This window comes from Sebastes fasciatus, chromosome 13, assembly GCF_043250625.1.
Source record: "Sebastes fasciatus isolate fSebFas1 chromosome 13, fSebFas1.pri, whole genome shotgun sequence".
NCBI lineage: Eukaryota > Metazoa > Chordata > Actinopteri > Perciformes > Sebastidae > Sebastes > Sebastes fasciatus.
The window spans coordinates 4905573-5049751 of NC_133807.1; the positions used below are offsets into that span (position 1 = coordinate 4905573).

General features: G+C 41.4%; 6 protein-coding genes across 8 annotated transcripts; 5 read left to right on the top strand and 1 right to left on the bottom strand.

Moving 5' to 3' along the window:
- Nucleotides 1-22171: 22171 nt before the first annotated feature.
- On the top strand, nucleotides 22172-33164 carry LOC141779994 (fructose-bisphosphate aldolase A-like). The gene is made up of 8 exons (XM_074655035.1): nucleotides 22172-22304; nucleotides 24555-24677; nucleotides 26474-26740; nucleotides 28716-28876; nucleotides 29137-29220; nucleotides 30557-30731; nucleotides 30836-31035; nucleotides 32271-33164. Exons 2-8 carry the CDS (start codon nucleotides 24566-24568, stop codon nucleotides 32361-32363), a joined length of 1092 nt encoding a protein of 363 aa, XP_074511136.1. The 5' UTR covers nucleotides 22172-22304; nucleotides 24555-24565; the 3' UTR covers nucleotides 32364-33164.
- Nucleotides 33165-34504: 1340 nt separating this feature from the next.
- gps1 (G protein pathway suppressor 1) lies at nucleotides 34505-46783 on the bottom strand. 2 transcript variants are annotated; one of them, XM_074655034.1, is made up of 14 exons: nucleotides 46624-46783; nucleotides 43440-43532; nucleotides 40980-41161; nucleotides 40312-40476; nucleotides 39662-39797; nucleotides 39266-39343; nucleotides 38972-39032; nucleotides 37233-37318; nucleotides 36963-37057; nucleotides 36756-36861; nucleotides 36532-36612; nucleotides 35708-35845; nucleotides 35451-35585; nucleotides 34505-34966 (listed from the first exon to the last, which is right to left on the bottom strand). In XM_074655034.1, exons 1-14 carry the CDS (start codon nucleotides 46654-46656, stop codon nucleotides 34892-34894), a joined length of 1464 nt encoding a protein of 487 aa, XP_074511135.1. In that variant the 5' UTR covers nucleotides 46657-46783; the 3' UTR covers nucleotides 34505-34891. The 2 variants fall into 2 exon arrangements, with proteins under 2 accessions (XP_074511135.1, XP_074511134.1); XM_074655033.1 differs by having other exon boundaries at nucleotides 37224-37318.
- A 4080-nt stretch (nucleotides 46784-50863) lies between these two features.
- LOC141779995 (mitochondrial adenyl nucleotide antiporter SLC25A23-like) lies at nucleotides 50864-67585 on the top strand. Its single transcript, XM_074655036.1, has 10 exons — nucleotides 50864-51385; nucleotides 58315-58438; nucleotides 58576-58663; nucleotides 59119-59230; nucleotides 59958-60116; nucleotides 62741-62893; nucleotides 63088-63201; nucleotides 64184-64351; nucleotides 65560-65710; nucleotides 65838-67585. The coding sequence occupies exons 1-10, from the start codon at nucleotides 51170-51172 to the stop codon at nucleotides 66017-66019; spliced, it is 1467 nt and encodes a 488-aa protein (XP_074511137.1). The 5' UTR covers nucleotides 50864-51169; the 3' UTR covers nucleotides 66020-67585.
- Nucleotides 67586-77915: 10330 nt separating this feature from the next.
- pdxdc1 (pyridoxal-dependent decarboxylase domain containing 1) lies at nucleotides 77916-101580 on the top strand. 2 transcript variants are annotated; one of them, XM_074655037.1, is made up of 23 exons: nucleotides 77916-78081; nucleotides 82730-82878; nucleotides 83143-83211; nucleotides 83435-83518; nucleotides 83973-84122; nucleotides 84992-85181; nucleotides 85284-85352; nucleotides 85437-85515; nucleotides 85619-85703; nucleotides 86389-86437; nucleotides 87461-87562; nucleotides 88523-88648; nucleotides 88860-88910; nucleotides 95324-95384; nucleotides 95747-95817; nucleotides 97032-97137; nucleotides 97260-97434; nucleotides 98317-98435; nucleotides 98531-98652; nucleotides 99329-99421; nucleotides 99519-99615; nucleotides 100074-100172; nucleotides 100850-101580. In XM_074655037.1, the coding sequence occupies exons 2-23, from the start codon at nucleotides 82802-82804 to the stop codon at nucleotides 101134-101136; spliced, it is 2361 nt and encodes a 786-aa protein (XP_074511138.1). In that variant the 5' UTR covers nucleotides 77916-78081; nucleotides 82730-82801; the 3' UTR covers nucleotides 101137-101580. The 2 variants fall into 2 exon arrangements, with proteins under 2 accessions (XP_074511138.1, XP_074511139.1); XM_074655038.1 differs by having other exon boundaries at nucleotides 83976-84122.
- A 6555-nt stretch (nucleotides 101581-108135) lies between these two features.
- On the top strand, nucleotides 108136-125755 carry gspt1l (G1 to S phase transition 1, like). The gene is made up of 14 exons (XM_074655039.1): nucleotides 108136-108613; nucleotides 110619-110663; nucleotides 113490-113738; nucleotides 114714-114747; nucleotides 114842-114919; nucleotides 115213-115393; nucleotides 117867-118021; nucleotides 119139-119279; nucleotides 120020-120113; nucleotides 120792-120872; nucleotides 122106-122279; nucleotides 122946-123035; nucleotides 123241-123409; nucleotides 125096-125755. The coding sequence occupies exons 1-14, from the start codon at nucleotides 108421-108423 to the stop codon at nucleotides 125146-125148; spliced, it is 1737 nt and encodes a 578-aa protein (XP_074511140.1). The 5' UTR covers nucleotides 108136-108420; the 3' UTR covers nucleotides 125149-125755.
- Nucleotides 125756-135258: 9503 nt separating this feature from the next.
- Nucleotides 135259-140324, top strand: LOC141779999 (transmembrane protein 238). Its single transcript, XM_074655040.1, has 2 exons — nucleotides 135259-137374; nucleotides 139988-140324. The coding sequence occupies exon 1, from the start codon at nucleotides 136819-136821 to the stop codon at nucleotides 137359-137361; it is 543 nt and encodes a 180-aa protein (XP_074511141.1). The 5' UTR covers nucleotides 135259-136818; the 3' UTR covers nucleotides 137362-137374; nucleotides 139988-140324.
- The last annotated feature ends 3855 nt before the right edge of the window (nucleotides 140325-144179 follow it).

Consider the following 144179-nt stretch of genomic DNA (forward strand, 5'->3'; position numbering starts at 1 on the left):
ATCACTTCTGAGCCAGGTTAAAGTACTTGTAGAGCACTTGAACAGGAACAACACCCTTGCTCGACTTAGAGCCTCAAAGGGATGCCACAGGGGGCTATTCCAGCCCGAGGACCGGCAGACAGCTTTGGGTGCACAAGATGGCAGCCAGAGCTACCACCAGAGGAAACCAAAGATAGCCTTGAAGGTCTGCAACAAAAGATGACAAATATCTTCTGACATGAAGGTTTGGTGGGTGCAGGAAGGGGGGGAAATACACAGTTTGATGGAGAAAAATTATTATCTACAACGCAAATCAATCAATGCCACACCAGCCGCCACTCTGGAGGACGTTAAAAGTCGGTGGCCCTACTTGTTTCTGCGGAGGAGCACGTGTGCACACTTTGAACTGCTCACAGACATTCAGATCCTGAGAATAATGGAGGAATATCCTGAAGACCAGGGCAGAATCATCTCAGAATACTTCAAGGCAAGTCCCAGCAACGATGAAGTGAAGAAGGTCCTCTCCCAAGAAAACGGTATCACGTTCCCCTACATTCTGGATCTCCTGATGGCACACTTCAAAGAGAGAAGAGATGCCCTCATCTTGCAGGCAGGTGTGAGTATAACTGATGTTGTTTATTTCAGATTAAGACATTGAAATGATTGAAATGCAATGAGGGGAGCTCAGTGTGATTTTTAAACTGATTTCTTTAAAAGTTAAATTAATGCCAACCACAGTTAAAACACTGTCTAAAGGGACTGTTGGTAACTTCTTACACGTATAAATCAATCCGGGTCGGTGTCCCATGCGCGCTGGCGTGTGGCTACGTTGTTCAGACAAGACTCCAACACAAACTACACGGAAGCACCAAAACCGCTAGTGAAGCCCGTCTGTTAAACAGTGTTGGCCGCGGTCGGAGGACGCGGAGGAGACCGTAGCTTTGGTCTCCAGGGCCGGAGTCTCTGCTACACCTCTGCCTGCTTGCCTTCACTCACACACCACGCTCGTTCTCACTCCCTCCGCCTCTCACGTGCATGCGTGCACACTGCAGAAGAGTTAGTTTAGCTCTGAGAATATCTAGTGAATGTGGACGTTTGTGCAGAAAGTGGACGTTTGTGCAGAAATAACTGCTGCAGCTCCACCAGACCAACAGAGGTTTCCTGTGTCTTGTGAAGTGACGGGGCTCCGGAGCGAGAAACGTTATCGTCTCCGACCAAAACTCCGGTGTCTCCCCTGTTCCCTCCGGCCGCGGTCGGGAGGCTGAGGCAGGAAAAGCCAACACTAGGATCAGCATTGATTCATGGAGAGACCTTCGTCTGGTCAGCTAACATTACTGCCAAGCAGCTGAAATATAGAGTGATATTGTGGTTTTAGCTGACGTGTGTCGACTCACTAGTTTTCAGTGATGCTCGTTATTGTCTATGTAGAGCGAGCACAAGCCCGAGCAACAGGACGCTGACTTTCGTTGACTTAACGGCCACAGGTGTCGCTGTTAACAAGCAATTTCTGATTCTTACAAACAGTCCCTTTAATTGCACTCAGACAGATACACACACATATTGTGTCTCTCACTCACAACTCATCACACTAGTTTCATTTGTAAGGGCTTGAGTATTTCAATGTTCTATTTGGATGTTATTTTCTGTCAAACTCGGGTTATTATAATAAACAAGAATAATACAAATGTGTCATGTTGTTGTGTTTATTGTTCTAAATTGTTATTTTTCTTTTGCTTGTTAGTTTTTATAGATGCTTAAAATACTGTAATTTGTGGAATTACTACAGGAAATTGCTTCATGCTTTGATTACAGTAAGCTGCTGTATTCCTTTGATACAGTAGAGAAACTGTAAATTGTACAGTAGCTTACTGCTGAAACTGCTGCCAGTTTTTTACAGTAATAAAGTAAAGAGTGACACTCATTACATGTATGAGTGTGTCAAAATACACTACATTTATGTAATGAGTGTGTCAATATACACTACATTTATGTAATGAGTGTATACTGACACGACGTCCCGACTGGAGGGAATTAAAGGTCCAATATCATTCTCATTTTCAGGATCATACTTGTATTTTGTGTTTCTACTAGAGCATGTTTACATGCTGTAATGTTAAAAATATTAGTATATAGTACTTGTATAAAAATACAAGTACTATATTCCTTTTAAAGGTCCTGGAAAATTGGTAACCAGAAATTGAATAGTCTTAAACTACAGTGGACTTACTTGATACTTTTACATATTTGTGCTACAGTTTTGTGTCATGTGTTACAAAACTTTCACCCTCTGTAGCACCAGTGTTATGTGTAAAAAAAAAGAAGTTTACCGTACAGCCCTGGCTCTGACCTTTGACAAAGCAAATGTCTTTTTACTCCATCTGCTCAGTGTACGAGTTCTGTTTTCTAGTCCTCACATCTTGGTTCATAAATATCATATTTGCGGTACTATAGTGTCCTTTGCTTCTCAGAGACAGAAATCATACTTCACATGAGCACAAGCTTGTCAGGAAAACCTAAGCACATGTTTGTTGTCATCTTCTGGTGAGGACAGTCTCATGGGAAATGTGTTCTTAATTCAGAGAAACACTAGCACTAATACTATAGCGAGCATCACCTCCATGCTCTTATTCGTTGACAGTGGTTTTATGGAGGTATTGCAATGCATTTGACAATAGTATTATGTTATTTAAATATGGAAAATGTAGCCTTTTTGAAAGCACCTTCACGTTCTCATTATCTACAGAGGAGAGGGATGCTGTGTTCCACACAGAGCTGAGAGCTCAGTGATTACAGTTAAAAATAATTCTGCTGGAGCACAAAGAGTCACACTTCAAAATGGGTTTTGCTTGACTGCATCGCAGCAGCAGAGAGAACACACTGACCTGAGAGAGAGACAGACACAGGTACACAGCAAACATAAGCCATGACACACACACACCCCATGCAGGCAACTAGCTGACACTTACCCACAGATGTGAAATGAGAATGTTAAGGGGAGTGATTACAGAAAACTTCCATAAATAAAAATCTATTAAATTACTAAAATGACATCCAAATAATAGGAAAGCTGTTCTACAAGCATCTGCAGGAGGTACTGTTGTAGCAGGACATCTAACTATAAAGCAAGGAATCGCTGTCTGTGGGTATGTCATTCGCATATCTCAAGAACCACCACTTTCATCCAGTCCTCTTCACACTTGGCGGGTGTATTGACGCGGACCCAAGGGAGTGCTGTCATGAATTGAATTTAGACAAACTTGAAATGAACATTGCTCATTGACTGCGGTTCACTTTTGCTGCTGGATGCTGGATATACTAACGTTTCAACCAAACTCTACTTATCTTCCCTGGAGTCAGCGAGTGATTAGTGGTTCTCGAACAACGCTGGGGGCCAAGCAACAAAACCCCAAGAAAAACCTAAATCAAATGTGCTAAATAGTAACAGAATGTACCGAGGCTGGAGGCAGATAGCCTGTGCATCTGTTATATGTCAGACTGTCTGTGTGTCTCTTTTGTCTAAAACTCTCATCGTTTCTCTCTCCCTATATACATGTAAGATGAGAAGGAATGTGCCACAAAACAGAGGGAAACACACATACACATTTAAAGGGACTCTATGTAAGAATCAGAAATTGCTTGTTAACAGCGACACCTGTGGCCGTTAAAGAAAGTCAGCGTCCCATTGCTCGCGCTTGTGCTCGCTCTAAATAGACATGAACGAGCATCTCTCTAAACAGTGAGGCGACACACGTCAGCTAAAACCACAATATCACTCTATATTTCAGCTGCTTGGCGACAGGGCTGGACTGGCCATTTGGCATACCGGGCGTTTTCCTGGTGGGCTGACGTATGTCTGTTTTGTTTTTTTTTAACCATAAAACAGGTAAATCGGCCCATTTCTTTTCCTTAATTGACACTGGGCTGGCCCAATCGCTCTGTGGCGGGAGGAGAGGGAGAGAGATGAGGGAGGGAGTGTAGAGTTAAGCAGTTCTGGGCTGCCTGGCTCAACATGTCATGAGAGATGAGCAGTGCTCTAGTGGGCCGGTACGCAGCGGTACGCAGTATTTTACTAATTTTACTCCTTATGGCGTACCGTGACTTTTTCATGTGTTTAGAGCTTCTCACAAGCTGCCGGATCTCCTCTGCCCTGTCCATATCAGGTTCTCTGGGAGATTCATAATGATGATACATAACAGCGCAGAGCCAGAGGATTTGCGGGTTCCCGTAGTGAACGGAAGCGCCGCGCTATTAATCTCCGCACGAGCTGAAGCCTGGCTGTTCACATCAGAAGCGCATTTCTCTGCTTCTTCTGATCCTCTGCTGTTTACTATCCATCTCTCTCCCTGTGTCTGTCTGTCTGTCTGCTTATGTGTGTCTGCCAGGGGTGGGGCCAACGTGGGTGCCGGGGCTGGCACTGGACACCCCCATCAGAGTCTGAATGTGATAGGTCCGATAAGACTCAACAAACATTAATGATGATCTAATGTATTACTGATATACTGTATGAGACCCATCTGAAGTTCACAACATTTGGAGACCAAAGCTATACGGTCTCCTAGTGATGGGAATTACGGCTCTTTTTAGTGAGCCAGATCATTTGGCTCAGCACACCAAGAAGACTCTTTCGGCTCCCAAATGGCTCTTCATTTTACCACTTCTGCCTTTTATAATTCAGCCAAATTTAGCGCTGTTTTGACCTACGATTAGTATGTGTGCCCATATATCACTTAAATTATTCAATATAAATGTACTAAACCTTATAATTTCCAGAACACCATAATTTAACATGCTGCTTCTTTTCTGACTGTCACTCATCTTGTCTGCTATTCGCGCACCACACAAGTAGTAGGTCAAATTTGAAGCAGGAAGTGGGTCTATAAACTGTGATATTTGTTTACAACAGACAGTAAGGCAGAATAATTTTACTGCCCAACTTCATTTTATCCTCCAAAGAAGTTGGGCTAACCTAGGGGTTTGTTTCCAACCTGTCTGATTTTTAGATCAGGGTGTGGCCTGGGCTCATTTTTATTATTAAAATGGAAGAGTGAATTTATTTCAGCCATGTATTTTCTTTTACACATTTTCTCAGAATTTGTTTGAACTTTGCGCTACATTCAGATGGAAACCTGTTGGACCATGTCGAGTCAAAATGTCTGTAATTGTCTGTACTGTCATTGGCAGTTGATGTCAGCTTGACATTACATGGACTGCTGTGCTGACACTGGGAGAATGGCACAGTTTTCACATCGTTGTTGGCAGTTGGATGGTAAAACACACAGTCGAACCGGCCTCATTAGAATAGATTGCTGATCTTTCTGTTGCCTCTCATCATTAAATTCATTATCCACAGGTATCCTCCCCACCCTGAAGTGCTTTCACAGCAAACAGAGGAGATGTACATTTTGAACTTGTGTTTGTCCTCAGCAGCTCTGAATAATACCTTAGCCCTCGGCCACACTGGGAATGTCAGGAGCGCGTGGCGGCTGCATTATCTGTTGTTTTTTATTTCGGCGTCCGCGTTGACAGGTTAGAACAGCCACACTGCCCACGGCACAGCTGTGTGTCAGCTGCGTCTCTTCTAGAGATTCGAGGTCTCGCCTATTTTTGACGCGAGCCGCGCGGATCACAGTAACAACAGACAGTGAAAGTGATCTATTGACTGTATATTGACATTGTACCAGCAAGATTGCTACAGTTTCAATGTCGGAATCTGCAGAAAATGTTACGGAAATTAAAAAAAAGCAAAGACATTCCTGACAGTCCATGCATTGCTGATGTACGGAGCCCCCCTAGATGATGTACTTTGGTAAAGTTGGAAAGATATTGACAGATTCAAACTTCCTGGATCAATAACTCATAACCAAAACATTGTTAAAACACAAACAACGGCTCTTTCTAACCGTAGTAAGGTAGACAACGAGCTACAAGCTCATTTTAATCAACACATAACACAGGGACCGTCCACAAAATGCAACGCCGAAAAGAGAAAACATTGATGTATGAAGTGATTTTGGTGGTACTACACTGTATAATACGGAAGTTATTGAATATTTTTCTCTTTTCGGCGTTGCATTTTGGAAAAAAAAATAATAATTAGTCTGTGACACACCAGACTAACAGTACATCAATGTAATCAAAGTTTCCTCAATATGAAGAGAGGGACGGGTGCAAGGGAAGGACGAGGCAGAGGGAAGTACATATAAGAGTAACACACTGTATTATAGTACAAAGCAGTGAGCATAGACGTTAAGAAAACATGACGGTTACACACACACATGTGAGAGGCATCAGTACCATTAACCCTGGAACCACCACTGACACGGTATCATGTCTTTCCTGTTGTGTGTTTTCCAGGCTGGGGACTCTGGAATGATGAGTCCTGTGAAAGACGGAGGTCCTTCGTGTGTGCAGTGAATGTCTAGAAGTTCACAGTGAACACGAAGAGCTGCAGTTTGACCAGTCTGCTTCAACTGTAACCACTGCAAGCTTTTATATTTACTGAAATAAATCCTCAGCATCAGCAAACATGATGGTTCTTTCATTTTCTGTTTGTATTCAGCAGTATGAAAGTTGTAGCCATTGATCCGTTTGTCCCAATGTCAATAGAAAACACAAAGCTTCATAATATCACTGTCAAGACAGACTGAAGACTGATAAATCAGAGAAAAACAACACACACTGATGAACCAGGACAAAATAAAGCAGGAATAATAAAGAAAAAATATACAGAAGATGTAGTTTCTAATGAGATTTTGGGATGTATACAGTAGCCCTGTTTCCATTTATGAGTGATAAACTTGGAGAACAACAAAACAATGTTGAGATTGAAACAATTCTCATTTGCAGGACTGTATTCACTGCAGCTATACTTAACATTTCTAACATACAGTTAATAAAGTGATGTCATTGACTTACAAAAACCCTGATAAAAGGTTCAGTCAATGTTGGCGAACATGAGCTACGGTCTCTAAAAGCCAGAAAACCGGAGAAGTAAGTCTCAAACTTGCGATGTCATAGGGTATGAAGTGTGGAGCTGCTCCATAGACAATGAATGGGAGACTGATTTTGTCTGACTGTTGTTTTTTTTTAGTTAAAGCAGCAGTGGGTAGAATTGGAACAATTGATGTGATCTGCTCCATCATTTTGAGTCACTCTGACTCAGAAACACATTTTGAGTTGTCAGTATGTCTGACAATACCAAGATTATCTTTCTACGCCAAATATTCTATGAGATGTACTCTTCCAAAGTTTGACTGTCATCAAACATTATTTTTGAGGAAAAGGCCATTCAAATTAATAATTCATATAAAGCCATTTTTCACATGGATTACAACACATTCATCAAGACTCAAGTCAAAATGAACACAATATTTTTTGGTCAAAAGTGACACCCAACATTTCATAATGTAGCCTACACATACCTTCATGAATACATGTGCACATAGGTCACGCGCACGTGAATGACTTTTTTTCAGATTACCTGTCTCCTGTACTACTGTCAGGATATAGTGACCGTTTTATAAAATAACTTTTTTAATCATATTTGCTCCAATTCTACCCACTGCAACTACAGTTATTGCAACAATACCACTAATGTCAAGTTTTTCACCCATACACACACTGGTAATAAGTTTCCTAACATTTCATGAATTGCAACACAACATCAGTAATCTGCTGTATGTACTTTCGTGCAAGCATATGTTGGACAAACAAAGAGAGCACTCAAACAATGGATCTTAGAACATAAAAGAATCGTTTCACCAATGCTGGCAATTTAGTTTTTTAGTTTTTTTATGCGGTATGTTCATTTGTCCGTATAATGCACACAGAAATATGCAGTCAAATTCAAAGAGATGAGCAGTGTGCAACTAAAATGAAGAGTGTGTGAGTTTGTGTATGTGCTTATTACATACAAGGTGCATATGTATGTGGGATATTAGTTGTCTGTGGTGAGTCAGTATGGTAGTATGGCTTTTGTGTGTGTGTGTGTGTGTGTGTGTGTGTGTGTGTGTGTGTGATAAAGAGATAGAAAGGCAGGGGAGGAACGAGGGCAGAGAGAGAGTGCGAGAGAGATGAAAGAGACGACGGGCGAGCAAAGAGCGCAGAGATAATGGACGCATGAAAAGGAAAATAAGTAGGACAGAGAGGGAGGCGGGTGGTGGAGGGTGGGGGTGGGGGGTGATTTGAATTACAGATACTGACGATCACTGACACACAGAAATACTTTGAGAAAGCAGGAGAGAGAGAGAAGGGGGGGGGGGGGGAGTTTATTTCTCAGGTATACACACAGCAGTCCGGATAAAATTCAAATCAAGTCAGTTTCATTTATGTAGCCCGGTATCACAAATTTGTCTCAGGTGACTTTACAATCTACACAGCATAAGACACCCTCTGTCCTTATAGACCAGGGGTCAGCAACCTGCGGCTCCGGCGCCACATGCGGATGCTTTTTAGCTCCTCTTCAGTGACTCCCTGTGGATTTTAAAAAATGGAAATGAATAACTGTTTTTTTTGTTTACATTTTCATTTTTATTTACCATTGTTGTAGGTCTACGGTACGACGGAGTATTAGGGCCACATTGAGGAAAAATAAATAAATCGGAGATTTTGAGAATAAAGTCATAATATTACAAGAATAAAGTCATAGTTTTATGAGAAAAAAAGTCGTAATATTATGAGAATAAAGTCATAAATTTAAGAGAAAAAAAGTCATAGTATTATGAGAATGAATCATAATATTATAAAGTAGTAATTTTACGTGTTATTTTCTTTTTATTTCGTAAAGTTATGACTTTATTCTCGTAATATTACATCTTTTTTTCTCGTAAAGCAAGCAAAAAATAATAATAATAATCTTGATCAGCTTCCATCCAGTTTTTCTCACGTGACGCTTCATGATCCACATACAGTACGAATGCTGGAAACATGGTGTCTCTCTCTCTAACTCATATCCATCCTTGCTCAACCAATCACCCACCATTTGCTTTCCTCCATATGAAGAGACATCTGTCAAGCCGTAAGGCATTCACATCAAACATTTCTCTATCTATAGACACACACGCTCACACAGAATTAAACAGGATTAAACGGAGCCTGGCTATAAATTGCACTGCCGTTCTATACTCGCCATACAGCCGGCCTGTCAATGCTGCCTCTGAGACATTCAAAATAAATTAAAAAAGTTGGGGGGTTTTTTCATATTTTTTTAATTTTCCCATCCCTAAATCCAACCATACATCCATGCTCTCACGTCTTCTTTTTATCCATAGAGGTATATTTTAAATAATTTAGTCTTCAAAGCCTCTTGCTATAATGATAGTAATTACCACAGCAAGCTGCTCTTTTCAGTAAAACGCGGGAACCGCCGGGAACCGCCGGGAACGTGAGCGTCGCGTGGCGGCTACCTCGCTGAACGTCTCCTACGCTTGTGGTGTTCACAGCGGCAGCGTGTCTGCTGCTGCGCTGCTACTACCAGATGTTTCTTTCTACATAGAGTTTGCCTTTCATAATGGCAATTTCATGTCATTTACATTTATTCTAGACAGAAAAATGTTAGGAAACATGCTCATTTGTAATAATCCACAATTAAAAGCCGGTATTAATTTATGGAGAAGTGCAAGTCACACTGTCCGGCAAATATTTCAGAATAAAAGCCTTGTGTTAACAAATGAAGGAATTCTGTCCTCAGAAAAAAATGCTAGAGGCTTTTATTTTGAAACGGAAAAACAGGAAGTGTTGTGTTAAAAATAAACTTGTTTTCATGTCTGTGACATATTCTACAGATCTAGACATTGAAACTTTAGTAATGTTGCTAGTATGATGTCAATATACTGTCAAAAGATCATTTTCACTGTCTGTATTTGCTATGACCCGCACGCGGCACGCAACAGATTCCGCAACGCACTACGAACATTCCGAGTGTGTCCAGGCCGTTAGAGACTAGCTGGTGAACATAGTGGAGCATTTAAAGCAGCTAAATAGCCAGATATTTGTCTCAGGAGTTGGCGGAGACCAAACCAGAGCTAAAAAGAGAGAGAGAATGTTGGAAATACATCCATCAGGTGGACACAACTCTAAATGAATAATAATATTGCTCTGTGTCTGTTTGATGTGTAAATGGGCAACTGTTCAATTCAGTTCAATTCAATTTATTTGTATATAGCGTCAAATCATAACAGAAATTTATCTCAAGACGCTTTTCATATGGAGCTGAGGCCTGTACTACGAAGCAGGATTTGGCGTTAGCAAGGTAACTTCAGGGTTAACTCTGGGTTTTCTGTACTATGAAGCTGGATCACTTCTTACCGGGATAGATCACCATGGTAACTGATGCTGAACAGCTAACCTGCTCCGGAGCAGGTTATGTTCCAGATAAGAGATCAACTCGTATGAAAACTCCGCCTACTGACCAATCAGAGCTCAGTGCGGTGATTATATGATAATATTACACACATACGAAGAACTTTAAGTCATAATCCAGACTAAAAACAATACAGTTTAAACTGACAAATGCAAGAAGGACAGTTGGATTTATGCTGTGGGTGTTTGACGCTTTGAATTATGTTTTTATAATTATTTTTTTTACTTGCTCTTGAGTCCGTTTCACACCGTCACAGAGGGGGGACGCAGGTGAAAGGAGGTTTAAATACTCATAGACGCCTAACAATTCTTGCAGGGTAAAAATAAGTGTAACTCAGTCATCCACTACACTCTTATACACTATTTATATTTAGACGAGTAAATCTGACTTCGAGTGTTGTGTTAAATTTATAAGTCTGTTAATTTACGCATTCACACATCAGGAGTTTTTTCTTTTTCCAGCAATTCTTCCTACATTTAGCAGCTCCAACTGTGTTACTTTTAGTCTGGATTAAGTGTTTAATTTCTTCATATTTGTCTAATATAGTTTCTTCCTTTGTTAAATGTGCCGTTCTGTCTGTGTCTGTCTGCAGTCTGTAGTCTTGTCCATGTCTGTGATTGGTCAGATACTGCAAACACCTCCCCATTCAAGTGAACAAGCTCATAACGCGATCTGAAAACCCTGGGTTGACTTACCGAGTTGATAACCAGCTTCGTAGTACCGTTTAGCATGATCTGTGTGTTAGGGTTAGTGAAGCCAGATAACGAGAACATACCCTGGGTATGTTGAACTCGCTTTGTAGTAGAGGCCTCTGGTCAAGACCGTTCTCTATAATTTAGAGACCCAACAAGAGATTTCCCGTGAGCATGCATTGTTACACAACAGTGGCAAGAAAAATCTCCCCTTTACATACATACCAACTGCTACTTGAAAGATCGACGATGTTGGAAAGCTAACATAATTTGAAAATAGCATCGCCTCAGGAGCTCCGTCCAAACAGCAGGGAAACAGGGGTGTTTTACTCTGCCATTATCATAGCACTGAGATTGGAGTTTCTAGTTCGAATTGGGATTCTCGCAGTTGTTTCTTGCTTTTGACAGCAGCCAAGCTGCTAGCGGTAACCTTTTTGCTCTAGCGTTACGCTAGATAACACTAGCATACGGTGACCAGATGTCCCGGTTTCAAGCTGGCGTGTCCCGAGTCCCGACACATATCTGGAAAACACTCAAATGTCCCGGTTTTCAACAGTCACTAACAAATTGTCCCGGTTTTCACCACAATTGAAATAATAATATTATACTTACATAGACGTTTATCATGTTCCACTCATTAATTAATTTGTGCGCATGAGAGAGAGCCAGCACAGCGCACCGCTGCAGTCTCTGTAGAGAGTAATTTCGCACGCGGTCAAGCCCCAATTACGTACGGACATGGAAGATCCGCTGGTTACGTTTTGATTAATTATTCTACACAGTTCCTTCTGCGCATCAACAGGTATTGCACTCCGCATAGAATTCCCTCAGGGATCGTCCATTCCGTCTTTCACCCGGCGTCTCCATCCTGAACAAAATTTTGTCTGAGCTCCACAAATTTAATTATAATAGGCTGAGACGAAACAAGTTGAAAAATATTGTACGTAGGCCCAGACAACAATACGTTTCCTCTGAGGGAAACTCTCTACGGGATTCCCAAACTGTCAGTGTGTCATGGTGGGGATAGCCTTGTGATTAAAGGGGGAGAAAGTAGGGAATGTGATAAGTCATGATTCTCACAGCCTCTAATGCAACCCCCCTATAATAATGCATTCCTTCTGATCCCACTCCCTGCTCAAATGCGCCACAGGTGCGCTAAGTTAGCCATACTGATGAAAACGCCTATGGTGCGTGCAGATTAGCGCGTGCCCGTGCGAGCGTGAACGCGCTTGTGCATGAACGTGCGCGTGCATGAACATGCGGTACACTGAAGGGTCCCGGTGTGGGGGTTTGAAAAGATGGTCACCCTACATTTCAATGACTTGCAAATACAAGGTGATGCATGAAATTTAGCAATTATACACAAATATATGTGTATATAACAATTACTATCATTACACACAGTTCAGAGTAAGAGTTATATTAGAACTACAAACATAAATATTCATGATCAAAATGCTGCATTGTTATTAATCAAAAGACAAATGACTCGAGCAAATGACTGAAAAGAGGATGAAAAATATTGATTCAAAAGCATAACACATAAGACATAAAAATAAGACAAAACATGTAAAACAGATGAGGAGCTGGATGACAAGGACCTAGTCCGGTTTTGGGAGGCTGTATAAATAACCGACAAACACCGACATGTTTGCTTCCTCTTCATCATGGCTAGCATCACCAACATGTTAAATTGTTGTTATTTGTTTTACAGATTATATAAAGCATTTACAGTGGGAGGGAGAGGAAGGAGGTTGGGACCCTCGGAGCATAGAACTGAATTCTGTTTTTAGGAATATCAGAGTTCTGACTGTCGGAATGGCAGAGTATTAATTGGATTGAAGTGGGCGTGTGAAATTAAATCTGGGTGTATCCAAACCGGGACCCTTAAATGTACCGCATGTTCAACATTTAAGGGTCCCGGTTTGGGGGTTTGAAAATATGGTCACCCTACACTAGCAGCTAGTAAACAAACCAAGAAGCCAGGACCAACCTCTCTCCTCCCTTCTCTTTCTCCACAGTGTGAATGTATTTCTGCTCCTTACCCCGGCTAAGCTGCAGGGAGCCACAAAAATGGCTTTGGCTGATGATATTTGGCCATGTTTGTTTGATGTTTGTGAGTGTTTGTGTGTGTGTGTGTGTGTGTGTGTGTGTGTGTGTGTGTGTGTGTGTGTGTGTGCGGCCTGCAGTGAGAGAGAGAACAAGTAGAAGCAGAAGAAATAGGAAAGGAGGCAAAATATGTTCTATGATTATGTGTTCTATCCAAATGCATTGCTGTGAATCATTCGCAGATGTTTACAACTGACCTCGCCTCTCTATTAGCCCCACATCTGGTGCTGTATGGTACTCTCTACTGTCTACTGTCTAATCGAACTAAGTTCACACAACTAAACTATTACATTTATAAAAGAAATACCAAAGGAAATCTGTCTTTCGAGCGCCCCCGAAATACTTTCTGCTGATACGCAGCAAAAACGAAATAATCCCAAACTCGTGTCTGTGGGGAAATAAATGAACCTGGAAGGATTAGTTTCTGTCTCAGTGAGGAAAGGAGAGAAGAAAAACACACACCCTTCAGTCATCTGCCATGTTGCTATGGTTTCATCTGGAGACTCAATATGTCAGATGACAGCTGAGGGCTTGTTTCCACAATTATTTATTTCCTTTTTGTCCCCCTTTTGTCATCTTGTTTATTTTGCGTGTCTTGAACGGTCATCGCGAGAATGTTTAAAAAAACATTCCGGGGGAATCAGTCGAGCCAAAATTGTGGTTTCTGTCTGAAAATGGCTGCAGGTCCAACCTCCGGGAAGGATTCGTGAAAAGATGGAAGTATGGAGAGATGTGAGAGGAAGGAAAAAGAAAGTGACTCTGCGGGAAGAAAGGGAGGAAGGAAGGATTAAAGGGGAAAATGGTGGCAGGAGATATGTATGAGGGAGGTAAAGAAGGTATAATAGGTGGAGGAATGAAGCAGGGAAGGAGGTGTTAGGATATAAGAGAATAGGGGGGTGGGGGGGATGAAGGAAGGAAGGGATCCAATGAGGGAGGGAAGGCCATCCTCTGAGATAATTACAAAACGAGAACAAAGATTGAAAGGAGGAGAAAATTTAAGGCAACCTTGAATGGAGAGAGAAAAAAAAGAGAGCGATGGAAGAGTGGAGTGAAGCGAGGCGAGAGAGAGAAAACAAAGCTGCTGATAGATGCCTCTGTGGGGAGCGAGAGAGCAAACAAACACAGGAGGGAAGGAGTGTTTCATGGAGCCCCCTGGTTGTTTTCTGCCCGGGTGGAAGGCAACGATAAGGGAGGAAGCCAGACGGAGGTGTGTGTGTGTGTGTGTGTGTGTGCGTGTGAGGGAAGTATAGGAATAATGTCAGTGAGGAGGCTAGAGGCTTGATAAAGAAACTCATATTCAGTCATATGTACACAAAGCACTGCCCTGGCACGCCATGCTATAGGAATACACACACATAAACACACACACACACACACACACACACACACACACAAATACACACTGTTCTCTGCCCATAATGTAACTGGATTTTTTTAACCATTTCCTGTATCCAATTTATCAATCGGCTTATGGGGGCGGTAAGGGACCAGCATAATAGATAGGGGGGGGGCTTCTAAAATAATTTATATAAATTATTATCCCATACCACCTTTAAAGGTCCCATATTGTAAAAAGTGAGATTTCCATGTCTTTTATATCATAAAGTAGGTTTAAGTGCTGTATAAATACTGTGAAAGTATCAGAACGCTCAATCCGCAGAGAAATACACACAGCATTCACAAACTATGCTTTTGAAACAAGCTGTCAGGATTTTTGTCCATTTGTGATGTCACTAATCTACAATATTTAGACCATTCCACAGTTTTAAACGTAAACATTCTAAATGTATCCCAGTTTATTTCCTGCTGCAGTGTATGTGAACGACATCAGCTGACAGGAAGTAAACATGGACCCAAGCTGTTGCCTAGCAACACAATTCCGTTGAAATGTACTAAAACGGAGCGTTTCAGACAGAGAGTAAATACAGGTATATTCAGGCAGACTATCTGAGAAACTTTTAACATTACAGCATGTAAACATGTTCTAGTAGAAACGTAAAATACAAGTATGAACCTGAAAATGAGCATGATATGGGACCTTTAACTATTGCACAACCATTCAGTTACAGTGGGAGAAAGATCTAGAGGTATGTTTTACCACAGAGGAATGGGAAAAGATTTTGCGACTAACTAATTATTTATCAAATTGTGTGAGATACGAACTTATTCAGTTGAAAATATAATTTAGGTCATATTTAACTCCACAAAGATTAAAGAAAATGAATAGAAATGTTTCAGGTTTATATTGGCATGGCTGCGGTGGGACAGGTACACTAATACATCAATTGTGGCACTGCATAAATGCATATATTGGCGATTTCTACACTATCAGCGTAGAACTTACCGCAAAACCCAAATATAAAAAAAAGAATAACGCAGTAAAAACACAGCGAAAGCAACTACTGTTTGCCTACACTCTGAACTGCAATATAATACTTTTATATCTGCACTCTTTGTTTTTACACTCTTCTCACTTTGTATTGCAACTGCTCACAGCAATTTCCCCCCTTTTTCCTCCAGTATTATTTTATCTTATCATCCCAACCTGCGAGAGGCAGCATTGTGCTGCAAGGCAAACAGTCTGCCAAAATCCAAAAGAAGAAGTACTTCCGTTTGTCGCAGACTGACAGGCAGTGCATCCAATCAGAGACGAGGAATCATCGTCTAATCCAGGGGTCTGCAACCTGCGGCTCTTTAGCCCCTCTCCAGTGGCTCCCTGTGGATTTTTAAAAATGGAAATGAATAACTGTTTTTTGTTTACATTTTCATTTTTATCTATCATTGTTGTAGGTCTAATGTATTAGGGCCACATTGAGGAAAAATATATAAATCTGAGATTTCGGGAATAAAGTCATAGGTTTACGAGAAACAAAGTCGTAATATTATGATAATAAAGTCAAAGGTTTAGGAGAAAAAGTTGTAGTAAAATGAGAATAAAGTCATATTATAAAGTAGTAATTTTACGTGTTATTTTCTTTTTATCTCGTAAAGTTATGACTTTATTCTTGTAATATTACGACTTTTTTTTCTTGTAAAGTTATGACTTTATTCTCGTAATATTATGACTTTTTTCCCGTAAAGTTATGACTTTATTCTCTTAATATTATGACTTTTTTCCCGTAAAGTTATGACTTTATTCTCGTAATATTACGACTTTTTTCCCGTAAAGTTATGACTTTATTCTCGTAATATTACGACTTTTTTCCCGTAAAGTTATGACTTTATTCTCGTAATATTACGACTTTTTTCTCGTAAAGTTATGACTTTATTCTCGTAATATTACGACTTTTTTCCCGTAAAGTTATGACTTTATTCTCGTAATATTACGACTTTTTTTCTCGTTAAGTTATGACTTTTTTCTCGTAATATTATGACTTTATTCTTGAAATCTTTTTTCCCTCAATGTTGCCCTAATACTCCGTAGTACATTTTCACTTTGGCCCTCACTGCATTAGACTTATATACTATATACTTAGACTATAAACTGTGTTACCTTCATCACAATGATCAAATGTTTTGTGGCGCCAGTCAGATTTTTTTTATTTTTTTTTGCCTAAAATTGCTCTTTTGATAGTAAAGGTTGCTGACCCCTGGTCTAATACATACCTACCTTTTCCTGTTTGAGTCTCACCTTAATGTTGTTTTGCTGTCATGTTTTCTGAAATGTCATTGTGTTGTCTCAGGGCCACAGTAGATTCCTCTTGGATTCCTCTCCGCTAGTCACTTCTTGTCATCGTTAAGTATCAGTTTCATTAATATTGTATTGTGCAATTTTTACATTTGCACTTGCATAAGTATGAAATTGTACTTTTTAAAAAATGAATTATTTAGTTTTATAAATGTATATTTTAAATTCTCCACGGGACCCTAGAAAAGCTGGCTCGCTGTCTCTCTCGTCTCTTGCTTTCTCATCTATCAGAAACCATTTTCTCTCTCCAGCCATGCTTTCAGAATGATGTGCAACAGTTATCAATCTGTCTGTCTGAGTGTGCCCCATATAATGTGAGAAGTAGTTATCAATCTGTCCGATCCGAGCAAGGCTCTGAATAATATGGACGCTCTCATTTTAATAGCTGCTATTACCTTCGCACTTCAGCGGGCTCAGACCGTAGTCATCACCAGAAATACTTTCAGAAACAAAGCCTGATGGTGTCCGATGAATTAAAAAATCCTCAGTGAGCTTCTCGGCCTCAGAAAGACAATTTAAAAAGACCTCCTTATCTCATCTTTCCCTGTGTTTCTAAAAAATCCCCTCTTCAGAGAGGTACATTGCAAGACGTTCCCTGGTGAGCATAATTTTTGAAAAATGTCACATATCCATTTGAGACAGCAACAATTCATCATTCAGTGTCTCTAAAATGTGCAAAATGCTTGTGAGAAAGTGTTATCGTTGTCTCAGACTCTGACTTAAATCACTTGCAGTCCTAGAAAATTGACCATGAGTTTCAATTTTGTTATCAATCATTTTGTAAGTGTAGATGTCTGTTTTTTAAAGAGAAAAAAGTGATGTTCTTTGAAAACGTTCATCTATGTTGGTTGTGCAGCTCTCTGAGGCCTGTACGATGGGGCAGGATTTGGGGTTAGCAAGGTAACTCCTGCCCATCGATTCAGCTAACACGCAGATGTGTCGCCACTCCTCATAAAACTGTGTTAGAGGACAAGCGGCCAGCTGTGGGCGGCAGCTAAACAGCTGTAATATCCTGTCTCATCCCTCACAGCCGCCAGACCTTCCAAAAGTGGAAGGCTGGCCCCATGGGAGACTGATATAGAAAGGTCTGAGCCGTAGATGAGGTCCTTGAACCCATCACTTCTTGGCCTGCTTGAACTACGTTTACAACAATCCCCTTGTCTCCTTTATGGAGATCGATGAGGGAGAAACCAACCTGGTCTCACTCCCAACTCGTCAAATACCGCCAATTGGGCAGCGCCCCGCAGCATCGGAAACCGACACACGAAGGCACCTTTCAGCGACAGTTTGTGATGAACCGGGCTTTCAACTAACTCCAATGTAAACCCACCCGCGGCGTTATTCGACGGTCGGAGTAAGTGACGTAGTATTAATAGAGTCCGCTCAGAGGGTGGGCGGAAAGGGGTGGTGAATGGGTCAAACAAACACAGGACTTTCAACCAGGAGACGGCTGTTCGTGTCTCGTGTGAAACTAAAAGTAACGTTGACTTACTTTGTCATGTCAGTCTTTAGTCATGTGACTTGTCGGTATCGTCAGTTATGTGAGTCATGTAAGTCGTTAGTCACATGACTCGTTTCCGTAAATCCCGCGAGTCACTTGTCACGTAGGCCAAGTCAGTGAAGTTAACGTCAACCACAACCTTTTCCTAACCATACCTAAGTGCTTGTGTTGCCTAAACCTAACTTCCTGTGAAGTTTATTTTGAAAGGACACTATGCATGTAACGAGCGTATGTTGAAGCGCCGTCCCCGGTCCGTCCAAAAGTAACGCAAGAGGGGCATCCCGTGCATCGGTCTCTGATGCCGAGGGGCACTGACCAAGCGGCGGTGTTTGATGAGTTGGGAGTGAGAATGTGTTGGAGAAATAGACCCGTGTGTACTCCCTCCCCCAGAGTTAAACCGGAGTGAGATGAATTTGCCCCTCAAGGTAATACAATCAGACATCCCTCCGTTAACCCGGGGAACGATTTGCGCGTGTTGATCCGTAATGACACAGTAACAACAGCCAACGCAAGGAAGTGAACAAGGGCGGAACATCAGCTTATTAACAACATCAACAGGAGAGAAGAGGCGGGGATGCTCTCTGTCTCATAGACCGGCATCTCTGCTCTTTCCGGTCCGAGTAGGAGCCCTCTATCGAGGCAGCCTGGAAAGGGGGGGCTGCCCGGCTCATCTCCCGTGCTGCCAACACTCTCTTTTTCCTCACTGTTGTTGTGTTGATACGCCTCACCGCAGCTCCATTCTGATGATGAGTGAGCAGCCGTTGGCAACAGTAAGCTGTGATTTCTCCTCATCCAGATGTTAAAAGCACTGAGTGACAGATGAAATCGTTCCGAAGAGAACCTCCCATGGCGATAGGGGTTCCTAGGAGATCATATCGGTCCATTGGTCATTTAAGATGGAAAGAAAGAGGAAGTTCCCAACATCCCAGCCTATCACATGACATCAGTGGAAAGCCCAGGATGTGCTCTTTATGATACACCAGGGGGTGATAGAGTACCTCGAAAGAGTAAAAGGAGATGCATGTGGACAAAATGCCCACTAGGACACATGTCAAAGGACTGGGTCTCAGGAGTTATGTACTGTGGGGTCCTGTTTGGCCTATGCAAAGTTCTGTGGGCGAATGCATGCTCGTGATTGGAGGAGAGTATTACCCATAGAGTCCAGTAGAGGGCGGAGTCAGTGTGAGTTAGAACACACACATTGCCATGATCAGGAAGTCAGAAATTAGACCTGTTCTATGATATGACATGGTAAAGTCCTGTAGGACGGAGGAGGATGTAGAAAACCTCTTGTGAGTACCTGTCCCCCCGCATACCATGTCAGGTTGCCAAAACAAACGTTAAAGCCAAACAGCTCATGTTCTTCCATGCGGGTACGGCGTGCATGTGTGTGTGTGTTGTTCATGTCGTGGGGACATAAATCTATTTACACAGTCACATTGTGGGGACTCGCCTTCCTTTTGGGGACAAAACGCACGTCCCCATTGAGGTTAGGGTAAGGGTTAGGATTAGGCAAGTAGCAGTTATGGTTAGGGTTAGTCTCCAGGAAATGAATGTAAGTCAACGTAATGTCCTCTAAAGTGATGGAAACATGCGTGCGTGTGTGTGTATCTGCGTGAAAAAGAGAGGGCGAGGCAAAAAAGGTTGCTTTACAGTGAAAACGAATAATGTCTCAGTGCTGTGCAGAGAGCGAAAACCAGATGGAAATTTTGATTATTGACATTCTACCACTCTGGATGGCTGGAGCAGCAGTGGGATTTCCTTCAGTGTGATGATGATGATGATGCTCTGGTCATGTCACATCTTGCATGTGAGGATCCTCACGTAGGCCTGTATGACATTGGGTAGTAAAGCCTCAGCTCTGTCTCACAGGCACCAAGCACTTATTGGATAAACACATAAGCAGAGCCCGGTTAGTTAAAGCAGAAGTGGGTAGAAATGGAGCAAATATGATTTAAACATTTTATTTTTATAAAACAGTCACTATATCCTGACAGTAGTGCATGAGACAGGTAATCTGAAAGAAAAATCATGTGCCTCTGTGTCCTCCGGTGTCCTGCGGTGTCCTCCGGTGCTCCTAACGCCATCTGTAAGATTTCACAGACCGGAGGAAAACAAGCAGTAAGAGCTGATCTGGAGTCTGCTGTCCAGTTGACGTCTATGAGCCGGCTTTCAATCACTCGCAAACTCCGACCAAACGGTCAAACTAGGCAGCGCTGATCAAATATGAATCAATATTATGTTACGCTAATGCCTATATCTCTCCTCACATGTTTTCAGAATCATCTTGTAGTGCACGGTTTAGCTGTAAAATGAGAAAGTTTGTGACCCGGCAGCCATGTTGAGAACAGTTGAGAAAATACCAAGCACCGCCCACCAGCCGGAGCACAGCCAATAGGGACTTTCTCTCTCTGAAATGACCTGTGATTGGCCAAAGTCTCCCGTCACGGATAGATTTTTTAAAGCCTGAAAACAGAGCCATGAGGAGGTGCAGAAGTCTAGTTTTCTCTGAGAACACTTGAATTACAATATGCTGAAATGTTATTATGGGATTTTTGCCCAATTATGCCAAAAATATACTCCCTACTGCAGTATAAGCCTGAGATTAATCAATCAATCAATCAATCAATACTTTTATTGCCCAACCCACAGTTGATTGGAATTTGTCTCGGTGCAGTGCTCATTAAAAACAGACAGAAGCACACACATATAAAAAAAAACATAGAGTACATAGAAGACAACCACATATATTTATACAATCATTCAAACCAATAATGCTAAAATACTGTGAAGAGCCTTGTGCTATTGCAACTTCCCCTAGAGTCATAAGCATTCCTAAAGTGTGTATTGGCTGGAGCTTAGTTTCCTCCTGAAAAGTGCCTATGCATTAGAGTTTAGGTGCCTAATAGCATCAGGGCACATGCTGTTCCTGAGGCGGGATGTCCTACTCCTAAGACTCTGAAATCTCCTCCCAGAAGGAAGGCTTTGGAAGAGAGAACTAGAGGAGTGGGAGGGCTCGGCAATCACCTTCTGCGCCCTGCGGCTGATCCCTGTGGCATATAGATGGAGGCAACAGATGGAATGTCACATCCTATATATGATTTTAGAGGCAGTTTCACACCACTCTCTCTAACCGTCTCCTCTCCGAGGCGGTTGTGCTGCCGTACCAGAAGTGAAGTAGTTAATAATAAATAACAATTAACTACATAGATATAAATGTAGTTAATAATAAATAACAATTAACTACATAGATATAAATGTAGTTAATAATAAATAACAATTAACTACATAGATATAAATGTAGTTAATAATAACTAACAATTAACTACATAGATATAAATGTAGTTAATTGTTATTTGTTATTAAAATAAAAAATCGTACACCAACAACTCGGTAAAATTTTTTCAAAATTAACAGGAATTACAATTCAAGTGTAAACCTTCTTAATGCAGCAACAAATTGGTCAAAACTTACATAGTATATGAGCGTAGAAATTAATAGAACAGATCGGCCCCATTGTCACCGATATCCGATCCATCTATTTGAGTCAGCATCAGCCTGATATCTGATCCGGTATCGGTATCTGTGCAAAAACTATGGTTAAGTTTGATAAGGCTCTATGGGAGATATGTGTGACGCAACAAGAGGAACCTCTGTAGAACTGTGTGGCAGGATGTTTGAGCAACTCGTGAACTAATAATGACCTGTAAGACAAAACGAGGGTTAACAAACGCCCAGGAATTCAGCATCACCGTTCAACCGTCAGAGCCCGACGACACCACGATAACGTCCTACTATTGGACGACGCGTTACGTCAGTCCTGTTGAAAGCCGAGCTCTGATTGGACGATCCCCGCCGAGGTCCCGCCCCTGTGCTGTTCATCAGTAACCCCTCCGCCCTGTCTCTCTCCATCTCTGCCCTCTACGACAGCAGCTCTGCATCTCTCTACTGCCTCCTGCACGGCGAAACAACCCGGTGAGTTTTAGTTTTATTTATTTAAACATTAATTGTTCTCTTCACATAGAGTTTAAGAGTCTAACTCCTTTATTTATTAGCCTACTTTTCCACCATTTCTGTTCTGTTCCTCTATGTTCTTTGCCGAGTAGCTGTCTCAGCAGAACAGGAAGCCGTCTTTCCTGAAGTTTTTCTGGAGGCCGTCTGTGTTAGGGAACTCCCAGTAGAAGTCCTTCAGATGACTTTTGGCAAGGACGCGGAAGTGCCGTCATAAAAAAGCTGCTCCATGGTATTAGTACTGCGTTACTGTGATGCAACAAGCAGGAACATGTTGGTAATACTTCCTTAAAGCCCAGCAGCCAGTGTTGGGCAGGTTGAGTCTCAGACTCTCTGGCATGATGGGAGTTATTCATCAGGAAGGACTGTTGATTGTCGAGATTCACTTCTTGTCCAAGTAGAGGCCGTCACACAGCGGAGGAGAAAGTAGGAACCAAGTCAAAAATGGCAATACAACATAATACTCACTTTAAAGTAAAAGTCTTGCCTTCACAATCCTGCTTAAAGTGGAAGTATCAGCTAATGTAGCTGCTCTTTAAAACTTAACTTTGACTACTGCACAGTCTAGTTGTTCTCAACCTATAGTCATCAGGCCCCTTTAAAGCTGCAGTGGGTAGAACTGGAGCAAATATGATTTAACGATTTTTTTTTTTTAAATGGTCACTATATCCTGACAGTGGTGCATGAGATAGATAATCTGATAAAAAAAAAATCATGGGCCTCCAGTGTCCTCCGGTGCTCCTAATGGCATCTGCAGGATTTCACAGACCCGGAGGACAACAACCAATCAGAGCTGATCTGGATCCTTGCCGTCTCTGAGCAGCTTTCAATCACTCGCAAACTCCAATCAAACGATCAAACTAGGCAGCGCTGATCAAATATGAATCAATATTCTGTTATGTTATTGCCTATTTCTCTCCTCAAATGTTTTCAGAATCATCTTGTAGTGTACTGTTCAGCTGTAAAATTAGAACGTTTTTGACCCGGCAGCCATCAAGTTGAGGAAATACCAGGCACCGCCCACCAGTTGGAGCACAGCCAATAGGAACGCTCTCTCTCTCTCTGAAATGACCTGTGATTGGTCAAAGTCTCCCGTCACTGGCTAGATTTTCTAAAGCCTGAAAACGGAGCCATGAGGAGGAGCAGAAGTCTAGTTATCGCTCAGAACACTTGAATTACAATATGCTGAAAGGTTATTATGGAATTTTTTGCCAAATTATGCAAAATATATACTGCCTACTGAAGCTTTAAAGGGTCACCAGATCAATCTGGATTAATAGATGAGGTGATTAATAGGAGGGAAAAGAAGAAAAAACAGGAAAAGCCTTTTATACAAAAATATGTTTTCAGATTTTATCTAATTTTCTAAGTTTCCTATTCGTGTCCTAAAACACCACAAGGCCTCGCTCACTGCTGCTCACATCATGATCCCATTCTCTCTTCTGCATCATTTAACCACTTTCATCCTAGTACAATAACTGAAATGAAACCATGTGAGAATTTTAGAGGGGAACTGATTTCTCCTTATTGTAATTTTATTATTACTATGATTATTATTGTTTTATTTGCCAGATATATGTATCCCCCCAGGGGGGTTGCGTCAGGAAGGGCATCCGGAGTAAAACCCAATGCCAAATCAATGTGTGGATCGATGATTTGCTTTGGCGACGCCTAACGGGAGCAGCAGAAAGACGAACAACATTATTATTTCATTTAAATATGTGTTTCTGGGGGAGCCTGGGGATAGGAATTGACATAGAATGTGTGCAGGTGCTGCTTTTCTGTTTTGATCTTGTATCTTTTTACACACGGAGGGTGAAATATAAGATAACAATGAATAAAACACTATTTTCAGGTGAGAAAAATAAAGAAATATACTATATAAGTGAATAAATGCAGCAGTTCAACTGTTTTTCTCACTGGAATTGAATTCGTCATGAAGTGGAGAACGCTCTCAGTAGATAGCTTTTAGACCTTGCAGATAAAAACTTTGGGACATACAACAGTTTTGCAAGAATGTAAGAAGAAAGAAAAAGTTCCGGGTCTCTCTTAACATTTTCTTATCAGATTTGGAGAACATAGTGTGTAGACATATTGAGGTTTGATTTTGTAAGACTGCACAATCTCCTTCTGTTTCTGTAAGACTGATATGTTGATATGAGTTATTAAGAAACAAGTCAATATTGGTCTCTCTCTTTGTCCCCTTGTCTGCAGACCCAGTCAACATGACTCATGCGTGTCCCTTTCTGAGTACTGAGCAGAAGAAGGAGCTCAGTGTTATCGCTCAGAGGATCGTAGCTGCTGGAAAAGGCATCCTGGCAGCCGATGAATCCACAGGTACGACTGAATGTGTGACCTGCAGTAATGAATGACATCCAGTTATCCAGTTCAGTAACACAGTAATCACATTAAAACAGTTACAATATCTATCTGCTGGTTTGATACTTACAATTATAAAAATGACTTTAAATGAAAGTAGCCTGATGAAAATATAAAAGCACCTACGATCTATTGTGTCCTCCATTTTTGTACCCACTAACCAGGGATGCTAATTTTTAAAGATTTTCTTAACCGACCCTCGTTAACCGATTATTAACCGTTAACCGACAAGATTTGTGCTTCGCATGCAGCGGTGCGCCAGCTGCAGTGCATGAGCACAACAGACAACTGAGAACCCAGTTCACCGTCCGGGAGCGTTAACTAACTAAGCCATAACCGGCGTAATTTTAGCGAGTGTCCGACAAACCGTGTGTGTATTTTTGCTACATTAGCAGCCGTAGCATTGCCGGTGGCTTCGTGCTCGCCGCCGCCGCCACACACGTACAGTCTGTCAGCGCGGGGGAAATTTAACGAGTGTTCGAGAGACCGCGTGTGTGTGTGAGGTTGTCGATGGCGTTATAATTGTGAACGTAGGCGTAGCAGACAGTGTGTGCACAGTTTATTTGTCGGTGAATAAATGCTACGAAACTACGACTCCTCCGATCCGCTCAATCCAAGCCCCCCAGGAAGTGCGCCAGTCGTTGATCCCAACTTTCGTAGTGGCCAAACGGCGGTACTGCGACTTCCGTGTCAGTCACGTGATGCCATTGGGCCCAAAAATACTTTTCCCATAGACTTACATTGGGAAAGAGACGTCTGTAACTCAGCGAATCTTTTTTTTTTTTGGTGAATCAACTCCCCAGTACAAACACTCTACTAGCCCTTATTTAAATCATTACGTTTTTAAAGTTGTAAAACGCACTAATAGCCGAATCCAGAGTTATTCCCCTTCCTCCGTTCATGTGAATGAGACCCAGACCGAAAAAGAAATAGTCATACATAAATGGGTTTGAGATCCTTTAGAAACAGTTTGTTCACCAGAGAGCACTGACCAACTCACTACATATCGTTGTCACAATTCTTTGACAGGGCAGTGTACTGGCAATAATCTAATACAATACGTATCATGGTACAGGGGTTACCATTCAGTGTATTGCAATATATTGTGATTTTTTAAAATCTAATTTTAAGAAATCTGTCATAGTATAGCCTAAAGAACACACCGCCATATGAATCAAATATGAGTAAATAAAAGTTGACTTTTTAATGCAGTCAGAACAGCAGGATCTGCATTTGCATTTTTATCACAGTTCCTGTAACATCTAACATCACAGCGCTACTTTTTGTGCAAGCTGAGCCAGTTATCAATTCAAAATTTAAAAAAAGAATTGATACAGTATCACAAAACATTATATGGTGAAACTTAAGTGTATCAATATTTTCTTACACCCCAATTCTTTAATAAGATGAATATTGGCTGATATGTTGTTATTGGATTTTTTTTGAAGCCCTCCCGTTAACCTCCCTCTGTTACCTGGTGACATTTCCAGTTGTCATACTCATCGGGCTAAAATGTTTGCGCAACAAACATTCTTTGACGCAGGCAGTATTTGTATCGGTTGTGGGCAAAACAATGTAAATGCCACAGAAAAAAGAACACCGTTTAACTCTGAACTGAAGGACAGTTTGAAGATACAAGAGGCCAGGTTTCACAACCTGTGCTTCAGACAGTGAAATTATCTGTGTGATCATTACAACATCAGCCGTGTCTCTAACTCTACCCACCTTCTCTCTTCGTCTCCTGGCGCCTCCAGGCAGCATGGCCAAGCGCTTCCAGGGCATCAACGCCGAGAACACGGAGGAGAACAGGAGGCTTTACCGCCAGCTCCTCTTCACCGCCGACGAGCGGGTCAACCCCTGCATCGGCGGCGTCATCTTCTTCCACGAGACCCTCTATCAGAAGACAGACGACGGCAAGCTCTTCCCCCAGCTGGTCAAAGAGAAGGGCATGGTAGTGGGCATCAAGGTGGACAAGGGTGTGGTTCCCCTCGCTGGCACCAACGCAGAGACCACCACTCAAGGTACGGAGGGAGAAAAAACAGGTGTACACAGGATCGATTTCTTGTTGTTGGAACACGTGTGCCCCCGAGCAAATGTCGATAAGGTTACTGATTACCGATGGGCTTTACTGTCATCAGCATGTAGAGATGCTGCAGATTTACACTGACCGAAATCAGGACACAGAAAAGCTTTCAAAATGAACACGCATTCTATATGAACCTGAGCATAAACTCATATATGGCACACCGAAAAGCTTAGTTTCTGCAAAATAGGTCGGCGTTTTTGAAAGAAATATTCTTATTTGCTTTCTTTTTGAAAGTGAGATGAAGACAGAAGATGGATGTCAATCTTATCTTTGAGTTGATTTATTTGTGTTTATTTTATTGGATCTCCAATAGCTTTCGCCATTTGCTAATCTTCAAACATTAAAAAATGTTAAAACAGCAATACAATCGTGAAAGCAAGGTGCAAAAGAGACGATTTTTACACAATGCAACAAACAAAATGATCAATGATATCAATAAATGGTTCAAATGACCACGTATGATGTAAACTAAATAAAGGCAAACAGTGTGCCAACAAGCACGGACAAATGGCAGCTAATTATAACAATACAGCTACATTTAAGCACACAACCATCCATGAAATGAATGAAAACTAAGGTGAGATCAGTGTGTTGGGGGAGTAGCACTACGTGTTTAATTACATTTTCCTGGAAGCAGTCAGGTGGCGTGGCTATTTTCAGAATCATGTACTGTTTCCACTATTTTTTTCCCACTAAGCAGGGCAGCACGACCAGTTTCTTTTGTAATGGCGAGTCAACAAAATTCGCCATGTCGCCGCCATTCGACAAAACCTCACAATCTTCACAAAGAAGCATCATCGAGGTCTTAAGGCTTTCCTGACCTAATTTGAGGTGATAATCTGATTAGTTTGTGAGGCAGAGTACATAAACATGCAAAACTTGACATTTCCTGTTGCCAGTAGGTGGCGCTATGACTGACTGGGAGTCAAAATGTGCACGTAGATGTCGTCACGCAGGGACTTTTATCGGGCATGAGAAATTTGGAGCAGATTGGTTAAAGTACAACAAAGTTACAGCAACTTCCTGTTTTTCGGCAAAAGTTGCTTTTTTGCCGCCACGCCACGGCAACATAGTTCCATAAAAATGGAAGCTTTGAAGAACTTTTCATCACAAAGGTCTTAAGACTGGAGTGACCAAATTGGAAGTCGATCGGGTTAAATCTCTCTCTAGGAGGAGTTCGTTAAAGTATAGTGACTGGACATGGTAAAAACAAAAAAATCCCTAAAATAACACATTCAATTAAAAATGGCCGACTTCCTGTTAGGTTTACGGTATACCTCCGAGAGGCTTTTTTGTACGTCTCAACATGTTACATATACCTGCCAAATTTCATACTTCTAGGTGAAACCACAATGAGGGGTTCCAGCTCGGCTCTTACTGCTTGTTTTCCTCCGGTCTGTGAAATCTTGCAGACATGTCAGACAATCTCTGCCATGTTTTGTTTTTTTTTCTTTTCAGATTACCTGTCTCGTGCACTACTGTCAGGATATAGTGACCGTTTTATAAAAATAAAAAAAGTTTTTTAATCATATTTGCCCCCAATCTTGCCTACTGCTGCTTTAACATGTCAAACATCTCATTCACCTCATGTTAATGCGTAACAGTAGCAGGAAATACTGATGAACAGTAGGATTTTGGAAGTCCTGTTTGACAGTTTAATGTTTAATTTGTGATATTATAAATGCAAACTCATTAACAGTCAGCATTGGAGGTGTATTTCTCTACTGCTAACATGTAGTGATTGAGCTGAACTGCACGCAGATGCATAGAAAATACGAGAACGAGTGGCGGCGGTATCGCTTCTTCAGCACAGAGAACAAACTCTCCCGACTCCTTTTCTCGCCTCTGCTTCCCACGCCTTCTCTCATCACTCAAAAACCTCAACCACCTCTGTGCCGTGTCTCTGTCAGGTCTGGATGGACTCTACGAGCGCTGTGCTCAGTACAAGAAGGACGGCGCCGACTTTGCCAAGTGGCGATGCGTGTTAAAGATCACCCCCACCACCCCGTCCGAGCTGGCCATCAAGGAGAACGCCAATGTGCTGGCCCGCTACGCCAGCATCTGCCAGATGGTTAGAAACACATACACATTTATATTCTAAGATGTACGGCTCAGTTAAAGAACCCTGTATTGTCAGTGCAGTGATGAAACACAATCAGCCTTTACACAACTCTGTAGCCTACACAGTTGGCCCATTTCCCTTCTAACTAACTTGTGTAACAGTTGGTACACAAGTCCCAACCCCAAGACAGGAAGTGCTATTGTCTGTTGCCATGACGTTGGTTGCTACGTTCTCTGACATCCACATCTATTTAATGTCCTCCCCTCCAGCATGGCATTGTGCCCATTGTGGAGCCCGAGATTCTTCCAGACGGTGACCACGACCTGCAGCGCTGCCAGTATGTGACTGAGAAGGTGAGTGATGGTGGGAGCAGAAGGAAGAAGAAGGAGGGGGTGGGGGGCTGTAACGAATGGTTAACTTGGTCTGAGACTGACCTTTTGAAATGGTTTACCTCCGATATGACGGCGAGGATGAAACTGTGACTCTTGTTTATGCATGAAAATGCCGACATCACCCTGAATTCAGCACGTTCTCAGCAAAAACTGCGTGCATGCTGGCCAGCAATCTGGTGATATGTGGTGCATAGTTTCACTTTGATTTGAGTTGTTTGGACCGTGTCTGATCGTGCCGTGTCTGCTGCATCTTCAGGTGTAGGTGTCACACAAAGGCAGGGGTCAGCAACATGTGGTTCTTCAGCCCCTCTCCAGTGGCTCCCTGTGGATCTTTAAAAATGGAAATGAATAACTGTTTTTTGTTTACATTTTCATTTTTATTTATCATTGTTGTAGGTCTATGGTACGACGGTACGACGGAGTATTAGGGCCACATTGAGGAAAAAAAAATAAATCAGAGATTTCGAGAATAAAGTCATAATATTATAAGGTAGTAATTTGATGTGTTATTTAATTTTTTTCTCGTAAAGTTAAGACTTCATTCTCGTAATATTACGACTTTTTTTTCTCGTAAAGTTAAGACTTTATTCTTGTTATATTACAACTTTTTTCTTCCACCCCTCCAAAAAATGTCATACAAATCCATCGCAGACTTTTGGAGTAATCCTGCTAACAGACAAACCAACAAACAAACAAAGCAACGCTGGTGAAAACATAACCTCCTTCCTAGACCTCTGGCCTTGGCGGAGGTAATAACCCAAATGCAGGAAGTGAACCAAAACACAGGGGATTACAGGCTGCCTCTGCTGGCATTTGATGAAATTGACACAGGTAAACAACAGGTTCAGCAAATCATTTTTTTTATTTGGTCCGCTTTAATATCGGACTAGCCAAACAGACGATGGCTGGTGAAAGTGCCCTAAGACTCCTGATCCAGATCCTCTGGGACCATGAATATCTCTACAATAATTCATAGCAATCCATCCAACAGTTGTTGAGATATTTCTGTCGTCGTTTTAGCCACGCTAGCTAAATACAACCTCCTCGGTACAGTAGCGTCGCACAACAGTTTTACGTAAATAAACTGTATTTGTTGCATTCAGCGTTCATCATTTCAGTCATGTTTCATGGAGGTGAGAGACAGGTAGTGAAGTGTACCATTCAGGGGCACCAAAGAGACATGCTCTATTCTCACACAAAGTGACTTTCTAAACCCACAGCAGCAGTCATCCTGCCGTCACATCTGTGACTGTGTTTCTGAAACAGGGAGGTTTTATTGGATCCTTTATCTTTCTAGGTGTTGGCAGGTGTCTACAAGGCACTGTCCGACCACCACGTCTACCTGGAGGGCACGCTGCTCAAACCCAACATGGTGACTGCCGGACACTCCTGCTCTAAAAAGTACGCCCCTCAAGAGATCGCCATGGCAACTGTTACTGCCCTGCGCCGCACCGTGCCCCCCGCGGTGCCAGGTGAGACGACGGACATTTAGAGATATCTGCACATGTGGTCATCACGAGTAAACCTCATTTACACCTGACCCTCCTCCTCCTGTGCATTTTCTCTTCCCCCCCAGGTGTGACCTTCCTGTCAGGTGGTCAGAGTGAGGCAGAGGCCACCATCAACCTGAACGCCATCAACAAGTGCGCCCTGCACAAGCCCTGGGCCCTCACCTTCTCTTTCGGCCGGGCCCTGCAGGCCTCTGCACTGAAGGCCTGGGGAGGCAAGAAGGAGAACGGCAAAGCCTGCCAGGAGGAGTACATCAAGAGAGCTCTGGTAAGGAGGGAGGAGGAGGAGGAGGAGGAGGAGGAATACATTTTTTTAAAGCCAGAATCGATATTTTTGCTTCATTTGAGTCAATGCGGAGGTAGAAGGAAGTTACCGCTTTTATTGTTGTAGTCTGAGTAATGTGACGTCATATCAGTTCCGTATCCGTCAACCAAAACAAACCGCAGCGAGCCAAAACTAAAAAGTATAAAACGGCGGAGGGTCTGCGTGGATACGACCTGAACCCTCACATGTTAAATCCAGAGTGGTAAACACTACACATCCCGTAAAGGATGGAAACACTTTGGGTTTCACACATTGCAGGAAAAGCAGAGCTAGACATCACGGCTAAAGCTGCATGCTAACTCTGTCACGGACAGAAAACATTATCATATCGTGGTAACGTTGCGGTCGAGCCGGCCGTCGCTCTCATCTCCGTGGTCAAATGGGCCGACGCTACAACTGTAGAGCACCCATATACTGACATTTATGTTAAATGCATTCAAACGGCCCCGATGGAGCTGACCATGGATGTATAAAGAGAGCGGAGCTGACGGGAGAGCTAGAGACGGACTTGGCGAAGTTAGAGGAAGTAGACACGTGGGACTACGTCCGGTTTTCAAAATAAGGTGTTAACAAAGGGAACTGTATATACAAAATACATATATGGAAATAAGATTGACTGATATATTCACCAGAAGTATAAAACATTACATGTCCCTTATAAATTAAAAAGAAAACACCACTAATTTGTGAGGGAAATGTCTTTATTCTTTGATTTTTGGGTTGCTGAAAAAATTTAATAAATAATTCCTGACGATGATCCTGATATATTTGACTTCAGGACATCTCTGACTACATACATGCTGAAAATCAAACATTTTACTGTATTAATTTAGATATTTTCCAACTTAAAAGTCCCTAGAAGTGTATGATTCAACTTTTCCCCGTGGTCTAGTGTTAAAAAAGTTATCGCAATATGGAATCGTATATGTATGGTGTGTATATACAGTATAATTTGGCCTTTTTATCTGTTATTGTAACTGCAAATGGGCGAAAACTCAATAAAATATTCACACACAAAAAAAACAGACTTACCCTTTAACGTGCAGAAAAGGACGAACATAAGCAGTCACGAGTTCTGACTTTAACTTCGTGATGTAAAGTCATGAAAATAGTGAGTTTTATAAATAATAGAAAAAACAAAATCCATGTTCTGACGCTGTTTTTATGTCTCTCCACAGAATAACAGCAAGGCAGCTCTGGGGAAGTACGAGGCCTCTGGAGAGCAGGGAGCAGCTCAGGAGTCTCTGTTTGTGGCCGACCACGCCTACTGAAGTCAGCCAGGCTGCTTCATCCCCATCCCCACCTCCACCCAGTCACCGCACTCCTCCCTACCACACCACCCAGTCACACAGATTAACCAACCAGTTAGTGATGAGAGCCTAATGAGTTCCTGGATAGAAACGCATTAGGATTTGAAAAAGATGACGACCATTACGACGGAGTATTAGGGCCACATCGAGGGAAAAAAATAAAAATCTGAGATTTTGAGAATAAAGTCATAATATTACGAGAAAAAAAGTCGTAATATTACAAGAATAAAATCATAACTTTACGGAAAACAGTCATAATATTACAAGAACAAAGTCATAACTTTACAGGAAAAAAATCGTAATATGAGAAAAAAGTCGTAATTAAATGAAAATAAAGTCATACTATTTCCTTTATTTTCATAATCTCAGATATTTTTTTTCCCTCAATGTGGCCCTAAACTCCGTCGTACTACCTTACCTATAAGCCCAGTATAAAATACTCCAGCTCTTTGAGTTGGACTTGTTGAACTTGTAACGTCAGTGTTACTGTACTGCCTGACTTGGTGTGCCGTCTCACTTTTTTGTTGTTGTATTCGTGCACTTAAGCCCCACAGAGAGAACGAGAAGAGTTCCCCTAAAGAGTTGTCCTCAGTTTGTAGTTTCTAACATTGTCTTGATGACTGTGAAGATCATGTGCCTTCATTATTCAACTGAACCAACTGCTGGAGGGAGCCTTTCGTACAGGATGATCGTATGGTATAATGAATATACAGTATTAGTGTATACACTGGAGAGATTCAAATTAAAATATTCCACGACTAATGACGTCCTGTGTTGTATTTATCGCTTTGTGTACATTTATTGATATTTATTTCACACTTTATTCTGAATGCCTCACATCCTAAGGTGCTGTTCCTTTACCTCAAGTCCACATAACACAATGAAATGAGACGGTGCAGCTCCATCCTGACCCTCCTTTGATGGAAATTGGTGTGAGCTTTCTGATTTTCCAGCTCAGCATCTGTATCACCAACTGCTGAGGAAAGGAGGCAGAAATACCACTGGAATAATATACCTACAGACTACTTGCACTTCTCATTATCACTAATATACATGTGTCAAATATATTAGCTTCCATTAGTTGCAAGAGGAAATCAGTCTTACGGTACATCTACAACTCTTTCTGTGAGTCCCAACCTGAACAATTTACATGTCACACCTGCAAACAATAGTCACAATATTCTACTCTCGCTCTCTCTCACAGAGGCACATTACTTTTTTTAATATTGCCTGTTTCATACAATACTGTCAGGATATAGTGACTGTGATGGAATTTTCTATTAATTCCTCTCTTCATGGTCGGGAGGTCAGAGTGTTTGTCAGTGTCCCTCTGTTGACATTATTGGGTTGGAGTCCTGTCTAGGGGAGCCGCCGTTATCTGTACAGCTGTGTCTGTAGTAGGGACCGTAGAGCCAGTCGCTGGGGCAACCAGGGTCAGAGATGCCAGAGGAATGGAGTAAGTGAAAACATGATAAGGGTAAGACACTGAGCACCAGGGAGGAAGGGCGTACGTTCTGCACCTACGCAAGATGAAATAACTCTCCACACCAGCAGGCGGCGGTAGTCTGTATTCGTTATTCAAAAAAGGGGAAACTGGAAGAGCGAGGACGGCGATCCGTTAGCCGTCGTTATGATAAGTACATGAAACAAAACGGCGTCTTTCATGTCGCCGTGGAAATATTTTGGAAATTGGAACGATCAGATGAGATGTAGATGAAAAATGAGAAGCGTCTTCTGTGTGTGTCCTCTCGACCTCTTGCTTTCCGTTTCCTTTTCTCGTGCACGGATTCGTTTAAGCCGAACGGCCAATCAGACTGATTTCGCTCAGTGACGGACGCTGCCGCCGCCGATTCAACACGCTGAAACGGCCGGAAAAACTCCCGACACAGGCAGACTAGAGTCGACGCAGCAAAAAAAACTACGCTGACGGAAGCTCACCGACGGACGCTCACTGTCCCACGGCCGACCGTTGGCTTGATGTGTCCGGACCTTTAAACCTGCAACTAAACAGGAGCTGACAGAGCAACAGCCTCTTTTACTTTAAGCACACATACAGCACATACATACAGAACTAATGCATAAAAACAACCAGTGAGTGTATGTTTTGGTAGGTTATTTTTTTAATTTTAAAACCTTGTTTCTGTTATTGAGGCCTCTATCATGTGTAAGCAGAACAAAGCTCATCTCTTACCAGTAACGTACAGCTTAAGTGCCGAGCTTTCACATTTTCTTCTTGTCCAAATCTCCCGATCAGACTAACTAAAGGATTTTTACCATATGTCACCTGGTGTGATGACAGAGATCATTTCAGAACATTAAAGTCTTTATATCGTGTGGCGTTCCCGTCCTTAGCAAAGAAACAGGAGGTGGGGGTGGGGGTGGGGGTGTGGGGGGTGGGTGTTGACGAACGGTTGGGTGACCATTCCTCCTCCAGTCTGCGGCTGCTGTCGGCAGAGTCGGCGTGCAGACTTCGAAGAGGACTTTCCTCCTCACATGTTGGTGCTCATCCTGGTCTGGCTGTTGGCTGGTGTCAGCTCACCCTGGCTGCCTTCTCTGGGTGGAGACTTAGAAGTGGAAAACAACACGAGTGAGGCACCGTTTTAATGTCAGCGGTGAGAGTTTCTATTCAAAACAACCATCAATATAATCGTTGAATTCTCTGATTCATTTTTGGTATTTTAGCATCATCACTTTTCACAAATGAGACCGTGTGGAGACGACCGGCAGCCTCTCGTTCACACGTGAGCGGTATTGTGATGTAATTCAAATAATGTGCGTGCATTATATTCACCACCTACTACCAATATACTACTACTATATTTGGATTAATGCTTATCTTAGTCTTAACATGAGAGTATGAGGATGTATGGAGGATGGAAAGATCAACCGTCTGACTGTCTGTTCAGCTCGTTCAGAGCTAATGAACGGACGACAACATTTATTTATATTTCATTTTGGCAGGTTACGTCCTCCAGCTATGTTAACTCCTGCTAAGATGAATACAGTTTAAGCTGTGATGAAGAATAAAAAAACACAGATGTTTTCTACCTTGACGTGGATCTGGTTGCGCAGCACGGCGGCTCGAAGGATCATGGCTTTGGCTCGTCTCTGGAACTCTTTGCCCATGTGGATCGACTTCTCAAACGTGGTGCTCCTCTGGTCCACGTCCCTCGCGTACAGAATCTGTCGACATGTCACAGTACCCGTTTGTATCGTGTTTCAAAATGAGGAATGACTCATTTCAACACTTTCTTGTGTGCTTGTGTGCTTGTGTGTGTGTGTGTGTGTGTGTGTGTGCGTCACACCTTGCTATGGGAGTCAATCCGTGCGTTGATGAGCCCCTCCAGTATGAGCTGGGTGAGCTCGTCTTCCAGAGCTGCTACTGTGGTGTTGAAGGACTGAGACATCTTGGTCATGTCTGCCGACACGTAGGGGCTGAAATACTGAACACATACACACACACACACACACACACACACACACACACACACACACACACACACACACACACACACACACACACACACACACACACACACACACACACACACACACACACACACACACACACACACACACACACACACACACACACACACACACACACACACACACACGTGTCACATGTCTGTCGTGCTACTATTAGCCGGTAGCTACTTGTTCATCAAAACCTCCTTTTTTTTTATTATCTCAGTCAAAAGAACATGCTAACTAATTTAACCCTGACCTCAGGAAATTAAACTAGAACTACCGCCTCGCAGTTGTTTGCCTCCGCCGACCAGTCAAGTGTCAGTTTACATCCATGTCTGTCAAAAATGTGACCTTTGACCACCAAATTCTAATCAGTTCATCCTTGAATCCAAGTGAACGTTTAAGCCAAATTTGAAGTAATTCCCTCCAGGTGTTCCTGTGATATCATATTCACGAGAATGAGAAGGACGGACGGACAACCCTAAAACATAATGCCTAAACCATCGCAGAAGAAGAGGACACATTGATATGATAATTAAAGCTCAAACGATGGAAACCACGCCAAGCATAAAAGATTTTTTTTTGCAATATTTACATTTTTTTTCTCTGGAATTTTCATAAAAAGGCGGTGGATGGAAGCTCGATGTGTACGTCTCACCTGAATGAGGGCTCTGTTCCTGATCTGGCTGTACAGTATCTTGACGTGTGGGGCCAGGTACATGTCCAACAGGAGGTTATCCTGGAGAAACAACACAGTCACTCATCCCAACACAAAATGATCACATAATATGTTGCCATGTCATGTACTTCCACTACCTCTGAATTTTAAGTGACTATGACCACATGTAGCCTTAAGTTTAACACAACGGTTTCCACTCTGACCTTCATTTCATCCAGCAGCTTGAGACAGGACGCGTACTTGGACTCGTAGAACTTGAAGATGATGTCGCGGATCTGAGGTTCCAACTCTAGAAATAACTTAAAGGAGCTGAGGACAGAGAAAAAATATCAATCAATACCGCAGACTTCTAATCGTTACATGTACAAAGATATTTTTTTTGCAGTTACCATTTACTCGACTACTCCTACCTGCTGGAGATGACGTTACGTTGGAGCTCCTGTCTGTCGAATGTGGCCAGAGCACACAAGCCTCCGTACACGGCTACATTACTGGGTGACAGGAGCTGCAGGGAACAGAACACACACCCTGTTAGTGATTTCAGACTTCAGCCCGAAGGTAGTCCGAGCTAGAAAAATCTACTGTGTTCAATAATTGAATGTGTTTTTGTACAAAACTGTGGATTTTATACGTTCATTTGGTGTATGGAGGTGCAGTGGGCCATAGCTTACATCACTCACCTCTGGACAGTCACAGTGGTCGAAAGAAGCCTGCAGGAAGCACTTGGCAGCTGGTTTATATTTTCGAGAGGCCAACTCTGCCAAGCCTGAAACACAAGAAAAAAAACAAGTTAAGACAACGACTACATCCTCCTCCAATAATTATAGAAAATTATAGAAAATTACTGGCTGCTCTCAGAACATTTTCTTTTTTTACATAAAACAGTAGAAGAAATCAGTTCATATTTATGTGTGGTTACCACTGGGGTTGGGCCGGTGTAGACATGTTTCAAACTGGTTTGATATTGAGCCACAACACCGGACCGGACCAGTATGCCAAATCTTACCACTACGAGTTGCACTTGACTCATCAGCCAAGTGAGTCTAAGTGAGCCTGGGCCGAAGTTGTTGCTAACTCCGGGGCGAACCCCCTTCGCATTCAGACGGAAAGCAAGACACGGAGATCTTGGCTCGGGAGTTGTAGCATTTATTTACCGCACTGCTACGTTCACAGCTGTTACTGGCTAACTTCATACCCGCCGTCACACGCGCCCTCTCGACCGCACACTCGCTTACGTTACGGACCGCCGGGCTTGCAATATACCGGCTGATGGAAACCCGTCTTGTCTCGTCACTCCAAAAAACACATGAACTTTCTAGTTAAAAAACTTGTGCCCCTCCCCCGCCCTCCCATCTCTACTGATATTTGATCGTCAACGTCACCGGCCTCGGCTAGATGCACAGCCTGTCAGACACTAGTAGCTCCGTTAATCTTTTTATAAACAAATAAATATTGTTAATCACGTTCTCATATTGCTTATTACTAATGCAATACAAGCTGGATTTAGAGCTGTGACGCTGTCGGCAAAGATTGCTGATGTCAACTACTTTTTAAATTGCCAGAACGGGTCATGATGACAAATAGGGATGCACCGATACCACTTTCTTTCAGACCGAGTACAAGTACAAGTACTTACATTTAGGTGCTCTCAGACACCTAGTATCGATACGAGTACTTCTCTGTGCCTCGTTAACAGACAGCTGGAGGGTGTGAGCGACACACGGCAGGCTGGGGAGTCCCGCATTACGAGGTGGTGCGCCACGACCGGCTCTTGGTCGGCTTGGAAAGGCTCGGGGCGAACGTGGCTTGCGCTCCCCGCCCGGACCTCGCCGCATTGTGGACAACGGCCCCCTGCTCACGGTGTGACTGTCGACCGGGGCGGAATGTCCTCAGTGCGCCCCAACCGCGTCAGGCCGCCAGATTGGGGCTCGGCCCACGTAGAGGCGTAAAGGTGCCAGGGGTCTGTGGCGATGTCAGCAACCCGCCCGACCCATCTTGAAACACGGACCAAGGAGTCTAATGCACGCGCGAGTCAGAGGGTGCAAGCAAAACCCTGTGGCGCAATGAAAGTAAGGGCCGGTGCGCTCCGGCTGTGGTGGGATCCCGGCCCAGTGGGGTCGGCGGCACCACCGTAAAGTGGTAGCGGCGCCGTTGTATCAAAGCCGTTTTGCGAGTATGAGTACATGAGCACAGTATCGGACCCGATACCGGTATCGGTGCATCCCTAATGACAAAATGCCAGTTCAACCGGTTGGCATAAAAATCAAACCGGTGTAAACTGGTACACCGGACCAGACCAGCCAAACCAGAAATCTACCAAACTCTAGTTACCACACAGCTACTTCTCCTCTGATTTTCCCAACTGAACTTGAGGTCATACTGGATGACATTATCACAATAGAGCAAAATGAGGTCTTACCTGCGGCACACTTTAATTTGGTGAGGACTGCTTGATTTTGGCTATCTCGCTCTCCTCTTTGCTGAAACGAAAAGAAACAGAAACGGCATCAGCTGAAGGCGTTCGTCATCTTAGTGAAGAACTTTTGAAGAACAAAGGAGGGCTGGAAATCAGTCGGACTGTTAATGGTAATGATACTTATTCCTCAAAAAATGATGAGTATGTTGAATGTTTCTGTGATTTAGTCGTTGAAAGTTTCACGTTTTAACACAGCCCAGACACTCTGGCCTCTGCTGCGTGAGGGGTGGTGCTCACCTCTGCTATCTCTGGCGTGGATTCTGCTTTGTTGACGTAGCTCAGTACATGGGACCAGTTCTGGAGGTAAACACTAACCTGTGGGCACAGAGGAGAGGATTAGTTTGCTGGAGGTTCTTTGTTGACACCCCCTCCCAGGGGTTTCTACCCCGTGCTGCTTTCCCGTTTTGTGGCACAAAGCGTAAAAAAAAACGTCCGTTCTAATTGAAAACACATATCTCAGGTTTGAGGTGTTAAATACTTAATCAAAAAAATCTACAAAAAGGCAGTACATACAGACAAGTGTAAGGAATATATTCATAGAGAAATTAAACCAGCGAAGCATAGCAAGCATCCATAACTCCAACCACTAGCCGTTACAATAGTTACTGCCGTATGAAAAGAATGGTGCAGTACCTTGATGACATTCAGACACATGTTAATGACATGCTTAGCGCTGGTGCAGTAGTCTCTGGCTCGAGAGTAGCACTTGAGGGCGTTACTGAGGTCACCACAGTCCAGGTAATGATCCCCCAAGTCGTCGTGGCCTCTCCTGGGGGAGGAAGAACAGAACGGAAGGCGGGTTGAGTGGGAGATAAAGAGGTGGTAGATGCAGGGGGAAGGGACAAAGCGTCAGGTTAAAGAAAAGACTGACCTGTAATCAGCTGGGCTTTCCCAAGCAATTTCTAATGGCCAAGCTGGATAAACTAATCACCATGGACCTTCTGTCTATTGTTGGTGTCTTTAATGGCTTCGGTCATGAGGACCAGGTACTGTGTGCTGTTGAAAAGGGTTGTCTTGTTGTATATCTAAACTCATTTTAACCCTTTAAACTCTACAATAGAAATGGTCCGCCAGTGACTACACTGATATTTTTGCTAATTGTTACGTCTTTCCTTGGAGTATCTTTCAAATGCTTCATATCCCTAAATTCTGTAAAACCTAAGTCAATAATTCCTAATAATAGATAAAAAGTAAATAAGTAAATTTTTCTAAATAAACACGAAAAAAACACATATTGATTCAATGCAAATTAAATCGCCCAACTGTGCCGTGTGCCATCGTACCTGATGCTCTCTTTAATGGAGTTTCCCTTGTAGTTCTTGAGATCGGTATCCAGTTTCTCCAGTTTGAGCAGAGCCTTTTTCCTGGTGGACTCAGCCCAGGCAGAGTCCAGGGGAGGAGGAACGACCCCACCATCGGGTACCGTGTCCGGCACACCCTGCACTTCCCTACAAGTAAAAAAAAGTATTTACATTATTGACAAAATGATTCACAGGAGAGTTAAAAGTTAATGTATATGCCATCAAATTGTGATGCAGTACACTGTGGCCCCCCGGTATACATTCCTAACCTCTTTTCTTATTTAAAGCTAAGGTTGGCAGTGTTCTTCAAATATATTTTTTTTCGTTATATTTGTTGAAATTCTCTTCATCTCTCCCTTTCTCTCTTTAAAATATCCGGTATCTGTGGCTGTAGCAGGACTGTAATACCTGGCCTTCTCACTAGATTGTGAGGTTGACCAAAATAAATCTCAAATTGTCGGATGAAACTCCGACGGGCAAACCAAGAACAGATACAGAGCAGGCACTCCGTTACACCGTGAATCAATTCATTTCCCTTCATTTACTGAATCAACTAACGTTAACGCTATTTATTCCCAGCAAGTCGACACTTAATTCCCCAGATCCACTCTGTTTGAACTTCTGCCAGGGGGGATCACTGACTGTAATACCGTGTGGCCTCTGTGAGTTTGCGGTGGATCTCTTCGTAAGTGTCGACGTTGAAGGTCCTCTGGACGAAGGTGAGGGCCATCTTCAGGGCTTCGACCCGGAGCTGAGGGCAATGCTCAGCGATGAACTGAAGCCTCTCGATGCGCATCAACCCGCTGTAGCTGGTCGCATACTGCTCCAGGTCCTACACGGGGAGGGACAGGTGAAAGATCTGATTAACACAATGTCCTAAACGGCTCCTCTGAAATGTTCACGTCACATTATGATTTCATTGTCTGTTAGATTGAAGTGATGTCACAGTAGCTTCCCCTGTATTTGGTCATATTTGGGTTAGGTGGTCTAATCAAGTGTTGGTTGTTTTCATTTACCCTATCCCCAACCCTTCTTGGCTAGATCACCATCGCAAAAGAGATTTTTTTTTCTCAATGGATTTTATTTGGTGAAATAAAATACATCAAAATTTAATAGTGACAATAAGAACAATAATGAGCAGAATTCATTGCACTTTTATTCTGTGACGGGGCAAGAGTATGAAATGTAGCCCTATGATGTTTAATGTTATATGTTAATGAGGAAGTTATATGAAATAACTTTAAGGTATAATCTCCTTAACTTAACAGGAAAGCACTGTATGTAGTGCAGACCCCCACCAAGGGCTAAAAGTCTCTTTGAAATATCATCAAGAGGTTTCTTGCAGATTCAAAATCACAGCACAGAAAATATAACGCACAGGCTACATCCACACCGATACGCTTTAGTTTTAAAACGCAGAACTTTCGCTATGTTTATGCCTAGCGCTCGCACTACTCAAGCGTTTAGAACCCCGAAAACGGAGACGTTTGAAAACGATGACGCAGACGACCACGTTCGCTTCTCGATCGGGTCTCATCAGTCGCAACGTGTCCTTTCCCGAGTGTCAGGTTCAAAACTCCGGTACTTCGCTTGCAGCACTGGGGCAGCTGTGGCTCAGAGATAGAGCGGGTCGTCCACCGAGCAGAAGGTCGGTGGTTCGATCCTCTGCTCCTCCAGTCTATATGTCGAAGTGTCCTTGGGGCGAGATACTGAACCTCTGAACCCCAAAGGCCGCGTCATCGGTGTGTGAATGAGTATTTAGATTCTGATGTGCAGGTTGGCACCTTTAAGCTGCCATCAATGGATGAATGCGTGTGTGAATGGATGAATGCTGACATGTAGTAATGTAGGGTAAAACGCTTTGAGTGGTCAGAAGACGAGAACGGCGCTATATAAATGCAAGTCCATTTACCACTGGAGGTCAGAGTGTCGGAGCAGTGAACAGAAACCAGTCTGGCGACTAGTTGTCACGCTGGTTTCCATTAGGGCTGTCAAAATTGGCCAACATTTTTTTTTATATTCTTTCTAGTAAAAACACATTTCTAGCGGTTCGACTTAAAGTTTCTGGGGTGCCGGTCAGGTCGGGGCCCGACAATTTTTATAGTCAGAGTCTTGTCAAACCCTACAAAGTGTACATGCATCAGAATACAACATATAACTCACATGAACCCTTTTAAATAATGAACAATGAGACTCAAATAACCTGGCTGATTTCCATCACACAACCACACTTCTTTTAAATTCAACAAAGATTATACAGTATTAACAGCACAAGTTATCAGTGAATCGGTAACGCGTGAATGTGTGAGCGAGTGAAGCACGAAAACAGTCCAAAAGTAACAATTTACAATTCGTGCCAGGATTTCCCAGTACCAACAGGAAGGTGAGTACGGCAACACACCACAGTCCACAGATAAGTCTTTCAGTTCAGTGCAAAGGCCTTCTTCACTTCAACACAATGGTTCGAAAGATTCAAATATCTAGGATCCAGAAGCTCACAGCTGATGGTTACATACGTGGTTTGTTTACGTGACATAACGCTTGCTGTTAGGACACGGTGTCACTCTCTCTGCGGCAGAGTTCTCTCCATCATTACGGTTGAATTATTTCTTGTTCAGCTTGACTCAACAATGCATTTCATTTTCAATAAATGAAAGTGACGTTGTGGGACTGTCATGCGGTGCACTCGGTGCGCGTGAGGCAGACAGCCACGGCAGTTGTTTTTTTATTTCACTATTGAATACTAATTTTCATATTCAAACATGTTTTGTTTTTTTAACTATTCAAATATGTATTCAAATTTAGAATATTTGTTGACAGCCCTCGTTTCTATCCCAGTTAGTTTTGTTAGGTCATTTTGAGACAAGACTCTGTAAAAGAGTTCATTTTAAACAGAACTGTGTGTGCAATGATGCAGCTGATTCAAGTGACGATCCTCTGTGTTTAGGGGGGCAGCCCTAGATCACAGTGACCCCTGAATACCTAACAACAGGGATTTACATCACTGCCAGTCAGTTACATTGTATGCCACCATCACGGGTTAGTGTTAGTGGGTAAGTGTGTGTGTGTGTGTGTGTGTGTGTATATATGAAAGTCTGTCAAGTCAGTACCAGTGTTGGGTTCTCCACTATGTAATTGGTGTCCGGAGCATTCTGCTGGTCCTCCTGGGGGTCTGCATCTATCTGCATGGGCTCCACAGACCCCTGAGAGAAACACACCAGGCACAGAGGTTAGCAAGAAATCCCAATGCAAGACATGATCCACTGAATAACAACAAAATAATACCAGAACTGGAATAAAAATGTTTCAAATAAGCATTGAGAAGATGACTATAGTCAGTTTTACAATGAGCAGCAAATCCTCTCTGGCTGCTGTGCTGGGGTGGGATACTGGAAAAGATCATTAAGACTGTCAACCAGTGAACCATAACAACCACAGCAAACTGTGTGCTGCAGCCCGGTCCAGCAGCTGAGCTACGTAAATATCATCAGGCTGAACTTCTGCTGCTGCTGCTGTTAGTGTTAATGCCATCTTGTTAACCTCAGGAACAGCACTTGGTTGCACCAGCTATGCGTAAGTTCAAAAGTAGCCTAGTTTGAAAGTAATTTGTAACTTGTTGGGACGGGGCCCCCCTGCTCCCGGCGCGACCTCGGCAATGTCGGCAAACCCACCCGACCCGTCTTGAAACACGGACCCCGTCTTGCTTAACATGCTTTTTGTTTGTCATGTCACAAATTGTTGGGCACAAAGTTCTTCATAGATCTAGCCTCTTAATTTTGCTCTCAAAGTGCACCAAATTGATGCTTTTAACTTTAAACGTGAGGTCATAAACGCCTCTGTGCGCCTCGTGTTTTCACAGGAGCGCCCTGAACACCTCAACTTTAAAAATAATTAAACTCAGAGTGGAAAAGCGCCTGACATCATTAGCGTTTTTTCTCATTGCGTTGCCTTGTGTTGAGTATCCAGTGCTTTATGACTTTACTAACCGTAGTTACCATGATCTGAACAGAAAACAACAGGAGACAAATTGGTGCAGTTCTTGAGATTTTGGTAAGTTGTTTTCATTCATTTGAACTGTACAATTAACTATATGAGTCGCGTACAGTTCATGGTTTGTACTAAGGTAACAATAGCACTTGTTTGGTGGTTGCCTAGCAAAATATGGAATAAAAAGACACAGCAAACTGCAAAAAAAAATTCTGTCTGATCAAAGGCAGTGCGTTGCGCTTCGCGTTTTCTACCTGCAAAACGAGCTGCGTCTGATCAGGGCCTTAGTTTAGCTTTGAGAATGTCAAGTTTGTGCAGAAAACGTTATCAACTCCAGCCCAAACAGGAAACGTTAACACAGAGGTTTTGTCCATTCTGGGCTACTGTAGAAACATGGTGGCTGGCTCAGTGAAGAGAGGATCCGCTTCCTATGTAGATATATAAACGGCTCATTCTAAGGTAACAAAAACACGACTCTTCTTTTCAGTTGATTATACACTAAAGAAAACATACTTATTAACATTATATTCCATTTCTGCCAATGCATCACCTCAATTAATCAAAAATATCCCACACATCACCTCCATTCCATTATTGACACACAGTACACCTGAACTGAATGGACCGTAATGCTGTGCAACATGATGCCTTCCACTGTGGAATTGTCTGAAATATATTATTATTATTTTTCAAATATTTTTGAGTTACAAGTTCTTTTATCATGGTCATGGAGCATATATATACAGTATATTTGTATCCTGGGGGTATCGATCCAGTGCAGAGGGTAGTTTAGTTTATTTATTGACTACACTGAGGGTGTTTTATATTTTAATAATTTATTTATTTATTGTGTTGAGTTGAATGTGCTATTTATTTTGTACTGTAATTATACCTTGTGCCTGTTCTACCTTTTTTCTTTTATTAAAGCTGACTCAGTGTAAACTGCCAATGTACTTATAGGTGCAAATGGCAAATAAAACTCTTGAATCTTGAATCAATTGTCAAACAGTGGTCCTTTAATGCAGCACTTCTATACAAAAGTATTAAACATTCAATAATAAGAGGCAGGCTTCTTGGACTTTTATTGCACATAATGAGACTAAAACTATTAAACTCAGAGGAGTTGTGGTGCCAGAGCTTCATGAGGCTTCATCCGCCCATCCCTGAGGCTTATTATACATATAAAGGTGAAGCAAGCTGCTATTTAGAGCTCATGTGACAAACTGCTAACAGGAAGTTATCTTGACAATGCTAGCTGTCGTTAGCTACAGGCTACAATAACAAACGCACATTGTTCTTCAGTCTGTGTTATGTTCAGCTTTGGTGAAGAATCAAACTGAAGATGTCTGTACATCAGTAGCAGCTATATTAACTACTAGTTAGAGTCATGTGTTGTTTAGCCAGAGTAACGTTACATCAACGCTGATAACGTCAGTGTGTTATGAGCATCACTGGAGGCCTTCAGCCGGGTGTTAGCCTGCAGCTCCACACGAGATTAACATAATCTGTCTGTTCAAACAGTTTACTGGTAAACACACAGTTACATTTAGACGTGTTATATAAAATGTGAGGGTCATTCCTCAGCAGTAATTGTCTCTCTTTCCTGCGTGTTGTCTTCCCGTTAGAGAGGACGCTCCGGTCAGCTTCAGCACAAACAATGACTACCAGTTTATAACAACGCTAGCGTCACTCTCAAAGTTTAAGTTTCATTTAAACAACATGCATACACGTCTGCTTCTTGGATGATTAATGCGCATGCTGCTGCCCTGGAACTGTGATCTTTAACCACCAACTGAACCCTGGCTAAACTGCAGTAGCTAGACAGCTAGCTACCAGCTACCAGCTAGCTGCTAGCTGCTAGCTGCTAGCTAAGGTTACAGCAGTGTAATGGAGATCCATCGTGTTCAGTTTGCTAGCTGCTAGCTGCTAGCTGCTAGCTGCTAGCGTTGTTGTTGTCATTTCCATCCAGCCAATACGGCTGCAAACTGAACACGATGGATCTCCATTACACTGCTGTAACCTCAGCTAGCAGCTAGCAGCTAGCAGCTAGCAGCTAGCAGCTAGCAGCTAGCAGCTAGCAGCTAGCAGCTAGCAGCTAGCAGCTAGCAGCTAGCAGCTAGCAGCTAGCAGCTAGCAGCTAGCAGCTAGCAGCTAGCAGCTAGCAGCTAGCAGCTAGCAGCTAGCTGCTAGCAGCTAGCAGCTAGCTGCTAGCTGAGGTTACAGCAGTGTAATGGAGATCCATCGTGTTCAGTTTGCAGCCGTATTGGCTGGATGGAAATGACAACAACAACGCTTGTTAAGACTTACCTGAAAGTTAAACACTTGCACAGGCAAAGGCATGTTATTTCTGCCCTGACTTCGGTGTGGTTATTGTCAGGTTGGATATATCAGAGAGATGTTGCTGTGCAGCAGCTGAGTCTTCTCCTGCTTCTTCTGTGGTGTTTATTGGCGGCTGGCAAACCATCTGAGAGGAGCATTACCGCCCCCATCTGGACTGGAGTGTGGAACAGGAGATTGTGCAGAAACAAAATAATACAAAAAAAATTAAAAATAAATAAATAATAATAATGATGAAAACTCTAGATTCGTTTAACTAAATAAGTTTATCTTAAAAACTGAATAATTTCACAGTATATGTTATCTGCTGTATTCCCCAATAGACCTGATAATAAAAAAATGTTATCTGCTATCTTGGTATCTCAGAATTTTGAATCAGTAAATTAAAATTTTACGTATAGCTTGTCTCATATATGTCATAATTTTGATTTACCACAAGTAGCCTATATATTTATCATTCCTAACTTTTCACCCATTTACATTTTTTTATTTACTTATTTATTCATCTATTTATTTTCACCAACTACTACTACTGCAAAAAATGACTTCAGACACCACATCTAGATGTGTTTTTCTCTTTGGACGAGGCTGGACCAAGAAGTCCCAAACACTGGACCCCTGCTCTTTACTGGCCCAGGGGCTGCTTAGTAATGGATGAGGAATCTAATGCATGTTGTCTCTGGGTAAGAATGTCAGCTAAATTCTTAAATATAAATATCAATATTTGTCTAAATCCATGGGACACCGATAAAGATCTAACAATCTTCTTAATATCTCTCTCTCCCTCTCCCTGTCCTGTAAATGCTGACAAGGCACATCACTATCCCTCGCTGCACGTCACAGCTCACAATCCCCATTATTAATGCTATTAATAGCCATTAAGCTATCAGGGGTTCATTTTATTCACAGTGATCTACAGCACTGCCAACACAACTTCAACATAAATGGTGGATGAAGGCTATTCAGTTCTTTCACTCAAGCAAAAGTATTATTAGTATTATTTATGTATTATATATTCTATAAGTAGCAATACCACACTATACAAATACTCCATTACATTCAAAATAGTATTTCAGTAAAAGTACAGAAATAAGCTATTAGCAACTCATTATGCAGAAAAGGACCATTCATGTTCTATTAGGCTATCACATTAATCATTAGCCTATTATTGATGCAATATTAGGCTATATGGTGGCTCGCTTGAAAATGTTTTTTTTTTATAGCCTATGTTGTTTTTTCTATGATTTGCTTATTGAAGAATACTGTAACAAATCATAAAAAATACAGGAATTAGCCTATAAAATACCAACTGTGTGAACAATTTTGATTGTAGAATGACTAAAATAGTAGGCTACTTAAAAACGATGAAACTTTTAGTGGGTAGAAATGGAGCAAATATGATTAAAAAAAAGTTATTTTTATAAAGCGGTCACTATATGCTGACAGTAGTGCGTGAGACAGGTAATCTGAAAAGGTGCTCCTGACGGCATCTGTAAGATTTTACAGAGAAGGAAAACAAGCAGTAAGAGCTGATCTGGAGCCTTGCCGTCTCTGAGCAGCTGTCAATCACTCACAAACTCCAACCAAACGGTCAAACTAGGCAGCGCTGATCAAATATGAATCAATATTCTGTTACTGTAATGCCTATTTCTTGCCTCAAATGTTTTCAGAAACATCTTGTAGTGTACTGTTTAGCTGTAAAATGAGAAAGTTTGTGACCCGGCAACCATGTTGAGATCAAGTTGATGAAAAAATGCCAAGCCCTCAGGAAGAGTGCCGGTCGTCTTTCCCAACTTTCGCGAAGAAGGCCAACGCAGCAACAGAGGCTTCATTTAAAGTGGCGCGCATCCTAACGAAGCACAAAAACCCTTCACCGATGGCAGCATTGTAAAAGAGGCGATGACTGCGATGGCAGAAACGCTATTCAAGAACCATAAAAGTAAGACAGAAATTATGTCTGCTGTCGCCGTTGTACATTTTGGTGCTAATACTGTGGAAAGGAGAGTGACTGTGCTGTCTGCGGATGCTGTGGAGCAGCTACAACGGGACATGGACAGGTGCAGATGGTTTTCCATCCGGTGTGATGAGTCGGTTGACTCCAGCGATACGTCCCAGCTGGCTGTCTTCAATGTCATGAAATCTAGGTTCAGAACAAGACTGACAGATGAACATTTAAATGACTCCATAAGAGTGAACCTAAGTGGATCCACTCCAGCATACACCTCTCTTGTTGACTCCATGCAGTGACAGTCAACTCACTTACTATTAAAAAGACTGAATGCATGTAATACATGCATGTGAACTACAGATGATGAAGGGAAGTGATGTGATACAGTGATATGTGGACAGAAAGAAAATAAGAACAAGTAAAATAAGTAACATTGTTTTGTTTTCTATGACATTAATCTGATGTGAATTTAAAAGTGTGAGCTTGACACATTGAAAATGTAAAGCAATGCATACAGAAAAAAAAAACATGCACATGCTGCTGAATTTAAGATGTTGATGATGTCAAAATGTGAGTGTTGGATATCAACATTTTCTAAATGTTCACACAGAAGAAGCTTATTCAGCTGGTTTGGGTGGAGCTGAGCAATGTGAATAAATATTACTAATAATATAAAATATGATCAGCTCTCGGCCACTTTCATTTTGTCAAAGTAGCTCTCAGAGGAAAAAAGTTTGGAGACTCCTGGGCTAGATTTTTTTAAAGCCTGAAAACAGAGCCATGAGGAGATGCAGAAGTCTAGTTTTCGCCCAGAACACTTGAACTACAACATGCTGAAAGGTTATTATAGATTTTTTTGCCCAGTGATGCTAAAAAATGTCCGCCTCATGCAGATTTAATGTGGTTATCTGACACTCCTCTTGAATATTTGAACAGCTGAATTTATTTCGTGCCGCTGGATAAAAAAAGAAAAAGAAACATCTTGTCCATACATTGTAGTAAAGGGTTTAAAGGTCCCATATCATGCTTATTTTCAGGTTCATACTTGCATTTTGTGTTTCTCCTAGAACATGTTTACATGCTGTAAAGTTAAAAAAAAAATTTATTTTCCTCATACTGTCAGCCTGAATATGCCTATATTTACCCTCTGTCTGAAACGCTCCGTTTTAGCGCATTTTGACGGAATTGCAACAGAATTGCATTGCTAGACAACAGCTTGGGTCCATGTGTACTTCCTGTCAGCTGATGACATTCACATACACTGCAACCAGGAATAAACTGGGACACATTGAGAATGTTTACGTTTAAAATTGTGTAAAGGGTCTAAATATTGTATATTCGTGACATCACAAATGGACAGAAATCCTGACAGCTTGTTTCAAATGCAAAGTTTCTGAATATGGGCTGTGTGTATTTCCCTGTGGATTGAGCGTTTCGATACTTTCACAGTATTTATATATCTCTTAAACCTGCTTTATAATAAAAAAAAAACATGAAAATCTCACTTTTTTTTAACATGGGACCTTTAAAAATTAGCATTTTGAAAACAACATGTACTGCAAACATCATGTAGTTACCATTTATTTGTACCATTGCCTGTTTTTCCAATTACTCTCAGCTCATCTGCATTTTCTCCCCATATTGTTCTCAGTTATGCAACCTAACTGTGTCAAACTCCTGCTGCAGCAGAAATAGCAACTTTTTTTTATAAATGGACACTGAATCTGAGTAAAAATCTGTTATACACCTGCTCCTTGAAAAATAAATAGATATTTTTTAGAGAGTTTGAGTAGAATATGGATTGGGTGTTCCGATACTTTCGCAGTATTTATATAGCACTAAAACCTGCTTTATAATAAAAAATAAAAAAACATGAAAATCTCACTTTTTTTATAATATGGGACCTTTAAAGTCTTAATCTCTCTCACCGTTCCTATGTTGGAAGGGGCGCGCGAGCTGCTATGCTGTGAGAGCGCGCGCGTTGAAGATGAGAATCGCGTGATGAAGCAGAGCCGCACGACGTCACGGACCGTGGCTGGATTAACTGTGTGGAGGTAGATGTGTTTTAGTCAGTAGGCTCGTTTTCTTCTTTGACTACTGACTGACTGTAAAATACCAATAATATAAAATAAACCTGACGGCATTAATAATATTATAGGCTCGCTGGTTAGAGAGACTGCAGTAAAACCGGCTGCTCGTCCGCGCGCTGCCTGTGACGGAAACTTTAATTCATCTGAATGAGTTTATGGTTTTGCGCGCGCCAGTGTGACGGAGTATGTAATTGATACAGGGGATTAATCTCACGAGAGCTCGTATAAGCCACAACCATCTATCCATCTATCTATCTCTATCCATCCATCAGCTCGTCAGCAGAAGCTCCGCAGCCAGGCTTCATCTCTCCTCCATCTCCTCCGTCATGGTGGTGTGTGAGTGAGGTATAGCGGTCCGGTCCGCGGTCTCTCTGGAAACGACGAGGACTAAAACGTCGCACTGCTTCCAGTTCTGTGTTATGCTCGGCTGTGACACTGACAGTCGACCAGCGGAGGAAACCGGCTCTCTTTCTTTCACATGGGCGAAGACAAGAAGGGGTTCCGCGCCCAGGCTCCAAACGGAGGACACGGAGGACACGGAGATAATACCGGAGCGTCTCTGGACCCGGACAGAGAGAGGAAATATGCAGAGCTGTTCAAGCAGCTGGACTTGAATAAAGATGGCAGGGTGGACATCACCGAGCTGAAGACCGGGCTGGCAGCTCGGGGTCTACACCGGGGAGAGGCGGAGGAGGTGAGGAGACACCGACACTGGTGCTATAGGACAGGTGCACTTATATATATATATATCTATATATATATAGATATATATAGATAGGCCTATACATTATATACACTATACGTTACACAACAGCTCAACACACTCTGCTTCATTGGCATGCAGGTGAAAGACATGCAGAGGTGTGTCCTAGCCTACAGCAAAACACAACTGGTTGTAAAGGCCTTTATAGATAGCCTAGGAGAAACACTTAGGTAGCAACACGTAGACTAGTTACAACACAATGTAGCATACAAATCAACTCAAAGATGATTAATGGGCCTGTCACACCGAATGCGGCTGTGGCACCGCTGCGCTCTGAAACCCATTACAGGCTTGTGCGGCGCAACAACGGCTATCCAGCTTGCAGTTCAAACTTTGGGCGCAACAAGCCCCCTGTGTGAAAGCCCCATGAGGCACTTTTGCATGTTTCTTCCTCCTTATGTTCATACTCATATAATATTGTATATAAGTGGTGGAAGTCGATTTGTATCTGTCAGTGAGTATCGGCTGGGCTTACATTAATAATCAATGGTATTTGTCCTCTGGTTGTTTAGCCGACAGTAGCCCATATAGGCTACAAGTTTACTATCAGAACTAGGCTTCAAGTTCCATGTGGAAGAGCTAACTAACTTTTAAGAGCTATAAGGTTTTGAAGTACCTCGGATTTAAAAAATATTAAAAATATTTCCCTAAAGCTTTGTAAAATCCCCATCATTTATTCATTCATTCATTGTCCGTTACCGCTTATCAGGGTCGCAAGGGGGCTTTTACATTGGAATGGGTTCACCTCTATTCAGAAAAATTAGGTCTAAATGATATGGTGAAAAAAATGTGAAATGTGCGATATCATTGTTCAATATTGTGATGATGATATGACTTGCGATAAATAAACAAATATTGAAGTGTAGGGATGGGTCATAATTTTAAATTTTTCAAATAGTCATTAAATTATAAAAAATCGACCAAAATCAGGGACTAATTGTTTATTTATATAATAATAAATACAGTTATTTACCATTGTGATGTCTGATGTGTGTTGCGGTTTTATCGAGGCATGGGTCAAACCCATTCAAACCCGACAGAAACAAAATAAAACTCACCAAAACTGCCTAAGTTTGTCTTTTCACCGGCCTCTTCCACTGTTCCAACAATATGGTTGAAATATTCCATAGCATTAGATGGGAAAATGTGCTACATCCCAACTGAAGTATTTATATTAGCTTTACTTATGTCAGCCTAGTTGTCTTTAAAGGCAGAACCGGATTAGAATTGAATATTTTAAATGTCACTAGGCTAAATATTGGAGCAGCAACAGAAAATGTTTACAACAGCATAGTTGCCATATACAACTATCTAAAATGTCAATAAAATAAATCATATTCCTGACATCAGTATCAGTCCTTCCTACTGTCCTCTATCCTCCTCCTTCTGCAGGTACCGTTACCGCTGGTAGAGAGGAGGGGCCGCTTCGTCTCAGCCAGCAGATAAGCCTACAACTATTTTAGGATACGTGGCAAACTAAGATAAACAGTTAAAACAACATACGGACAGTTTTGTTTTAGCTTGTGTAGTCGAGGGTTACGTTGTGCTCATAGACTGCTTTATAATAATAACACGGAGGCTCCGTAGTCTGCACCAAGACAGCAAGACATTGTCAACAATAAACTCCCCAGACACATACACTGGAACACCGCTTAGTAGGAACTAAAGTCATTCAGAGCCTTCACTAGGAGGCAACTCAACAAAAACACTTGTTTGTAACTATTCACTAACAGCCGAGCTAGAAAACATGGCGGTGGATGAGAGACTGCGGACAGAGCAGATTGAAATATCAATTTTCTACATCATGTTTATGCTTGTTGAACAGGTATATCGATAAAGTATTGGCTTTATACTTTTTGTTGCATTTACTTACAGTAACGAGCGTAGTCGTCAACTCGACTTCACCTGGTTGACTTCACTGTTTCCATCGCGGCCCCTCTGATCAGCTGTTCATTTACTTCACTGCGTGAATGTGTGTGTGTAACATTATACTGTATGTAGCCTATGTGGAGAGCTCCTCCATAGCCCTGACACAGAGCAGAGGAGAGGCTTCAGTGTGATAATAAATACTAACGTTACAGTATTTAACCCCAGGGCCCGTTTATTACCGGGTTTCGGCAACCATCCCTAAATAAAATGATTTTTCTTTTTTTAGTTCAAACGAAAAACAAACTATCAAAAGGTACACGGATCGTTGCCCCGTGCGGCGCATGCTTTATGGAAGCCCATTTAAAGGAACAGTGTGTAACATTTAGAGGGATCTAGTGGCATAAATGGAATATAATATAAATAATTATATTTTCTTTAGTGTATAATCACCTAAAAATATGTATTTTTAATTTTTGTTACCTTAGAATGAGCCGTTTATATCTACATAGGTCCTTCATTCACGGAGTCAGTCACAGAACGGACAAAACACCGTGTTAACTTTTCCTGCTTGGGTCGGAGTCGATAACGTTATTCGCTCCGGAGTTAAGCCCCGTCACGCAACTCACCCGCCGGGAAACAAGACACGGGAAACTTCTGCACTTCTTGAGGAGCTTTCATTTCTGCACAAACTGCAACATCTACAGTAAATTCACCTGCTATTCTCAAAGCTAGACTAACTCTGTCTTATTCGCTGCCGCTCTTTCTCTCTCTCTTGCTTCACCACTCACTTCCCACATACAACACACTTTACACGCTAACTTTGCTATTCTATTTAGGAAAGCAAAAGAAAAAAGAATGGAGAGTTAATGATAAAAACGGAAATGTACACTATAAGTCAATTATTGAATTGAATTAAATTATTACATTTTGAGACACGGTGAAAATTCCGACTTGGATCACAAAATGCATAATTCAAACTTATCTCGTAATTTTAGCTTAAGAAATCATAAATGTGTCTCAGTATCTCATAATTTAGACTTACTATCTCATAATTTTGACCTTGTAAAACTTGTAAACTATACTTTAAAAAAAAACTATTTCTTATTAAGTTTTACTGTCTCAGAATTTCCAAAGTATGTCAAAAGTTCAACCTCATAATTTTGACTTAAACTTCTATTCTGTTTATTTAAATCCAAATTTTGTGCTACATTTCTACAAACCTGTCTAGCGGGACAGCGATGAACAATACCTGAGTTATTATTGATTTCCTATTTTTGTATTACCTGTTTATAGAGGCAAAGAGCATTACTTTCTTATATCATTCTTATCTTATATATTTATCAACACAAAAATGCACCCTCAACATACAGTAGAGACAGCCACAGACTAAACCATTTTTCTGCCTTTAAATAGTAATGGTAATCCCTTGGGTGAGACTGTCATTAATCAACCTGTTGCAGGTCAATTACTAATTTGTGTGGCCTGGTTATAACACCATATAAAGGCAACCTGTCCCAGTTTACAGGGGAATCTAACCCTTTGTGGATGAATATTTTAACAGTCTCTCCTCTACACTACTGACCTTGGTTCTCACATCACTGTACTGTGATCTACTTGTTTCTGTCTTCCAGTCCGAAGCTGACAGTCCATTCATTTGAATGGTTATGAAGATGGCTGCATAACTCTTTTAGACACCACCCAGCCCATCCACACCATTCAGTATAGATACAATCAAAGCTCATAGACTTCTACTGTAGGAAGTTCACAGCCTGTAACCTGGGGCTTACCATAACCCCAAAAAGCCTTTGGAATAGGTTTTTCCTGTGTTTTTCAAATCAAGACGTTTCACGTATACATCATTAAAAAGGTGACAGTATAAGGGCAACTATATCATCTTTATGTGCTGTGTGACGATAGAACAAGTGTTGCTGATGATACTGATGTTCTTTCCTTTACGTGGCAATTTTTCTGGCACTATTTTTCTGGTTCTGGAAGTTGACATGCCCATTCTAAATCCCACCTACAACGCTGTCCAACTGAGGAAACAGCTGTCAATAAGCACCGGGGCCCATCTAATGGTATTTGTCCACAAGGGCGTTTTTCTTTTTTTATCGCGAGGGATCTTCTTGCTTCCCAGCATTGGACGCTTGGTGGGCTACCACTAGACTCAAGGCTCTCCTCACCTGATTGGACGAACGCTTTCCCTCGTGGGGTGCTGCTCCCAGCTTCCGAACCGGAAACAATATGGTGGCTTGTTTGGAAACTTTCTTCTCTTATATCACGAAAATAGTTCACCGAAATGTGTCTGAAAAAGTTTTATGAGAGACATAAGCCGTCCGGCCAGGGTCTGAAGTTAGCATCCGCCACCCGCCACCCGCCAAATGCGGGTAAATTGTTGGGGGGAAATCATCAGGACACCCGCCACTTTGGCAGGCTGTGAAAACGCTAGTGATGGGAATAGAGAACCGTAGTTGTCTGCTTTCTTGGCATCTCATGCCTCCGTGACCATCGATTCCTCTTATTGATGCTTTCCCACGGTTACGCATAAGCACGCTGTATCATGTTTCAGTTTGTTTGGGACCAGAGACACGGCGAAGAGAAAAAAAAAGCGCTCAACAGCGTGGTGCTACTAAACAGGGACGCACCCTATTTTTTCCCTGATAAAGTGACACAATGTGAACAATAAACCTATACTGAAATCAGCAGGAGGAGAGTTAGTAACGTTACCTGTTAGCAGCCAGTGGGCAGCACAGTCCTGATTGGTTAAATAGCGGAGATACTAACGTTAAAGGAGGTGCCATTCAGTTATTATTATGAGGCGTTCACTGTATGTTCAGCAAAATGACAGTAGGGTGAAGGTAAATTACAACGTTATCATGATGTGTTCAAATGTAATCTTGTAAAATAAATTTTTTGGGCGAGAAACTTGAATAAATCCAGTTGTTTGTAGGATATGTTTTCACATCAATATAAAATAGATATTAAAGAGGGAATTATGACCTGTTTAACTTCATAACAACTGTTTTAATCAAAGCAAATATTCTCTTGCTCTGTGGCCCATCCTTCCACCAGATTCCATGGAAGTCTGTTGACAAGTTTTTAGGTATCCTGGTAACAAATAGACAAACAAATGTGACTGAAAAAAGAAACTGCCTTAAATACAGAACCATGTTCCAGCAGTTGTCGTCAGCCATCACTTTGGAGCAGAGGAAGATTTTTGTTCTCTAAGTTGCTTTGCGTAGGAATGGTTATATTTTTATACATTGTGTAATTGTATGTGTGATTCCTCTTATTTTGGTATATCACCTTTATTAGAGAGTAGAGATGCAGACAGGAAATGAAGAGGACAAGAGAGGGGAGCATGCATGCACTAACTGAACCAGGAATGCTGTAGTAATAATACAACATGTATCTTAAACACTGGGCCACCAGGACTCTCCACTAATTGTAATTTCAACTGTGAGGACCCTATTTTCATGGTGGTACAAACACAGATGCAAAGCAGTTTTCATCAGGTGTCAGTTTGACTGTTTGGTTCTCATTTTGGCTTTTCACATGTTTTCAGCAATGATTTTCTAACATGTATAATGTGTTTAGAAACAAATCTCTGTTTTTACTTTACCCAGACTTAAAAAGTAAGTAAGTGTATTTTGAGTGTGAAATCACTCAGTACACTATATCATTACAGAGATGGAAGAGAATAGTCATTTGAAATTTATAATACAAAAATAGTTTTATACCGATGTGTTTACTGATGTCATGTTACATGTTTTGTGGATGATGAAGACCTTTAAACAGTCGTTGCTGCCAAAGGCCAGTTAAAATGTCACTACACTCGTAACTGTACTTGTAGCTAAGTTAAGGCTGGGGTCTGCAACCTGCGGCTCCGGAGCCAAATGCGGCTCTTTAGCCCCTCTCCAGTGGCTCCCTGTGGATTTTAAAAAAAATTATTGGAAATGAATAACTGTTTTTTGTTTACATTTTCAATTTTATTTATCATTGTTGTAGGTCTATGGTACGACAGTAGGATGGAGTATTAGGGCCACATTGAGGAAAAAAAATAAATCTGAGATTTTGAGAATAAAGTCATAATATTACGAGAATAAAGTCATAGATTTAGATAAAAAAAAGTCATAGTATTATGAGAATAAAGTCATAATATTAAAAAGTAATAATTTTATGTGTTTTTTTTTTTTTTTCTCGTAAAGTTATGACTTTATTCTCGTAATATTACGACTTTTTTTTGGAAACTTCTGACTTTATCCTCGTAAACTTATGACTTTTTTCTTGTAAAGTTATGACTTTATTCTTGTAATATTACAACTTTTTTTTCTCGTAAAGTTATGGCTATATTCTCTTAATATTACGACTTTTTTTTCGTGAAGTATGACTTTATTCTCGTAATATTACGACTTTTTATCTCGTAAAGTTATGACTTTATTCTCGTAATATTATAACGTTTTTTTCTCGTAAAGTATGACTTTATTTTCGTAATATTAAGATTTTTTTCTCGTAAAGTTATGACTTTATTCTCGTAATATTACGAAATTTTTTCTCGTAAAGTTTATTATTATTTTTTTTGCCTAAAATGGCTCTTTTGGTATTAAAGGTTGTTGACCCGAGTTAAAGCATAGAAAAAAATTGTGTTTTTCCACCATTCTGTGCACAAGAACTAGTCTTGTATTCTTTCTCTCTCTCTCTCTTTGTCCTAATCAAGAGAGGAGAAGTTATGTTTGCAGCCAGGTAAGATGTGGTTTACTTCTTGACTGTCACAGGGAGCACAGCGCCTTGCGTTCTGTCCTCTTCTCTCCTCACTTGCTCTCTCTATACACTCCTGACCCCTGTCACTTCCGTGCCGTCTACATTACCAACACACCCTCATCTGTACACCTCTACCTCCACCCACGCCCCCCTCCACCTGCTCCATCCCATCTGGACCTGTCTGTACTCCCTGCTGAATGACTGACAGGCTCCCTCTGCTCCCCCCACAGATAGTCCTGGAGAGCGACATCAACCACGATGGTTTACTGGATTTCCAGGAGTTCTCCCAGTACCTGTGGGCTCATGAGAAGAGGCTGCGGCTCATATTCCACAATCTTGACCGCAACAATGATGGTGTGGGCACGCTAAACACCCACAAACACACATACTGTCACTTCCTGCTACTTGTTTTCCAGTGATGCCCATAAGATACATTTAATATCATTGACTGCTGTTTACAAAGGTGTTAACACTTTCTGTTGTGTTTGTAGGTCGAATTGATGTCGGGGAGATCCAGCACTCACTGCGCAAGCTGGGTGTGGAGGTCACCATGGAGCAGGCCTCCAGGATACTGCAGAGGTACAGTGTGTGTGTGAGAGAGAGAACAATGAAAGACAAGGAATATTAGAGCCCTCTTAAACAGCTCAAAAAGCATCCTTAAAGCATAAATAGGCAGTATATTTCTGGCATCATTGGGCAAAAATCCCATAGTAACCTTTCAGCATATTGTAATTCAAGTGTTGTGAGAGAAAACTAGACTTCTGCACCTCCTCATGGCTCTGTTTACAGGCTTTAGAAAATCTAGCCTGTGACTGGAGACTTTGACCAATCACAGGTCATTTCAGAGAGAGAGATATAGTGACCGTTTTATAAAAATAAACTTTTTTTAATCATAATTGCTCCATTTATACCCACTGCAGCTCAGGTTCTGTGTATTTGTGTGAGAAACAAAGGATTTGAATTGTGATGCTAGAAGCCGTAAGTGATCTGCTGCTGGCACTGTACTGATCCTGTGGTGTAACTCTGTCTCCCAGTATGGACAGGGATGGCACTATGACGATCGACTGGAATGAATGGCGCGATCACTTCCTGTTCAACCCTTTCCACAACATGGAAGAGATCGTCCACCACTGGAAACACTCCCATGTGAGTCACCAGGTTCCATATTTCCCAAGTATACTTTATGTAATCAATGTACTAGTAATATACTTTTAAGTGTACTACTTAATATTTCTTGGGACTAAATCGGCCCACTTTTTAGTTTATAAAAGTATACTTTTAAGTGTACTTTAAGTGTAAGAATATTAATCTTTGAGTACACAACTAGTTGACATCTAAGTTGTATTTTGTAAAGAAACCATACTATGAAGTGAACTACACTACAAGTGGATTTATAGGTATACTCATAGTTATATACTTTAAAGTATGCTCTCAGTACTTTACCGCGACTATACTTGTAAGTTTTGATTTATGATTTATGTATTACATAAAGAGACTTGCTCCTTTTGCTATTTGACTTGATGATTTGTGATGAGATTAAAAAAAATAAAAAAAATATGTTGTTCTCACATGCCTCTACGCAAGTTATCTTTTCTGTTTGCCTATAAGGCAAGAATACTTAATTATACTTTTCTTAAGTATATCTTGATCAAAAGATTAAGTAAGTGGCCTATAAGACAAGTATAATTAAGTATACTTTTGTTAAATATATCTCTGATAAGTACTGAAAGCATACTCTCTTATTTGAAGTTCAAAAGAAGTATACTAATAGCACACTTTAGTAAGGGTGTATATTGTAGTATTTTTCTTTAAAGGAACAGTGAGGCACCTGGAAAATAAATACTAGGCCCTCTAATTTCTAATGTTGTTCTAGATGTTTGACATTGGGGAACATCTGACGGTACCAGATGAATTCTCAGAGCGGGAGCGGCGGTCAGGTCTGGTGTGGAGGCAGCTGGTTGCCGGAGCGATGGCAGGTGCTGTGTCCCGGACAGGAACTGCTCCTCTGGACCGCCTGAAAGTTTTCCTGCAGGTGAGTCGTTTCACTTCCACTCCACAAAGTTAAAGATCAGTGATGGAGGAACGTTTTAAGCATTGCAATGTAAACTATATATTATACTATATTACCATCTTTTAAGTAACTCCAGAGGTAAGACTGGAGGCCACATATCATTACAATGAGAATATACACCGATCAGCCATAACATTATGACCACCTGCCTAATATTCAGTAGGTCCCCCTTTTGCCGCCAAAACAGCCCTGACCTGTCGAGGCATGGACTCCACTAGACCTCTGAAGGTCTGCTGTGGTATCTAGCACCAAGCCGTCAGTAGCAGATCCTTTAAGTCCTGTTTAAGTTGCGAGGTGGGGCCTCCGTGGATCGGACTTGTGTGTCCAGCACATCCCACAGATGCTCCATTGGATTGAGATCTGGAGAATTTGGAGGCCGAGTCAACACGTTAAACTCATCGCCATCTACATGATGTAAAAGAAAACGTGATTCATCAGACCGGCCCACCTTCTTCCATTGCTCCGTGGGCCAGTTCTGATGCTCACGTGCTCATTGTAGGTGCTTTTGGCGGTGGACACGGGTCAGTGCGGACACCCTGACCGGTCTGTGGCTACGCAGCCCCATACTCAACAAACTGCGATGCACTGTGTGTTCTGACACCTTTCTATCGGAACCAGCATTAACTTTTTCAGTAATTTGAGCTACAGTAGCTCTTCTATTGGATCGGACAACACGGGCCAGCTTTTGCTCCCTACGTGCATCACTGAGCCTCGGGTCTGACCCTGTCGCCGGTTCACCTTTTTTCCTTCCTTGGACCACTTTTGGTAGGTCCTGACCACTGCAGACCGGGAACATCCCACAAGAGCTGCAGTTCTGGAGATGCTCTGACCCAGTCGTCTAGCCAGCATTATTTGGCCGTGGTCAAAGTCGCTCACATTCTGCTTCCAACAAAAATTTCAAAGTTCAAAAGGTTCACTTGCTGCCTAATATATCCCCCCCCCCACTGCCAGGTGCCATTGTAACGAGATAGTCAATGTTAATCACTTCACCTGTCAGTGGTCATAATGGTATGGCTGATCAATGTGTGTGTATATATATATATATATATATATATATATTTATTTGGTATATTTTAAGTGACTAAACTTGAACACTGACTGATGAAGTGAGTTACAATGCCACTAGCAGGAAATGCTGTTAGCATGTCTTTCATTCACATATTCATCCTGGTTTTTAATTCCAGTGGAAAACTGAGCAATAGCTGCAAGATCAAGCATTCACTGTTAGTGAATACAGTGTTGTGGAAACATCCACCTATGGCTATCTTTCAGAGTCCGTGTTCAGAGTGCTTTCACTTACGCTCACTTACTGAAATGAAACAAAGCATACGGTGGGTAGTTCAGGTGGGTGTTTGGAGCACTACCAGCTAAAACACAGAGCAACGCTGGCTCTGCCTGTGTTGAAGCTTGAAATGTCACTTAGATAACAGAGGGACGACTGGCAGCACTGCTACTGGTTTATTATGGTCTCTTTCTACAAAGAGACAATGAAATATTACTAATTGATTACTGATAAAGGTTTAAACACAGATATCCAATAATATTCAATATAATAATAGTATCCGATGTGTCCTCAAGCCAGCATTACTGTGTGGCTTAATTGAACTTGAAGGGTTAGTGTTAAAGCTGAAGTAGGCCAGAGCAACACGACCTCCTCTCCAAGCCAGATAGATAGAGCCAGATAAACACCACCTCCTCTCCATGCCAACCAGATAGAGCCAGAGTAACACAACTTCCTCTCGAAACCAGATAGATAGAGCCCGAGCAACACCACCTCCTCTCCACGCCAACCAGATAGAGCCAGAGCAACACAACTTCCTCTCCACGCCAGATAGATAGAGCCCGAGCAACACCACCTCCTCTCCACGCCAACCAGATAGAGCCAGAGCAACACAACTTCCTCTCCACGCCAGATAGATAGAGCCCGAGCAACACCACCTCCTCTCCACGCCAACCAGATAGAGCCAGAGCAACACAACTTCCTCTCCACGCCAGATAGATAGAGCCCGAGCAACAACACCTCCTCTCCACGCCAACCAGATAGAGCCAGAGCAACACGACCACCTCTCCATGCCAACCAGATAGAGCCAGAGCAACACGACCACCTCTCCACGCCGAATAGATAGAGCCAGAGCAACACGACCTCCTCTCCAATATGGAACCTTGAGAGAGGACCAGATTTTTGTTTTTAATTCACAGTTGCTTAGTAATGAAAACGTATGTTACCCATGTCAATAAGCCCCCTTGGACTGAAGTCTCATCTGTGTAACGGGGAACCCACATCTGCTAAATTGAGCAACATGTTAATGGAGTCTGGAAGGCCGGCAGTCACAGGACTCCAACAACTCTGGTGTGTATTTTCAGATCAACGGGCTTCTGTTTTTGGCATAATTGTTCATCGGTCTGCTGGGGGTTTGCCAACATGTTAGCATACTGCTAAACTGTTCCACCTAAAAGTCTTCATCAGGCAAACCTGATAAACACCACTGGGGTCGGATATACACGCTAGCCCACAGTAACATTTCAAACTTGGCACAGTCAGGTCGTAATAAAGATGAGTGAGCTGGCAGTGTTTGTGTGTCCAGGTACACGGCTCTACGTCTCGGGGGATTAACCTGTGGTCCGGACTGAGGGGGATGGTAAAGGAGGGAGGCGTCTTCTCACTCTGGAGGGGAAATGGCATCAATGTCCTCAAGATTGCCCCTGAATCTGCCATTAAGTTTATGGCCTATGAACAGGTACAGTACGCTCTAATTAATCAACAAGTGAAAATCAATCTGCTTGCATGTCGATTGTAAAGTGAATGAATCCTATATACATCATTTTCATACGTCAGGTTAATCAAATTCACTACCTGTCCTCTGTGCCCTCCCAACATCTTCTTCCATGGCGTACGCTTTCCCCTCCTCTCCTGTTACTTCTCTTAATCTAGTTCAAGTGGCTGATCCGAGGAAGTAAAGAGGGGGGCGGTTTAAGGGTACAAGAGAGGTTCATTGCTGGCTCTCTGGCAGGAGCTACCGCCCAGACCATCATCTACCCCATGGAGGTCAGTTTGAAAGTTGAATAATTGGAAGGTTCGTGTTAAGATAGGGCTTAAAGGCCAGTTTGCAAATGTCTTGCCAATGTTTGTGGAGCTTAACAACTGTTTTTATTGTACTGAGTTTTAAATGAATGCAAATCAAGTTCTGGTGCCAAAAAGATTCTGTAATAAGCAAGCCTGCTTTCTGAGAAAAAACAAGCATCATTTTCATTCTGCAGCTGTAAGACTCAGTAACCAAGGTTGGCACCCAAGCACCAATTGTCATTAGAGTAAAGATGTCTTGAGCCCAGGGGCGGACTGACCGTCGAGAAGTTAGCTAGCAGTTTGTGGAGCTTCTAAACTCTGACAACGGTGGAGCAAATGTTCGATTCACCATTTGATATCGTAAAAAACTGTCAATATTCAAAATCTACGCTGTTGATTTCTTGTCTCAAAACTTTTCAGAAGTGAATTTAATGATGAAATAGCTATGAAAAATAAAAAAAACAAGCTGTTTTTGGCTGCTGTTGTTGTTGTAACCGTAGCCTGTAGTGGTCCAGCGCTTTGCCTCGTGGGATACAGTAGGCATGGAAGACTGGTCCGATGCATACTGGAGATTTTTTCCGAATCAGTAGGACTTCCGGGTACTTTTGGCAAACTGGAGATTTTGCTTTTGTTCGCATACTACATGCTACATATTGGCCAAATCGGTATGTACTACTAGTATAGTATGAGTTTGAATACAGCCCTAGAACATGCTGGAGGGATTACATAACACATCACGTTCTGGAACTCCTCTGGATTTCACTGAAGAAGTTGGACGATGCGGATAAGTAGAAGAATGTCACGTACCATGATGACCAAGACCCAGCTAAGCAGTAGCAGCAAATGGCCTCTTGATGCTATTTCTTTGTAAATAAAAGAATACAAAAACTAGCTCTATCTCCTGGTCCAATGTCCAATCAAAGAATAATCTTTTGTTCCTATCTGTCCCTCCTCTGTTGGGTAGGTGTTGAAGACTCGTCTTACATTAAGGAAGACAGGACAATACTCAGGTATGGCTGATTGTGCCAGACAGATCCTGAAGAGGGAGGGACTCCGGGCGTTCTACAGGGGCTACTTACCAAATACACTGGGCATCATCCCCTATGCTGGCATTGACTTGGCTGTGTATGAGGTGTGTGTGTGCACATGAGCCGACAGTATGTTTTTCTACATGTAATTTAGCCACTATTCTGCAATAACTGAACTGTAGTAGAAACCACACAACATGACTATATAGAAGGCCCTTGAATTGATAGGAAATTTGATTTTAAAGTCTTTACACTGGTTACCTGTTAGTTTTTGTATTGATTTTAAAATGCTTTTATTAGTATATAAGGCACAACATGGACTTGTACCAGACTACCTTGCAGAAATGCTATTGGTCCGGTTCTTCTGTTTTAGTTGTTCCACAAAGCAGAACAAAAACATTTGGTGATGCTACTTTCAGCCGCTGGAACAACCTTCCAGAGGGAACTGGTAGGAGCTGAAAATATTGATATTTTTAAACGTAAACTAAAAAAACAATCTATTTAGTCTGGCTTTCATGTAGTGTTTTATAATTTTATGTTTTTTATTGTTTATACCTATTTTATTTATCCTCATCATTATAGTGTTTATTTTACTCTATTTTATTTAATCAACATTTTATTGCTGATCATTATTATCTCTTTTATTCTATTTTATTTTATTAAAATGTTATTATTTTAATACAATCTGCTTATTTTGTGTAGTTTCATAATTTGTATTTATTTATTATTATTGTTATTTTTATCTTTTGTTATCTTAAATACCCATCTCTTGTTGCTTTATTATTCAATGAACTTCTATATTGGTTGTTTTGTTGTGCATTAGTCTCTAAATCCATTTTTAACACTCTATATTTTTGTCAATCGTCTGTCCAGCACTTTGAATTGCATTTGACTTGTTTGAAAGGTGCTATATAAATAAATATATTGATATCATTTGATTGATTGACTGATAGATTGCTGGTTTGGTCAAAAAATAAAACTCCCAAGTAAGAACTCATTCTTTTTATTTTTTATTGTCAACAAATCCTATTAAAAGACCAAAAACCAACAACGTATTAGTCCGTCTCTCAATGCTTTTGGTTTTCCCTTCTCACTGTGGTTCTCAGACCCAAATCAACTGGTTCCTACTGAAGACATAAATCTTTAAAAACAGCTCCTGAATATATTGTTTCATTTTGGAAAAAGCTCAGTTATTTCCTAAAACAGTTTGTCGATGTATTTTTTTTAGCAAATGTTATTTATTTCCTTCTTTTTTCTTCCCCCTTATATCCTACTTTCATCCACTCTTCTGTCTAACTGCTCATGCTTCAAGACTCTGAAGAACGCCTGGCTCCAGAAGTACTGCGTAAATACAGCAGATCCAGGAGTTTTGGTCCTGCTGGGCTGCGGTACCGTCTCCAGCACCTGCGGCCAGCTGGCATCCTATCCCCTCGCTCTCATTCGGACACGTATGCAGGCACAAGGTGAGATATGCTGTGGATTCACACATTTTCTATCATATATATATATATATATATATATATATGTATATATATATATATATATATATATATATTCATATTCCAGAAATAAGTGTTTCTCTTCTTTCAGCCATCATTGAGGGCAAACCCAAGCTGACCATGGTGGGCCAGTTCAAATACATCATATCCCATGAAGGTGTACCGGGTCTGTATCGCGGCATCACCCCCAACTTCCTCAAAGTCGTTCCAGCCGTCAGCATCTCCTACGTGGTGTACGAGCACATGAAGAAAGTTCTCGGGGTGGGTTACTAGACCGGGACAAAGGAGAGGGATTCACGTCAAAAAAAGGACAGATGTAACGTCACAGATGGTACCGCTGTATGCTGCACTTCCTGTTATCTCAGTCAGGTTCAAGCTTGTGTGGCTTGCGGGTAGTTTGCAGGTAGATCATTCATTCATTTGTAGAATTCGGAGAAGAGAATGAGGTAAATGTTTGGCCTCTGTGAGACCATTAATGCCACATATACACTATACAGGAAATGCATTTACTCGGCTGAGAATGTTTGGGTCACCTAATGTTCTGAAGTACTACCTATGACAGGTCATGTGACTTCTGAAATAACCAGGGTAAACAGTAGAATCACCCTGTCCCAAAGTAATCTACCAGGAATGTGTGCTTGCATTTACCTGATTGGCCATAGTGGTGCATTGCTGGATGACATTACATCGAGTTGCAGCAAAAGTCAGGTCCAACAGTTTGGTTGGACGTCCCTGCTTATTTTTGCTGGGGCCCTCTGCATTATTTTAGGGTGCATGATGTTTAACAGTCAAAGCTACAGAAGCAAACCCACAAACTGTCATCACTTTTTGATTTAAAATGTTGTGGCTGAATCGTTTGCCGCTCAGAAGTACGTGACATTTTCCAGGACTCCCGTGGAAAGGAGATTTTAAATCTCAGTTGGACTGTCCTGGATAAATAAAGGTTAAATAGTAAATAATAATTGGCAGAAAATGTTGATTTAATGTGGGAATCCATCATTCAGAGTAGGAAGCTGAGAGAGAAAATGTGTTTTCAGGGGGTGTTAGGTGAAAGCCTCGGCCACAAACTGGCTGATTTAGGAAAAATACCGATGGCATTCTTCATTTGAGAAGTTCTGAGGTTGGTGGGAGCGGCAAGGAGAGCTGCCGCTTTCGTGACAACAGTTACTGACTGTCCGTCTGAATTAATAATGGATGAAGATTTTTCAAACGGCCTCCACGGCTCACCGTGTAACCACGGCAACCGCAGAAAGCAAACTAAGCAAAATGAGACAGGAGCTATTTTTTACTGGTTTAGGTTCCCTGAAGTATACACCAGCAGTGAAATATTTAAAAGGTCTTGGAGCAACACCAGCTTCAATGAGGGATTTGGGCCAGTAAACAATGTTTACGATATTAGTTAGCTAAAGACTAACTTATTGCGTATAGCCTCTACCCTATTTGAAGCTACAGCCAACTCTGTTTAGCCACGTGATGATACTAGAGGTAGTCGACGGCAGGAACATGGAGGTTGTTGCAAAAGAAAAGAAACAAAAGAAAAAAGTTCCCATAGCAGCTTCATAAAGAGTCTGAAAAAGAAACTCTTAGCAAGTCAACTGTGTCGCCTCTTCAGAGAACTTGTCGCGGTGAGATGAAATACTTCCTGAATACGGCCTCAGGTACATGCACAATACATTCCCCTTCTTCCTTTATACTTTCATTGAGGTGGTACACTGGAGTTTTCTGCACAGCAGGAGTGAAGCCCACTGTTTACCCTGTAGAAACGCACAAATAAAGGACATTTATATCTATGGAAGTTCTTTGACATTGATAGAAAGGCATTTACTCAGCGGACTTTTCTAGAAAAAAAAAAAAAAGTGCGGAGGACATTTTACAGAGGTTGGTCTGACAGTGCTGCACATGTCTAACCCTCAGCATCTCAGTGCAAACTGTGGTAAAACAAGGAATGTGACAGGCAGTCTGGGAGCAGTTAGGTATTTGAACAGCATTATACTGGTGTTTTCTTTCTGTGCTCTTATCATTTGAATTTGAAATGATACAGAGGTTTGAGGTTGACAAGAGAATTTATGAATTTCTGTCCAAATCCTTAAAAGGCTCAGGGTGTATAGGGTAACACTTGTTACTGGCGGTGTGAGGTGCAAGTAAGTGGACTCTAGTTTCATGGTGGTGTAGTGCGGTGGTAAAGCATGCACACTTTGTGCTAATTAAAAATAATGATCTTTTAGAATTGTGTTTTAGCTGACATGTGTCGCCTCAATGTTTTGACCAATGCTCGTTCATGTCTATGTAGAGTGGGCACAAGCGCGAGCAACAGGACGCTGATTTTCGTAGACTTAACGGCCACAGGTGTCGCTGTTAACAAAATTTCTGTCCGACATTTTTCAGATCTTTTTGTTCAGACTATTTTTTCAGATATTTTTTTCAGACTTTTTTTGTCCGACATTTTTCAGATATTTTTTTCAGAAATTTTTTCAGACTTTTTGTATTGGACATTTTTTCAGACTTTTTTGTCCGACATTTTTCAGATATTTTTTTTCAGGGTTTTTTTTTATCGGAAATTTTCAGACATATGACAGACTTTTTTTGGACTTTTTTTCCAGACTTTTTTTCAGACAACAATTTTCAGATTCTTACATAGAGTCCCTTTAAACTTCATCTTAGTTGTAATTTATCACGACATTTGTTCTGTTGCAGTGAATTTATAATAAAATCTCCAGATTAAAGCCAGAGAGAACACTTACGATACTGCTGCTGCGTCATTGGCAGCAGGTGTCCACCTGTTTTCTGCCATGAAACTAGAGGCCAGTGTGTTGTTGTATGTGCTTTGTGGTACATTTGGAGGCAGATTACTGCAGTCATCCCAAATATATCTAAACCATCTGATTTTCAGACTTGTGATATATTTTATAAACCTAAAGCATATTGAACTATTTTCTATATACCTTGTTCCCACTGCACTGGAGCTTCAGCTTTCAGCCAAAAAGCTAAACCTTAGCTGCAAGTGTCAGAATATGGAATCATCAGCAATTTCAAGAGGAAAAGAGGGAAATGATGTGTATCTGTGCATGATTTTTTTTTAATAATATTTAGGTATAACTTGAATATGAACAGCACAAAAAACCTTCTGCAGTAGTTCGTCGGTGTAGTTTTGAAGCAGCAGCAGCATGTAAAGGGAGTGGTCAAACACTCCCATACACTTTGAATGTCATTATTTGCATAGCAGGCAAAGACATATCATCCATATTATTATGCTTATGAATGCCTAATTATCTGAAGATTTTTTTTCCTCCCTTGCAAGCGTATGATGAATGCTTGTCGCCACTGGGGCCTTGCAAGAATGACATACAATCTTTGTAAAGCATGAGTGCATGTTTCCGAGCCTTTTGTGAAAGTGTAGCTTCGGTGTGTGAGGGACTGTATTGCCTTCCCTCTTCGAGCTATTTTCAACCCCAAAATGACAGAGCTGAAGACACTAAAGGAGCTTTCTAGTTTTGATAAATCCGTCATGTCGAGTTGAATGTGTATGCGCACTTTATACACGCCTCAGTGGTGGATTGAATTCTGTGACATTGTACAAAAAAGAGGGCTCTAATTGTTCATGTCGACATCATACGGCTGTTTCCATCTACTGCGACTGCAACATCCTCATTTAACATTTATTTGCACACGGTCGTCTTTAAAGCTGCTCTAATAAATGTTTGGCCACTTGGGGGCGGTTTTTCCTTTTCAACAAGCTGTAAACACAACACTGATATATCGTCAAATCTAGTAACTGCCGACAAACACGTAGAGCAGACACAAAGCAACATCATGTTGGTGTCCACATGAGGTCTGTACTACGAAGCAGGATTTGGGGTTAGCGAGGTAACTTCAGGGTTAACCCTTCAGGGTTTTCCATCCTACGAAGGTGGATCACTTCCTAGATCGCCATGGTAACTGATGCTGAACAGCTAACCTGCTCCAGAGCAGGTTATTTTCAAGATAAGAGATCAACTCATATTAAAAAGCGCCGCCTACTGACCAATCAGAGCTCTGTGCGGGGATCGTATGGTAGTATTACACAAATATGAAGAAGTTACAGTTATAATCTAGACTAAAAACAACACAGTTTAAACTGACGCCGTAACTTTGTTAAAGTGCATAATTAGGTGAAATTCATTCATCCATTACATGTGGTAAAGCTATTTATATTTAGACGACTATATTTGACTTTTGAGTGTTCTGTTAAATTAATAAGTCTGTTAATTTACGCATTCACACATCGGGAGTTTTTTCTTTTGCCAGCTGTCCTTCCTGCATTTAGCAGCTTCAACTGTGTTAATTTTAGTCTAGATTAAATGTTTAACTTCTTCGTATTTGTCTGATATAGTTTGCTCTTCCTTTGTAAAATGTGCCTAAATCAAGGGGAGGGCCTCACAAAAATATTAACAACAAGATGGTTTCGAAAAAGTCTTTACAAAGTTAAACATAAAATTCCATCCCCCAATAATTTTCTTACACTCCCTAGCTGGTCCACTACCTCCACCACTTTGTAAGTCCGAAAACCAAAACAATGAACTAAGAGAGGCTAAAAAAAGCTCTGCAGAGCTGAGGGGAACTAGAGAGCTGGTGATAATTCACTGTGGGTTTGTCACACTTTTCACATTACATTTCAACCATTGTATTAATATAGGAAATATTGATTGGCGCAGCTTTAAATTCATGTTTAAATGTATATATAACATAGCTGATAAGTTTGTTTCACGGTTGAGGTGTTTATGATGATTAAATATATGTTTCAGTTAATCGTCTCATAATATAGAAATTATGTATGTACATCCGACGAATATAATTTGCATACTATACATAAAAATGATTTTCATAATTGCATTTCTTAGTCCTTGCTGTTTGCAACGTTATTTGTAATGCTTTTATTCCTCAGTTCACAATAGTGATCTTAAGGGTCCCATATTGTAAAAAGTGAGATTTTCATGTCTTTTACATTATAAAGCAGGTTTAAGTGCTATATAAATACTGTTAAACTATCAAAACGCTCAGTATACGGACAAAAATACACACAGCCCGTATTCAGAAATTTTTGGATTTCTGTCCATTTGTGATGTCACAAATAAACGATAGTTAGACCATTACATGGTTTTAAACATAAACATTCTAAATGTGTCCAAGTTTATTTCCTGTTGCAGTGTATGTAAATAACATCAGCTGACAGGAAGGAAACATGGACCCAAGCTGTTGCCTAGCAACGCAATTCTGTTTCAATTCCATTGAAATGTACTAAAATGGAGCATTTCTGACAGAGCATGAATACAGGTATATTCAAACAGACAGCATGAGGAAAACAGAGGTTTTTTTTTAACATTAAGCGTGTAAACATGTTTTAGTAGAAACACAAAATACAAGTATGAACCTGAAAATGAGCACTATATGGGACCTTTAAAACTAAACTGGAAAAACAAAGTTCGGAAACTTGTGTTTGGTGGATTATTTCTCTGTTGTTACAATGCTAATTGGCATTGTATTTTACATCGTTGGAAAGCCTGTTTATTTACCTTCGCAATGATGTCCAACTTGTAAGGATCATGCATTTGTGGGATGAGCAGCACAGCTGATTATGTGGGTAGCGCCCAAGAACAATTTGCCAAAATACTCTAAACAGTGTATTGTCATAAGGCTACCAGGAAGCCTGCAATGACTGCCCTTCACCGTCAGGCCCGTTTGCGCCGGTGTCGACAACACAGACAATGGAACCTGAACATGTGGGGGAATGTCATGTTCATTGATGACCCTGCCAAAGTTGGACGGCAGGGTCAAAGTATGGAGACGACGCGGAGAACGCTATGCTGATTGTTGAACCGATGGAGTAACAGCTTTTGGTGGGGGCAGTGTCATGGTAAAACAAGGCTTGTCATCATTGAAGGCCATCTCAATGCAGTGAGATATCGGGATGAGATTCTGCAGCCAGTGGCGATCCCATATCTCCACAATCTGGCACCTAACTTCATCCTACAAGAAACAACGCTCACCCCCACAGAGCCAGGGTTATCACAGACTACCTCCACAATGTGGGAGTAGAGAGAATGGAACGGCCTGCCAAGAGTCCACACCTCAACCCAATTCAACATGTGGGATCAGGTTGGGCGTGCTGTACGTGTTAGAGTGACCAACACAACCTCGTTGGCTGACCTGCAACCAATCCTGGTTGAGGAATGGAACGCCATCCCACAGCAACGTGTGACCAGGTTGGTGACCAGCATGAGGAGGAGGTGCCAGGCTGTTGTGGCTGCGTATGGATCTTCCACCGCTACTGAGGCTCCTGACGGTGTATTAAATGAATAAAATGTAAAATAGCCAATATGTCTTGTTTGTTCCTTGTTACTGATAGAGAGTTCAATCATCCAATCCACCAAACAACTCAAAACAAGAGTCAACACCAACAGGAGAATACACTGTTTACCATTGACGGAGCATTTTGGCAAATTTTTCTTGGGCGCTACCCACATAATCAGCTGTGCTGCTCATCCCACAAATGCATGATCCTTACAAGTGGGACATCATTGCGAAGGTAAATAAACAGGCTTTCCAACGATGTAAAATACAATGACCATTAGCATTGTAACAACAGAGAAATAATCCACCAAACACAAGTTTCTGAACTTTGTTTTTCCAGTTCTATCCAATTCTACTCAAATTCTCAAAAAAATACCTATTTCTTTTCAAGGAGCAGGTGTGTAGCAGATTTTTACTCAGATTCAGTGTCCATGTATGAAAAAGCTGCTATATTTTCTGCTTCAGCAGAAGTTTGATACAGTTAGGTTGCCTAACTGAGAACAATATGGGTAGAAAATGCAGATCAGCTGAGAGTAATTGGAAAACCAGGCAATGGTACAAATAAATGGTAACCACATGATGTTTGTCAGTAAATATTGTTTTCAAAATGCAAATTTTTAATATTCAAAATAAACATCCATAAATTCAATGCTATTATTATATTATATTATTATTTATTTATTGAATTTGTAAAAAAGAAGAACTAAGAGCAGTTTTGCACCTTGGCAGTAAGGGTTAACTGTTGAAGAACTTCATCACTCAGAAGTCATGTACAGTCAAGTGCTGTTTGCATCTGAATGTTCTTGCTCCACTCCTCCTATCACACATACAGTACAATACAATACAATAAAACTTTATTTTGGAAATTTGTCTTCAGCTCACCAAACACAGGAAAGAACAGACATTAAAAACCAGACAGCAGTTAGTAAAAGACAGCTACATATACAGGTTATGTTACACATTAAAACAGTTTATGTCAGTGTCTGTGGCTTAGATCTGCTCAGTCACTTTGTTGGGTTAAGAATATTGATGGCATTTGGGATGAAGTACTTTTTTAAACACATTTTTCAAACTGGCTGATGAGAGGATGGGAGCTATCTGCCAGGATACTCCTCGCTTTCTTCCTCGTCCTTTCTGTAAAAAGTTGAGTCAAGGGCTGTTGGGGTTTACCAACTATTTTTCCTGCCGTTGACACAATCCTAGACAGTTTATTCTTATATCTACAGTTTAGGTGACCGTACCAGGCAGGAAGGTGAAAGGTTAAAACACTCTCAACAATAGTTTTGTACACTTAGGCCACCATGTTTCCTTAGAACGGGGGTCAGCAACCTTTACTATGAAAAGAGCCATTTTAGGCCAAAAAAAATAAAACAAATAAAATCTGTCTGGAGCTGCAAAACATTTGAGCATTGTGATGAAGGTAACACAGTTTATAGTCTAAGTATATAGTATACAAGTCTAATGCAGTGAGGGTCAAATGTACTACGGAGTACTAGGGCCACATTTAGGGGAAAAAAATTCGGGAGATTTCCAGAATAAAGTCATAACTTTAAGAGAAAAAAAGTCGTAACATTACGAGAAAAAAGTTGTAATATTACAAGAATTGTGGACGCACACATTAGCTGTCTTAGCTTAATCGTCCGAACAACAATAACCCATAAAATTACAATTCGGCATGTTTAAACAAAACCAATCACAACTACAAACAGCCATTAGTCCTTCCAACCTTAACTGATGTGTTGTCACTGGTTAGATTGTCAAAATGAGGAAAAATAACAACTTCAATCCGGACGGCAGCTGGACGGCAGACTTCAGATCAGCTCTGACTGCTTGTTTTCTTCCAGTCTGTGAAATCTTACAGATGCCGTTAGGAGCACCGGTGGACACCGGAGGAAACAGAGGAAGATGATTTTTTTTTCAGATTACTTGTCTCATGCAGTAATAACTTCTTTTCATCATATTTGCTCCATTTCTACCCACTGCAGCTTTAAGTAGCATAAAATGGAAGTACTCAAGTAAGGTATAAGTACCTCAACATTGTACTTAAGTACAGTAGTTGAGTAAATGTTAATCACTTTGTATCGCTGAAACCTTCCTGTGGTTTTAGAGTTCCATATCAGTTCCTGTTTAGGAAATGATTGTAGACTACGAGGCCCAAATAACTTCTTACCAGTCATGAATCCAGATATCAAACAGCAATATCGATCAGCTTTCAAAGCTTACATGCATATAAGCTGTAAGCCGCTATAGAAACTGCCAGAGCATTCACCTTGTTGACATGGATACATTACCACCCATGGGAGAGGCGAGCTGGGAGCCAACTACTCCATCCCCAATGCTAATGAGGGGAAGGTATTCACAGCGGTTATGCAGCCACTTCTTTTCTTTCCTTCTGTCTTTCTTATTTCACACAGTGTAGCTGACAGACATGAATGGCAAAACCCTGCAGAGAACAAGTGAACTGCATCCAACACGTTTGCACTACTTTTATTTGTAAGTCATACACACCTAAATTAGTCTTAAAAATCTATAATGGACATTTAACTTTTTTTACAACTTTTAAAGCTGTCTCAAGACATAAAAGGATGTTGTTGCAAGATTACACAACCTAATATACTGTAACCTCACAAAAGGTTTGATCATCTCAATATGATACAGCTGCAGTATCTAGTGGATCATTGACTGACTTGTTTTTTCAGAGTCACCTGCTGGTGCTGGGACACTTGCCATATTTAACAATGAGCACATTTATGAGTTTGGGTTGGGACCAGCTCTCAGACAGGCAGATTAAATGTTTGTGTAGTGGCCTTTCATTTGGAAATTTGGATGCGGTTGCTCTGGTGAACTCAATCAAATCACTGAAGTCTCCTTGAAAACTCATTTAAAAAGAACAAGTCATCCATAACTGAGCCAGTAGACCGCAGAGAAACGAATGGAGTCGTGCTGGCTTCATGGGCTCCGTGTAGCTCCTGCAGCCCTATTCAGAAGTTTGGAGTGTTTAAAGATCCCCATATCGTGCTCATTTTCAGGTTTTTACTTGTATTTTGGGTTTCTACTAGAACATGTTTACATACTTTAATGTTTAAAAAAAACTTTATTTTCCTCATGCTGTCTGTTTGAATATACCTGTATTCACCCTCTGTCTGAAACGCTCCGTTTTAGCACATTTCAATGGAATTGCAACAGAATTGCGTTGCTAGGCAACAGCTTGGGTCTGTGTTTACATCCTGTCAGCTGATGTCATTCACATCCACTGCAACAGGAAATAAACTGGGACATATTTAGAATGTTTACGTTTAAAACTTTGAAATAATCTAAATATTGTTGATTTGTGACATCACAAATGGACAGAAATCCTGAAGGCTTGTTTCAAAAGCTCAGTTTCTGAATACGGGCTGTGTGTAATTCTCTGTTTGTTGTTTGCCAAAAGTCATTCACAAAGAAATCACCACAGTGGTGTTACTTATGTCCAGGTCCTGTCAACACCGGCCGGCAGTAGCCATGGAGAAAAAACTAAAAATAGGCCTACTGCATATTGAGGCCATGATTCAATTAAACTGTTCAGACGTTTTGATTCATTTGTGGGCACAAATTAAATAATAAAATAATTTTGGCAGTGCACAAGGCCAAGTCCTTCATTCCAGCTGCCACCTGCTTATGGCACTTATCCCTGGCTAAAGATGGACACTCTTTAATTAAGCTTTACTTAAGCTTGGGGATCATTTATCATGACATGTTGACAACACTTGCTTCGCAAGGGATTATTGTTTTTAAAAGACAATTCATGAGCATAATGAGAGCTTGAGGAATATATTGTCTACAAAATAGTCCAATGCTGACTTGGAGAATGCTATCGTCTTGGTCAATTGGAAGGTTCTGGAAAACTTCATGGTTACCGGTGGATGTATGCAACGTGTTTGGAGCGAGGTCACCGCATCAGGAAAGCAGGTGCACTGCACTTCCTGCTTCGGGGAGAAAGGCTGGTCTGTTGTGCTGGCTCTCTGTAGAATACACTTATCTCGCGCACACAAATGAACCAAAATAATATAATTCAATAGAGGCCATGAATTATTCTACATCTCTCGTCTGCACACAAATTAATATCATGGCCTTGATTTATTTATTTATTTATTTATTCTCTCTATGGCCGCTCCCGGCCTCCATAAATTACAGATATAGAGCAGATAAAAAGCCTTTGTATTTAACCAGGTTTTACAGCGGAGGTCTATGAGAGCACAAACAGAAGCAATGTGACATTTTCTGTTGAGGACTTCTGAAACATTCAAATTCAGGTTTGTAAGCAATTTTCATAACATCAGAAAAAAGTCATGAAGTATTAAGATGGGCTACTAAAATAATGTGTGTTCAGAGGGTCCTGGGTCTCCAGGACCACAAACACACAACATGATGGTTAAAGTGGCAGTACGCAGTATATTTTTTGGCATCATTGGGTAAAAATTCCATAATAACCTTTTCATCATATTGTTATTGTGTTCTGAGAGAAAATATGACTTCTGCGCCTCCTCATGGCTCTGTTGTGACGTGACGGAAGACTTTGACCAATCACAAGTCATTTCAGAGAAAGAGAGCGTTCCTATTGGCTGTGCTCCGGCTGGTGGGCGGTGCTTGGTACTTCCTCAACAGATCTCAACATGGCTGCCGGGTCACAAACTTTCTCATTTTACAGCTAAACCGTGCCCTACAAGATGATTCTGAAAACATTTGAGGAGAGAAATATGCATTACAGTAACAGAATATTGATTCATGTTTGATCAGCGCTGCCTAGTTTGACTGTTTGATCAGAGTACGCGAGTGATTGACAGTCGGCTCTCATAGACGGCAGCTGGATGGCAGACTCCAGATCAGCTCTGATTGGTTGTTTTCCTCCGGTCTGTGAAATCTTGCAGATGCCGTTAGGAGCACCGGAGGACACAGAGGCACATGTTTTTTCAGATTACCTGTCTCATTCACTACAGAATATAGCAACCGTTTTATAAAAATAGCTTTTTAAAATCATATGTGCTCCAATTCTAACCACTGCATCTTTAAAGGTCCCATATTGTAAAAAGTGAGATTTTCATGTCTGTTATAGTATAAAGCAGGTTTAAGTGCTTCATAAATACTGTGAAAGTATTGAAACGTTCAATATACGGAGAAATACGCACAGCCCGTATTCAGAAATTGTGCGTTTGAAACAAGCCGTTAGGATTTCTGTCCATTTGTGATGTCACAAATATACAATATTTAGACCATTACAGGGTTTTAAATGTAAACATTTTAAAAGTGTCCCAGTTTGTTTCCTGTTGCAGTGTATGTTAATAACATCAGCTGACAGGAAGTAAACATGGACCCAAACTGTTGCTTAGCAACGTAATTCCATTGAAATTAGCTAAAACGGAGCGTTTCAGACAGAGGGTAAATACAGGTATATTCAGACAGACAGTATGAAGAAGATAAAGGGTTTTTTTTAACATTAAAGCATGTAAACATGTTCTAGTAAAAACACAAAATACAAGTATGAACCTGACAATGAACATCATATGGGACCTTTAACTAACACATTAGCCTGCTTATCCAGCCTGATGGAACACTATAACCTAGTCTAAAGACAGGGAGCGCATTGTTTATCTCCAACCACTTTGGCTTCACATATTACAGCAACACATCTGCAGGTTGTGTTCACTGGTAGCCTATAGATTATATAAATCGATATAAATTGATAATAATAAAAAAAAAAAACATCCGCTCTCGTCATCAGCTACCACCTGACTGGCCGCTTCAGAGCGTGACGTCGGCGCTGCCAGCGTGGAACAGCACGTCGCGCGCCTAACCAGGAAGTGACCTGTCCGGTTCAGTCTGCGGAGCACAGAGAGAGAGAAGAGCAGTCAGAGGAGGAAATACGTGTCAAATACAACATCTCTGCACGGTTTCCCGAAGACGTCTGAAGGGACACGGACACGTCCCCCTCCCAGCAGCAGACCGGCCGGCTGTCCGCTGGGTGACTGACGGTAAGACGGAGAGCTGCTGCTGCTAGCTACAGTAGCTGTAGCTCCTCTCTCTCTGTGTGTGTGTCAGCTCAGTGACAGGCAGGCAGGAGGACAACACACTGCTCCCTGTTGTCCTCTGCTGCTGTCTAACCCCGTTAGCAGCCTGGGTGTTTTCAGTGTAACACTGCAGCTAATGTCACTAATGTGTCCGCTGAAAGACAGACAGACTGCTGCTGCGGTTATACCAGGCGAGGAGGGGACAGACAGCCTCTAATGACTGCTGCTCATCTAACAATCACAGGATCCTCCTCAGGTCCTCCTGTCAGAACCAGGCCACGGATGTAGATACGTGTCCTTTATAAACATTTGTGTATCACTTTTCAAACGGGGTTAATAATGAGTTTAAAGCTTCAGTAGGCAGAATATTTGTGGCATCATTGGGCAAAAATTCCAGGTCAATCCAGGTCGTTTCAGAGAGAGAGAGAGCGCTCCTATTGGCTGCGCTCCGGCTGGTGGGCGGTGCTTGGTATTTCCTCGACAGATTTCAAACATGGCTGCCGGGTCACAAACTTTCTCATTTTACAGCTAAACAGTGCACTACAAGATGTTTCTGAAAACATTATGTGCAAGAAATAGGCATTACAGTAACAGAATATTGATTCATGTTTGATCAGCGCTGCATAGTTTGATTGTAGTTTGCGATCAGGCCCATGGATTTATTAAAGAGAACTGGATACAGCGTTGGAGGCGGGGCCCCGTTCATTCCTATGAAAGTTGCTCAGTGGTGCATGAAGCCTAAATGTCTCGACTTCCGTCTGAAAAAGTACCCGGATTTTGGGCACGTGGAACACGCGCGGTAGCGTCCGCGCGGTAGCGTCCACGAGGTAGCGTCCGCTCGGTCACGGGGTCCCAACGTCACGCCGTCGTCACGGTTTGCGCTCCAGCCTCAGTCTGGGTCTCATTCACATGAACGGAGGAAGGGAAATAGCTCTGGATTCGGTTATTAGTGCGTTTTACAACTTTAAAACCTAATGATTTAAATAAGGGTTATTAGAGTGTTCATACTGGGGAGTTGATTCACCTAAAAAAAAATGATCCGCTGCTCTGACTGGTTGTTTTCCTCCGGTCTGGGAAATCTTGCAGATGGCGTTAGGAGCACTGGAGGACACCGGAGGACACCAGAGGACACATGATTTTTTCAGATTACCTGTCTCATACACATATACTGTCAGGATATACTGTAGTGACCGTTTTGTAAAAATAACTTTTTTAAATAATATTTGCTCCAATCTTGCCTACTGCTGCTTTAACAATCAGACTAAAAAGAATGTAGACACAGTAAGCATACACATACACACACACACACACACACACACACACACACACACTGACACGTTCATAGGTCTTCATATATATTTTATGTCTATAATTTCATACAATTTAATTATACAGACTATAAATTTACCTATAATTGATTAACTGTAGTTTATTTATATTTATATATATATATATTGCAATTATGTTGTGTTTAAAATCAAACAAATGTTAATGTCACTGTAATAAATGAATATTTTAATAAAAACTACAATGAAACTACAATAAAATGATCACATTAAAAATGGAAAAAAGGGCGGGTAGATAAAAAATATACAAAATGTCCAAATTAATGACAAATGCCCAGTAAAAGTTTTATGAGTGATGTTTTAAAATTGCTCATTTTAATGAAGACATTGTGACTGTTATATAGAGCTATTGAGTCAAATTTGATCTTGAAATTAACTTTTGTTTAGTAGTATATATAATGTGATAACTGTGTTCTTCATATTGTGTCTGTATTTAAAAAAAAGGGGAGTAATTGTAATATTAAGATACACTGCAGATCAAAGTTATATTTTGTTGTTTTAGAGACAATTTAATGTCACAATTTTCTGAACATAAAGCAAAATATCAAAATGTTTTATGTATTTTATTTTAGCAGCTTATGACAACATACAGTATTATCTTCAAACTGTCATCGCTTTAATCAGAAAGTTTTGCATTATTTATATATTTCCAGAATTTAATTATAGTACCCCCTAAATCTCCAAATTTCCTCCCATCTCGCTTTTGACAAAACTCAACATAGTTCACAGTTGAGTTAAAAAAAAAATCAGCAACTTATGAATGAATGGTTACTGTAATCAAATCATATATTTTAAGTTAAAATGTATCATGCCTTAAGGACAATGTCGGACAATGCAGCTCAACCAGTCAAGTGTTAAAATGGAAAGTAATGCTTATCTGAAACTGTCGTTGGTCTCTGTGCAGCAGTTGTCCAAAGTAAACACAGAGTGGATGTGCAAATGAAGTGTCGACACACCCATTTGAATGCTCTATTGTATTCTTCCTTTATTGCCAGGAACTACAGCCTATTAAGTATAGAGACTTGTTCAGCTTTATTTAACGCTGGAAAGGAGGAGTTGAGGTTTGAAATCGTGAAAAAATGTTCACTTACTACCAAACAAAAAGATGCACAAAGCTAATCTACCTTCTGCCGAGTCAAATTAGATCGCTTAAAACTGACACAGGTGAACCAGAGGAAAATAAGACTGAGAGTCTACATCCTGCTAATACTGTCAGCCACTCAGAAGTGCTGTTGGCCGGAGGATCTGTGGCTGCCAGCCGGCTGTAATCCAGTTTCCAGCTATTATCTTCCCCCCCCTCCTCCTGTTACCAGAAACGGGCTGCGGTCGAATAGTCCTTTTTGCTTAGGGAGTGAAATGACCCGGAAGTATCTCAGTAGCAGCCATGATAAGAGCTGTTTGAATTCTCTAAATGATAAGGAAAGGAGCTTCAATGCTTCCTTTATTATCTCCTTTAGAATAGGAAACACCGGACCATCCATTCACTTTATTTTGAAATTAATTATTTCGAACATGTAACAAATACCTCAGTAAAAAAACAAGAATAACAAATAAATTGAACAGTAAACAATCAATTAACAAATAATCAACATAAATAAATATTACATGTCCGTAAAGAAGTTGGAAGAAGTATATGGTCCTACACCTTCTCCATAACTCCAACAATTAACTCAATATTTATCATATATTCCTTTGTTTGCCTTATTGCCTTTATGTTTATTTTGTGTAATACCTTTTTTTTTTGTACTCTGGTTGGCAGTCACCTATAATGGGATAGAATTTATACAGGAAAGGTTCTGCAGACAGTTGCGTTGCATGCCAGGAAGCATACGGTTTTTGACCGTGGCGTCTGAAGGTAGCGTAGGAGCGACTTAAATTGGGTTAAGTTTCCTAACATTGTCATTGAGTCTGTTACCTGGATTTAAGAAAGCAGCAAACGGCAAAGATAAACGTCTTGACATCGTTGATTTGTGTGCGTACCCGGCCGATGCCTACGGAAGCACCATAGTGAATATAGTGATTTCCCCATGTGGGTCCTGATTATGCAGGATTACAATCACCAAAACTGTCCAATCAACGAGTTACCTGTAGGGGTGGACGATATATCGCATATACTCGATGTATTGCAGCTTGTTCTACGTGGGCTGTAGTAAATGACCATATCGATATATATAATATATATATTTGATTGGCTGAGCAGCATCGTGTACAAAGATTTACAATGCATGCAATTGGTCTGCGAGTGTCCTTGGCTGCTAAACCAGTGCAGTAAAGGCAAGAAAAACTGTGCCGGTTAAAATAGAAACGCTCTGTCAAAATGTAGTAATTCTCAATAATTTATCGGTTATAGGTCCGATATATATCGTATATCATGATACACCCTAAAAAATATTGAGATATTATTTATAAACCATATAAACCACCTGTCAGTTTCTATAACTTCATATTTACTCCTCTGGTTGGTTTGTAAAAAGTCAGTGTGAACAGGAACCGGACCAAATGAACCCAACTACTGGTGTGAAAGCACCCTAAGTAGCGTGCTGCTGTTTTTCCCGCTCTCATGGCGCTGAAGACAATAGAGCCTTTTAATGGGTGTGTATCACAGGTAGGGTAGATATCCATACAGCCTGCTCAGACGAGAACGAACCCTCTGGTTGTGCTCTCAATAGATAACTACAGCTAAACTTTGGTCTTTTTATGGCTCTCACTCTCTGCTGCTTCTTGACCTGCACACAAACTTGAACATGTAGCAAACAATGGTGACGACGGACTGTTTTACCATGATGGACACACATCTTTACATGTGAATGTATGCTGTGATGAATACAACATCAGTGTGTCTAAATGTATGGATGCATGTACATTGTGTACATTATATATTACACACACACACACACAGCTGTGTACTTGTTCAGTCTTCGTGAGGACACTCATTGACATAATGCATATTCCCTAGCCCCCTTACCCTAACCTTAACCATCACAACTAAATGCCTGACTCCATCCCTTACTCTAACCTGAACCTAATTCTAACCCGAACCTTAAAGCAAGTCTGAAACCTCAAAGGTCTTTGAAGGTCTGTCCGAAGGTGAGGACCGGAACCAAATGTCCTCTTTCCAAAAATGTCCTCACACTGAAGGTCTAAAACTCCAATTGGTCCTCACAAAGATTGATGTACAAGTACACACACACACACACAGTGTTGCAGCATTTGTAATGACTGATTTTTTAATGTTTGTCCTAATATTCTCTTTAACTTGCTCCCAGCCCACACACACACACACACACACACACACACACACACACACACACACACACACACACACACACACACTTTAGATGATGGTGGACTCCACGTTGGCTCAAGTAGGCAAGAATCTGAGTGATGCCATGAGAATCCTGGGAGACGGACAGAGGTAAGTTTAGAGACTATTGACCTTTATTCCTTTAATTTAGAACACAAGTGTCAAATCTGAAAATCTGATGGGGGCTACCCTTCTGTCTCTTTTAGTTGAATGTCTTTTTTCACTCCAAGCAAACTAGCAAAACATATAACATATCTGTATGTCCATCCGAGGCTGAATTTCTAACCAATGAGCACAGGAATGTAACATTATGTGATACCAAATTAGAGCATCTTGAGATCTCTGTGTTTTTGTTGCTTTTGTGCATCTGTTTAGAGAGCCGGAGGCAGGACCAGAGAAGTGGCGCTTCAGCAGAACCAGCATCCCTGGACCCCTGCAGGGAGAGTAAGACACACAGACACACATGCACACAAATAAAGAACCTTGAACGCTGACTTTCGTTGACTTAACGGCCACAGGTGTCGCTGTTAACAAGCCATATCTGATTCCTACATAGAGTCCCTTTAATAACATGAGTACATTAGTATTGTACTTCCATGAATTTGAAGGACTTAAAAAAAGGAAAGAGCTGAAGCTCATCACTTGTTCCTTTGTGTCTCCTGTGCAGTGGTCAGGATGTCACCACTATACTGCACCTAGTTCACAACCTCATTCATGATGATGAGGAGGAAGAGGACAAGCCAAGCCAACAGTAAGTAGAACTAATCAGTGAAAAGAATTATTATTGTCAGCATTTTGTACCTTGACTGTTTGGACACCATTTTCTTTTGTCAATCGTGTTGAATCCAAATCCACAACCGTCAATTTCAGTGTCTTCTTTGTGGCGATTTTAGTACTTTAAGGTGTAATGTCATGACAGTGTGTCATTTACCCATAGTTCCTGATCATAAAACATTCTTTTACAGTACATGCATGGTGCATGTCTACTTCTAGACTGTTCTAGAGAAGCTGCTTATGTGAAACGACACCCAGAACGGCCTGATAGATGGCAGAAGGAGGGAAAGAAACACAGGGAGGAGAACTGTTAGAGCTAAAGCTAATGTAGTTCCACTGAAATCAGAGATCAGGTAGTCCTCCGTGGGAATAAGTAAGGAACGGAGGGAAATAAGGTGTATGATAAAGCTGCCATTTGATGTTTCCACCAGTAGGATGCAGAATGTGGGTGAACAGGGTCACATGGCATTGCTGGGTCACAGCCTGGCAGCCTTCATCTCGGTGTTGGAAAGAGAGCGACTACGGAAGCTGACCACTCGGATCCTCTCTGACACCACGTTGTGGCTCTGCAGACTGTTCAGGTAGGCCTGTGGAGCACAGTATCTTACTATCACAGCCATGGTAGACATCTCTCTCTATTCTCTTTTTCTTTTTACCATATGAATGATATTCCTTTTAAAGGTTTGATTAAATATTAGAAAAGTAATCAATGGGGCGCCCCGGTAGCTCAACCCCTGGTGGAACGGATGCCCCACGTGCCAGGGCTGAGTCCTTGCCGCAGCGGCCTGGTGTTTGAGTCCAGCCCGTGGCCCTTTGCTGCATCGCATCCCCTCTCTCTCCCCCTTTCATATCTATCGCTGTCCCTATCCATAAAATGCAAAAAAAAGCAACAAAAAAATGAAAAAAAGAATGAAAAGTAATCAGTAATACACACCTCAGGAGCTCCGTCTAAATCTCCCCCCCCCCCCCCCCCCCCCCCCCAACACACCTGCACGAGCACCGCCGCATCGTAACTACTTCACAGACTCAGAGCGGAGAGAGGACCTCAACTCAACAACGCTACCTCATGACCAGTAACCGCGGCAGTGCTGCTGCAGGGCTGACTTTTCTCTTCCATTCTCCAGTTAACTTGCGGCGGCGACACGCTTTGAGTTCATGCTGGTGCACGCCAAGGGTAGAGTACGAGCAGGGAGGCAGGGAGGCATCTGATTGGCTCTGTCCAAGCGACCTCGAGGCAGTGATCGGTAGACGTTTTTTACAGGATTACAGCAGCTACAGATAACGGCTCTTTTTCTGTCCTTTTTCAGAGCTCATCAGTAATGGATCGCTGTCGGGGTGTAAAGACCATTTCAACCAATATAACAAATAGTGTAGACTGGAGAACATGGTCAACCCTGCCTTTAATGAGACTTTCTGCTTTCAGTACTCACCAATGTAATCTGTCCCTCAGGTATGAGAACGGTTCGGCCTACTTCCACGAGGACGACAGGGACGGCCTAGTCAAAGTGTGTCGGCTGGTTATTAACGCCCGTTATGAAGAATATGCCTCCGAGGGCTACGCGGTCCTCAGCTCCAAACAGCCAGTCATCTACCAGAGTGCCTCCGGCAGGCCTGGACTGGGACAGCATCTGTGCAGCCAGGTAGGGAAGGAAGGGTGGGACACAAACTCACACTTGATGAAGATCAAAATCATACGTAATAGAAAATAAGCGGTATCTTAACATCAGTCTCTGTGTCATTAGCTCGGCCTGCCCCTCTCTAGTCTGTGCACAGTCCCGTGCAATACCATCTTTGGATCCCAACACCAAATGGTAGGAGAATCCAAATGAAAAACACTTTGAAAACACAGTTTCAGAAGAATTAGTTTTGACTCCTATCCTGTTTGTGTCTGTCAGGATGTTGCCCTGTTGGACAAACTAATCAAAGAGGACATAGAAGCTGGGAAGCTTCCTTTGCTGCTCATCGCCAACGCAGGTGAAGGAAAATCAATACAGAAGTTGATAATTGTATTAATTTAAAAGTGAATCAGTTGCTATTAAGACCTTTTTTTTTTTTTTTTGCTGTTTTTTCCCCCCAGGTACCCCTGGGGCAGGACATACAGACAAGTTGGGTCGTCTGAAGGACCTGTGTGATCAGCACAGCATGTGGCTTCATGTGGAGGGGTGGGTCAATTCTTTCACTCTGTGCGATACGTGTTCTTATGTATGCATCTCGGTTTGTTTTTTTGGGAAAATTATTTGTATTCCTTTTTTCTAAACATAGCATAACAAACATAACAAAACATAACACCGCTTCCAACTCCCACACAGAGACAGGTCCAGCCTTCTTCCCACCTCTATAAGTAAAGTTACAGAAAAAATAACGTTAGCTGTAAAATGAGAAAGTTTGTGACCTGGCACCCACCGGCCAGAGCAAACGTTCTCATTTTACAGCTAAACAGTACACTACAAGATGTTTCTGAAAACATTTGAGGAGAGAAAAAGGCATTACAGTAACAGAATATTGATTCATATTTGATCAGCGCTGCCTAGTTTGACCATTTTGATCAGAGTTCGCGAGTGATTGACAGCTGCTTCTGTTGAATGAACAGCCAATAGGACCGCTTTCTCTCTGAAACGACCTGTGATTGGCCAAAGTCTTCCGACACGGGCTAGATTATTTGAAAGCCTGAAAACAGAGCCATGAGGAGTAGCAGAAGTCTAGTATTTATATTACAATATGCTGAAAGGTTATTATGTAATTTTTGCCCCAATGATGCCGAAAACATTCTGCCTATTGCAGCTTTAAGTCCCTGTTTTCACTGCTTTAATGTTAAGTTTTATTATGGTGCTGTCTTTTCTTCTTCAGGGTCAACCTGGCAACCCTGGCACTGGGTCAGATCACCTCTGAAATCATGGTAATCCAATGTTCAAATACTTTCATCCACTAACAGCCACAACCTAAGTTAAATACAGAGTGAGATTCAGTGTACGTCCTGTTCTTCATCATGGTCATTAATTATAGGCTCGCATTTTTTAGGTCTATCTTAAAATAATACTGACTTGCCTATTTTTACATTGAAGGGTTTATTGGTTTTAGCTGCTCATCCTGATATCTTAAAGTGAATTTCTTGGGCTGTACCGAATAGTTTGAAGCTTCATTCATAACGGTGACATTCAAATTCTAAATCAACATTTGAATGCTACGCAGCTTATTTTTTGGCTGTGTAGGATTGTTTCCTCCTCGTGTGATCCAAACATTTCCAATAACTCCAGAGCGTAAAATCCAAAAATTAAAAATCGATTGGAAAAAAAGGTAGATATAAACATTTCCAAAATTCACAACGTTTTTATCTAACGCAATATTCTGCTTCAATCCGTATTTGTTGGCATTTAGCCCTTAAAAAACAACCTTTTCATTGCGGTTTGCTCTCCAGATTGTCGCACACAAAGGGGAGGGAGGCACGCACTTGTATTAACGGGGCGGTCTAGCAGCAGTCTAACAGCACCGTGAATTACATTTATATAACCACAATAACACAAAATCATATTTTAACCTTTTTTTTTTTTTTAGGGTGATAACGTCATGAGATATGACGACAGACATTCGAGGCGTCATTCGAAATCCTCAGTAGAAGCTTTGAATGTAAAAAAAAATATGACGTTCGCTACAGCCTTAGCGATTAGTCGTGTCTGTAATGGAGAGCCCAAAAGCCATTACTTTTACAGATAAATGAAGCCAGCAATGTTACAAATGTCATGTCTGAAAAGAGGTATAATCACATGTGCACAGTGTAAAGAAAACCTGAAACGGAGAGGTGGCAGTGTTATTGTCTCACGTCATCTTGATTATAGAAGCCAGACACCCAGGAAATGCTGTCTCATTTTGACTTCCTCTTGCGACGTGTGTTTATCTTTGTACGTTGTTCTTACCCCTCCAGGCAGCCACCAGAAGTGACAGTATGACGCTGACACCAGGTCAGTGGCTGGGACTGCCTGCTGTAACTGCTGTCACCCTCTACAGACACGAAGACCCAGCACTGGTAGGCTCATATCATTTCATACAAAATGATTCAACACAGAGCGATACATGCACATACTGTACATGCGTCTTTCTCTAGTGCATTGGCCGTTCGGAACGCATGCCTGTTCAGAGCCCGGAAGTGCTGCTTGCGGCGTTGTCGAGAACCGCTCATTGACTCCACGGAAGTGAAGAAGAGTTCGGTTGTAACGTTAGTATATCCAGCATCCTGCAGCAAAGTGAACTGCAGTCAATGAGCAGCGGCCTGTCAAGGCCAACTGCGGACAACATGCTCGACTCATGGTGCAGATACACCAAATGCACCGGCAAACAAACCTAGAAGACGTTGCCGGAACCCAAATCCGATTTATGGGCGGTGCTTGTTTTTGCCTCGACTTTTGTTCAACATGGCTGCCAGGTCACAGTCTTTCTCATTTTACAGCTAAACAGTACATTACGAGATGTTTCTGAAAACATTTGAGGTGAGAAATAGCCATTAAAGTAACAGAATATGGATTCATATTTGATCAGCGCCGCCTAGATGGACGGACCTCATTTGCATCATGTTGAGATTGTGTCGTGATTATGCAACTACAGATACGGTGAACGGTCGGTCAACTTGCCGAGTCGTATCCATCATGCAATGTGCGGTTGGATCGAGGATCCATCGACTTCACATACGTCAACGGAGCCGGTGCATCTCCACGTTTAGTCTGCAGAGCCCTGAAGCCCCGCCCCCCCGCTGCTGCACGGACGCTATCGCTTGTTTATTCAATGTTTATTAATATTGAATGTGTCAATATTGCATCAAATTCAACACTGCACGTCCTTGGGTCCCCGGCAATACACCCACCGAGTGTGACGTAGATCGGATGAACGGTTCTCACGATATGCGAAGGACACACACGCACACACAAACAGAGTTTCCTTGCTTTATAGTTGGATGACTCACTGCTCTGTGTCTCTATGTTTTATGCCTCAGTCTCTGGCAGCAGGTTTGACCTCCAGCCAGCCGGTGGCGAAGCTCCGAGCGCTGCCTCTCTGGCTCTCGCTGCAGTACCTCGGTCACAATGGAATTGTCCAAAAGATCAGACATGCCTCCGCTCTGGTGAGCATCACTTAACTCCCCCTAAACCACAAACTAATTTTTTACATTTCCCAACAAATTGAACTATTCCTTTAAAAACATTTTTAAAGAATTTCAATATTTGCAGTAATTAAATGTGGCACATCATGGAGTTAGGCAATAAAATTGTATTAATTTTTTTTTAGTAGATATAGAGAGTCAGTATTTTTTCCTTTATCTCTCTCCCCTCTAGAGCCAGCAACTCCTGCAGAAGCTAAAAGCTCTGGCCTCCATCAAAACATCGGTAGGTGTCCTCTTAATGTTCTGCCATAAATAATAACATAATGTTTACCATAATAAAAGATGAAGGGATTTTTTTGTGAGAACACGCACAAACAGGAAGCAGGACGAAAGTCAGAAATACCCCACTGTGAGTGAAGCGATTGAATAATAACAAATCAACACAAAATATCCAAAAAGCGATATTCCTGTGCACCTTTGACTTTGCATCACGCCTCAGTAAAAATAGAGCCCTATTGTGTAGTGCTGCAGTCACCTACTCACAGCAGCTGGGATTTGAACAAGGTCAGTCTTCAGGAAGCAGGTACTCTTAACTTAAAAGTAGTTCATTTTAAGTACGACGATCAAACTATAGATTTGCGACAAAACATATGAAATAACAAGCCATCATAACAAAACATTCTCAGATTGGTGCTCATATCTGACGTTGGCCTCTAGTTTTCATCGTGGCAAACTGGTGTTAATGGCCTTTAATTCTGGCTGAGTCGATCCTAATGAGGGGGCCTACACCTGTGACCTCGGTCACTCTAATAGTATACTGATATCATATGAGAAAAATATAAACTCACTGTTGAGTAGCTAGAACAACGTTTATATTTATATATGATATGATAAACTAAAACTAAGATAAAGTTGGATAAAGTCACAAAAGACAATAAGTTACTTAAGGAATATGAAATACAAGTATGTAAATTATGTTCAGCTCACTGTGATGTTATTAAATCTACCAGAAATGTTCCAACAGTCCCAACAGGAGTATAGTAGGAATATTATGCGGGCCTGAAAGTAATAAACAAAGTGACCTAGTGCTCCAGATTTATTTTTTTGTTTCAGTACTTGTTGATGGGAGTTTCCCACCAATATCTTATTATTATTATTGTCATGAAAAGACCAATAATAAATCTAATTTGGCCAATCTGTGTTTGTGAAGACGGGCGGGGTTATGTTAAGGATGGCTCCGCTGCGTCATTGAGCCGTGATTTCATCTCCCGCCTAAAAAAAACGGTCGAACTCCACAATCCAGTTCCTACAATGTTCACAGCCTTTGCTGTAATGTTTTCAGTTATTATTATTATCCAACATTTATAACGTGTTTCAGAAACAAAACTCTGAATTTCCTTTACACAGCCTTTAAAGAAATTAGTTACAAAGATGTTATAGTAGACAAAATGTCTTTACATTTCAGCTAACGGAGTGAGTGTTCTCCTCAGCTTTCTGTCAACAGCTGGAGGTAAATATCAGTTTGTCGGAAGGCTGACGGATCTCAGTGATGAACAACTCGCGCGGCTCATTACTTTTAATCAGTCCTACCTTTTCAGCCCCACCACACCACCATGAAACTTGAGGCCTTTGTCTCTGTTTAGACCTTTTCTAAGCACACTAAGCCTTTGTGAAAAAATTTGATATTTACTCTCTCTATATACTAGAGGACCTGATTAGATTTTGGTGGCCCATAGATAATCATTTATTATATGATATTATCACCACCCACGTGAAAATTCAAATATTGACATAGAAACGTTTTTTTTCTAATTAATCATGTTATTTGATTGATGGTCAGCTCAGTTGTAAAGTTTTTTGGTTACAAGGATCGACGCTTCTCTGTGTGTTCATAAGTGAAATGTATAACTTGTATATCACGTGAAGAAATGACCTCCAGATGTTTCAAAGACTTAATTAATTTGTGTTTATAGGATGTGCTTCAGACAGAGATCTCTCTCGTCGAGGCTTTGACCATGGTAAAAAAACAGAGTTGTGTTGATACTCAAACAGTCTCAGGGGGGTACAGACTTGGCTTAAAGGCTTGTTCACTGGCATCCACTTAAGGCAAACACTGCATCACTGAGGTATGTGATCTGAATTCATCCCAGCAGAGTGGCTGGGATCAGTAACAGTACACATTAACACAACTGTAATATTACGTATGCAGTGAACAATCAGTGTGTTGGGAATCAGACTCAATTACACAGTGGTACTCAAGCTCACAGTAGCCCAGCAAAAGAAGGATGAATTTTGGTCACAGTCAGCCGCATCCACTGTGAAGATGCTGCAGTTTTGAGTTTTCAGTACCACTGTGTTAGTAAGAGGGGGCTGTGTATGAGCTTGCAGGTCCACGTGTTAATCTGTTCTGTATGTGTGTGTGTGTGTATAGCTGTAGTCATAGTCAGTGTGGGTTGCCTTGGTTCCAGGGCGTGGTGTCGCCGATCCCGCCCATCTCCGGGGCTTCACTGCGGGACGTTCTGGGCTCTCTCATGCTCTCTATTGTAGGTGGGACCAAGCCTCTGCCTGTCTCCTTCATCCCCCTCCACCCCCCACCACTTCCTCTTCCCCCTTTGTCCTCCCTTCTCTTCCTTTTCTTTCTTCCTGACCATTTTCCTTCACTCACATCAGCTCAGCAGTATTTGGGTCTCCATTGGCTGATGGACTGTTCACTTCTTCCTAATTGTTTAGGATGTGGACCGCTCAGGCATGTTCTTTGAGGTACTTCAGGGAATGCCTCTTTCCACACTCATTACGTTTTGTTGCCTTTGGAAGAAATACAAGTGGTCATGAATAATTAATGAACGTGTCATGTGCTGTTGCATCCCATTTACTTCCTTTTTTGTTTAAAATCCAAATACCAGTTGGTGATGCCTCCCCCTCCCCCTGTTAGAATGCTTTCCACATCAGCAGAGTAGAAGGTCTTTAGGACCCAGCTCACACCTGGCAGTAACATGCGTCTCGGGTGATCCGATCACAAGTGGACAGCTCTAAGTACAGCTGTTCACATCTGGCGTTAGAATGCGTCTACACATGCGTCTCCAGTGACCGCTTGTGATCGGATCTCACTTCCTCGCTCTGTATGCAAATAAACACATACATCAAGTCCTGTTTGCAAAGAACAAAAGCCTTAGCCCAACCGCTGGCAGTGGTCCACCAGTAAAACCGAGGAAGAAGAAATGCACTTCCCATGCCAAGTCTGCCGGAAGTTATGGTAAATGGACTTGCATTTGTATAGTGCTTTTTTTCTAACCTTCCAACCACTCAAAGCACTTTACTTCACACGTCAGCATTCACCCATTCACATTCATACACTGATGACGGAGGCTGCCATGCGAGGTGCCAACCCGCCCATCAGGATCTAATCTAAATACTCATAGCCTTCCGGAGCAATTTTGGCGTTAAGTATCTTGCTCAAGGACACTTCGACATGTGACTGGAGGAGTCGGGGATAGAACCCCCGGACCTTCCGATCGGTGGACGACCCGCTCTACCCTCTGAGCCACAGTCGCCCCGAGTTAACAGAAGACGTGGCGGGTCCCAAATTAAACCAAATTGCCCTAAGATGTTTGACGCAATCGTAATATATCTCAAGAGCTTTTTTTTCTTTTTTTATGGGCCGTTGACGCACAAATGAGTAGATACTTCCGCTTACACAGAGCATGTCAGTTGAGTAGGCGGTCCTTCAATTATGGTCCAGGACACATTCACGTACACACTGCTAAATGAATGTGGCTGTACAGTATGCGGCCCAGACCACCTCTACATGTGGTCTGAGCGATCGGATCTCAATGCGTCTCTTGGGTGCATTCACAGCTGTCCACTTGTGATCGCATCACCCAAGGCTCATGTTAATGGCAGGTGTAAACAGGACAGGAGGAACTTTGAATTTCTGAAGCTAATGTATGTACATGTCATACTCTCAGACTCTCCACAAGAGTCCCATCAATTCTCAGGGGTGTGTAGCTCCCCTGGTGCTTCCTCCCTTAAATCCACCACCCACTCCTTGGTTTTGCTGATGTTCAGTAGGAGGTTGTTGGCCTTGCACCATAGAGCGGCGGCAGCAGGTCAAGCAAAGCAGTCTAAATATATTTTTCTTTAGCCATGTCCTCCAGCTCATGCAGGCATTCCCATGCTTATTGGGGATGTACTGTATATTGCTTCCAGCATGTTCTGGGTCTGCCCCGGGGTCACTTGGAGGTGCTTGGAATACCTCCACAGGGCACCTCCCTGTCTCGAAGGTATGCTAATCTGATGCCCCAACTGTGAGATCACAGGCTCCTTTCAAGGTGAAGGAGCAATGCTCCTAATCAAAGCTGATCATTTACATTTTTAAGTCCAAAGCAACCCATACTGGCTTTCAGGTGACTTCAAATAATGCTAAATGCAGCTAGAATGACTGTCAAACACTTCTCTGTTGTCTATGTAGTACTGTGGGTTGTGTTTTGATTTTACAGCTAATCCTTAGCAGTGAATGTTGTGTGTATTTCTTTGGTATCCAGTAGGCGGGGCCCTCGGCTTCCATGGCAATCTTCTGTTTACTAGTGAGAAGATAACAACTATTTAATGTTCACCAGTATCTAGTCTTAGACTAACCTCAATTGTGTTGCGGCTGTCTTGATTCTGGTGATTTTTTTATCATAGTTTTTTATCATTTTTGTTATGTTATGTTTTCGGGGTTGTCCGTCCACCTCATTCTCGTGAATGCAATATCTTCAAATTTGGCACAAACGTCCACTATTGACTCGAGGATCAGCTGATTTAGACTTTGTTGGTCAAAGGTTAAGGGTCACTGTGACGTCACAAAACACATTTTCGGCCATAACTCAGGAATTCATGTGCTAAATTATGACAATTTCACACTCAAATGTCTAACAGGATAAAATGATGTAGTGATGACATTTTGGATGTAAACTGCAACTTGACTGGTTGGCAGAGGCATACAACCGCGAGGCGGTAATACCAGTTTACCAGAAGTTCCACTTTTCTTGTGTTTGAACAACGAGTCACAGTGTTTGATATGACTCTCATTGCACAAGTAGAGGCATCCCATCTGGTGATCTTTTGTTTGCTCTTTTCTTGCTTAACAGTTCTTTGTCTGAATTGCCGTCTCCTTTTCCTGCTCGGATGAAAACACCTTACCAGTTGTGTGTGTGGGCTCCTGGTGTGGACTTGAACCCGTTGTTATCTGTTTTAGCTGTTCCTGTTTCTAACTCATAGTCTGTTGCTTCATCTAATGCTTGCTTCCTCCTATGGTTATGGTTATCCAGTTATGATCTAATTTGACCCCTCTTCTCTGGTCTGTGGGGTCCATCACTGAGAGGAGATACTGTAACCCCGGAGCTGGTTCATGTGCCTCAGTCCACCAACAGTTTGCCTACAATAGATACATTTAAACTCTCATTTCAAATGATCTAGGTCACTCAATGCGTCCTCTGTCTACATCCAAAGGCCAAAGTGTTTAATCCTGTTCTGAGTGGCCACACTCAAAGGTGGGGGGGGCACAAATGCATCACAGAGAGAGGCAAGATGTGATAAAGTGTTCACGAGGGGATAACGGCACACATTTCTTTGGACAGTCTTTCCTCGAAGGCATTCGAGTAATGCTGACCTTCGCACAAAAAGTGACAGAAGTAGTCGTAGTAGTGTGAAGCATGAAAAAGAGAGCAGTTTACTTTTCACACCTCCGCACGCCTGATGCCAGTCGATGCCTGGCTTTGATTGCGCCGTCGGAAAGGAGGTCTCGTACGGCGACGAGCACTCAGCACGAAGCATATTGAAGCCTTGTCCTGTGTACTGCTACAATTTGTCTTTTATTACGGATCAAATATTTCATTTTTTTCTTGGTTTTCTAACTTGACAACACCACATATGCTTGTGAATTATTCATGACCCTCAACATCGACACCCCCCAGACACACTAGCCTTCATCTCAGCCCCGCCCCAGGCATGATGCTTGCCTTAACCCTTTCACCTGGATGTCATCAATAATGGGCTTCACTCTGGAGTTTTATGTGCCTGGTCGTGGTTCAGAAAATGAAGACATGTACCACATGTAACTTCACTGAGATCATTTGCTGAATTTTATTCTGGTTAAATGGCAATAGCACAATTTGACAAGGTAATGCTAAACAGGAGACACTGACCCTGGGTGATGTACTCAAAAAAAACACAGATATGTCCAGGTGCTGCCTGCATCAGTAACCTGGTTGCATGGTTCATAGACTTGCTTTTGAAATATTTGACAGTGATAATGGAGTAGTTAAAACCATGCCCAATGCCACATATTGATCAGTTTGTACTAAAAAGTATGTCAGCTACATGTAAGTCTTCTAAACTGGAGCTGTAGCTTTGGTTTTGGCTGCTCCATACCTCGAGGCAAGCACTCGGGGGCACCACTTCCATAATGACCAGTTTGACAAATCAAACAAATGTATGTATGTGCCATACAGTTCCAATTACCACAGACATAACATCTAGTAGCTTCAGTAGGCACGGACATGAAAAGAAAAATCTTAAATCCATGTTTACATCGCACTCTTTCAACCGATGATAATTGTTTTTGCATGACGACGTACAGCAGATCACTTGTTTAATTATGATAATAACAGTCCCTGCGTCTCAGATGGCTGATCTGTGTCTTTGTGTGTCCAACAGGTGGAGGATGAACTCAGCTCTCCCGTGGTGCTGTTCAGGTTTTCCCAGGAAATGAGTGCCGGTAAGGGTCGCCGCACTCCCCTGGACCCTACAAATAATGACTGAGACATTTTTTAATAAAGAGTATTTGTCAATCAGAAACAATAATGAACTACAGGATAGGATGTCTGCTCCGTGTACTGCCTGGCAGATCGTTTTTTCATTTGAAACCAAAAAGGAAAAAAACAGAAATACCATGGTGTTCTCGTTTTCCTTGAGTGTTTTTTTTTTCTATTTTGAACCAAAAAAAATTAAAACAAGAAAAACAAATAAAAAATAAAAAACGGTCCACTTTAGTTTTTTCTTAATTCCTTTTTGTCATTTTTCCTTTTCACAGTATGTTGTTGTATTCTTACTTAAATCGCCGTTTCCCTTTTTTCCTAGCCTCCAGTGGCGGTTCAGTGGAAGGTTACTGTGCCGGGGAGAAAGAGGTGCTTGATGCCTTCAACAGATGGGTGAGTGTTTCCCTCCTCCTTAAGCATGTTCTGCTCCTTGTATTTTTGTGCCTATGCTAGTTAAAGCTGCAATAGTTATTATTTTTATATGAATGAAATGACTATGTTTGATGAAGACACTTTGCGTATGATCATACCAGCGTGATCATTCTAGCAAACTGATCTGAACACTCTGTGGTGGTGTACTGTCATATCAAAGTCAGATCGGTCTTTGGAAATGTATTCTTATTAAGTTTGACTAATTTTCCACACAATTGAAATTAAATTTTTCTCTGAATTAAAGTTTGCAGGCGGTAGTTTTTTAAATTATAATTCATTTTATTCATTAATTATTATTTATTCATTTAGTTTTATTTATCAGAATCAGAATCGTGTTTATTGCCAGATGTATGAGGTATACACTAGGAATTTGCTTTGGTTTTGTTGGTGCAAATGAGCAGTAAAATAACAAAAGAATAGATAAAAACGTTAGAATAAAATAAGAATTAAAAAAAATTTAAGAAATTCTACCAATGTACAATATACAATATAAGCTATAAATAAAGCTATTACTAAGCTATTTACTTATTATTGACAGTCTGACTGACTGGCTTATTGAATTTATGTAAAATTAACTGGAAGGAGAAAGTCCCAATTGTCAAAATGTTAACTAATTAAATAATCCAACTGTAAATATGTATTAACTGAACACCCATATTCCAAGATCTGTCGGTCCAGTAAACTGATTTTATAGCTGCTTATATAACTATACAGTAAAATATCATCTCTCTCTGGATATGTAATGGATTATGTGTTTATGTCAGAATGACATGAAGGCTGATTGGCCTGAAATTGTTTTAAATCTGTCTTTATTGCCAGATGAAAAACTGGTGCACATAGTAGCTCACCAGATGTTCAGGTGCTTAAATGTATCTTCGTGTTCCAGTCAGAAATATCAGGCATACTGGATTTATGGATCCCATTCTATCTGAATACAGGTTCACTCTTCTATAGCCCATGACTGGTTGCATTTGTGTCTACAGTTTTAAAACAACAGCAAAGTTTGTAATTTGGTGGGACTATTGGGTGCTGTAACAAAAGTTTAAAAAAATCAGAACTGAACTTTTTTATCAAAATAAAACAGACACATTTGTTGTAAGTGTTCTCAAAGCTTGACTCTCAACCCCAACGACCACACAGTTGATGTGTTCCTTTTAATGTTTCCCTGGGTGTAGCTGGGTGAAACGCTGGTTCAGCTGGTTCCCACCAGTGGGGTAGATGTGGTGGAGCTTGAAGACGAGGGTACATGTGTTCGCTTCAGTCCCCTCCTGACCGCTGCAGGTATCGTGAACACACACACACAGACATTCTGCTTGATTTATGTTTTAGTATATGTTAAATATTGTCAACAAGGTTTAATTTAAAACCTCTCCATGCCTCTTGACTTTCTCCCTCCCGTCCAGTTCTGGGGACCCAGCAGGAGAACGTGGAGGAGCTGGTGGAGAAGCTGTGTGAGCTGGTGCCTGCCATGTGCTCCACAATGAGCCTCAGACAGGACTTCAGAGAGGAAACCCACCGACACTCACCCTCGCTCACGTACATCGAGGAGCTTGGCTGGCCTGGCCTCGGTGCTGTCCGGTAAGAATGGATAGGCTGCTTTGTACATTACATTTATTTATCCAAAGTGACTTCCAGTAAGGGCATTCAGCCATGTGGGTGCAACCCGTATATTTGATTACATCTTCTTTAAAGATAGGGTCAACGATGTTGGAAAGCTAGCATAATTTGAGCATCGCCTCAGGAGCTCCGTCTAAAAAGCAGGGAACAGGGAGGCATCTGATTGGTTCTTTCCAAGCGGACCGGGAGGCAGTTATTGGTAGATGTTTTTTACAGGATTACAGCAGCTACAGATGAAGGCTCTTCTCCGGTCCTTTTTCAGAGCTCATAAGTAATGGATCGCTGTCGGGGTGTAAAGACCATTTCAACCAATACAACAAATAGTTTATACTGGAGAACATGGTCAACCCTGCTTTTAATACTCTCAATTAAGCAGCCACAATATGCTGCTTTACAAATCCAATCGGCCCACTGGATAATCTCTGCTTGCGCACATGCTTTTAGTGCGTGTTCGTGCATGTGAGCGTGCCCCACTGGCTAACTTATAAAACGGTCACTATATCCTGAGAGTAGTGTATGAGACAGGTAATCTGAAAAATAAAATCATGTGTTCCTGCGGTTACAGATACTAAAGCAATTCCTCAGGCAATTCAAATGCCAGCTAGGTGCGGAGCCTTCAGTCAAAAGTGAGGTTGATAAACGAGTTAGGTGGAGGATTACTTCCTAAAGAAAGTAGTCCTCTCTCTGTGCACTGACTAGAAATATAGTGCGAGCATTATGGATCAGCCCTGCCATGTCTGAGCCAAAAGGAACATTTGAGTTGAGTCGAGTTCCAGATGATAACAATGTTGGGATTTTCTGTGGTCCTCCAGTAGGATTTAAAACTTGAGTGTTGATGTTCAGGTTCGAGCCTCAGGCCGAAGGAATGGACGAGAGCAGGAGGAAGCAAGAGCTGGAGAAAATCAACACCGAGCTGCTGAAGAAACTGCAAGACCTCGACACTGACATCATCTTTTCCACCGGTTGGTATCTCTTCACATCTGAGACGCCTCCTGTGAAAAATGTAACTCAGTATTTATCTTATTTTTTCTCCATCTCCATCTCTCTCTCTCCCCAGGCCCCGAGTTCGGGACAGAAGAGGACTGTATCTTCATCGGCATGGTCACCGAGGACGTCGATGTTTCAGAGTTGGTGGATACAGTAGCTAACCTCGGGAGGGACATCGAGGAGAGCGGAAGGGTAATGCTATATCTTTTTATATAGGATACTTGAAGGTTGTTAGATAGTTGCAAAAAGTGTTATCAAAGATTGAATGAATAGTTTACATCAGGTCAGTAGCCTCTCACCCAACACTGACAAAGCAGTTGCTATATTTTAGTTAAATAATAAAAATAAATATTAATTAATGAATATTTTAAAGGGACTCTATGTAAGAATCAGAAATTGCTTGTTAACAGCGACACCTCTGGCCGTTAAGTCAACGAAAGTCGGCGTCCTGTTGCTCGCGCTTGTGCTCGCTCTACATAGACATGAACGAGCATCGGTCAAAACAGTGAGGAGACACACGTGTTTTCAGAAACATCTAGTAGGAAATACCAAGCACCGCCCACCAGTTGGAGCACAGCCAATAGGAACGCTCTCTCGCTCTTTGAAATGACCTGTGATTGGTCAAAGTCTTCCGGCACGGGCTAGATTTTTTTTGAAGCCTGAAAACAGAGCCATGAGGAGGTATACAAGTCTAGTCTAGTCTAGTCTAGTGTATCAATATACCTCCTTGAAGTTATGTCCCGGGTTGTTTAAGTGGAAGAACCACTTGTATGTGGGGAATCACATGTTCATTGTAATATATACAGTATGTTTACTGTGTTGACTTATAGACAACGTTTCTAAATCATAGTGACTTTTTCCTGTGTAGCTACTGGAGAACATGACGGAGGTGGTGAGGAAAGGCATCCTGGAGGCAGAGCTGCAGCTGCAGAAGGCCAATGAGGAGAAACTCATGGAAGAGGTGAGGGTGTGTGTGCGTGCGTGTGCGTGTGCGTGCGCGTGCGTGTGCATGTGTGTGTGTGTTAAAAAATGTTGACCTCCTTTGTCTCTGTCTGTAGGGCATGCTGAGACAGCTTCCTCTGGTTGGTTCTGTGGTGAACTGGTTCTCTCCATTTCAAAGCTCCGTAAAGGGCAGGACCTTCAACTTGGCTGCAGGTACAGTGTGTTGTTCGTGAGGTGACAATTAATAGATGACACCCTGGAGTCACTTTAATGTCACATTGGGTGTAACCTTTCAACCCAGTGATGAACTTGAAGCGCAACAGAACCGAAAGGGATTTTTGTGCTAGTCAAAAATTGCAGGGTCCACCGTCACATGAATATCGTTGTAGTTTTTCAAACTTCATCCAGCATGTCACGCTTCGTCTTTTTTTGGAAGTGTACCACAGTTATAAATAAATTTCAAATAATAAAGTCTGAAATATGCATATGATTTAAAACATACTGGATGTACGTGGATGTTCGTTGTGCTCTTAGTTGGATATGTGTTGCTACATACGGGGCTGTAACCATAGCACTGTGTGCTGATAAGCTCTTATAAAACGTATACAAACAAAGTATGTGAGTGTTTGTCAGTATTTGTGTGTTAACATGTTAACGGTGTGTGTCCGTAGGTTCCCTGGACTCCACCGAGATGACGTACTCCACCAAGGCCCAGTCAGGCAGGCCGTCCCTGCAAGATTCTCCCACCTCCTCATCAAAGAAACTACCAGGTAGGATTGTCTTTTCTTCAGCTTGTGTTAAACTACCACAAGTGAGACCGGGGCGCTTCCCGCAGATATTTTCAAATTAAAATGTATGTATAAATGTATGTTCTTTGAGCCACTGGAAGGGCTTTTCATGTGAAACATCAAATTCATGACGTTTTAGATATTGGTGTAACAAGACCTTTTAGTGAAGTTTGCAGCTACAGTATGTTTGTGGCAGAGAACATCACCTCCAACTTTGAGACGGGTGTTTTGGACAGAGCATGTTTTAATAAGCACCGATATATTCTCAAAATGTAGAAACATTCGCATTAGCAGTTACTGGGAGGAAGGACGCTACTGTCGGTACGTAGGCTAACAATTTAGCAAGCTAGCAAATGCAAAGGAATAATGACAGAGGAAAAAGATGAGGCCGTTGGTATACACTGATCAGCCATAACATTATGACCACCTGCCTAATATTGAGTAGGTCCCCCTTTTGCCGCCAAAACAGCCCTGACCCGTCGAGGCATGGACTCCACTAGACCTCTGAAGGTCTGCTGTGGTATCTGGCACCAAGCTGTCAGTAGCAGATCCTTTAAGTCCTGTATAAGTTGCCTGGTGGGGCCTCCGTGGATCGGACTTGTTTGTCCAGCATTTTTTACCAGTGACAGTGACACAATGTCTTTCCACTGTCCACACAGGTCAGAGGTTATTCCGGCGCTTGGGGGCGGGCTCTGACTCCTTTAGCGAAACCAGCTCCGTCGGACAAGCCGAGGAGACAACCAGGGAGGGGAACACCACTCCGAGCCGTAGCATCCACCCACCCACCTCTCCGCCCGCGCCTGAGGAGGACTCGCACGCCGCAGGCGATGTCGTACCAGAGGACATCCAGGAGTCCTCTGTGCAGGAGCACACACAGGTGGAGGATGAAGTGGCCTCAGAGGAGAGGCAGCCCGAAGGCCAAGAGGTGGAGCAGAGCGGGAGATAGGAAGACTGACTTTCTGCAGTGCGTCCTCCAGCCGTCCTCTAAATGGTACCAGCCTAAACAGATGGTAAAATGAAAGGTGTTATTGGTGAATCTAACTCTTCCAGTTTTGAAAGGGAAAATGGTAGATTGGGCTGTTTGTACACTGACCTCTCTGTCAGTCGGTGTTCTTGTTGGATTAGAGCAGAGCAGTAGCCATATTACACACATCATTTCTTTAGCTTTAAACAGAAATATGATTTTAGTGCTCACTTTAACACTGAACTGGAAGTAAAGCAGCTCAATATTAAAGCAAGTAGCATCCACTGCAATTACAATGTTTAGATTCCTCGCTGTAAATAGTCTACACAGATGTTATATATCTAACCCATGAAATTACTAACATTATAGTTATTTATATAAAACATACCTGTATAGAAAGAGTAGAGTATCATCATCTATTTAATTTTTTTTTAAAAATGCCTACTGATAATAGCAGTCGTCTGCTTCGAACACTCCCGTCATGTTTGCACTAAAAGAAATCTTAAGTCTGAAGATTTAGAGAAAAAAAGTCACAACATTATGAATGTAAAGTTGTAATTCCATGAGAAAAAAAGTCAATATTACAAGAATAAGTACCGTAATTGTACAATTATGAGATAACTTTACATAGTTAGTCACATTACAAAAATGAATTTGAATGAAAGAGTTTGCAAAAAAAAAAGTTTTGCAAGACGAAGATTTGAAGTAATTGTTCCGGAAATAGCTAATAATTGCTAGGTGATAATTTCAGATAGAGTTGTAATTTTATGAGTCAAAAGTTACGAAATTAGTTTAAGTATGTGAAAAATTCATATTATGAGAAAAAATATGACAAGATAAAGTGGTCATTTTACAAGAAAAAGTCATGATATTAATAAAGTTGTATTTTTGAGAACCAGTTTATTTTCATTTTGAGAACAGTAAAATAATTCATTGGACTCCTTTTGACACACAGGTCGACAGACTGTTCGCGGAGTAATAAAATATACATTTAGCTCATAACATTACAAATATATCCTCATTCTCTTTTTCTCAAAAAATAACAACTTAGTTCCATAATATCATGACGTTTTTTAGTCAAATTACAACTTTATTTTTATAATGTTATGACTTTTCTTTTTCTCCAAATCTCATGACTTGAGCTCTGTTGGAACAGTGGCCCTAATACTCCATTTTACAATATAAATTAATTATAAATTCCCTTTTATAATTGCTCATGTGGCCAGTATCTGAGTAATGTTGAGTTTTTGATTTTTATGTAAATTATTTGTTTTGTTTTTGTCAATAGTACAACATGTCACAGAGGAGCAGTAACTTGCTTCGCAGGTATTTACTGTAGGAATATTTATTTTCTTTGCCAAAAACATCCTGCCAGACCTGGGTCAAAGTACTTCCTGCCCTGGATTTACCATTTAAACATTTTCCAAGTGCCATATTAGAGAGCCAACTGGATGTGTTTGTTTGTTTGTTTGTTGTTGGCTCTGCTGGGCTTGGAAATTCACCCACCCAACACTAATGTCCCATCTTTTGTCTCTTTGATTTTTTGGGGGGATAAATAATCGCAGATAGCTCAGGCTGATGATGAGCGTGCTGTGTACATTTTTATTAATGTTTCTTTAAAGGATTTTTTATGTGTAGAAGTTAACAAAGTTCAAACGGTTCTCACACCACCAGCGTGCTAGATTGCAGAGAGCTCATTTCCTGCATTCCTTTCACACTCCGTTTGACACGTCTGTAGATTATTTTCCAAGTGTCCGCCACAGCGGAACAATGTTACACATGTTTTTTTTAAGGGAGATCCTAAAGGACCCTATACACTGTGTGGTTTTTGGTCATCCCGGTCGATCGTGAGAGAAATGTGGTTAAATCTGTGGTCGTCAATCCAAACTGGTCCTGGATGTCACTGTGAGACACCCGAACGCCAAGTTCACACTACGCGACTTTTGCCTCGATTTTTTTCCACTCGCAGACATTTTTTTGGAGCTCCCCGACAAAAAGGCCCAGATCGGAGGCAAATCCGCGTTGGCTCGGCGCTTGAGTGCTATGTAGTGAACTGTTCAAAGACGCGAGCTGAGAGGCTAGCAGATTCCAGATATCTAGTAGGCTTAAAGGTCCCATATTGTAAATAGTGAGATTTTCATGTCTTTTCTTATTATTATAAAGCAGGTTTAAGAGCTATATAAATACTGTGAAAGTATTGAAACGCTCAATCCATAGAGAAATACACACAGCCCGTATTCAGAAACTGTGCCTTTAAACAAGCTGTCAGGATTTCTGTAATTTTGTGATGTCACAAATGCACAATATATATAGTTTTAAACGTAAACATTCTAAATGTGTCCCAGTTTCTTTCCTGTTGCAGTGTATGTGAATGACATCAGCTGACAGGAAGTAAACATGGACCCAAGCTGTTGACTAGCAACAGAATTCGGTTACAATTCCATTGACATGTGCTTAAACGGAGCATTTCAGACTGAGGGTAAATACAGGCATATTCACGCAGTCAGACTGAGGAAAATAAAGAGTGTTTTGAACATTACAGCATGTAAACATGTTGTAGTAGAAACACGAAATACAAGTATGAACCTGAAAATGAGCACGATATGGGACCTTTAATATCTGGACCTGTTGGGGACTCTGGCCACGAGCTACAGCCAATGAGAGCGCGAGACACGGGTTGAGGGGAAACCTGGCTAACAATAGTCAAACTTTACTGTATGTTTTTGCATTTGCAGTGGGGGATTCCTTCAGGTGAAAGATCATGTAGTGTTTATGAACTCCTGTCACCGCTCAGTCACGTAGTGTGAAAACCAACAACGACTTAAATACTCCCGATTACAAGACAGCAAGCTGTGCAGAGAGAGCAGTACACGTAGCGATCTGACCACTTTGAAAGTTGCGTAGTGTGAACTCGGCTCAACCAAAGACGGCCTCCTCCAGGGTGAGAAATTTCGGAGCAAATTCTCACAATGTGACTGCCGAAACGACCAGCTTCCACAAACCAAACCAATTAATCAGAATACAACATGAAATGACACAGAAAACACTGCCCGACATGACATCGCGACTGCTCGTAGACACGCCCTGAAAACTGATATTGTACAGTCTGGCACAGGTTGTGAGATTGCATTATTAGACCATCTCACACACAGCGTGACATGTAACAAACCTGTAAGATTACTGGTATCCCACCTTGTTTAGAGGCCTTAATGCATCACTAAAAGTGTTGGAAATTTCTCGGAGCTTTTATTTTGGCAAAGAAAACGGGGATAGCAGGAAATGAAAGTGTGTTATGAATTCATATGAAAGTGCGACGGGAACTTTTCTGACCATGCAAACATCCGTCCCCTGATATTTAGCATTTTGATGCAACTTTACACAACAGGGTCACCAGCTTCTCATCAGTGAGGGATTAGCATCGATTACATGCCTTTTGGAATTTAGTGGGAGTGAATGAGCCTCAGCTCGTTTGGCAGAACGGTTTTGAATTCGCTCTCATGGAGGTGCCTGTGGAAAATGTCTAACACAACCTTTACTACTGGTGGAACTTTTACTGCAAAGAGTTATGAAATGTGGGTTAAATACTGTGGTTTGACAAGGAATTTTACACAGTGAGAATGAAGAGAATCTATTTCAGCGTTATTGCACTTATTCTGTAGATAATTTCTTTACTACTGTTCTTTATTTAATTTCTGACATGGTGTAAATGAAGCCGATTTCTTGTCGATGATTATTTCTGTCACGTGATTATAAATGCAAAGCTAAATCGATAACTTCGTAACCTTAACAAGAACATGTTTGATGAATGACTTTTGATTTGCTATAGTGAAATGTCCTGGACCGTCCTGCCACTGTCACTGTCACTGTCTGAATGATTGATTGTATTTGATAAGCAGAATCGTTTTTCTCTTGAATGTTTCTACCATTAGTTTACAGTACAGAAACACTTTGACATGTTTGTGTAAATTCCGTCTCTCAACAGAATAAATTTAAAGTTTTCTATAGTCTTAATGTCGGAGCCACGGCTTTCCATGGTTCAAAGTTATAATTTTAAAAGTACCTCTGATTTTTAGTCTTCCTCTGTACTGTTGGGAGTTGGTCATTCAATGCATCTGGCATGTTTGTGGTTCAGTCAGTCAGAATACGTTCTTGATTGTGATTGTACATGAGCCTGAGATTTCTGGCAAACAGAGCAATAAATGAAAGCCAACAAGAAAAACAAAAACCATGTCAGGCATTAATAACAAAAAGCACATTTATGGACAAAATGAAAATCACAATTTGGGGAAAGTGCTGTGTGTGTGTATAAATGTGTTTTAAGACCTTGTAACAGATTTACAAGTGAAGGTTAAGGGTTATTACTATAATATGTCTGTAATACATTTGAGGCAGCAGCTGTAGAGTGAAACTGGACTGAAACTAAATCTACGTGTGTCACCAATCTGCTGTCCGAGGCCTTGACGACTACAACAAAATAAGATAAAGCAGCAGTCAAACCGGTACAAATAACAATGAGCGAACAATAATACTGATTACCAGAGGTGTGAACTTGACTCACATGACTTTGTCTCAAGACAGACTCAGAGTCTTGAATCTCATGACTCAACAAAAATCCAAACTGTCGAGACTTGGACCTCAGCCTTTTGACATGGAATGACTTGATATCTTCCTCAAGCCTAAAGATAAAAAACAATGTATAAGAGAAACGAATTGTTCATTTTCCTGGCAACAGATATACTTTGAATCGACATGGGAGCACATTCAGCTCAGTAATTACAAATGATGGTTATCGTGTTACAGGAATAACACGCCAAGACACACGATCAGTTCATTTTTAAATATATTGATGTTTATTTGTAAGTAATAAATACAATTTCCGAAAAAGCATTAATTATGTCTGTAAATTTACCATACTAACAATTTACAATACTGCATGATGACTTGTTTAGGACTCGAAGTTTGGTCTGGACCTGGGACTTGTTGGACTTGACTTGGGGCTTGTTGGACTTGACTTGGAACTTGTTGGACTTGGAATAAATTGGACATGACTTGGGACTTGTTGGACTTGACTTGGGACTTGTTGGACTTGACTTGGAATAAATTGGACTTGACTTGGGACTTGTTGGTCTTGACTTGGAACAAATTGGACTTGACATGGGAGTTGTTGGTCTTGATTTGGGCTTGTTGGACTTGACTTGGGACTTGTTGGCCTTGGTTTGGGACTTGTTGGACTTGACTCGGATTAAAGTGGACTTGACTTGGGACTTGTTGGCCTTGTCTTGGGACTTTTGGGCCTTGAATTGGGGCTCATTGGACTTGACTTGGGACTTGTTGGCCTTGACTTGGAGCTTGTTGGACTTGACTTGGAATAAATTGCACTTGACTTGGGCCTTGTTAGTCTTGACTTAGGACTTGTTGGACATGACTTGGAACAAATTGGACTTGACTTGGGACTTGTTGGTCTTGACTTAGGGCTTGTAGGACTTGACTTGGGACTTGTTGGCCTTGTCTTGGGACTTGTTGGCCTTGACTTGAACTTTTTGGACTTAACTCGGAACAAATTGGATTTGACTTGGGACTTGTTGGTCCTGACTTGGGACTTGTATGCTCAGGAAGTAAGTCCTGGATTGCATTATATTGTAGAAGTGTTGCTTTTATTGAGTTGCTTTTATCTAAAATAGACAAGTAACTTACCATTATCATATAACAATTAATAATAAATAATAACACCACTCTTGATACTGCTAATCTAAAAGCAGAGTTGGCTATAGTTGTGTCTGTTGAATTTGAAGTTTATGCTTTCTGGGGCTTCTTTATATGAATAGGCCACTTCCTCAGGTTGAACTGGTAATTTAATGGTTGGACCGCTTTAATGCCTGAGGGCATATCCACAAAATATTCTGAGATGATTCATGTTATGTTGTTATGTACGCACGGACATGTGTTCCAGTTCATTAGATCAGACATGATTGTCCCAGAGGACTTTAAGGTGTATATCGTATTTGTTTAGACTTCAGACATAAACCAATACACTGTTATATGTTGATTAATTTAGACTTTTTCTCGGTGTAGTTTGTATGTGTGAGTACAAAGCTGTGATACACCTCTTGTGCCCAAAGGTGAAATGCATTAATGGAAAAAAATTAAAAAGGAATTGAAAGGGAATGATAATTAGCAGTGATTGAGATTGGTGTGTTGGAAAACCAAACATATTTTTTTATTAAATCATGAACCCAGTAAGTTGCTGTTGTTTTGTCATAATTGTTGCCAATACTTTGAGTAATGGCAAATGTTTTAATAACATTATCATTTATGCTATCAGTGAAACAACTTTCTCAACAAATGCCTAAGAAGAATTTCTCAAATCCCAGAAAATGTTGGTTCACTGTGAAACTTAAAATGTGTTACCTAAATATAATGAGCTGTCCAAACCAAAACTGAATACACATATCAGCGAGTGAATGAAGTTGTATTTCTAAGCATATAAAAGTCATTCAATTCAACTCAATTCAATTTGCTTTATTGGCATGTCTGGTGAACAATATTGCCAAAGCATCAATTCAATAATAAATAAAAAATAAAAAAAGAACAAAATAAAAACAAAAACATATATATACAATGCATTAAGCAAATTACAATATATAGATATTTAAAAAGAACATGCAGGTAAATGGAAGAAAACAATAAAGAAGTAATTAATGTTTGTTGTGTCAATAAAACATCCAAACAAATACAAAACAATTAATAACAATATATTGCATTATCAAAGGATAAATGTAAAAAAAAAAAAACATGAACTATTCTCTATTTGCTTCAACAAAACGAATCGAATCTGCTGTTTCCGAAAACTCAGAAACTACTGACGTAAACGGACTATTACTGCTCTTTTGGGGAATGTAGTTTTCTTGCCCTGAGTAGTCTTTCAACGCAAACGTTTTCCGTTTCTGAATAAGACTTCATATCCCAGAGGTCACCGCGTGTAAGCACGTCGACTGCCGGGGCCGCATCAGCTCACGCGGACTGTCTCTGGGAGTGCTGAGTCGAGTATCCTCTTTTAACGTCTCACCGTTAGAAACCGGCTGCTTCACTTCACCTGAACCGGGGACTTTACCGTAAAACTTCCGAGCTGGGACGCTCTCAATCACTCCGAAGGGACGACGACGACCTTAACATCGGGGTTTTTGGTGGTGGACACTTAAACGTAGACTAAGAACTGCGTAGCTGAAATATCTAAAGCAGCGGTGATAAAACCCAAGAAGACCCACGATGGACCCGAGAGACACTGCCCCTGATTCCTGGGAACAAGAGGACGATGTGGAGGCCACGATCGACGGACAACTTGACTCGGCGTTAAACGCCCTCAATGTGAACGCGAAGCCCTTTGTGCCCAACGTGAATGCGGCCGAGTTTGTTCCGTGTTTCACCGTGAAAGCGCCCTCGGAAAACCTCGAGTCCGTCGGTAAGTTCATAGTCACGTTGGTGGGGCTACTTTAGCTAGCAGTTAGCATGTTGCTAACCGGAGCCTGCTAGCTCACTAGAGCAACTGAACAGACACGCGTTCACAAGCTAGCTAACGTTAGCCGCTGGGCTGTTTGGTGTCACAGTAATTTAGATGATATGACACTTTAACTTTGACTACAACCTACCAAACGTGTTAATGCTACTCATGAGTTGAACAGGAGAGTGGTGTTGTAGCGTGTTGGTAACTGTCATAACTTAAGTCACATCAGCCCAGCCGGCATTAGCTCGGTACAACTCACCGGTGCTAGTTAGCATGTTAGCATGTTGGTTAGCTTGGTGTGGTTTCACAACTGAGCGTGCCCGTGTCGCTCAGTTGTGTTTTAGCTCAGTAATGGTTTATTTTCAACAGTAAATGGAACCAAGCAAGAGGTGTTAGTGGCAAACATTCACGTTGTCTTTGTGAAACATTCCCTCAACTTCACCTCCTGATGATCAGAGCTGAGCTCGTCATTGAGAAGTGAATGTTTGGTGTGACGTGGATGTTCTGTGTCACCCTGCTGCTGCTCAGGAGTGGAGCAAAAAATGTGTCATTGGAAAAAAAACCGCCTGAAGGAAGGCAGACTAAACACCTGGACGAGGCTGGATGTTTTAATAACATGGCATAGGAAAACATTTAGTTAGTTTTTTACGTTGGCATGTTCCACATAACTTAATAAATAGTTTACAGTCACTGTGCTTGACATGAAAAAACTGTTAAAGTCCTCCATTGGGCTTGGGCGGTATCTGTTTTTTCCATATCTTCCTGACATTTCACCGGGGTGTACGGTATATGTCACTTTATCACTGAAATTATAATTATAGCTGGTCCACCTTAATGGCCAGCCCACCTTAAAGGTTCTCTACTTATTGTCTATGTAAAGATATAGAAGAGTAATGTCTACCTGAGCAGAGAATGAAGTCGCTCTGCCTCTGTGTGTGCGCGTGTGTTGTCATTCTGAGCTTCTATCTGCTTTGATGACATAACGGGCTGGCCGTGCATGCTTTTAGTGCATGTTCATGCATGTTAGCTCGTGGCCTCTGCTCTCATACAGTGGTTACAGCTGATAACGCTGTCCCCACCAATGGCGTTGTTAGGGAAGCATAGCACCTGCCCTCCGGTTCACCCTCCCCCCCAGGTTAACACTGTTGGCTCTGTCAGCAGTGTTGCCATAGTTTTCAAAGCATGTTGAGAACCAGGCAGAGGCAAATGCTCCCTATCTCGCTTTTAAGTGAGTCTGAGTTTACTTTCACTTAAACTGCACTGTGCTACCTTCTCAGCGATAACGTTACTGCTAACTTCGTATTCACCGGTCTGTCACATGCGCTCTCTCGCTCGCTTTACACGACCGCGCACTCGACTCTAATGTTAGGCACACAGCGGGCCGACGCAAGAGTGGGCTGAATGGAGATGATATGCGGTTGGTGGTGGCAGACTGGCAGTTGAATAAAATCATGTGGTTATAATCTGCTTTTATAGTTTGAAGAAGACTAAACCCAGAATACTTCTAAGTCCTGTAACGTCATCCCCACCACTAGTAGTCGCCATCTTTCTGAGCTCAGCTGCCAGTTCCACCAGTGGAGACTGACCTCTGGTGGTGCGTACTGTGCACTACAATACGTCACATCAAATACAGCATCCTAGAAAGCGCGGCGTCTGTATTTATGATACCGCCGGAATTTGTAAATACCCCGGTATACTCTAATACCACCCAAGCCTATCCTCCATATTTAACAGATTCTTGTGTTTTTCTCTGGCCTTGATAAAAGTTGGCCTCTGAAGGCGTACTGAAACCTGTTTATGGAACATAGGAAATACACTTGTTTTCTGTTGGCCACAGTCAGTTTAGAAATTCCTCAAATTTCCACACCTTTCTTCTTACTGAATTGAGCCTATGGCTAGAAGAACGGGTCAGGCTCCTTTCAAATTAACTTAAACATTAACGTGACCATTGTTTCTCTTTCAGTTGCTGTTGAAAAGATATGCACCATGGAGATGTCAGAAAGTGTTGGTATGTATGGAGTCTGTGTTTAAGTGTTAAGAGTCCCTCTGTGCCTTGTGTCACATAGATGCTGTTACTGCCCGCCTTATTGTCCTGACATGTGCAGATCCACACTGAACGGACTGGATTAACAAAGCCTATAGTGGCTCTTGCATTATGAGTTTTTGAGACCCAATTACAGAAGTCCAGTTTGCCTGAAAGCTTCATTCCCCCCTTTCAGTATTAACTCTATGTATCTTCACCTGCCACAGGGTGTTTTTTTTGCAGATTAAAAATTGAGTTTACAGTGTTTGACCACAAACTAACTGAATAGTGAGTTTTGTTGTAGATTAGCATCAGTTTGTCTTTTGTTTTGTCTCAGGCTGTCTGAATCTAGCTCTGTCACATTTGCTGGGACTCTGTTTCATTATCGCTTTAAACAGACATATTTCAGTGCGAGATAATGCTACAAAATGCACAGGAACATTTTAGGGAAGCTTGCAATAGGCCTGTCGCGTTGGTCGGTGTTACCGGTTTTACATGGTGGTCTGGCACACACCGATTACATTACGTACCCGTGGCCCCCACTGTTGTTTTGCTTTATTTACAGAAATAAAACCCATTTAGTTCATTTTGGCGTATCAGCGGCGTGTTATCAATAAAAAGTCGTACGACGGAGTCTCAGCTCAGAGTAGCAGGTGTCATATTTCACACACGGGACTAGAGGGAGTTGACAGACAAGACGGTGTGAAGCGAAAAGCGAAAAGCGAAAAGCAAAAGCGCCTATTTGGCAATATTTCCGGAAGGAGTGGTTACAGCCGGTGTGCGCTGCAGAGCGGCGCAGGGTGGAAACCTGCGGCCGGAGAAGCCAGACACACAGCAACCCGACGGTAAAGAACAAAGTAAGCGCGCTACACGTATCGACCGTCATCTTTTCTTGTAAAATGTCCGGTGTAATCGGTAACACCGTTGTTGTCACAAGTTTATTAACCAGTGGGAAAGTTTCCTCACCGTCACATTCCTAGCTTGCAGTGAATCCACCATTCAAAGTCAGTTGAGCTGTGAACTGATTAAATGTTATTTAGGCCTGTAACGATAACTACTTTTGTTGGACGATATATTGTCCCAGAAATAATTGCGATAAACAATTGGGTGTGTTTTTTTTTTTTGCCCAGACTTCTCCACTTCCCGGGGTCGTGGACTTAAGTGCTATTTGCGCCCTCTAGCCCTGCAGGGAGGGAGACTGTAAACGGGGCGGACTCAATTACAGAAGTTCAGTTTGCCTGAAAGCTCCATTCCTTTCAGCAGTATTGACTCTATCTACACCTGCCACAGGGTGTTTTTTTGCAGATAAAAAATGTTGTACAGTGTTTGACCACAAACTAACTGAATAGTGAGTTTTGTTGTAGATTAGCATCAGTTTGTTTTTTGTTTTGTCTCGGGCATCTTGCTGTTGTGCATTTCCTCTGCGTCGGTGCAACCGGCTCTAGTTTGTCTTGCTGTGAGCTTTACAGCACCCCTCACCCAGACCTCGCTGCGTCCTGGGGCCATGGACTTAAGCAGGGTTTCCGGTTTTTCGGTGATTAGATGGCGCGCATTTCTTTTCTGGAACTGCTCTGAAACCCCCTTATTGTCAATCTAGCTAGGAAAGCCATCCATCCTCTGAATGCTCTAGGTCTGTAGTTTGTGGCTGTAAAGTTTCATGAGGCTGTGATTATCCTAGAGGTCACCACAGGTCATTTTATAAAGGGACGTCAAGTTTCTAAAAATGGTCTCACTATATGAAATGGCTACTATGGGGACTGAAGCTTTGTTTATACTCGCGCGAGACACCGGGGCGCGGGCCTCTGTAGATGGCGTGCTCACTACAAGCATTCACAGAGGCGTTTATGCTCAACGCATTGTTCGTTGCAATATGCTCCGAAACACTAACCCTTTCAGTTCTGTCCAAACTTGGCACAACTAATTTTCACTCAGCTTCTGCTAGCGTTCACATTATTCATAACCTTATTGACTAGCTTACTAGAAACACTGTAAGTCTCCCGTCACGGGCTCGATTTTTTAAAGCCTGAAAACGGAGCCATGAGGAGGTGCAGAAGTCTAGTTTTCTCTCAGAACACTTGAATTACAATATGCTGAAAGCTTATTATGGAATTTTTGCCCAATGATGCCAAAAATATACTGCCTACTGAAGCTTTAACATTGAAACTTTGTTTAAATGTCAGGCAAATACATTTTAACAATTTTAATAAATAAAAGAATGTAAGCTCCATGTTCTGTCATCTATTATTCCATTACTTTTTCTGATGTTTTAGGTTTTTTCAGTATTAGTCTCGAGATATTTAGGCAGGGCGTCGTATTGACGTCATAATTTTGATATCGTGATGACACTAAACGGCATCAATTACGCCGATTAATCGCGGCAGCCCTACTGCACAGTAACCACGAATTAAGATTGTTTTTTCCTTTATTCCTCAGGTTTATGTAGGGGTAACGTTTTGTACTGATTGTCACTGAAAAAACACCCTTTGCTTCTTGTCTTTCCTTTTGTGACAAGACACTGATCATTGCAGTTTACAGTAAACAAGGTTTTTTGTGGAAAAAAACAGCCTAGAACATGTTTCCAGTCACAGAAAGTAAAGAAAAGCCTGTTGGAAACTCATATGCTTCTGATTATTGATATCCACCTCTGTTTTTAATGCTCAGAATGAATACTGAAAAGACTTCTTTGGTGAATTAAAAAGTGAAAACAATGAGCTTTGTCTATATTTCACCCAGTTGAGTAGTTTTTAAGTAGCTTGTCAAAACAAAGGGAAAAGGCCATGAATGATGTGGACGGTGTTTGTGGCTGTGCAGCTCCAGTGGAAAACGGCGACACGGAGATGACCGCAGAGGAGCCGTGGGACCAGAAAGAAGCCGAGCCAAATGAGGAGGAGCCGGGAGGCGGGTCTTATGGGGACCGGGGACCATCGGAGGCAGCGACGACGGAGGAGACCACTCCGGAGATGGAGGAGGAGGAGGAAATGCCGGCGCCCAAGGTCCCACCTCCACAGCCAGATGCCCCCAAGAAGGAACACATCAATGTCGTGTTCATCGGACACGTAGGTCAGTGCATACACCTACACCTCTATTGTAGGCCTTTTAGTAGATTGCTGTTTAGCCTTGTGTGTAGGTGGGGTAAATCGATGTACTGATGCCAGTCCGGCTCAACTCTTATTCCAGCTGTCACGTTTATGTTCCATGTCCCTTATTTGTTTACACAGCTGTCTAGTGTGCAGGCACTGTCTGTCACCAGCTGGCAGATTACACTCACACCTTCACACTGTGTCATCAGTGACGTACCACTAACAAGTTCTGAGTGCAGTCATTATGGCCTGTTATCATTCATCATATAGACTATGTATTTTTTTCCTGGCTGACAACTGAAAACGTTCAGGAACTCCCTGCTCATCTGGTCGCGCAGAATAAAGGTCTTTTCAGACGGGGGAGTGACACTCCGCCTGCATACTCGCTGGGATCTGCGGGGTCTGACTGCGGTCGTCATGCGAATAGTCATGCGAATAGACAGGCAGACAAGCGATCCGCGAGTAAATAACCGTGGAAACAGCTTCTGCGCACTAACGTTACTGTATGTCTTCCTGCCGGTTCAACCGTGTGGCGTGTCATATATCCCTAATCACAGCACGATCTGTTGACACGTGGCAATGCTAGTCTTTGATGCCAACCCCAGACTGTTATTGTTGATAGCTAAAGTTAGCTAAATTAGCATTTTCGTTAAAACTATATGTAAGGTTACCTGATACATTCAGTCTTGCCAATGCTCAGCCATGCAAAAGCCCTCCTGTTTATGTCCCGAAAACAGTATATTTCAGGGAACATACAAACGGCAGGGATCAGTTTCTCAATCATTGGATTTGCAGCGGCGCGATGCGTATAAAAAAAAGTTAAAGCCAATTCAACTCTGGTGGGTGGGCGTGTGCGCGAGGCGAGCTCCTTTGTGTGAAAAGACCTTAAAGCTCAACATATGTAATGTCACAGTTTTTGTCTAATCTAAACCCACTCTGCGTGCTGCTTCTCTAGATGCTGGCAAGTCCACCATTGGCGGACAAATCATGTGAGTATCAGTCTCCCGCCATTCCTTATAATGAGTGAAATTGCATTCACACTATATCAGGCCTTTGACATGTTGTTCCCCTCCTCTCCAACAGGTATCTAACAGGCATGGTAGACAAGAGAACCTTAGAGAAGTACGAGAGAGAAGCCAAGGAAAAGAATCGAGAAACCTGGTGAGTGGGCTGCTGTGCCTCGACTAACTGGATAGCTCTCTTATTGAATGTAGATCATGGAAAGATGCTCTATGCTGACTGATTAAAATGTGATAACCAACTGGATATAGCTGTGAGATTTGACTCTTCATTTAGATTTTTTTAAATTTAGTTGATACGGTTAGGAACAATGTGTGGCTCTGTATCCAGCGATATTAGCTTAGATCATCAGGGTAGATATTATAGATATATTGGCATTGGTCTATATGCCAACCCTTAGAAACCATCTCAGATTTCTTTTTTCTGTTTCCCAGGTATCTGTCTTGGGCTTTAGACACCAACCAAGAGGAGAGGGACAAAGGCAAGACGGTGGAGGTGGGCCGAGCATATTTCGAGACAGAGAAAAAGCACTTTACCATCTTAGACGCTCCAGGCCACAAAAGCTTTGTGCCCAACATGATCGGAGGCGCATCACAAGCAGACTTGGCTGTTCTGGTGAGTTCAGAAACTAGGTGCCCTGGACTGATGTCCATCCATCCATCCATTATTTGTAGCTGCTTATCCTATTAGCTAACATTGGGTGAAGGCGGGGTACACCCTGTACAGGTCGCCAGACTATCAATCACAGGGCTGACACAGAGACAACCATTCACGCTCACATTCACACCTACTGGACATTCAGAGTCAACAATTAACCTGCATGTCTTTGGACTGTGGGAGGAAACCGGAGTACCCGGAGAAAACCCACGCTAACACGGGGAGAGCACACTAACTCCACACAGAAGGGCCCCAAGCCAGGTTTCAACCTTGCTGTGAGGTGACAGTGCTAACCACTGCATCACTGTGCAGCCCTGAACTCATTCTTTTTGTAGCAGTGAGATAACGTTTAATTCTTGGGGAGTTTTTCCTCTCCATCATGTAAAATCTACTGTAAATCCACATTTTAAAGATCTTCCCGGGGAGGGGCATGCCCCTTGACCTCCCTAGGGTTTTTCGCATGTTTGTCACCCTTTTCACCCCTGATGAGTTTGCATCCCTGTCTGGTGTCTGCGGTCAGCGTGCTCAGCAGACGGGAGTACCGGCATGGAAGCTAAGCAATGTACTGCTGTGGATGTTAGTTTGGATCCGAAAGTCACAATATAACACAAATTAACTAACCGATAGATGCAGCGGTAGACCAGCAACTCCCGTGTTCCCGAGAGGTAAAAGTACTGCTTTTGTGAATGTAGTCTGGTCTAGTAGCTTTGAAGATAACCATATAACGGCTCCAGTTCCTCGTCAGAAAGAGCTGCCTGACGGCAAGCTAAAGCTGTGAACATATTCTAAATAGACTGTCCTCTTAAACTGATATTGTATTTACATATAAATTGTTCTGCTGCTTGATTAGCTTCAATTAGCTTACTTTGGTAACCTACGTCACTGCTCTTTACAACGGCTGAATGGGTGTTTCCATGTGGAAAAAAACGGAACGCAGATGGACCCGTCCTGAAACTGATACTAGCAACAACCAGGTGTCGGTAGTTCAGTTTACAGTTTGCATGAAGGCTGCACATCTTAAAGGGTGGGTACATTTGTGTTGCATTGCGTTTTTTTCCGAATGGAAAATGGAACACCCTCTCAGAAGTAGGTTACCAAAGTAAGCTAGTCAATAGGGTTATAAATAATGTGAATGCTAGCACTAGCTGAGTGAAAATTAGTTGTGCTAAGTTTGGACAGAACTGAAAGGGTTAGTTTGGATTTTTTGAAGTGAGGTTACTCCCGTGATCTGCGAGGTACAATTGCTGATTTTGTGAATGGAGTCTGGTGGCTTTGAAGAGTGATATAACGGCTTCAGTTCCCAGTCGGAAAGGGCTCGTAGTTACATATTTCAAATTTGGTAACTGGCTGGAGGCCTACCTAAAAAAAAATAAAAAATAAATAAATCAATAAATCAATATTAGTTTAAGTTTACGCTATATTTAGAATATTTTCACAGCTTTACCTCACCATCAGACCACTCTCTCCGAAGGGGAACTGAAGCCGTTGTATCGCTGTTCAAAGCCACCAGACTTACGAAAGCGGTAATTTTCCCTCTCAGAACACGGGAGTTGCTGCATCTATCGGTTAGTTTGTTTTGTGTTATTGTGTTACTTTCAGGTCTGAACTAACGTGGCGTCCACAGCAGTACATTAGCTTAGCTTCCTGCCGGTACTCCTGTCTGCTTCTCCAAACTGGGAGCACGCCGACCGCCATCTAAGTCGCTGTATGTTACATTAATACACTGACTATAAGGATGTATGTATTGTACATGTAGCAGCGTCATCATGTAGAAACCTGCATCTTGTCGCTTGAAAAAATGTTTTTAGAATGGCTTGGGGAAAATAGCATTTTGACGCTAAACATGCGTACTTTGACCAAAATTGTAATGTTCGGATTTGATGTCCTTTAAGGCTGTTTGACCAGTCAGCCACATTTAGCCCCTCCTTTACACTTGTCAGGACACTGGGGGTATCAACTTTTTTCAGTGCAGTAACTACAGCCCAAGAACCAAAAACTGGAAGCAGGTTGATCAAAATCAAAAACAACTTTCACACGACTTAAAGTCTTGAGCAGAGAAACGTGAATAGGCAGCTAACAAAATTGACAAACCTCACGTGTGGAGACCTTACTCTCTTCCCATCGCCTCTGCCTGCAGTTGGACCTTTCTTGATAAAGTACCTGAGTATCTAAAAAGATTCCTGCGATCAAAAAGGAAAATGAAAAGCACTTTTTGTTTGTTGATCTTCCTCCATTTATTCTAGAAGTATTAAACCAGATGGCCACAAACAAGTTTCTTCATGTAACCTGCAACATCTTTATACTTTTATTCAGATATGATTATTTTTGTGACATGTTAGTTAGCTACAGCTAGGACCTTTTTAAAAAAACAACTTGTGTTTTCGTAGCACGTATGCAAAACCACTGACTAAATGAATGTGTTGACCATCAGGTGATCTCTGCCAGGAAAGGCGAGTTTGAAACTGGTTTTGAGAAGGGTGGACAGACGCGGGAGCATGCCATGTTGGCCAAAACAGCTGGCGTCAGGCACCTGATAGTTCTGGTGAATAAAATGGACGATCCTACAGTCAACTGGAGCCTGGAGAGGTGGGTACATGGATATAACATATTTTGGCCATAACTCAAGAAGTCATAGTAAGCTAGTTATGACAATTTCACACAAATATGTAACAGGATAAAATTATGAAGTGACGACATTTTGCACAGACATGGATGTAAACTGCAATTTGACCGGTTGGCGGAAGCATACAACCACGAGGCGGTAATTCTCGTTAGAATTAGAGTAGGGGATTAGAGAGTTTTTGAGACAGGGAAAATACCACAGAGACAGCAGCGCTGCACGATGAAAGGAAAGGTAGTGATGGATCTGTGTTCTTAATAAGTGGAAGTTTCAACACAGGAGCCTCTAAAAACTAATCCGTTTCAAAAGTTGAACATCAGACTAACATTTAGGGGTGTCACGATTTGATCGAAATAAGCTTCTGATCTCGACCATCGAAATCAAAAGCAGGATGGTCAATACTTTTCTCCATGTTCGGAACAGACACATCACAATGCAAACACTAACAAAGGTAACATTTGCATTTTGGAACATGACACAGCAAACTGAAACTACTCAGTCCAGCACTCGGGACTAAGCAGGCATGATGGGAAATGTGGGCCGTCCCTGTTGCTATGATACTCAGGGCATTTGCTGCATGCCTTTGGCATTTTACACTGCATGAATTAGCCTAGCGGCTAGCAGACTTTAGTTAGTTAGTTACGTTTCCTTACTCATAGCTCTGTTGCACCGTCATTTTATTATGAAGCAGCAAAATCAGGAAATGGTTTTCATCAGCAGCAAATTAACACGCCTCCTATACAGCTGAAATAATAATAAGAAAAAACTGGTAATGGAAGCGCAAATCAGCGCAGCATGGTTTGACTCGGCGTGGCCAAAAGTGCTGAAAAAAAGCCCTGATAGTTATTATATTCATATAATGTATGGCTATCGGTGGTGGCGGTGTTATTGAACTGCATTATATTGAGGTGCTCTAATATTTTGCCCCCCTAATGTATGCAAGTGGCCAGTGTTAACACAGTCACCTAGGATCTGTGTTATTTATTCACTACATGTCCTCTACATACATATGAAATGGCTGCTGCCATATTTGTATTCAATCATTTGAAGATGTTGACGTCCCTCCTGCCGTTGAACCCTCAGGTATGAAGAGTGCAAGGAGAAACTAGTGCCATTTTTGAAGAAGGTGGGCTTCAACCCGAAGAAAGACATTCACTTCATGCCGTGCTCCGGACTGACGGGAGCCAACCTGAAGGAGCCCACCGACATGTGCGACTGGTATACGTAAGTCCTTCAGCTTCTTCTCATCACCTCTTTACTGTCAGTACGGGTACTGTATAGACCAACGATCTGCAACCTGAGTCTTTAGCACCTCTCCAGTGGCTCCCTGTGGATCTTTACAAATGGAAATGAATAACTGTTTTTTGTGTACATTTTCATTTTTATTTATCATTGTTGTAGGTCTATAGTACGACGGTACGAGTATTAGGGCCACATTGAGGGGAAAAAAATCAATCAGAGATTTCGAGAATAAAGTCAAATGTTTACGAGAAAAAAGTCGGAATATGAGAATAAAGTCATAAATTTAAGAGAAATAGGTCGTATTATGAGAATAAAGTCGTAATATTATAAAGTAGTAATTTTACGTGTTTTCTTTTTTCTCGTAAAGTTATGACTTTATCTTGTAATATTAAAACTTTTTTCCTCGTAAAGGCATGACTTTATTCTCATAATGTTACGACTTTTTTTCTCAAAGTTATGACTTTATTCTGGAAATCTCAGATTTTTTTTCCCCCTCAATGTGGCCCTAATTCTCCGTAGTACATTTGCACTTTGGCCCTCACTGCATTAGACTTATATACTATATACTTAGACTATAAACTGTTACCTTCATCACAATGATCAAATGTTTTGCGGCTCCAGACCGATTTTTGTTGTTCTTTGGATAGTAAAGGTTGCTGACCCCTGCTATAGACTGTTCATTCATCTCTACTAACTGCTGTCCGTATTCAATGTCATTTCAGAGGGTTACCATTCATTCCACACCTGGACAGTTTGCCAAATTTCCACAGATCGTTTGATGGCCCGGTCAGATTGCCCATCGTAGACAAATACAAGGTAAGGGTCTGATTTTGAATCCCCTGCTTGATTTCATACAGTTACATTGAAGCCCATAAAAAGGTTGTTAGCTGTTGAGCTACGTGCCACCAAGCATCGACAAACACATTTCAGCTTTCTTAACGTGCTATATTGTGGAAGTGTACATTCAAAAAGCATAGAGCTGTAGACGTGGAATGAATGAAGTGTTTTACAATGCTCTGCCGCTTTAACAGCTGATCTCCCAGCTGAAACTACAGCAGTGCACACATACACACACACCTGCTCAAATATATCATCAATCGGCGGTTGTTGGGTTGACGGTGGTCGGTTGGAGAATTTTAACACATCACCCAAACCTAATTCTCACTCCTACGAGGGAGTATATGTTTAATGTTTAGATGGACAGTGCTCTTATCCAACAATTTATCACATCTTAAGTTTGTACAACGTCTGCTCTCTGAACTGACACACTTCCTTTTGCATCCACGCTGTGAACAGCTCAGTTTATGTGTCATTGACTGTAGTCATTTCTTGACTTGTCGGTCTCCGACATGAAGCTAAGTCACTTCGCATACACTGAACCCATCAGTTGAATTTTTCCTGGAGGCTGAGCTCTACAGGAAATGACACATTTCCTGCCTTTGCTTCCTCTCTCACCTGCTCTCTAACACTCACTTCATCTGTCTGTCTCATCAGGACATGGGCACTGTGATTCTGGGCAAACTGGAGTCGGGCTGCCTCTTTAAAGCACAGCAGCTGGTCATGATGCCAAACAGGGTAAGATATCCCACAAGCCTTTTCCTTTCCTTCAGCTGGAACCAAGAAAGATTAGAGAGTGAAAACTGTTTTTTTTGGGGTGCTTTTTGTTGTAATATTCTAAATGCAAGAATCCAAATGCCTCTCAATAGCAGCCTATTTTTTAGAATACATATGTTTTGTCATGCATCATTTTTGTCATTAAGTCAGTCTGCTGGAATACTTCATGTTCCTCATGGCTGAAGTATTGAAGAGATGTGATGAATATACTGAACCAATCATTGGCAGGAGTCCTGAAAAAAAATCAATAAAACTATAGAGCTGTACCCGAAGACTATCCGGCAATCAGAAAATCCATCGGCCTGACATTCAGTGATGATTTCGAGCACGTTAACCTGGTCAAATGCGCTCTGCCACAGTTTCATAATGAACTTTGACACTTTTTCAACGGGCGGGGTCCGTGCAGTCTGCCCGGGGGATTCAGCTTGGCGGGTCAGGGACGGCCGCTCTGCGTGAGAGGATCCTCTCCCCCGGTGCTGACTGGCCCTCCGTGTGTGCCGCGACCGTATGCGGTAGGTCAGCTCGGAAAAGCCCCGGCGGGGGAAGCTCTACAGCACCCCCTCGCTGTTTCCCGGGGCCGTAGACTTAAATGCTCGCTGTCTCCTCCAGTGGGGAGGGACGGGCCCCTGCGACTGTTGCGACTGTCAACTGTGGCGGACGGACTGTCCTCAGTGTCGGCAACCCACCTGACCCGTCTTGAAACACTGACCCCGTTTCGTTAGCCACGCGTTGTGGGTGTGACTTTTTTTGCTACGTCATCACAATTCATATCTATATACAACCAATATGTTTATGATACAATTATTTAACAGAGCACAAAATTGTTTACAAGAGCACCAAGTTCTTCATAGATCTAGCCTCTTAAAAAAAACAGCTCAACTTGAAGAATGAGGGTTCGCCGACTATGATTCAGCTCATCGACTCTCAGGGGGCAGCCCTATACAACTGTCAGTGTAATTACTGCCAACTATAGTCAACTAACATTTAGTTGAAACATCAAGTTTGCCCTCATTTTTAAACGGCACAAGAAAACCAAATCTTTCCACTAGAAGTAGCTGATTATTTCTTTAACTACTGCTCCAACTTTAGTTGGTTTTGTTTCTGCTTTTACACCGTCAAACACTCCTATATCACCCCCCCACCCTGTCTCTCTCCTGAACTTATTCCATGTTTTGTCTACCTGTTCTCGTGCAGCATACGGTGGAGGTGTTGAGTCTCCTGTCAGACGACGTGGAGACAGACGATGCCTCGCCAGGGGAAAACCTCAAGCTGCGGCTCAAGGGCATCGAGGAGGAGGAGATCCTGCCTGGCTTTATCCTGTGTAACGCCGAGAACCTCTGCCACTCGGGGCGCACATTCGACGCCCAGGTCAGTATCACTCGAGCAGCTCCATGCTACAATACCAGAGCCAAAGTTGACTGTTTACATGCACTGGATTTCGATGTGGTCCTAACTAGCAATAATTTTACACAGCCTCCACGTATTGAATCCTTAAACCAGCTCCAGGGAGTGAATAAGTAGACTAATGTATTGACGGCATGCATAAAATGAAAACAATCTAAACTAGGGATGCTAATTTTGAAAAATGTTCTAGTAGTGTCGCAGACATGCTGACACTTTCCCAGTAAAAGTCTCCACCCCACATTAATTTAGTTTAGCAGGTTGTCAGCTGTGTGTCTGCCCGGCGTAACGACACTCTGTCTGCCCGGATTAACGATAGCGATTGGCCGACAAACAGTGCGTGTGTGTTTGTGCTACGTTAGCATCTGTAGCTCTGCTGGTAGCTTCGTGCTCCCCGTAGTCACACACATACAGTCTGTCAGCGCAGCGTAACTTCAGCGAGTTTTCCGACAGATTGCGTGTGTGTTGTCGGTGGCGGTTTGAGCAAACTGCACCAGTGGAACTGCTCTGCAGCCAGTGGTGTAGTGGGAGGAATGAGCTGGTGCATTGAGTGGGAGTGTCCATTAAAGTTAATCAATGTTTGCTGTTTGTGGATGTGCCTTCTCATAACCACTCTGACTCTTTTCCTCACAGATCGTCATTATTGAACACAAATCCATCATCTGTCCAGGTTACAACGCAGTCCTTCACATTCACACCTGCATTGAAGAAGTGCAAATTACAGTAAGTTACCTAATGCTGACGTAACTGTTGCCCTGTTAACATGAGGCCCAATCAGTGATTGGAATAATGATGTGTTGAAGGGGGGGGGGGGGGTAGTGACATTGGAACAAATGCAGCGTGATGCTTGTTGTTATTGTCACAGTTGGATGTTTTTAGATGAATGAGTGTATTATACCTGCTGATGTTCTGTTACTTCCATCCGCAGGCCTTAATCTGTATGGTAGACAAGAAGACGGGAGACAAGAGTAAGACGAGACCACGATTCGTCAAACAGGACCAGGTCTGCATCGCTCGTCTGCGCACAGCAGGGACCATTTGCCTCGAGACCTTTAAAGACTTTCCTCAGATGGGACGGTTTACCTTACGGGACGAAGGTAGAGACACTAAAGTTTGAGGTCCACCATGAGCTTTACAGGTCCTCGCTGCTGGTTAAACATGTTCATCTGGTGCTCTTCCAGAGAGATCACCAACAACGCTCAGCGTCTCCTCTCTTCTCTTCATCCCTCTGTGTGCGGAGGTAGACGTACCTCAAAGTCACATCTGAGGGTCCTCTCCACCTAACGTAAAAGTGTAAATTACAGTTGTCAGGGCGTAAAACCAATGATCTGTTGATCTTTACGAATCAAGACTCCATATTCTAACAATGACATGTTTAAATCGAATCGCAGCCTTAAAATCGAAAGTCAAATCGAATCGTGGATTTGGAGAATCGTGACACCCCTAATGAGTTGCTACACTATTGGCAGGTTAGGACCTAGACCTTTGTGTTCCCAGAGAAGGTGACTTACTGACCAGGCCACTGGGAAACATGTTTTTTCCACACCCCTTCTTACAACTTGAGACAATCACACGTGTAACACTGGGCATTATTGTGTGTTTAAACTTAAAATGCTTACAAAAGTCAAAATGTTGGTGATAAAACTCTGGAAAAAAAATCACTCATCATTCTGCTGGTTTCAGGTATATTGACAAATACTTTGACGTTTGCGAGATATAAACTTTTCGTATTTGTGGCACCCCTTAGTGCAGGGGTCAGCAACCTTTACTGTCAGAAGAGCCTTTTTAGGCAGAAAAAAAAAATCTGGAGCCGCAAAACATTTGAGCATTGTGATGAAGGTAACACAGCTTATAGTCTAAGTATATTGTATATAAGTCTAATGCAGTGAGGGCCAAAGTCATAACTTAACGAGAAAAAAAGACGTAACATTACTAGAATAAAGTCATAACTTAACGAGAAAAAAAAGTCGTAACATTACTAGAATAAAGTCATAACTTAACGAGAAAAAAAAGTCGTAACATTACTAGAATAAAGTCATAAGTTAACGAGAAAAAAGTCGTAACATTAGGAGAATAAAGTCATAACGAGAAAAAAAGTCGTAATATTACAAGAATGAAGTCATAACTTTATGAGAAAAAAAGTCGTAACATTACTTGAATAAAGTCATAAGTTAACGAGAAAAAAGTCATAACTTTACGAGAAAAAAAGAAAATAACACATAAAATTACTACTTTATAATGTTATGACTTTATTCTCGTAATATTGCGCCGAAATCTCAGATTTATTTATTTTTCCTCAATGTGGCCCTAATACTCCGTCCTACCATAGACCTACAAAAACATATATATATAAAAAAAATGATATCCTGTTGGAAACAGAAATCAGATCAACATGTGAATCTGATCAGCTTCGTAGTTGTGAATCAGGAGCTGGTGGAGTACAGGACGCTGCAGCTGTTCACTGAATGTGTCGGATACATTTAATTAATATTTCATACATAATACTGCTCATCTCAATTTCACGTTGGAGCTACATGTTGTGAACATTACTAGGCTGTCACTAGACTGTAACGTTCCTGCCGCCCCGGCCAGCAAAAAGCGATTATGTGTCTTTGAGTTGGAATTACTCTAGTCTTTAGTTACTGTTGAAAGGTAGACCCAATAAGATTCAATAAGCAATTCAACAGGATTTTGATTTGATAGGTGGATTTGAATTGAGTTGAGCATCAGTTTCAGTGAGGTGGAGACAGAAATGTGATGGTTGTTTGCTTTGTGTTTCTCAGGTAAGACCATCGCCATCGGTAAGGTGCTGAAGCTGGTAGCTGAGCGGGACTGAAGAAGGACAGACCTGCCTGAGAGTCCTGGAGAGAAGAAACGGGCGGAGCTCGGTCATAGCCCGCCCACACAGTTGTCAGCGGCGACGGCACCTCCCCGTCACGCCTCCCTTCTGCGTGCCCGAAGAACAGCTTCAGAAAAAAAACTCATGTGAAAAAGAACCCGTTTTTAAGCAACTGACACACCAAGATGAAGTCCACAAGAGTCAGCTTTCTCATATTGAGAGCTCAGCTATGCCATTTCTGGGTTAGCCCTTCCTCCACCTCTCCCCACATCCCTACTCTGGTCTACTCAGCATTACATGATTATTTTTTCTTGCTTTCATAAATGACAATGACAAATGGCGGAAGTTATATCTGTAAACAGATGTGGACCGGGATTTTTTGCTTGGAATATAAAAGGATGATTTTCAGAAGTAAATTGCAAAAGAAATCGTTTGAAAGAACTTAACCAGTTGAAACCAAAATGTTTATCTTGGGTGTACACGTCTCCCTTTGCTTTTACCCAGTTTTTGGTTTCTTGTGGCGTTCTGGCAGTGTGCTTGAGCGTGTTCAAATGTTATTAAAGAAAACATCTATGACAATAAAATAATAAATTGGGAAAACAAAGTGTGTTCATTTTCAGAGCACAGTCCGGTGGCTGGTTTCATATTTTAACAGTTTATGTTAAGGTTTACGTGCTCAACATTTGCGGTGATGAAGGTATCGTATGTTATGTGTTGGTTGATGTTTGTGAACAAGCGGCATTCAAAATTGGCCCCTCCTCCTCCTCGGCTCAATGAAGGAGAGAAAGAGCTGCGATGGTCGAGCGAGCTAGAAAGTGAATGAAGAGAGGGAGCGGCGTTGGTGAGAACAAAACAGTAAATCAGAGAAATGAAACTTTATTTTCCAATTGTTTCATGGCGGTTACGTTCTAAAGCACAAATAAACAATCACATATCCGCATAACCCTGCGGGAAGGTGCCGAGTTGCCGGATTTTGAATGAATGCAGCTGAAAGGCAGGCTTCATCCTGTCTGCTGTGGCTCAGCGCTGCTCTCTGTCAAACTGACATACCGATAGCGGCACTCTGCACACAGCAGAGGAGACGGAGGAGCAGGGGGAACACTGGAGCACATACAAAAAAACATACAACCGGTTCTCGTTTGTCAAATATGGCTTTTTTGTATCTGACAGAACTAAAGGGGGACTTGTGCATCTGTATCAGAAGCTGAGGGGCGTGACAGAGAGGCGGTATTTGACGACCTGAATGGGCTGCACACTGTGTTTTGTTATTGGCTGGGGCCCCACGTGGGGCCCAAAGGCTGTTTGCTGAAGCCCAGAAATGTCCCGAACACAACAAATTAAGAAGAAAAGATAAAATCCAGCCAAAGGGCTGCAGGGCCTCTGCAGATACAGACACCACCACACACTTCTAGTGGGGCAGAAGTGATGATTGAGAGGGATTATTTTTGTATCATTGTTTTTATGAGATTGCTGCATATTATGCCTTTTTATAAAAGAGTTCACAAAGCACCAAATGGTCGCTTTTAAATTGTCTGGGCACATATTGGGGAACAATTGTATTGTTAAAAATACTGTTTTGAAAATAACATAATTCTATTATTTTTTAAATACAGTTATTCTTAACAGTTTTCACAGCCTTATAGAACAAGTGCCAGATTGGTACAGTATAATGGCCTGATCTATATTGTCTGAGCCTAAATGGGTTTATCTGTTGATTCCCAAGATATGTTTGGGATCATTTAAGAACAGTGTTAACATTCCATGGTTTGTCCACCAGAGAGCACTGACAAGTTTATATAAAACTGTATAATGTCACAACATATCACAATTCTTTATTTTTTAGGAGGACATTTAATGTTTGTGTTCATGCAAAAAAAAGAGAAAGTATCATCCTCAAAAATTTGATATTGTGTGGATATACTTGGAGCACATGTGCTGATAGTTGTGCATTAAGCTGACCAACATTCAAGATACATGTTTGAACAAGTGACCGTACTGACCGTACAGTGCCGAAGGAAGCTTAGAATGCTGAAAAACAAACAATTGAAATGAAGTTGAATGCGGCTGGAGTATATTTGAATTTAAAGGTGCCTTATAGGAATCTTAGATTTTATATATACAAAAGATTTCAATTCGATTTTTTTTTAAATGATAATGTGTTTAAATTTAAAGCTGCTTCACCACAGCAGTCCATCCCCATTTATGCAAAAAAATGTTTCAGTAAAATACCTTTTGTTCTCAAAATTATGACTATTTTGGTTGTTTTGAGTGTTTTCGCTCAAACAAGTTATGGCCAGTTATGTTACAATTCATCATAATTACATTTAACTTTAAGTATTTCCTTCAAATATTTTATACTTAACGACATTTCAGATGAAAATATTGTACTTTTTACTCCACCATGTTGAATACTACTTTCTAAGGACTTATAGGTTTGTATTGTTTTGTTTTTGTTATTGGAAGAACATTGCGAGGCATACAAATCACAGAGCAAACTAGTCTTCTATTTTTTCTCATTCATTCATCATCCTCACAAATGATTCACAAAATTATTATTCAGCACCTCATTACTATTATCTGCTCTGCAAATCAACACATTATGGTGGAAAGGGCACATGTTCAAAATCCATATTTTCTTTCCGTGAAGACTCGGCCATGTATAGAAAAATTACGGACGGTAAAGATGCTCCCTTAACTCTAGTTGTCAAGTTGACGAGTCTGTGAACGATGTGTCTGTGTGTTTAATCCTTTGCTGTGGTTGAGGAAGAGGCCTGCAGAAAGGCTTCATTGCCCTCTTGTGGTGAAAACATACGAGATTCATCCAGCTCCATCAGTCTACTTACAAGAAGCCTTCTATGAATCTCATCATGAACACTCTAGGTGAGGATGTCTGTTATGGGGCACATGACAAGTTAGGGAAGAGAAGAAGTGTGCAGATAGAGGTAACTTAAAGGGGAACTATGCCCATTTTCAAAATTCATACATGTTATTCCTGTGGTCTAAGACAGTCCAAAAAAATATTACTAAACATGAACAACTCTCTCCCAAATCCAAAAAGTAGAATGCTAAAACTCAAATGAGTGATGTCATAGGGTATAAAGTGTGGAACTGCTCCATAGACGATGAATTTGGAAAGATGTTCTAGATGACAATGAGAGGCGGACCTCTGCCAGACAAATGGAAGCTTCACCCGGAGAGAGAGATGTGAAAAAGTCCTGAGTCCAGGATCAGAAAAAGTAGCATCTGGTGCACGCCTCTCCGGCAGTTTACGGCTGCGAGCCTGTGTGCGTAATGCAGCCTACAGATGATGGGGAGGCTGCATTGGTGGGGAGGGGCTTTGATGGGAGCAGTTGTCCAGCAGCAGTCAGTCTGTGTCAGCGCCGGTCCAACAGGGAGACACACAGATAGGATTTAGGTAAGATGGAGATGACTATGTAATGTTTAAAACTTGTATGTTTATTTTATGTAGCTGATCAAATGCTTCTGAACTGATCATTCACATTAATCCTACACTATGGAGATACAAAAGTGTGTTTGCTTGCTGTCAGAATGAGATGATGTTGTTTGTAGTCGTTGTTCACGGTGAATTTGCTGTTGTGCAAGGTGATAGTCTCTAAGTTAGAGTTCAGGCTTCTTCACATTTTATATTTCATTTTGCAGACAGGTTTCCTGAAAATTCTTTTTCTCATCAAACTAGAATAGAAAACTGTATCTTAAAGATTGAAAGTACGATATATTTTCAGTGCTTTGAATCATAAAATAGGTCTGACATTATTCTATGTTTCTTATTGTCAACAAATCCTATGAAAAGACCAAAAGCAACAATGAGTTTATCATACTAACAAGTATTGTGTGTATCCAAAGCCTGATAGATCTAGACCTTTTTACCAATGTATAGATTGTCCACAACCATACACTTGCTTTTTTTTTTTTTTTTTTGCTGTCCTTCCAGATGGGCTACAGAACTTTGCAGTGTTCATTTGGTCATTAAGATCAAATTTGGTCCCTTTTTATTTCTTTGGCTTTGCTTTTGATTAGTTCTTTCTGTGGAAAATGTTCAAACTTTGCGAGGACTGCTCTAGATTCTTGGTGTAGCAGTACGGTGTACTCAAAGCCTATGTTGTTCACAGTGTCCACTGAGAGTTTAAAGTCTGGTTGTCGGGTGTAGTTTCAGGAGAAGATGAGATTATCTCGCATGCTTTGAGTTAGCAGGTTCCAAGATGTTTTCTTTCACAATTTGGCTTTCTCTGGTGATGTTTTCAATTTGTTCGTTTGAACGGGCTGTGACGAGGCGGTTAGTTTTTCCGATGGATGTGATGTGGTTGTGGGCAAATTCCAAGCTTAGCTCTTTTATTATTTTGTGAACAGATAATTAGAAGATCAGGTTTCTTGTTAATGACGGACAGGACGCTGACCTCGATCTCTGTGGCCTGTAGGTCCTTTTTGTCCGTGGGATGAATCTTGTGTGGATTAATCCGCCGCTCAAAATAGCTCCCCAACAAATGGACCATGAATAAGATTAGCTGAAAACTACAGTGACCAGCTGTTTGAGGACATACCGAGCCTTTCTATAACCAGGTCACGGCCATGCTGTCGGCTCTGCGAGACCATACTAAGGCACAGCGGTGCTTTGAGCTGAACGCTAATGTAGGCATGCCAACATGCTCACAGTGACAATGTCAACACGCAGATGTTTAACAGGCATGTTTAGCATGATCACCGTCTTGAGTTTAGTGTGTTAGCATGCTAATATTTGCTAATTAGTGGTAGGCAAACAGCATAGCTGAGGCTCATGGGAATGTCAGTTTTGCAGGTATTTGGTCATAAAACACAGTGTTGGACAAATTCGACTTTTGACCTGATGATGTAAAATCAGAGGATCACCAAAGTTAGGACAACCCATACTGACGGGAACATGAATGTGTGTGGACGGACAGACTGACCAACTTTTAGCATAGCTAAATGGGACTATATATACTTCAGTACCTACTGGCTTTGGTCTTTTCACGGGATTTGTAGACAATAAGAAAAATGTAGAAAAATGCAGGAATTTTCTGGTCACATCAGACTTTGAGATGTGTCTGTGGTGTGATCTGGGATGCGGTGCAATCTAATCTCCACAGAGTCCTCCAGTGTGACCATGCTCTCCTCAGCAGTCACCATAGCAACCATGGATCCCTCCACCCAGGACGGGGATGACACCGAAGCCTCCACGCTGCTCAACCCTCTCCAGGACGGGGAGTCGCCTCACGGTGAGGGCGGTCTGGCGCCATCCTGTCGGCTCCTCTACTTTAAGCCCATCGTGGCCATCGGTGTCGGCACGCTGCTGTTCGGATCGGGCACGGCCCTGTCCCTGCTCTACTTCACCCATGTGGGCAACATCTCTTACCTGTTGGGGCCGCTGTTCCTCTCTGTTGGTCTGATGTTCCTGGTCACAGGCCTGGTCTGGATCCCCATGCTCAAACAGAGCCTGGTGCAAAAGTCGCTCAACCACGGCGAGGGGCTACAAGTGGAGCACAAACACCACTGATGGGGAACTAACGGGACCCATGGACCGTCTGCTTTGAAAGCACAAAGCAATGTGTACAAAAGTATGTGGTCACGCTTTGGGACAGTATGGACTTGCATTGTGGGAGTGTTGGATCCGGCATTTTTGGAGCTTGACCCATACCAGGGACTAAAAGTCAGGATTTCTCAGCCTCTGCTGTTGTCTCTATTTTAGCATTCTCAATTTGAATCTGTCGATTGAGACTGAATTGCCATTTTGGTTTCACTTCATCATGCAGTCTGACATGGTGACCTTGTCAAGCCCTTTTCTGTTTGTTGGGCTAATCAGTCGAAAAAACTTTACAGTAGAAATACTAAGATCATCAAGTCCCCCTCCCCCAAATAAAACCATCGACAATAAAGTATCAAAATGTTTTTTTAATTTTTAAAAACTGATCTGAAAAGACTGTTCTGTTATATTGTGTGACATTGTATGTCCCAACATGAAGGTCTCTGTCCTGTGAAAACCTTGTGTCTCCTAAATGTCAACTTTTAACGTGCTAAGAACAACAGTCCTATTCAGCTTTGTGACAGTGTGTTTTAGAGAATCCAATGAGGTTTCAAATGGTTTATTTAGTCTAATGGTTACGTGTCCACAGGCTCCTTCCTTTCCACGCTTCCGATTCATTGTCTATGTAAGCAGCCGTGCAATGCATTCTGGTAGCGTGACAGCGCAATTCGAGAAACGGAGCGTCGCGACGCCCGCTCCTCATTTGCATAAAGTTGTAACTGAAAGATGTAACTTTGACTATGTATTAAGGGGTTTAGTAGATCAGTAGGAAATCCTATTATTCATCAATTAAGTGCATAATGTTGAAATACATACCAGAGTTTATTAGCTTTAGACACATCAGCCCTCAGTGTTCAACCTGACCTGGACCCATCACAGAAAGACTTCCCAGATGGGTAATAATAGTATATGAGGCATACACCTGGCATGTAAAGACGTCCATACTGTATCTTGCATGACAAATTAAACACTTTTTGACTAGCTGGCTGGCTAAATGGTTGTTATGTCGATTTAAGAGTTGTTATTTCTGTAAGTCAGCTTTATAACATTTGTACAGTTAGGTTAATCTTTATTTATTTAATTTGTCATTAACAAAATATAATAACAATATGTACATTCAAAACTGTTCATGCCAGGGGTACAATAAAAAAGTAAAATTAAAAAATAAAAAAATATAATTAACAGTAGAGAGATATACATCAACTGTATATAGAGACAAAAAATACAAAATCAAAATAAATTCTCATCTGTCCATAAGAAATTTATCAAACACAAAGCTGATTCTGGTTGCCTTCTTATTCTTCATGTTTTTAATTGTGGTGCCACACTGCCTCAGTTCTTGATAAAAATGTTCCAAATTGTGTTTGTAGTCCGACCATCTCTTCTTGCTAATGTGGAATTTTCTCCAAAATAGAATCAACTGTACAAAGAACATAAAATCTTTATCCTTCTCATTACCTTCAAAACAAATAAAAATGTTTTTTTTCCTGAAATTGAATTGTTTGTCCAGTTTTCCTTCTTAAATAATGTTCAACATCCAACCAAAATATTCTGGTATACATAGAGTGCTAAAACAAATGACATATTATTTCTTCTTCTAATTCACAGAATGTACAAGAATACTTACAATATCAATTCTAAAACTCTACAATGTCTTTTTTGCTGGATATATGCAGTGCAAAATTTGAAAGGAAACGTCTTTAACTTTACTATTGAGACAGAATTTATCCCCAACTACCCAAATTTTCCTGCTAAACAATTTCTCCATAAAGTGAAGGTCAAAAGAATCTTCCTGGAGGCAGAGTCACAGCTTGTATGAAATTCCTTATGTATTTGTTAGAGCATCTATTCTTGGTAATGTGGACTTCTCCAAGGAATATACCACTATTAAATGGATCCAACATTGAAATCTCCCTTACTGAACCTCTAAGAAGTTGCAGCATACTCCTCGGCAGAGCATCAAACACCACTGCATACAGTATACTCTTTTGGAGTAACTGAGCTAAATTTGGAAAGGAATTCATTGTCAGTTAAGTTCATCTTTATTAATGCTCGTCAGTTTTTGTGGCCGTTTTTCCAGCTCTGACTCAAGAAGATGACGTCCCGATTCTTAATACCGCCTACAAAGCTCTGATTGGCCAATTGTCTCTCCAATCGGGGACACAACAGTAGATCTAACTCTAATCGCTGAAAAAAACGTTTGGTTTTGCCAGTGATTCAGAGGTCTGGTACCAGGCTTTTGTTAGTCCCCAAACTTGATGTGAGTGCAACATTGAATCACTGGCGTAGCCCCGTGGTACAAGGCGTGAATGCGGCTCTAAGACCCCTCTACATATGCAGCTTTTAAAGTGAATATGTCCTCATATGTCCGGTGTCCATTTTCTCTATTTTATTTGACAAATGTGTCGCAGGCCGTCCCACACGGGTCATTTTCTGCTGCCCATCTGTCTCATTGTGTCCTCGCTGGTTGATGCTGTCTGTTATTTATTTATTTATTTGTCATCTTCTCCATAAGCCTGTCTGCTCTCTGTGGCTGCTGTGTGCTGAGTAAATCCTTTAGAACGGGATTACTGAGGCAGAGAAATGCTACTGGACGTATCCATCTCTGATTGTTCTGGTTGCAGACCTCCCAAACTCCACCCCAACACACACACACACACACACTTCAGCTTTGTGCCGTGGCTCCAGGCCAAAGACCAGCGAATGAACTGATGTGACCTAATCTAACCTACAGCTCGTCCATCTGTCTGTGTGCAGTCTGCGAAGGCAACAGCAAACCATCCAGTGACACACTGACACAAACATGTATAGAAGTCTGTAAATGTTGCCTGTTTTTCTGTTGTTTTTTTCCCGTTGATTGAACAGCAGTGAAGAGCTGTGTAGTTTTTCAACCACTGCAGATGCTCAATACCAATACCTGTTAACCTGCACCATTAAAGGTCACATATTATACTCCATTTAAACTAGTTATTATAGGTCTCAGACACCTCCAAACCATGTCTCTGAAGTTTTTTTTTCAAAAAAACAATCAGATCATGCATTCCAGCATGTCTCTATAACCTCTGTTTCAGCCCATTTCCAAAAGTGCTGATTTCTGTGTCTGTAGCCTCTGTCTCCTCCCACTCTGCTCTGATTGGTCAGCGTTTTCTGTCAATCAAACGTCCTCAACAACACAGCGTCACCCTCCCCGCCCCCCTCGCGGCCTGAGAGCAGGGAGAGAGAGGAGCTAGAATAGAGCTTATAAACCACTTTAAAGTTTATAAACCAGAAACTTCACCCAGCGCACGTTACCGGAGGAATCTGATCAGAAATCGGCGACACATGATGAACATCTGCGGTCCAGATTCCAGGTTTTCCTGACGGTTTCTCTCAGGTAAATAATACTATTTATATCTCTGTTAGTTAGCTCAGTGTTTACCTCATGCATCAACTCTGTAAACCGTAAACATATACTCTGTTTTACGTCTGTCTTTACAGATCCATCTGTGAGAAATGACCGACAGAATCATCCCAGAGGAGAGCAGACAGCTGAGAGCAGATGGCTCTGTTTACATGGAGATACAGAGCTAACCCGGTAGCATGTAGCTAACCCGTTAGCATGTAGCTACATGCTAACGGGTTAGCTACATGCTACCGCTATGACACGGTGTGTAAACACAGCGACCATCAGGGTGGAAAATAGAAGATGTGAAACAGTAGTCAGTTCATTATTTCTGCTAAAAGATAAATGTATGGAAGATCAGAGTAATGGTATATTATTTACAGTAGTAGCTGTCTCTGTGTTACCATGACTACAGACCACCGGAGCTTAGCTTACCATAGTTTACCAGAGCTGAAGACTTTCTCCTGTACCATGTTAACATAACTGCAGGTGGGATGATTACAAATGCTGTGAATAATTAATATTGTCATCTGTCTACTCAAATAAAGTTTGACTGTGAAACAGAAATGTGTTGTGTTGCTTACAAGTCACTATTTACTACCTGTACTCTGCTACATGCATGACATCAAATATATATAATATATAAATATCATCTGTTTAAACAGTGTAATTACATAAAGCCTTTGTGAAAGAACATGTTATATTTAGATGATGGGAGTACATGAAGCCTGTTCTGCTGGTTCTTGCAGACTAACAGTAGGAGCTACTTTGCTCAAGTTCGGTTGAGGAGGAGAGACAGTGACGCGCTGTGGGGCGGGGTCAGCTACTGAAGGTTCTCTCTGGTTCGACCAGGAAACCCTCACGTGGCTTGCATTCTCTAATGACGTCAGAATACAAGGAAAAAAGCGAATTTTTTTTCTGCACCCATTTCCGGACAAACGGAGGAGAAAAAGAGAGAGGATGGTCTTTTATGATACTATGGTGGCCTGTAGACACACTGGGGACAGATATTGATGTTTAAAAGACATGGAAAAGTGCATTTTGCATAATAGGTGACCTTTAACACTTATATGGAGATTATGAACACAGTAACAATATATTCCATAAGAAAAGATGATTTATATTTCATTCGAATCAACTCGTATTATTATTATTGCACAGAGTTCCAGTACAACAAAATGCAGTTTGGCATTTAAATTGAAAGCACAGAAGCAAACAGACAACTAGTTTTGTCCTTGACCAACTACAACAGTAAAACCATACTTGGACATTGATGCATTAGTATAATAATTCAGTGATATAATAGTAGAACACTGAGTACTTTTACTAATTTTGTCATTGTATGCATCACTGTAGGTCAGGGGTCTGCAACCTGCGGCTCCGGAGCCACGTGCGGCTCTTTAGCCCCTCTCCAGTGGCTCCCTGTGGATTTAAAAAAAATGGAAATGAATAACAGTTTTTTGTTTACATTTTCATTTTTATTTATCATTGTTGTAGGTTTATGATACGACGGATTATTAGGGCCACATTGAGGAAAAAATAAATAAATCTGAGATTTCGAGAATAAAGTCATAATATTACGGGAATTAAGTCATAGGTTTACCAGAAAAAAGTCGTAGTATTATGAGAATAAAGTCATAATATTATAAAGTAGTAACTTTACATGTTATTTTCTTTTTTCTCGTAAAGTTGTGACTTTATTCTCGTAAAGTTGTGACTTTATTCTCGTAATATTATGACTTTTTCTCATAAGTTATGACTTTATTCTTGTAATATTACGAATTTTTTCTCGTTAAGTTATGACTTTATTCTCGTAATATTACGACTTTTTCTCGTTAAAGGGACTGTTTGTAACTTTCAGAAATGCTTGTTAACAGCGACACCTGTGGCCGTTAAGTCACCGAAAGTCAGAGACGGGCTCACGCTTGCTCCGGCCACATGCGAGCGCGCATGGGATCCCGACCCGGTAGATTTATTTGTGTAAAAGTTACAAACAGTCCCTTTAAGTTATGACTTTATTCTCGTAATATTACGACTTTTTTTCTCATAAAGTATGACTTTATTCTGGAAATCTCAGATTTTTTTCCCTCAATGTGGCCCTAATACTCCGTCGTACATTTGTACTTTGGCCCTCACTGCATTAGACTTATATACTATATACTTAGACTATAAGCTGTGTTACCTTCATCACAATGCTCAAATGTTTTGCGGCTTCAGACAGATTTTCTTTCTTTTTTTTTTTAGCTAAAATGTCTCTTTTGATAGTAAAGGTTGCTGACCCCTGCTGTAGGCTATATTACACTAGGAAGACCCAGTCCACACATTAGCTTCTTTCATATTTATTGATCAGCCTGCTTGAGGTGAAATAGAAGCTCTGTAGTCAGGTCGGTGAGTTATAGACTGAGGTACAGTGTGGAACACATTCTGTAACACTCACCTCTTCTAATTGCAGGTGAATCAAATAATCTCTAAGAATAAGAATAATAACATCTCGTTACCGGCCAGGTATCCCGGTAGAGCTCTCAGTCCCTCCTCCAGTGGGCTCCTCGCCCCTCCTCTGAGTCTGACAGGCAGACTACCTACCTGTCCTCCTGAGCGAGCCTCACCTGCCTCACCTGACTCACCTGGACCGCCGCTCTGAAACCCAATGCCGGGACACAGAGGCACCGGGCAATAAGCGGTATAAATCGTCAGAGAGTCGTTTAGGGTCTATACCGTATATGCCGTCATGGAACCGGAGTACCGGGGTCTGGGTCGGTGCGTGTGCTGCTTCTGGCTCGCGGTAGCCTTTGACGTGTTCGGTCTGCTCGTGCTGCTCCTCGGGGTGTTCGTCAACGTGTTCTTCTACGACCTGCTGATCTACGCGGGAGCCATCGTGATCTTCCTCAGCCTCATCTGGTGGGTGTTCTGGTACTCCGGGAACATCGAGGTGCCTCCGGCGGAGCTGGAGGATGATGTGGGCTTACTGAAGAAGGACCAGGGCGGCGCTCTGAGCGGCATCAGCGGCGCGGTGCGGCGCCTCTCCAGCCGCCTCTCCAGCGGCATCAGGACGTCGCTCCGCAGGAACAACGGAGCGGCACCGTCCGGTACCCGCACGGGCCGCGCACAGAGGTCAACCGGAGGGCCAACGGCGGCCCCGCGGGCGGAGCAGGTGGAGGTTGCCATGGCAACGATTACCCCACAGGAGGATACCCCGCACTATGCTGTCTCATCAGTGGAGGGCTGTGACGTCGAGATGCCGCACACAGCTACAGAGACCTCACCTACATAGAGGAGGCCAACAGGTGGGTGAGGCCTTTCTTCTCTTCTTCTTCTTTCATCTGTTCATATATATATATATATATATATATATATGTATGTATGTATGTATGTATGTATGTATATATATATATATATATATGTATGTAGGTATTTTGTAAAAAAAATGAAGTATATTGAGTTATCAACTAAAATGTTATGATACTGATTGGTTAAATGTTTGTTCAATTTAATCAATCCTTATCTCTGAAATCAATATGATCAGCGTTATGCATTCTACAAAGAAAGATTTGATGCATTTAGATTTTGATGAATCTTATCAATTGAACTTTAAAAAAATGTTAAAATTGTAATTTTAATTGATTTTTGTTGTGAAAAACTTCTAGATAAATATGTAGAAGTATTCTTTAGAGGAGGGATGGAAACGCAATCTTAACAGGTTAATATAAACCTTTTTTATGATAATGTATTACTATGTTTCGGTAGTGACAAATTTTGGGAGAAGAAAAACATTCCAATCCAGTCTGAAAATACAATACCAAAATACAATACTAATATATACTATATATATATATATATATATATGTACCCAGCCAACATGGTTATGTGGGCCCCACATGGGTTATGCTGGGGGTACCTGGGTACCAAGTAGGTATGAATTGGTATGGGCATCTTATCTGGGGCCCACTTGGATCAACTAAGTAGGTCCCACATAGGCTCCCCATGTGGGCTACCCATGTGGGTTCTAGGTGGGTCAATAATGGGAAATTAGTGCATGGGCTCAGAATGGGCAACACAAATGGGGCCCACTTGGGTCAGCTAAGTTGGTCCCACATTGGCTCCCCATTTGGGCTACCCGTGTGGGTCTTAGTTGGGTCACTACTGGGAAATTAGTGCATGGGGCCAACATGGAAACTGTGGACAAACCCACTTACAACCCATATTTCAGGCCATGTAGTCCCCATGTAGTTCCCACATAGAACTTAAACCTGGGGCCGAGATGGGTTTTGGTTTATGTTGCCCAGATTGGGCCCAGTGTACTCCTGCATGAAACTCACAAGGGCAATTGGCATGGGGCCATTATGGAACCCATGGACAATCCCATATAGGGCCCATTTTTCATGGGCCCTATATACAAATGTTGGCCGGGTAGTAGCCCATATATATTGCATGTCTGCAACTTGTTCTCTGCTCATAATGTAAGCCTATATTTCTTTTTTTTACTGCACAACCTGCACCACAGTTTATACATTTTACTATTATACTATTACTCACCTGCATGGCTACCACAGTATATCATATATTATATTCCTATATTTTTAATGCAGCACTATTTTAATTTTACTTTGTTCCACTTATGTAATTTTTATTTATACATACAGTATATATTTTTTATGCATATCTGTAAGAGTGCTGTTGGAGGGAGCCTGAGACCTAATAATACTAATACTAATAATAAACTGCTTCACTGTAACTGTTGTGCATATAACAGAAATGTAGCATATAATAAAAAACTTTAAACTTCAAAATATGATACTAATATGGTGATTGTGGAAAGCAGCGAGGTTTCATCTGAGGATTCTCATTGTTAGACCCATGTATATTTAAACATTTGGCAATTCACCTTCCATGGTCTGCAGATAACAGTCTGTGACCCCATCCATCTAAGAAAGCCTTTACCAGGCACAACAAAGGGACATTTTCTAATATCATATTTATTATTGTCTAAGGTTTTGTTTATTTTTTTTCTGTATTGTGTGCAGTGATATTTTCTGTAAATCGTATGTCCCTTAGGTCTGGTGGTGATAGAAAGGCTGTTTCAACTTCACACTGCTAGGAATATAATTCTAATGAAAAAATACAAACATTTTTGTTCATGTTTATTTGTAGAATGTAAAATCCTCCTCAAGTCATTCAAACCCAAATTCCCAGTAATAACACTATGTCCTCAGTGATAGCTTTGGTCCCACTTCTAAAAGTTTGCTTTGATATATATATAAATATATATATATACAGTATATTCCATTGGTAAAACATGGTCTCAACACAATATTATAGGAATTTGATCCAACCAAAGCTTATTAATATAATTATTATTACTTTATTATCAGTGAAAGTGAATAGGCAGACATCAACAAAGTGAAGTTTATAGTATTGTATTTGTGTGTTTTACGTCGGATATAACATCATATATAAAACCTAAAACAAACACATGTAAAATGAATTGGGGGTTATGGACACAAAAGGAATCATAGTCCTGTTGTAAATTTTTTCACTAGCATAAATTATCTTTATTTAATAAAACATTCTAGAATACCACAACTATGAAAAACATGTTGTTTTTATGGGGGCGTTCTCCTGGCTGAGTGACTTCATTTTCTTTCAGTCTGATGTGGTTTAAATGCGGAACTAAAAGGACTACCTGTGCTGTGGCAGTAAAGAATCTTATCACTGGACAAATCATTAACCACCGTCCACCGCTCACTAAAAGACAAGCCCTTAGTTTAAACAACAGCACGCTTACCTGAAACTTCCTTCTTCTGATCACACGTCAACTCAGAAACAAAACTCATGTCCACTCTGTCTGTGCACACGCTTTAATAGTGATTAATAATGATCATCCATTCTCTACCCCACAGACAGCAGAGAGCCTGCCCTACGCTGTCTGCAGCTGTCTCCAGTTGATGCTCAACTTTTTTTTACTATTTGTGTGTTTAATGTGAAATGATTATTAATTGATGATGATATCTGGAAAATGTGTTGTTGAGTCTTTATTACGTACTTTATTAAAATGTATATATTTTCCTAATAAATGTTATGTTTGTAATCAGTATGGCAGCATCCATTCAGTCTGTTTGAGATCAAGAGACGTTACTATTACAAAATACAAACATTACAATTTTAGGACAGACATACAGTGTCTTATTCTCCATCCAGTGTCTTATTCACCACCCAATGTCTTATTCTCCACCCAATGTCTTATTCTCCACCCAATGTCTTATTCACCACCCAATGTCTTATTCTCCACCCAATGTCTTATTCACCACCCAATGTCTTATTCTCCACCCAATGTCTTATTCTCCACCCAATGTCTTATTCTCCACCCAATGTCTTATTCACCACCCAATGTCTTATTCTCCACCCAATGTCTTATTCACCACCCAGTGTCTTATTCACCACCCAATGTCTTATTCTCCACCCAATGTCTTATTCTCCACCCAGTGTCTTATGGGGCTCCTCAACGGTACACCCATGGTCCTATACATGTTTTCTATTTATATGCTACCATTGGGTCACATCATCAGTCAGAACAATATTTCCTGCCGATTGTATGCAGACGATATGCAGTTTTATCTTTATATTAATCTTAACAACCTGAGCAGACAGTTGATTTTTCATGACTGCATTTATGTCATCCAACACTTCCTGCAGTTGAATGTCAACAGAAACATTTAATTAGTAACATCCTGGTTAGAATACTGTTATACACTTTTCTTTGGCAGGTCTAATCAATATTTTATACTAACAACGTATCAAATGACAGTGTGAAAACAATGTGAAAGGGGTTGCTCGCAGTGATGAACCTACAGAGAATCACCTGAATCTGTAGCTCCACTCGGCTTTACAGTGAGTTTCTGCTAATTACTTAACTGTCCAGCCCACAACTTGACTGTTCTGGTTCGCTCTCACTGCTCTCATGGTGTCATTTTCGGCCAAAGCAGGCAGGTCTTTTTAGCAAAAAAGCTCTGATAAGCCCACTGTACACTACCTGCCAAGCAGCAAACAGCAGACAGACACAGCTAGACAGTAGCTGGTGAACACTGTGGAGCATTTAGCAGCTAAAGAGACATATATTTCCCTCAGGCATTGGTGGAGACCAAAAACAGAGCTAAAAGAGAGAGAATATTGGACTTACTCCATCAGGTGGGCAAAAACACCACTCCAAATGAATAATAATGTCGCTTATAACTGCTGAATGTGTTAATAACCAACAGCTTGCTAACACATTTTCCAAATCCATTTAAAAGGTGATATGTCAATGTTGTGTTCACAACTTGTTTCTGCTGCCTCCAAGTAGCCAAAAACATCTGTCATTGAAGGTTTAAGTAATTCCCACAGGTGTCAGCTCTACATCAATATCAGTCATAATAGCTGGTAATTACAACTACGCAAGGGAGTCACAATGGATACCAAAAAGCCTACACCACCTTACAAATCATGTAGTATACTTTTTTGTGGGCTGATGAAAATCCATGCTTTCAAACTTTCTTAACTTGTATTTGAGTAAAATAAAAACATTAGGATATATACGACAGAAGACACACCTTTCAGGTAGTCCATAGGGCAAGAGCGGCTTCTGCTGTGATAAAAGCAGTAAATGAATGGATGTATGGTTCAGGCTACCAGGTTTATGCTGTGACCCTGACCTTATTAAAGACGATGATTATGATTTCTATATTATGTTACTGGTTAGTTGGGACCTACTGATCCTTCTGGGCACTTTAAGTTGTTGCAGCAGCCAACAGGTTACAGCAGGGAAAGCTGAATATAAATATCTAATGTAATCAATAAATGTGCACTGGTGGCTAACTTAGTTTCGGTGAGCAGAATATCATACTGCTGTGTGTAGCTGGTAGCAGGCTTCCTTGTTCCCACCCATGTTGATAACAAGCCTCAGCGTCTAACCTTTGGAACCAGTTGGTTTTATTGTACTGCTGTTTCCTCTGACTGTAGCTGTGCACTTCTTCCAATACTACTGATTCTACAACTACTGCAGAGTCCCATTCAATCACTTTCCATGTTGACAGGTTTACTGTGACAACTTCATCATTGGTTCCAAAGGTGGTAAATAAGTCCCTTACTTAACACATCAAAATAATTTTGCCTTACATGTAAGGAGAACAAGCACTTTTGTGACATCATAATGCTACATAAGTGTCACAAAAAGGAACAAAATAGCTGAGCTTGAAACAGGTATGAGATGAGTAGTGAGAGAGAGTCTCCTTTCAGTTTACTTTTTATGTACTTATCAGAGATATACTTAACAAGATTATACTTGGCTTATACTGACAAGTATACAGAAAAGTCTAAGTCTACTTGGCTTATACTGATAAGTATACAGAAAAGTATATTTGGTTAATGCTTACTTTTTGATAGAGTAGCCTGTTAGAGTGAGTGAGAGTTTGTCAATGTATGTTTTGATATGAATTTACTTCAATTCATCAAGATTTTTCTAAGTTTTTCCATTCTCAAAGTTTACTATTCTTACTCTTAAAGTACACTTAAAAGTATACTTTTAGAAACTAAAAAGTGGGCCAATTTAGTCCCAAGAAGTATTGAAGTATTACACTTACAAGTATACTACTAGTACATTGTTATTAGTATACTTACTACATAATGTATTCTTGGGAAATATACTTAACCTTTACTTAAGTTTACTTCATAATAATAAGTTGAAGTATACTACGTTTTCGTAAGGGGAGGTGGAGGAACAGCCTCTCAAAGGCAGGCTGGGATGGACCGCATGTGTTTGATGCAAATTGAGAAATATAAAATGTTGACAATAAGTCTTGTTGTAAGAAAGCATAATTTTTTCATTTTACTATCTTACGATTGTAAAATATAGAATATATATAAAACATATATTTCAGACATCCCATGTATGATTAGTCTCAAACTGCACGACTAGAGCCTCACAATGTCTCCTCCAACTGTTTCTTTTTCTAAAACTGCTGTGTGTAGGATTTGAAAATATCACTTAGGCGACTCCTAGTGGTAGTATAAAAAAAAGACAGTGCACTCAGCTACGTATTGGTACATAAGTAGCCTATTACCCTGATATGTAGCCCCTTTTTTATATAGTCTATCAGCCTGGAGCAGTAAAACGAGATCCCTCATTCAGAAAATGTCACCACTTCATATGCAATCTATTGAAGGTTTGTGTGAAACATGATCCTGTGGAAATAAGTTTGGACCTTGTCATTGACATAATCGACATCGACAAAGAGGGAGAAGTGGGACAAGTGGTGTATTTGATGATTCAGCAGCCCCACACCACATTCATTTTGGGGTTGTCCTCATTCTCTTATTGTTTGATTTCTCCAGATGTATTCATTACAACATGTGTGTTCATTTTTCATACTTCATTCATTTATTGGATATGTCCATGTTTGGTTTTATGATGTCTGTATTCAAAATGGTTCAAGATTCAAGATTCAAGCCCTTTATTGTTATTGTGTAGTACAACGAAATTAGATTGTGACAATCCCAGAGGTGCTAAAAAAGATAATACATAAAAAAAGAGATAGTGCCATATAAATATTAAAAAAATATATTTATAAAAGATAATACAATATAAAATATAAAAATACAATATGTATATTGATGAGATGACAGTTTTGCCAGATTATTGCTCAAGGGTAACAGTAAACATTTGTTTTGGCTTGGTCACAAAAAGTGTGTGCTTCTCAAGGGTTTAAAGCAGGGGTCTCAAACTCGCGGCCCGCGGGCCAATTGCGGCCCGCAAGACGATATTTTGTGGCCCCCACCTTGATATGAAAGTTTAATGTTAGTGCGGCCCGCAAATTTTTTTTTTTTTTTTATAAAGTTTTTTATAAAGTTTTTTTGGGGGCATTTTTTCATTTTTATTGACAGGACAGTGGATAGAGTCTTGGAAAGGGGGGAGAGAGAGAGTGGATGCGGAAAGGGCCACAGGCCGGATTCGAACCCAGGCCGCCGCGGTCAGGACCAAGTCTTGTTACATGGGCGCCCGCTCTACCAACTGAGCTAACCAGGCGCCCTCGGCCCGCGAGTTTTATGTGAATGGCAGTT

Excerpts from the sequence above, each read along its gene's own strand:
- LOC141779995 (XM_074655036.1), top strand. The coding sequence starts at position 51,170 with ATGGGCGAAGACAAGAAGGGGTTCCGCGCCCAGGCTCCAAACGGAGGA. Across the intron at positions 51,386-58,314 it reads ACCGGGGAGAGGCGGAGGAG|ATAGTCCTGGAGAGCGACAT; the intron begins GTGAGGAGACAC and ends CTCCCCCCACAG. Across the intron at positions 63,202-64,183 it reads CCATCATCTACCCCATGGAG|GTGTTGAAGACTCGTCTTAC; the intron begins GTCAGTTTGAAA and ends TCTGTTGGGTAG.
- gspt1l (XM_074655039.1), top strand. The coding sequence starts at position 108,421 with ATGGACCCGAGAGACACTGCCCCTGATTCCTGGGAACAAGAGGACGAT. Across the intron at positions 110,664-113,489 it reads GGAGATGTCAGAAAGTGTTG|CTCCAGTGGAAAACGGCGAC; the intron begins GTATGTATGGAG and ends GTGGCTGTGCAG. Across the intron at positions 123,036-123,240 it reads TTGAAGAAGTGCAAATTACA|GCCTTAATCTGTATGGTAGA; the intron begins GTAAGTTACCTA and ends TTCCATCCGCAG.
- gps1 (XM_074655033.1), bottom strand. The coding sequence starts at position 46,656 with ATGCCTTTGCCTGTGCAAGTGTTTAACTTTCAG. Across the intron at positions 37,319-38,971 it reads CAAATTAAAGTGTGCCGCAG|GCTTGGCAGAGTTGGCCTCT; the intron begins GTAAGACCTCAT and ends CTTGTGTTTCAG. Across the intron at positions 35,586-35,707 it reads GGATTGACTCCCATAGCAAG|ATTCTGTACGCGAGGGACGT; the intron begins GTGTGACGCACA and ends ACATGTCGACAG.
- pdxdc1 (XM_074655037.1), top strand. The coding sequence starts at position 82,802 with ATGATGGTGGACTCCACGTTGGCTCAAGTAGGCAAGAATCTGAGTGAT. Across the intron at positions 88,649-88,859 it reads TCAGACATGCCTCCGCTCTG|AGCCAGCAACTCCTGCAGAA; the intron begins GTGAGCATCACT and ends TCTCCCCTCTAG. Across the intron at positions 99,616-100,073 it reads GACCTTCAACTTGGCTGCAG|GTTCCCTGGACTCCACCGAG; the intron begins GTACAGTGTGTT and ends GTGTGTCCGTAG.
- LOC141779999 (XM_074655040.1), top strand. The coding sequence starts at position 136,819 with ATGGAACCGGAGTACCGGGGTCTGGGTCGGTGCGTGTGCTGCTTCTGG.
- LOC141779994 (XM_074655035.1), top strand. The coding sequence starts at position 24,566 with ATGACTCATGCGTGTCCCTTTCTGAGTACTGAGCAGAAGAAGGAGCTC. Across the intron at positions 29,221-30,556 it reads GCCAGTATGTGACTGAGAAG|GTGTTGGCAGGTGTCTACAA; the intron begins GTGAGTGATGGT and ends TTATCTTTCTAG. Across the intron at positions 31,036-32,270 it reads AGTACATCAAGAGAGCTCTG|AATAACAGCAAGGCAGCTCT; the intron begins GTAAGGAGGGAG and ends GTCTCTCCACAG.